General features: G+C 52.7%; 1 protein-coding gene and 1 non-coding gene across 2 annotated transcripts; one reads left to right on the top strand and one right to left on the bottom strand.

Moving 5' to 3' along the window:
* The first annotated feature begins 59,475 nt into the window (after window positions 1-59,475).
* NKD1 (NKD inhibitor of WNT signaling pathway 1) lies at window positions 59,476-134,128 on the top strand. Its single transcript, XM_040982729.1, has 10 exons — window positions 59,476-59,737; window positions 59,887-59,919; window positions 60,477-60,610; window positions 110,384-110,450; window positions 124,104-124,210; window positions 127,103-127,198; window positions 130,941-131,088; window positions 131,413-131,497; window positions 132,603-132,730; window positions 133,334-134,128. The coding sequence occupies exons 1-10, from the start codon at window positions 59,713-59,715 to the stop codon at window positions 133,936-133,938; spliced, it is 1,428 nt and encodes a 475-aa protein (XP_040838663.1). The 5' UTR covers window positions 59,476-59,712; the 3' UTR covers window positions 133,939-134,128.
* On the bottom strand, window positions 113,130-113,236 carry LOC121158123. The gene has a single exon (XR_005884146.1). It is a non-coding gene; the product is annotated as a U6 spliceosomal RNA (small nuclear RNA).
* Window positions 134,129-141,206: the final 7,078 nt, after the last annotated feature.

Below are 141,206 nucleotides of genomic sequence, written 5' to 3'. Positions count from 1 at the left end.
ATGATTCACTCCCCAAGTGGCTGCAACAGCCAGAGTTGAGCTGATCTGAAGCCAGGAACCAGGAGCTCTTCTCAGTCTCCCACATGAGTGTAGAGTTTGAAGGCTTTGGACCATCGTCGACTGCTTTCCCAGGTCACAAGCAGAGAGCTGAATAGGAAGCAGGGCTGCCGGAATTAGTACTGGGCGCTCATATGGGATCCCAGAGCCTTCAAGGTGAGGACTTTAGCTGCTAGGCTATCACACTGGGCCCCCAGCTCAAGTTTTTATAACAACCCTCCCATGAAAACTACCCTGAGGGAGGAGGGGCGGTGGGGGAGGGTGTGAGACTCAGCACATTAAGCTGCCATTTGTGAGGTTTGCAACCTGTATGAGCACTGACTCAAGTCCTGGATGTTCTTCTGATCCAGCTCCCTGCTAATGTGCACTGGGAAGCAGTTGAAGATGGTCCAGATACTTGGAACCCTGCCACCCCTATGGGAGACGTGGGTGTGCTCCAGGCTCTTGGTTTTGGCCTGGTGCAGCCTTCCAGATGAATGCTTCCATCTATAAAAATAACAACTGCTTTCTGAAGGTGCACTTCTAGTGACCTAAGGTCCCTCCCTTGGGACCTCTGATCACCCTAACGGGATGCTTTGTTTCCTGCCAGGACTGGATAACTTGGGACCTTGTAGTCCAACATTCTGCTAACCACAGTACACAATGTGTGAGGACATGAGACTTGGCCCAGCTTGACTGCCTGGTAACCACGAGGAGAAGACAAGCTCCTTGAAGCGGCCCGCTGGAAGCAGCAGAAATGTGGTGCTTGAGAGCACCATGAATGAGCTAGGCCCAGTGGCAGCAGCCTTGACCTTGTTTTCTGCAGCAAGGCGCTTCTTGTGATGGGGCCACTCTGAGTTGCATTTTCTGTCCATTGCACTCAAGTTCAGCCCATCACGGCCCAGGGATGCGCAGCTGAGGGGTGGAACAGCAGCGTCAAGATCCTCTGATCCAGTGGTTCCCAGGGACTCGTTCATTCTTAGGACCACTCACGTTCTTAGATTTTATCAAGACCCTCAGGAATTTCTGTGTATGTAAATTGTAGTATCAATGTTGACCATGTCAGAAATGAAAACTGAGAACATTTATAACTTTAAGAAATTATGAAGTCTTACTTTCTAATTTCTTACAGTCCCATCTTTTGTTAAAGAGCAAGATTTTCCAAAACCTGAAGGATTTGTTTGTGGAATTGCATTGTTTTCCATTAAAAAAATTTTTTATTTTTTTGAAGATTTATTTATTCTTATTGGAAAGTCAGATATACAGAGAGGAAGACAGACAGAGAGGAAGATTTTCTGTCCAATGATTCACTCCCCAAGTGGCCTCAACAGCTGGAGCTGAGCCAATTTGAAGCCAGGAACACGGATCCTCTTCTGGGTCTCCCATGCAGGTGCACGGTCCCAAAACTTTGGGCCTCCTCAATTACTCTCCCAGGTCACAAGCAGGGAGCTGGATGGGAAGGATTGCCGGGATTAGAACCGGGAGCCCATATGGGATCCTGGTGCATGTGAGACATATACATATATGAGGCAAATTTACAGAGAGAACGAGAGATCTTTCATCTGCTGGTTTGCTCCAGGATCCAGCCACACCGCTTGGGTCCCAAGCGATTGAGCCGTCCTTCATTGTTTTCCCGGGTACACTGGCAGGAAGCTGGATGGAAGTGGAGCAGCCGGCACTCCAACTGGCACTCTGTGTGATACGGAATTCTGGTGTCACAAGCAGTGATTTAACAACGCTGTCCCCTTGGTTCTCATTTTTTGGAAATGCTCCTTGCCTCTTGCTTGCTAGGAGGTATTCTCACACCTTCTTCGCTAATCAATGTGCTCCCTGGAATCACCAGAGGTCCAGGAATCACCAGAGGCCCTGTCTGTCTCAGCAATGTCTGTGTCTACTTGTTTGTCACCCATTGCCCACTTAGGCCTGCCTAAGGCAAGGAGCATTCCAGGGTTTGATGAGATTTCCTGGGTGCTGCTGTCTCCCGTTGCAAGGACAGTTCTAGAGGCTGTGAGTTCAGACTTGAGGTGTGGGTTGTCTGGGAGGTTACCTCCTGGACCCCACACAGGCTGGGACTATCAGTCTCCCTTGCCTTGAGGCTGCATCACTTCCTTCTCTGCTCCATCATCTTACCAGCTTCTTTTCTCTGATTCCATCTTTTTAAAAAATTACTGTTTGTATTTTTTATTCAAAAGTTTATTTATTTTTTTTTTTATTTACAAGGCAGAGTTACAGAGAGAAGGAGAGAGGGAGATATTCTATCTATATTCACTCCCCAGATGGCTGCAATGCCAGCTCTGAGTTGATCTGAAGCCAGGAACCAGGAGCTTCTTCTGAGTGTCCCATGTGGATGCAGGGCCCCATGACTTGAGCCATATTGTTGCTTCCCGGGGGATAGGAAGCTGGAGCTGGGAGCTGAGGCGGGCTTGGAGTCCAGGCACTCTAATATGGGGTGCTGCCACTGAGCCCCTACCCTGCTGTGTCTGTCCCGTCAGGACGCACAGAGCATGGGAAGTCAGATCTCCTGTGCTCCTCATCTCTGAATTCTGAACCAAATTCCACCTTTCCAGACCCTTTGGCCATAGAAGGTCACATCCATGGTTTCTGGGGACCAGGACAGGGATACAGCTTTTGGGTAGCCACTGTGCAACTGACTGCAGTATTATTATAAATACGTTTGACTGTGGAACCCTTCAGAGGATGCCAGGACCTCTGAGGTCCCTGAATCACACTTGGCAAGTGATTTCCATACATATGGCCCCACAGCAGCAATGGGGATAGGTTAAATATACTTTGCCTAGGGCCCAGTATGGTAGCCTAGTGGCTAAATCCTCCCCTTGCATCCGCTGGGATCCCATACGGGTCGGTTCGTGTCCTGGTTGCTGCACCTCCCTTCCAGCTCTCTGCTTGCGACCTGGGAAAACAGTCAAGGACAACCCAAAGGGCTTGGAACCCTTTGCCTTGGGACCTAGCACCCATGTGGGAGACCTGGAAAAAGCCCCTGGCTGCTGGCTTCAGATCAGCTCTGCTCAGTCACTATGGCCACTTGGGGAGTAAACCAGTGGATGGAAGGTCTTCCTCTTTGTCTCTCCTTCTCTGTGTATATCTGACTTTCAAAGATAAAAAAAAAAAAAAAAAGAAAGAAAGAAAAGAAAAAGAAGATAAAGAAAACAAAAAAAAGGAGTGATAATAAAAAAGAGAGAGAGAATGCTGTCTAGCCAGCTCCTTCTCTTTGGGAATCTTTTTTTTTTCCTATGCTGTCTACTCTGGCCTCATCCTTGAACAATCACTTCCTGTAAGGTGGCCAGCGTGGTCCCTGAGCTCCAGGCTGACATCCTTCCAGCTTGGCAACCTCAGTGGGACAGAGAGCAAACGTCATTTTTTTCGGAGTTTATCCCTGGTCCTGCAGATGAGCCAGTCACTGTGGCCAAGCGATGGGTGCTCTGATTGGCCAGCCTAGGTCCTTCCCTGGAGCAATCGAGATCAAAGTCACTTGAATAAGAGAAAAATGCAGAGTAACCAAGTCAGGCCAACAGATGTGCACTCGGCTCACACTGACCCCCTTCCAGGAGCCCTGAGCACCCAGTTCACACCCTTCTAGGAAGTGCCTGTGACTCCCACCTATAGAGACTCCAGGAGCAAAGAGCTAGGGAAAACCTGCCACCTCGTCTCTCGCCTGCTGGGGCCAAGTCCCTGGCCGGAGCCTCCCTGAGAGGCCTGGATCCCAAAGCCCCAGGAATGGGCGTTTGCGATGGAAACACAGACACACAGCTAATTACAGCATCATGCTCGGCGCCACCCTAATTAAGGCCGTTCCCCTGTGCAGGCCAAGATGGAGTGTGCTCTTTTTTTGACTGAGCTCAGGGGCAAGCAGCAGCCCCATCCTCCTCTCTTCCTTAAATGTCGTCACCTTGGCCTGGCCAGGTGCTGGTTGGTTGGCAGGCGAGTGAGGAAGGCTGTCGAGGTCCCATTGGAGGGACACAGCTGCCCTCCCGGGCCAGGGGACAGGACAAGCAGGGAGGGGTAGCCACGTCAGTCCTGGCTCCATCCTGCTGGGAGGCGTGAGCCGGGTAGGAGTGTCCCACATCAAAGACAAGCTTTGTCTTGGCGCTGGGACCTTCCAGAGAGTGGGGTGTGGCTTCCAGTGGCCACTGGTGTCCTGGCTGGCCAGGGGCACAGTCGGATCTTGGTGTCTGTCCTCATGGGGGATGGGGAATCTGGTGACCACAGCCAGACTCCTCGTGTTTTTGCAGCTCACTATGTTGTGATGTGTCCTTGCAGTGAACAGATTGGGAGTGCAAATGAACTTCCCCCAAACACATCAAAAACTCCACAAACTTTCTCTTAAAACCAACAACTCCCTCCCACCCCCCATTAATCTAAACTATAGAATTGTCTAATTCTGTATTCTGATTCTGTAGTGCTATAAAATCACAAACTTGCCAGGCTCAAAAAAAAAAAAAAAACCGATCGATTAATAATGTCTGCCATGGACACCGGAAGGGATCTGACGGGACATGTGCCACGTTTTTGGCCACCCTTGTTTAGACTGTCAAGAGGGAGCCCTGACATGGGTCCTGACAGCAGTGATCTTGGAGAGTTTTGCCTTCATAGAGAAACTGAAAGTCCGAACAGACTTGTTTTTTTTTTAAAGATTTATTTTTATTCCTTTTTTTTATTGGAAAGGCGGATATACAGAGAGGAGAGACAGAGAGGAAGATCTTTCGTCCAATGATTCACTCCCCAAGTGAGCGCAACGGGCCGATACTATGCCGATCCGAAGCCAGGAGCCTCTTCCAGGTCTCCCACGCGGGTGCAGGGTCCCAAAGCCTTGGGCCGTCCCCGATTGCCTTCCCAGGCCACAGGCAGGGAGCTGGAAGGGAAGCAGGGTCGCCGGGATAGAACCGGCGCCCACATGGGATCCCGGGCGTGCAAGGTGAGGACCTTAACCACTGCGCCGTCGCGCCGGGCCCCCGAATGGACTTTTGGAGAGAGGTGTCCAGCTCACAGAGCTCCTCTCCATCAGCAGCCTTCCAGCTGCTGTGAGGGACCAATGGACAAGACATGAGAGAGGAATTCCCATGATTTTTGCACTGGATTGGACCTTCCTGCCCTACCAAACCCTCAGAGATGTGAGTACTCTAGGCTTGACTTTCTCATGGGGTTGGAGTCCTGGTGGCAGAGCTCGTGGCCCTTGAGAGAACTGGACCTCATGTGGGGAGATGGTCACGGAGACTGGCGTGCCTCATGAGCAAGCCAGTCAGGACACCCAAGTCCTCCCCCTGTCTCTGGATCTCCAGTGTGTGACCCAAGCCAGCCTGCTCTTCCACCGAGCCACAACAATGAACAACACTCCCAGTGCCCTCTAGTGCTCTTACACTTGACCAGCCTAGGGGTCTACTTTATTATTATTTTTATTGGAAAGGCAGATATACAGAAAGAAGGAGATACAGAGAGAAAGATCTTGCATCGATTAGTTCACTCCCCAAACGGCTGCAATAGCCAGAGCTGAGCCAATCTGCAGCCAGGAGCCAGGAACTGATTTTGGGTCTCCCACACGGTTGTAGGTTCCCAAGGCTTTGGGTCACAAGCAGAGAGCTGGAAGGGAAGTGGAGCAGCTGGCTCTCGAACTGATGCCCATATGGGATCCCAGCAGACGCAAGGCGAGGCTGCAACCACTAGGCAACCTAAAAAATTCTGGGTAAAGGCAAACGTTCTCATGCAGCGAGTTAAGCTGCCTCTTCCTATGTAGGCATCCTGTATCAGGGCGCCAGTTCCAGTCCCAGCTGCTCCAACCCAGCTCCCTGCTTGTGCCCCGGGAAAGCAGGGGAGGAGGGCTCGGGTCCTTGGGATCCTGCATTCACATGAGAGACCCAGAAGAAATTCATATTCTTTGGATTTGCTCAGCTCTGGCTGTTGCAACCATTTGGGGAATGAACCAGTTCCCCTCAGGTCTGTACTGGCAGGAAGCCACAGTCAGGGGTCGGAGCCAGGAGGGGAGCCAAGGCACTCTGTTATGGAATGTGGACATCTTAATAGCGAGCTGAGAGTCCCAGGAAGGCTAACGTTTGATGGAAGTGGGAATACAGATGCCAAGACTCAAGGCTGAAACAAGGACCACACACAACTTCTCTCCAGCTGAGTGGTCTTTCCATTCTGCCTGCCACCCTGTTGTTGGCGTTCTCCTGGGGCTCCCACTCAGCCTCTGTGGCTATGAGGTCTGCTGCTCCTATAGAGCCAAGGGGGAGCTGGATGGACAGCCTCTTGTCACGTGCTCTGAAGCAGCAGTCCCTTCTCCCGTCTCTGCAGCCCAAATCTACAGCCTAGCTCTGCTGGACTAATTCAGAAACTGGCTTCTCCACCTGTGTCCCTGCTTCTCCCAGAGGAGATGCGATGGCCTCAGCAAGCTCCCTGAAGCACCTCCTGCTCTGAGTCCTTGCTTTCTGCTCTATCTCAGCCAGAGTGGCCCCAGCCAAGTTGTCATCTCATGGACCCAAAACCTACAACCTTCAGACTGACATGGCTCATCTTTTCTTGGCATCCACGAGTGGGTGCTTCAGCTGCAGAGTCAGCCCCTAGACCTGGCTCGAGTGTAAACTAGCTGGTGACATGGCCCTACTGGCCCCTCCTGAATTCCATCTTGGTTCTCAGATTTGCCAGTGGATGTTATGAACTGGCCCAGCCTGGCTCCCCCCTAGACCTGATCCACATGTATGCCAGCGGGCACTGGAACCTGATCTGGGTTGGGCTGCTCCTTGCCTTGCTTCTTGTGCTTGCCTACAGGGACTGCAACCTGACAAAGGAGTTCACCAAGCTCCTCTATCCGGTCTCTTCCCAGTGGCAAGTCTTGCACATACCAGTGGGTCCCTGGCCAGGTTGACTTTGTCCGCCTGTTGTTCTGGTAGGGACAGTGTCTTTGCCGGTTCTTACTTTTGGTTGTTGCCTCCCATCCACACTTGGTCCATACCCAGATACAGTTCTCACATGGTTCAGTGGGAACCAGGACATAGCCCAGCCTGTTCTACACCTACCCTGACTCTCACGAGTACAAGTGGGTGTTGAAGTCTAGCCCAGCCTAGCCCTCCACAGACCCAGGCCACACCCATGCCGAGGGAAATCACAGCCACGTTCAGCCCAGGACAATGCACTGATTCTGGCACTTGCGTTCACTGATGGGAAATCCAGCCCAGCCAGGGTGTCCTCTTAACTCCCCAACCAGGCCTATTCCCAGCCACAGTTCTTGCATGTTCCAAAAGAGATTTCTGTTTCACATGGGTGGGCCCACTTAGTCCCCTGCAGATTCTAGCCCCAGACCTGATTCACTCATGTATTTGTCAAATTCATGGCCCGGTCTCACAGACCTGTTCCCTTTTCTGACACTCTGGTGGGTTCCATGTTGTAGCCCTTCAAGTAGAGTGCCTTTGTCCGTGGAAGTTCCAGAGAAGTCATTTCTCACCTGGACTTGACCCTAAGGTCCTTGCTAATGCCCACCTGTGCCACCTCTCAGACTCCCTGCAAACCCACACCTGCAAGATCCCAGAGTGCATTGCCAGGTGGACCACTGACCCAGCCCAACACCATTGGTACCTGAGCCATCTGGCCCAGGTTCCCCCAGCAGCCGCCACGGTGCTGGAAGAGTCAAGAACCTATGCCTCCAGCTCAGACTCTCCAAGGCTTCCCCCACCAAGATGGCAGTGGTGGGCAGAGTCAGGGTCCTGCACCTGCCCAGATCAGTCCACAGTGTAATTACTGTGGGAGGAGCAGTTTCTTGGGACAAGCTCAGGATTTGCTCACCACCTGGCAGCAGTGGCCGGAGCTAGGATCTCATACATGGAGCCTGGCTCAGTCCGGGTCTCCCCAGCAGTCGCTATGCGGCTGGGAGAGTTGAGTACCTCCAGTTTCAGTCTCACCTGGGCTCCCTGTGCTCATCTTTTTAAAAAGCCATTTGAATCAATACATTTACTGGCTTATTTATTTGAAAGATAGTGACAGAGTGAGATGCAGAGGCACAGAGACATCTTTCATCTGCTGATTCACTCCCCAAATGGACACAACAGTCACAGCTGGACCAGGTCAAAGTCATGAGTCTGAGACTCCATCCGGCTCTCCTGCATGAGTGGCAAAGGCCCAAGCACTTGAACCATGATGGTATGCCTACTCAATCACACGAACAAGAAGCCAGATCAGAAGCAGAGTAGCAGGAGACCCTACCAGGTGCTCCCATAGGGCATGGCAGCATCGCAAGAGGCAGCTTAACTTGCTACACCAAGTGCAGACCCTGTGTGTGTTAATGTTGATCTGGCCTGCTGACCACTTCCATTTATTTGCTTCTTAGATAAATGCTATCCTGAATTCTGCATCACTTGTGCGTATATCTGTAGTTGTATCACATAAAAGTTCGTCCAGCAACACACAGCTTTGTTTTGCCTGCTTTTGAGCCTTGTCGAATGGGAACACAGCAATGGTCTTCTGGGACATTTTCTTCCATAAAGACGCTTTTATTTGATTTTCTGTTGGTCATAGCTGAAGGCGATCCAATCACATGGCATATTCTAGAAGGGAGCAAGAAAAGCCTGCTCTCCACAGACAAGAAACACAGCGAGAGGGTTTCTCCCCTCCTTTCTTGCATTGCATTTGGTTGTGAAGTTGTACTGGCTCCAGTGAGGATCCTTCCAGAAATGCCTTCCTTCTGAACTGAGGTGTGAGGGTCTTCATGTCCCTGTGATCTGGCTGCCTGACTGGGCATTGGGTGCAGGTATGGTAAACGACTAAGAGCTGTGACTGCCCACAGCCCTGGCCCACATGGACAGGCTGGGGCCCCTGTGGAATTTTTCTGATGTTGTTCAATCCCCACTGGGAATCATTTTCCCTTTTCCATCCCAAATATGGGCCGGGGCTGTGGAAGGCGTGGGAGAACTAATTTGAGGCGAGTGTAAACACTTTGGTGCCAGAGGGGCCCTAGCCAGCAGGAATTCCAAGCCATCAAGAATTCTGCCAACCTAGAGCTGGACTTTGGCTGAGCCCTGGGTTGCAGCTACTTTTAGCTGGGAACATTTTTTCTTAGCCTCCAGAAGGCCCCCACTTGCGGGATTATCATTTACTTAGCTAAGATCCCACGCCAACCAGCAGCATGTCTACCTTGAGTTGGCTATGGCCCTGCCTCTACCTCCTGATTTTCCCTTTCTGGGAGGTGAACCAGAGCTCAGGAATCAAACAAATCTGGTGCTGGGCATGGTTCTTCCCTCTTCTTGACTTTGGGCTGGTGATCCAACATGGTGGTACTTCCGGTTCTCCTTGGAAATGTAAACTAGGAACACCTCATTGAGAGTTGTCTGTGTTTATAACTCCCCTTCCCCATTATACCCCATCCATGCCATACATAAATCCTGCTCACAGCACACTGGCTCTACTCTAGCCTGGCCCAGACCCAGTCTCTTGCTGCACTCCAGTTCTAGAACCTGGCTTGCCAGAATCTAACGGTTGGACTCTCTAAACTTAGACAGGCTACTTGTGGGTGGAAGTGGGGTGGGGGGCAAGTCAGTCATTCAGGACCATGTATAAATATGGTATGCCATAGAGGGTGTCCCACTGTGCCTGGGGATGATGGATGTTCTGTTGGGCCTCCAGCCTGCTCCAAGCTCCAGGCTACTCCATCCCTACATTTGCATCTCCCTGATTCCATTCCCCTCTGCCTTTTGCTTGGGTTTGGCCAACAGCGTGCTCTTCAAGGAGATCTAATGTGGAAGGAGAGAGCAACTAGGTTTCCCTCTGGCAGGCCCCACTCAGTCATCATTCTTTTCCCCTTCCCAAAGCCACAGGTCCCCTCGGGGCCCATCTCCAAATGCCACCTTCTCTGTGTTCTGGCCATGTCCTTTGGCCCTTGGTGGTGGTAAAGGCCTCTCAGGTGCCTTTCCTCTTCCTGTATAAAGCCCTGAGTGAAGTCATCTGCTTTCTGTTTAGCCTGTTGGATACATACCAGCAGGGCAGGACATTGACCACTGGGAACTAGTCTTTTGCACACACAGGGTTTCCAGGTCCCTGTGGTCATCTGTCCATTCCTGCCTCCCAGCAGCCCAGCCACTCCTGCACCAGGCCCCTCCTGAGCTCCTGGCAACTGAATTTATCGATTTCTTAAAGCACACACAAGCCCAGTCTCCTTTTGTGTAGAATGTGTCAACCTTCTAGTGGACTTCAAGGTTTGGGATTTTGTTGACAATGATGACGTCACCCAGACAATTACCATTTGATTTTTCAGTTTGCCAGTGAGGGGAAGATTAAAGAAAAGCTAAGAAGCTTGGACTGTTTCCTGTTGTTTGTTCACTGAGAGGGGCAAAGATGGCATTGGGAGCTGGAACCAACAGACAATCCAACTGCCTACACCTGTCTCCATCAGTGACACTCCGACTGTATGAATGCCAGTGAACTCTCATGGACACACAGGGCCCACTTGGCAGCCACTCAAAGACACCCAGAATGCCCCTTGCTCCAGGTCCCCTTATACCTGTGGTCCCAGGCTCTCAAAGTCCCATCAACCCCAATACCTAATCCTCCACTTAAATCCTGGCAGGAAAGCCAGCAGGCCAGAAGCCCACAACATGGGTTGTTGTTCTTGTCGTTATTAACAGGTGATCATGGCTTCGACTAGGTTTCTTGAAGTGGGAAGTCTTTCCTCCTCTGGCCTCAGCTCCCAACTTCTCTGCAGAGTGAGGGATTGAATAAAGTGAACCACGCTCATCTTGTCCCTGCCCACCCCTTTTCATTGTTATCACTGGGTTTATGGTGTAGGGGAGGACCTGAGACCATGGGGAGAAGATAGAAGCGTGAAGGACAGAGCAGGTTCAGGGTCTTCGTGGCTTTCACCTGCATCTAAGGAGCTCCAAGCCCTGGGGAGCAGGTATTCTCTGGGGGCTTTCAGAGAACCCCCAAGCCTTGGGGAACTCTTGGGGTGCTGAGGAAAAACAGAGGCACGAGGCAGGGCAGGGCCAGGCTATGGAGCCTTGTTCCCTCCTTAATCTGCCATCGGGAGGAGGATTTTAGCTGGGTACCTTATCCAAACCAACTCCACTGACTTCTCTGCTCAAAAAGACCCCCTGCGGCCCCTCTGTCCATGTGCTTACCACTGCACCCACATCCACACCCTCGGATCACTCCAGAACAACATGAGCAGCTTTTCCCAAGGCAGGGACAGCTTATTCCTGTGCCTCCTTTTTTTTCCCCTCCGACTCCCTTTCCAGACCTGCCTTCTGGGGAAGTGGGGATGCGGCCTTCTTGTCACATCTCCCCCTGCCATCCTCGACCCATCTCTCCTTGCCTTCCCCTGCCTCAGCACCCATGGTTCTCTCAGGCTGTCATTCCAAGGATCTGCCAGGTGCTGACACACTCAGACAGACCTGCTGGGGACCACGTGGGCAGGTGAGCAGCTGGAGGAAACTGCTTGTTCACAGATGGGGGAGCAGAAAGATAAGGACTGAGGGAAAGTCTGTGTCTGGAAGCAGGACTAAGTTCAGACAAGTCATCTCTTCTGAGTGTCAGTCTTTCCTGTTTTGGATGATCAAATATCCACTCTGTTCGGAAATCCTGCTGACAAATGAATACTTGATGATTTCCTCATTGAGTGTTGTTGCCTGACCTAAAACAGACATATTAAAAGTGGGCAACGGGGAGAATCAAGATGGCAGAATAGGGTAAGGACACATTTAAACAGATGGAGAAACATTAGCCAGTGTGAAGCAGAGAGGACACATTCCAGGAAACTGGAGAGGACAGAATGACAGCAAAAAGGGCACCTGGACACTGACAAACATGAGAAAGCAGTGGACACAATGGTGTGGTGTTGCAGTGACTAATATTCCAGCAGCATTCAGCTAATGGTGATCTGAACTCCACCGGCAGTCGGAACTCCACCAGCAACCAGGTGGGAAGGGACATTCACTGGGAGCTCAGGAGGTGAACCCAGAAAAAGAACTGCCCATCCTGCTGGTCTGTTTGATTTGACCAGGAGCAGAGACAAAGAAGCAGGTCTCAGAGGGACCTCCCAGTGGGGAGCAGGGTGGATTTCACAGCTCAGTTTGCCCCCTAGAGCGGAATCAGGCACCATTTTGTATAGGGAGGCAAAGGCTATGGGATAGAACTGTGCATGCACTGAACAGGGAATGAACTCATTTCTGACTCAGTGAACTGCAACAACGTGGCATACTACAGGTTCCATCGAAGACAGGTCTGGGTAGCCCTCAGTAGATTAAGAACTCCAGTATTGGCATATCAGGTGCCATTTAGTACAGTGTAGCAAAGGCTTTAAGACTGCAGGGTCAACAGTGAGCTGCACATACCCTGAGCTCGGCAAGAACTCACTGAGCACAGTGCTTTGCATTGTTCCCACAGGAAAAATAATGCCGACTTTGGCATTGCATGGGTCAAAATAGGTCCGTGTGGCCTTCAGACCTAACAGCCAATCAATTCTAGCAAGATCAGCACCACCAACAACCTAGCTGTATAGGTCACCTGGTGTTTCCCTAATCCTGGGAACTGCTTGAACTGGAAGTGAGAGAAAGATTGTACAGACAATGGTGCTGCCTCAGCACATTATCACAGGAGGTGGAGACTGGTGAGTCAGGAGCTGGAGAGTGGTGAGCCAGGAGCTGGGACTACTGAGACCATGGTGGAAATCTAACATAAGAACTCAGACCTGGAACTCACTGGAGGTAGTGACACAAGTGACTGCAAACAAAGAGCTGTGTACCAACTACAATAAGTAAAATTGGATTGCAGACCTGTGTGTGACACAGTTTAGAAACCTGCTCTAAGGAGAAGAATCTGCTAACCGGAAGTATAATGACCAAGAGCAAAAGAAGAGACAGAGGCACAATGAACATTACTGAAGACTCCCTTGCAAAGGAGCAAAAGCTTTTGCCAGCCTCAGAGTTCACTGGGAAGACATTGAGAAATGGGGGATCCAGAATTCAAAACCCTTGTTATGAAGCTTCTTATCTACAATGAGAAGTACATAAGACAAGAGCTTAAGAAAGTTAAGGAACATGTCACACAGGAAAAGAATCAAATAAAAGCTAATATATCAGAAATGAAGAATACAGTGCAGTGAATTAAAAGTACAGTGGAGAGTCTTCAAAATAGAACGAAGGAGGCAGAAGAAAGAATCTCAAAATTAGAAGATATTTCCTGTCACCAGGTGGAAACAAACAAAAAGCTGGAAGCAGAGCTGCATGAAACCAAAAAAAAAAGTATTCACGAATTGAAAGACACTATGAAAAGGCCAAATATAAGAGTTATAGGAGTCCCAAAAGGTGCAGAAAGAGAAGCTGGGTCTACAAATGTGTTTAATGAAATAATAGAGGAAAATTTCCCTAATCTAGAGAAAGAATTGGGAAACAAGATCCAGGAGGGGCACAGAACTCCCAACAGGATTGACCAAAAGCGATCTTCACCACGACACATGATCATCAAGCTCTCTTCAAATGAACATAAGGAAAAGATTCTTATATGTGCACGTGAAAAAAAATCTACTGATATATAAAGGATTGCCAATTAAACTCACAGGAGACTTCTCACAGGAAACTCTACAGGCCAGAAAAGAATAGAGCGACATATTCCAGCTTCTAAAGGCAAAAAAAAATTGTCAGCCCAAGATAACATGCTCAGCAAAGCTTTGCTTGTCTTTGAAAATGAAATAAAATTCTTCCACAGTAAAGAAAAGTTAAAAGAATTTGCCTCTTCTAAACCTGCCCTACAAATGATACTTCAAGATGTTCTTTTGACAGAGAAGAGGAATAGCACCAAACAAAACCAAAGGTAAATATAAAGAACATCCCAGTAAAATAACAACAGAAGACCAAATCAATAAATAACCCCTTGCTAAAATGACAGGACCAAATTACCACCCATTCATATTAACCCTGAATGTAAATCGCTTAAACCCATCCATCAAACTCCATAGATTAGTAGCTGGATTAAAAAAAAAAAATCCATCTCATTTGTTGCCTACAGGACACCTATCTCATCAATAAACATCAGCAGAAACTGTATCACATTGATTTTGATTTTTTTTTAGTTTTGTCTCTTCAAAACTCTTACTAAATTTTTCACTGACTCATAGATCATACAGTAGCATCATTTTCTTCAAGAAGGTTCTTGATTTTAATTTCTTCAGCGACACATTAGTCATTCAGTAGCATGTTATTTAACTTCATGTCATTGTTAAATTCTTTTTTCTTCCTGTTGTTAGTTTTGTTTTGTGGCTTTTCACTTAAGAGGATGTATAGTAACTGTGTAATGGAGACTAAAATATCTAGTAGCATGTTATTTAAGTTCATGACATTGTAAATTTCTATTTTTCTTCTTGTTGTTGATTTTGTATTGTGACTTTTCATTTAAGGGAATGTATAGTAACTGTGTAATGGAGACTATCATATCCAGATGTGAGGATACAATGCAGTATGCATCTGTACTTCCAGAGGAAGATGGACTGCCAATGAAACTGTTTACTGTATCTTGACAATGGGATGCTGGACTCTCTGCCATTGTCCATGCCCGCAATGATGGACATATGACTGTGTATGGAGAACTGTACTTTAGTAATGATATAGGGGAATTCAGAGGTGGAGAAGGAACTTGGGGAGGGGGTAAGGGAAATCCCAGGGCCTATGGAACTGTGTCAAAATTATAATAATAAAAATAGCTAATTTTTTTTAAAAAGTGGGCAATGTCACACTTGTAACCTGACTGTGGGGGGAGGTTGGACTGTTTCATGAGGTGCAGTGTCTGGGAGACAGCCTCCCAGCCAAGGAGCAGGTGAGGTGCGTGTGAACCCCATGTACTAAACTCCTTGTTGAATGAACACACTCGGGCCTCCCTGAAGGCTGGTTCTGGGAGGAGAGGCTTGCAGGGAGGACAGCCGGGCACCAGCACTCTGATCCACCTGACCATGCCACTGACCACAGAGCACAAAGAGTAGGCCTCGCTTCAGGACTTAGGATGCTGCTTGGGACACGGGCATCTCATATCAGGGTGCCAGGTTCGAGTCCCAGCACCTCTGCTTCCAATCCAGCTTCCTGCAGATGCATGCATGTACCTGGGAGCCAGCACATGTTAAGTCAACCGCTTGGGTCCCTGCCACCCACATGGGTCACTAGGATGGAGCTCCTGGCGCCTTGCCGTGGCCTGACCCGGCCTGGCCCTGGCAATAGTGGGCATTTAGGAAGTGACCCAGGAGATGATCACTCTTTCTCTTTCTGCTTTTCATAGAAAGAAATGAAGATAATAATAATTTTAAAATAGGAAACTTTAGGACTGCAAAAATAAAAGAGGCCAGTCAGTGATTATGGGCAGATCTGCACTCTCTTCCTTATTGGAATTCTCTTCTGCTGCTGGAATTTTTATGATGAGTGAAATAACTTTTATAGCCACCTCTAAAAAGTATCTATAAACTTATCCAGCTTTGCTCTTCAATTTCTTTTTTATTATTGCTATTAAAGATTTGTTTATTTGAAAGTCAGAGTTACACAGAGAGACAGAGATTGTTTCCATCCCCACATGACTTCACTGGCTAGAGCTGAGCTGATCTGAAGCCAGGAACCAGCAGCTTCTTCTGGGTCTCCCACACAGGTGCAGGAGCCCAAGGCTTTGGACCATTGTCTGCTGCTTTCCCAGACCATAAGCAAGGAACTGGATGGGAAGTGGAGCAGCCAGGATTCAAACTACCAAGTGTCTTTTTTTTTTATGTTTATTCATTTTTTATTTATTTGAAAGGCAGAGTGAGAGACAGAGGCTGGGAGAGAGACATTTTTCATCTGCTGGTTCACTCCCCAAATTGCTTTTAACAGCCATGGCTATGCCAGGCCAAAGCCAGGAACTAGGAACTCCATCCGGCTCTCCTGAAGGTGGCACTAATCTAAGTGTTTGAGCCACCCTCTGCTGCCTCCCAGGTGCATCAATGGAAGGTGGAGGCGGGACCCCACCCCAGAAGCTCTGATGAACGAAATTTGGTCCTGCATAGTGGCTTAACATGCTGTGCCACAACACCCACCCCAATTACCTGCTTTGAGAAAGCCACATTCTGCAGACAGGGGTTAGATCTGACCTTTCTTGGGGCTTCCCCGTCTCCTCTGAATGGCCTACCCAGCCCACCCCTGAGCCAGACACCTGTGCCAGCCCAGGAAGCAATGTATGAATAATATCTGTGGAGCTGGATGGGAGAAAAAGGCAGAGAGCAACCTCCTTAGGGAGCATGTGGGCACCGTGGGCCTGCGGGAGGACACAGCTTGATGCACCTGTTCAGCATAAAATACAGCTATGACTCCTGAACATCTCAAATGACCTGCAATGGTTTCCCAAGCAACCCGCATGAACACTGGGGGGCCAGAAGGCCTGAGTGACTGCAGATCTGGCTGCTCCTGCTCTCACTGCCAGGTGCCTATGTTGGAAGAGTGGGCTGGAGTATGTGCACATGCATTGGGGTGTGCAAGGAATAAGACTGGGCGGGGAGCAAGGGGTCCTTCTGGGGGCCCAAGGCATTGTCTGAATGGGTAGGGGAAAGGAAGTGTCCTGGGATAGCTGGGGATAACAACGAGCCTGGAGAATGGGGTCATTCTTCCAGAAAGCTGAGTGTTCAGATCTGGGGTACTTCCCAGGGGCCCCGGGTCTCTGGCCACCGCTTCTCCAGGGCAGGGAAGCCCAGAGATCAGTGCCAAAGTGTGTGTGTGTGTGGCGGGGGTGGGGGGGGAAGGTGGTCCCTGTAGGAATGGCCAGTCCTGGAGTGAAAGGGGAGCTGGGGCTGGGATGCCACACAGGTCTGGATCTGGGGTTCAGGGACCTGGGAGTCTTTCCGGTTTTTAAGCAGGTAGGGAGACTGAGGCTCAGTTGAGCTCCCTGCCAATGCACCTGGGAAAGTAGGAGAAGGTGGCCCAAGTACCTCGAGTCCTACCACTCCTAGGGGAGACCCAGTTGTAGTGCCAGGCTCCTGGCTTTGACTTGGCCCATCTATGGCCATTGCATTCATCTGGGGAGAGAATCAGAGGATGGAATGTCTATGTCTCTTTTTCTGTTAGTCTGCCTTTTAAAATAAATAAAAATATGCATTTTTAAAGGCATAAAATGTGGGCCCTGCACAGTAGCCTAGTGGCTAAAGTCCTCACCTTGAGTGCACTGGGATCCCATATGGGTGCCAGTTCTAATCCCAGTGGCCCAGCTTCCCATCCAGCTTCCTGCTTGTGGCCTGGGAAAGCAGTCGAGGACAGCCTAAAGCCTTGGGACTCCTGCACCCATGTGGGAGACCTGGAAGAAGCTCCTGGCTTGGGATCAGCTCAGCTCATTTTGGGAGTGAACCAGTGGATGGAAGATCTTTCTGTCTCTCCTCCTCTCTGTAAACTGACTTTCCAATAAAAATAAATAAAAAATCTTTTCAGAGCCAGACTCACTCGCAATCAGGGTGATGCTGGAGACCTGGCTTTGAGTCCTGGCATTTATATAGTTGGATGTGTGAGGGCCACAGGGCCTCAGCCTCTCCCCTCTGAAAAAATGAGAGTATACCTAGTTACCCAGGAGGCTGACATGGGTCCCAGGCTCTTGTATGCAAGGGTGCTGCTTGACTTAACTGCTAAGTCAGTGTGCTGGGTCACATCAGTCCCCATACTCCTGGCATGGCCCAGCCAGCCCCACAGCCACCTCTGCCTCCACCTGCCCCTCTGGAAATTCATTCACTTGAATTCGTTTGTCCTTTCCTTGTCCTGGTGGGTTTACCCCCATCTCCCCAGAGTGGGGACAGCCTGGCTCCCTGTTCTCATCTCTATTTCCTGAGGTTGTCCTTTTTGGAAGATATGCCAGCAGAGGCCTTTTTTCCTGCCTGAGCCCAATAGACCTCCATGCTTTATAAATCACCCCGTCTCCGGTTTCCTTACAGCAACAGAAAGCAGCCTAAGAGGGAAACCTTCTCTATTCCACAGTGCCCAGCACGGGCCAGGCTGCAGACTAGATCCCAACTGCAGCATGCCTCTGTTTGAACCAAGGAGTCATTTTTATTTTTAAAAATGTATTGTTTGATTTTTAAAAATGTTTCTTTATTAAAAGAGAGTCACCTGCACATACAAAGAGAGGGAGGGAAAGAGCTATCTTCCATGCATTGGTTTATTCTCCATATGATTCAATAACTGAGCCTGAGCGAGGCTGAAGCCAGGAGCCTGGCACTTCATTCCAGGGCTCCCATGTGAGTGGCCGGGACCCAAGGGCTTCCCCCAGTGCATCTGCAGGGAGCCGGGTCAGAGGCAGTGCAATCAGTACTCTGATTCATGATGCCGGTGTCATACGTGGTGGCTCAACCTTCTGCACTATGATAGCAATTCCTTATTTTTTTTATTAAGATGATTTTTTTTGGTCTGTTTTACCAATAGTAAAAGTATAAACAACCTTGGATGTGTTAATGCTCCACTGCTAGAATCAAGTCCTAGTTTGTTTCTATCACTTTCCAAAATGCCCTTAACCTCCATGTGCTTTTTGCCCCATCCAGCTCCACTCCTAATCGCTGGTAACCACAGACCCATTTTCTGTCCTCTAGTCCCAGCTGTGATGGAGACAGAGTCCTACACTGCAGAGTCTCCTGGGTTCATGTTCCGTGACTCAACAGAATATGTTGAATAGGCCATTCTGTTTCCTTCTTGGTGTGTAATCCACAGTCTGGTACCCTGCTTTATTTATCCGTTCCACAGCTGATGGACATTTGGACTGTTTCTCGTTTTGAGTGATTGTGAATAGAGCCGTGTTAATATGCAGGTTTCTGTGCGAACATTTATCTTGGGTAAGATGTGGGTAAGGGATTACAGGATCCTGGTTTAAGATTATGTTGAACATTGTAAAAAAAAAAAAAAAAAAAAAGGCCCATGGGTCCAGCGCAATAGCTTCATTAACTAATCATCCACGTCCAAGCTCGGGGATTCCACATGGGTGCCAGTTCATGTCCCAGTTGCTCCACTTTTCATCCAGCTCTTTGCTTGTGGCCTGGGAAAGCAGTAGAGGACAGTCCCAAAGCCTTGGGATCCAGCACCTGCATGGGGGACCTGGAAGAAGCTCCTGTCTCTTGACTCCTGGCTTCAGATGGGCTTAGCTCCAGCCATTGTGACCATTTGGGGAGTGAACCAGCAGGTGGAAGTTCTTTATTTCTTTGTCTCGCCTCTCTGTGAATCTACTTATCAAGTAAAAATAAGTCTTAAAAAAAAAAAAACAAAAACCAGAAGAAAGAAAGAAACTGACCGTGTTTTCCAGTGTAGTTCTCTGGCTCTCATTTCCACTGAAGGAGGCTTCTAGCTGTTCCAACCCATCGCGGGAATCAGATCTCGCCCATTTGTCTAAGTCAGCCACCCTTACAGGTGTGCAGGGCTATCCTTTTGTGGTCGTCATCTGCATCTGTCTCACTCTGAATGGTTCTGATGTTGTATGGGAGACCTTGACAAGGTGGAATTAGGTATCCCATGTGGCAACAGTGGCTGGGACTGGGTGGCTTTGCACCTTACCCAGGCTGCGTCCTTCAACCTTGGCTCCTACAGGCCTTGGTATTGGAGACCTCTCTTGCTTATTTCACCTGTGATGTACGGTGTCCTCAAATGTGGCGCCCCCTGGGGATGAGTTGAGGTTTTACATTGATTTTCTTCCCTTTTGCTCTTGGTCTGGGAACAAATCTTCCAGAAGCACTAACTCAGATAAAAGCCATCCTTACACAGGATTTTCCCATCTGCCCACCATGTTGTGCTGTTCACGTGGTTGTTTCTGTGGATGGCATCCCCTAGAGTTGTGTAGTGCCCAACCCACACTGCCCTCCAGGCAAGCTGGCTCTGTCCTTTGTCTCTCCCTAGCCCAAACCTTTTGGGGTTTCTTGCTTGTTCATAGGTAGAGGATGCTAAGCAGTAGAGACCAGAATCTGGAGTTGTCTCAAGGTAAGATCCCTGCTGACATTTGGTTTTCAAAGTGCAAGCTCACGGTGAGGATTGTGCTGGAGTCAGGGTTCTCAAGCGTGAGCTTGCACTGCATCCTCGAGGCTTCTGGCTCCATTTATTACCACAAGTTCCAGCCAATGCTGATCCTGTGGGTGAAGGGCCGTGCTTTGAGCACTGCTGCATCTGACTCTCCTGGGTGGGAGGGAAGGAACCCTGACTCCAATTAGGGAGACGGAGTGGAAGTCCCTGGCTGTGGAAAAGGGTGCATAAATTCTGTGACCTCTAAACTAACAGGGCAGTACCTGGAGAGTAGTGGTATTCCCCTTGAAGGAAATGACTGCACAGAGCATGGCCAGACAGAGGCCACAATGCTTCACAGAGATGCTCAGGAGTGAGTGGAGATGTCACAGCCATAGCCTGTGGAGACCTGTGGGGTTACCCAGCTCTGTTCTTGCTGAGGACGCATTCATGCTAATCAAGAACAAACTTGCAGTCAGACTGCTGTGCAATTTAGCTTTATTTTTTTTTTATTATTTACTCATTAAAATTCTTCTCCAGCTTTTATTTAGATATTTTATTGGTTTCTTTGGGAGGCAGAGAGTTCCATCTGCTGATTCATTTCCAGGTTGCAGGCAATGGCTGGGGCTGGACCTGGGGCTGGGGATGAGACTGGGGTTAGAGCTAGGACTGGGAATGGGCTGGGACTATGGCTGGGACTGTGGCTGGGGTTGGGGCTGAACTGGGGCTGGGACTGGGGCTGGGGCTGGGACTGGGACTGGGACTGGACCTGGGGCTGGGACTGGGGTTGGGGCTGGGGTTGGGACTGGGACTGGGACTGGGACTGAGGCTGAGGATGGAACTAAGGCTTGGACTAATATTAGGCCAGGGCTCAATCCAGGTTTCCCAGATGTATTGTAGGATCCCAGGTGCTTGAGGCATCATTGCTCCCTTCCAGGATGTGCATTAGCAGGGAGCTGGTAATCAAAGCCAGGAATGTATTTTAACTGAGCAAAACTTGCTCCCATTTCTGGCTTTATGGAGGTATAATTGACAGATGAAAGTTGTGTATGTGTACAATGTCCGACATAATGTGCTGATCCACATTATGAAATGATTTCCACAGTAATCTAATTTACCACTTCATTAGCAAATGAGGTTGTCAAAAGGATAGCCTTGCACACCTTGAGGGGGGCTGAACTGGCAAGACACAATTCCTGTGATGGGTTGGAGCAGCTAACAGCCTCTTTTCACTGGGAAGGCAGAGGGAAGCCCCACACCGGAGACCATGCCAGTTTCTTGCCAAGTTCAACATACTCTTACCCCATGACCGTGCAATCCCTCACCTACATCTTACCCAAAAGAAATGAAATGTATATTCCTATAGAAACCTGACATAGATGCTGTTTAAGTGTGTGTGTGCAAGAGAGAGAGCATGGAAGACTTACTCTCTTGGATTTCAAGCACATGGTGTATTTTGGTAACACTCCTCACCCTGCTGCACACCACGGCTTCAGAGTGCACGCATTCCACAGAAATGACACTTTGTGCCCTGTGACCATTTTGCTCCTCTCCCAGCTCTAGAAACACCTTGCATTCCATCTTTTTAGATCCCACATAGGAATGAGATCCTGTAGTATCTGTCCCTGTGCCTGCCATATTTATCTGAACTGATTCATCCATGTTATTACAAATGATAGGGTTTAGGATAGGAAACAGGCGTGGTGGGGTTATGGGGAGTCACCCCAACTAGACTGCAGCTCCCACTGGTTTGCGTGAAGACCGAGTATGAAGTGGATAGGATTGAGCTAGACTACAGCACCCATTGGTTCAAGTGGATGACAGGGCTGGAAGCAGAACTGACTCAGCAATTGCAATGACCAGCATGTGCATAAACTGATTGGGATGATGGACTATGCCAGACCCTTTGCTGGCAAATTCACACAAGAATCAGGTTTGGGATAATCTCAGATGAAGTTTCTTTGGAGACCCCTCCAACTGAACTGCTGGTCTCAGAACCCCAACCATGAAGAGACTATGTCAGCCAGTGGATTCTGAATAGGTTTCATCATGATTGGAAAGGCGAGATTGGCAGCAATTCAGACCTGTTGAACTATCAAGACTGCTTGAGCAGGACCCTCGGAGCGTGCCTCACATCAGGGACCTGGGCTGGGTGGGAGGCTGGGTGGGGCTTTTCCCTTTGTTTCTCTCTTGATCCCAGCTACAGGGAAAAAATAATATTAGTGTAGAAACAATGGTATTACCCACTTTCCTGTAGCCCTTGACCCTTTGTACCCTAATCAACTAATAAGATCATTTTAAAAAATAAAATTAAAAGGTATACTTTATAAAAAAAGATAGGGTTTCATTTTTAATGGTTGAGTAGTATTTCATTGCATATGCACATATAAGCGCAATACTTTTTTCATCCATTCATGTGTAGATGAACACTTAGGTTTATTCTGTATCCTGGGTATGGGGAATAATGCTGCAATGAACATGGGATTGCCAATATAACCATTCTGACTTCATTTCCTTCACATCTATGCCTAGAAGTATATATTGTGCATAAGTACCATGTGGTGTTCAGTCTTTGATTTTCTGGGGTTGACTTGGTCTGATGGGTTAAGTCTCCATTAGTGATGCCAGCGTCCACGTGAGGTCCAAACCAGGTCAAGCCTCAGCTTCTCCATTTTCCAGGGAGCTGGAAGGGAAGTGGAGCAGCCAGGACATGAACCAGTGCCCATAGGGGATTCCGGCACTTGCAAGGCGAGGATTTAGCCATTGAACCCTTGAGCCATTGGGGCAGGCCCTATTGATCTTTTTTTTTTTTATGCTAGTACCATGCTGCTTGCTTACTAAAGCTTTGTATTATACCTTAAAATCAGGCGGTTTGAAGCCTCTGGCTTATTCATCTTGATCAAGGTTGCTTTGACTATTCAGGACTTCGGTGGTTGCATATGAATTTTAAGATTTTCTTTCCTATCTCAATGAAAACTTGCCATTTGAATTTGGGTAGGGATGGCACTGAATCTGTAGTAACATGTCTGGGTAACACAGACATTTCAGGATTAATTCTCACAATCTAAGAACATGGATTATATTTGCATTTATTTGTGTCTTCTATAATTTCAGGGATTTTCTGTGGTATCTTTTTAAATTTTCTATTATGAGATCCTGTTATTATTTCTTCCTTTCTAATTCAGATGGATTTCCTTTTCCTGTTTAACTTTAATGCTTAAATTATTATTAACTTCTAGGACTGGGCTACAGAGTGGTGAGTATCCCCGTCCTCTTTGGGGAAAGCGTCCATTGCTTCACCGTTGAGAATGTTAGCTGCACACTTGTCATATAAGGCCTTCATTATGTACAATCCTTCCATACCTCATTTGCTGACATTTTATTTTTCAATCATAAAAGGGTGAAGAATTTTCAAAATTGCCTTTTCTGTATCTAATGAGATGATCATATGGTTTTTATCCTTCATTCTGTTCACATGCGTCGTGGTTTTTTTTTTTTTCGACTTGCCCTGTTTGACCACCTGACCTTGTAGGATTGTAATTTGACTTGATGATGGTGTACAGTGTGTTTAGTATGCTATTGCATTGCATTTGTAGCATTTGTTGATTTTTCTGGCTAGATCCAGCAGGGTTGTTGATCTATCAGTCTCTTTTCTTACTGTATCCTTGTTTGACTCTAGTCACCAGGTGTTGTTGGCCCTGTAAAATGAATTTGGAAGTGCTGCTTCTTTCCAGTTTGTTGGAAGATTTTTTTAAAAGAGTAAGTATCAGTTTTTCTTTAGATGTTAAGTGCAATTCACCGAAGAATCCACCAGATCCTGGGACTCGTTTTTCCTTTTGGAGTTGTTGCTGTTCTTCTTCTTATCATGATTAATTCAATCTCTCCCTCTTTAATGAATTGTTGAAATTTTCTGTTTTTTCATTATTCAGTATTGGTAGATTTTATGTTTCCAGAATTTGTTCATTCCTTCTAGGTTAACCAATTTGTTACATAATTATTCATGAAAGTCTCATGAGCCTTTACATCTCTGTGGCACAAGCTGTAACATCTTCTCTTTCATTTGTAACTTATTTTTTTTTACCATCTTCTGTTTCAGTTAATCTACTTTGTTCAGTTTGTTTATCTTATTCAAAAACTAATTATAGCTTAATGGATCTTTCTATTATTTTTCTAGCTATCTCACTTACCTGGGCTCTGACTTTTTTTTTTTTTCCTTTGCTAATTCAGGAATTTTTTTTCCTAGTTCCTTGAGATGTAAGATTAGGTTGTTTATTTGAGATCTTCTTTTCTGCTTCATGTAGACAACTGTTACAAAGTTCTCCCTTAGCCATATGGGTACAAGTTCATGTCCTGGCTGCTCCACTTCTGATCTGGCTCTTTGCTTATGGCCTGGGAAAACAGTGAAGGAACGCTTGAGTCCTTGGAACTGTGCACCTGCATGGGAGAACCAGAAGAAGCTCCTGGCTCCTAGCTTGGCTCAGCTAGGTTCTATCTGGGGAGTAAATAGTGAATGAGACACCTCTCTCATCTCTCCATCTGTGTGAATCTGCCTTTCAAATAAAAATAAAACAAATCTTTAAATATTTACTTTTCATCTGTCACTTAATTTTTAGATTGTGGTGTTTTCATTTTCATTTGGTTCAAGTTACTTTTTGATTTAGGTTTCTTCTTTTTTTTTTTAAAGATTTATTTCTTTTTATTGGAGTCACATATTTACAGGGAGAAAGAGAGACAGAAAGAAAGATCTTCATCTGCTGGCTTAGTCTCCCAGTAGCTGCAACAGCTGGAGCTGAGCTGATCCGAAGCCAGGAGTCTCTTCCAGGTCTCCCACATGAGTGCAGGGTCCCAAGGCTTTGTGCCATCCTCGACTGCTTTCCCATGCCACAGGCAGGGAGCTGGATGAGAAGTGAAGCAAGGGACACAAATCGGTGCCCATATGGATGTTGGTGCTGGCAAGATGTGGATTTAGTCACTGAACCATTGCACCAGGTCCTAGATATCTTCTTTGATCATTGGTGTGTGGCATTTAATTTTGACATATTTGTGAATTTTCTAATTTCCACCTGCTATTAATGCTATTGCTACATTGTGATTAGAAAAGACATTTGATATGATTGTGATCTTTTTGAATTTGTGAATACTTGTCATCTAACATATGATCTATTTTGGAATTGGCTGTTCCATGTGTGTTTGAAAGGAAAGTGTGTTCTATTGTTGTTGGCTGGAATGTTCTGCCTATGTTTGCGTGGCCCATTCAGTCTGTGCTTGATTGACAATACAGTGACATCCTAATAAGCCATTTACAAATTGAAAATAGGGTAAGTCAGCAAATACACTGACTACACCTCCTAACCTACTGACCATTGTGGCTTAGCAGAACAGCACACTGTAGAGTGTTGTCTAATGTTGTGATCACAGGTCTAGCTGGGAACTGTGTGAGTGTTGCATTGCGGGTCACCATACTAGAAAATGTCATATTCACAATGTGAAGTGTGATTTGTACTGCATGTGTACTACGTTCACACCAAAGTAAAGCTGGAAACTCTGGAGTCAAATCATGTAAGTTAGAGACTATCTGTGATGTCCAAGCTTAGTTTCCTGTCTTATTGAAAGTGGTGTGCTGAAGTCTCATATGGCTGTTCTGCTTTCTGTTTCTCCTCTTAGTTCTAGCTTTCAAATTTGCTTTACGTATTTGCTTTATATTTTTTAAGTTTTTGGATATAATTTGTGTGTAATTTGTTGAATTGTCTCCTCTATCATTATTTAATGACATTTGTCTCTTGTGACAGTTATCAACTTAAAGAAAGTCTATTTTCTCTGCTGCAAGTACAACTACTATGCTTGCTTTTGGTGCTGCTTTGCAGGAAGTATATTTTTCTGCCCCTTTTCTTTCAGCCAATGCATGCCCACAAATGTAAAAAGATTTTCTTACAGACTGAATATATTTGGTTCTTATTTCTTAATCCACTAACATATTCTGCCTTCTGATTTGGTGGGTTTGGTAATTTAATCCACTTACTTTTAAAATAACTCATGGCTCAACAGGCTAATCCTTTGTCTCACAGCGCTGGCATCCAATATGGGTGTCCGTTCATGTCCCATTTGCTCTACTTCCAATCCAGCTCCCTGCTTATGGTCTGGGAAAGTAACAGAGGATGGCTCAAGTCCTTGGGCACCTGCACCTATGTGAGAGACACGAAGTCCCCAGTTCCTGGATTATCAGTGGCTCAGCTCCGGTCATTACAACCATTTCAGGGGTGAAACAGTGGGTAGAAGACCTCTCTCTGTGTCTCTTTTCTCTGTGAATCTGCCCTTGAAAGAAAAATGAATATGTTTTTAAAATCTCCCTCTCTTCTCTCTCTCTGTCAATCTGCCTTTCAAAGTAATTATGGATAGAGGCCTACTGTTTCCATTTTATTAATTATTTTCTGTTTTTCCATTTCTTTTTCCTTTGCTGTTTTCCTTTGTAATTTTGTGGCTTTTTAGAAATAGTGGTAAATTTGTGTTTTTTTTCCAGTTCTCCTTCGTGTATTCACTACAGGTTGCTCTTTGTGGTTACCAGGAGGCTCACATAAAAAATCCTATAACATTGTAATGTAAGATGATAAAAACTTCAGTTATATAAAAAGCACTCTACTTTGATCATCCCCCAATTTTATGCTGTCACCATTTACATACTTTTATATTGTTCATGCATTCAAAGTTATTGAGGCTTTGGTTATGTTAAATACTTTGTCGTTTAGCTTCTGTATTAGAATTTAAAATGATGTACTTAGTACTAGTCCCATAGTAGAACAATCTGAATTAGACTATTCTAACCTTTACCATGAGTTTTCCATTTTCATGTGTTTTCATGTTGCTGTTTGGTACTCTGCTATGGACACTGTTTGAGTGGATTCCCCCAAAAGTTGATTGTTGAAAGCTTAGCCTCTCCCCCCGTCCCTCCCAGGGCAATGATGGTATTTGGTGAGAACTCCAGTGGGAGAGCCTGTCCTGGTGGGAGGCAGTTTGCATGCTGAGGGTCTCATTCCTAGAAGTGATCCATACAGTTCTCTCGGGATCCTGGTCCGTTCCCACAAAGGTGGTTGTTATGAAAGATGATGCTTGGCCCTGGAGCCCCTTTGCTTCCTGTCTCCCCAATGAGCTACCCCTTCTGCTACTCTGCTGTGTGGTCTCCCAGCCAGGAACAGCTTCCCCATGACACTGGCACAAAGTACCCTTGCCACCAGAAACAGGACCTAAGTAAACCCCCTTTAAAAGTAAAGTCCCCAGCCTCAGTCATCTGCTATAGCAACAGTGACCCAAACCATTGGTGTGCTGCACTTCAGCTTGAGTAACCCCCTTCAGGATTTCATATAACTTCCACAGCTTTTGTTAGTCTAGGAAAGTCTTTTCCTCTATTTCTGAAGAACAACTTTGTTGGACAGTTCTTCTTTTTTTTTTGGTTTTTTTCTTTCAGTTCTTTGAACGTATCAACTCACTTTTTCTTGGCCCGAAAACTTTCTGTTGAGAAATTTATTGATATTCTGATGAATGTTCCCTTGTTTGTGATGAGTCACATTTCCTTTTTTGCTTTTGAAATTTGCTCTAAGTCTTGTCTTCTCAAAATTTTATTACAACATGCGCTGGTTGAAAATTGACTGTATTTAAACCATTTCGAGGTCTTTGAGCTTCATGAGCCTGGATGTTCACATTCCATTTCCAAATTTAACAAGTTTTTAGTTAAGTATTTCCTTTTTAAAAAAGAAATTTTTGTTGTTGTTGTTGTTGTTGTTGTTGTTGTTGTTATTTAAGCAGCAGAGTAACAGAGAGAGAAAGATCTTCCATTTGTTAGTTCACTTCCCAAATGGCCGCACCAGCTGGGGTTGGGCCGTGTTGAAGCCAGGATCCAGAAGTGCCATCGTAGCATCCCACTATGATAGCAGGAACCAAAGTGCTTGCACCACCATCTGCTTCCAATCAGGAAATAGAAGCAGAGTAGTTGGGAGTTGAGCTGGCACTATAATATGGGATGCCAGCATTCCAAATAGTGGTTTAACATTATCTACCACAACTCCTGCCCCAGTATTTGTTTTTTTAAAAAAAATTATTTGGGCCCGGCGCGGTGGCGCAAGTGGTTAAAGGTCCTCGCCTTGCACGCCCGGGATCCCATATGGGTGCCGGTTCTAATCCCGGCAGCCCTGCTTCCCTTCCAGCTCCCTGCCTGTGGCCCGGGAAAGCAGTCGAGGACGGTCCAAAGCTTTGGGACCCTGCACCCACGTGGGAGACCCGGAAGAGGCTCCTGGCTTCGGATTGGCGTTGTGCTCACTTGGGGAGTGAATCATCGGATGGAAGATCTTCCTCTCTGTTTCTCTTCTCTGTATATCCGCCTTTCCAATGAAAAAAATAATAAAAATAAATCTTTAAAAAAAAATTATTTGAAAGGCAGAATGAGAGAGAGAGGAGAGAGAGATATCTTCTATGTGTTGGTTCATTCCCCAGATGGTCACAAAGACTGGAGCAGAGCTGGTCCAAATCCAATAGCCAAAAGTTTCTTCTGGGTCTCCCACTCGGGTGCAGGGTCCCAAAGACTTGGGCCACCCTCTACTGCTTTCCCAGGCCATAAGCAGGGAGCTGGATGGAAAGTAGAGCAGCTAGGACATGGACCAGCGCCCAAGTGGGATGCCTTCACTTGAAGGTGGAGGATTAGCCAGTGGAGCCAAGGTGCCAGACCTTCCAGAGCTTTAAATTTTCTGTTCCTTACCAGCTGTAGGCAATCGCCTATGTTGCCTTGTATGTAGGCAATTTTTACACAAGAAAAGCAGCCAGTAGCTGGTGGACATTCTGGGCCTGGTTAATGCCAAATTTGTTTTAATTCTAACAGCATGCCAGCACAGTCACCTATTTTCTTTCTCTCTTTCTTTCTTTCTTTCTTTCTCTCTTTCTTTCTTTCTTTCTCTCTTTCTTCCTTTCTTTCTTTCTTTCTTTCTTTCTTTCTTTCTTTCTTTCTTTCTTTCTTTCTTTCTTTCTTCTTTTTTTTTTTAAGATACATGGAATAGGTTCTGGGCTGGCACATGCCACCAGGTTCCTAAGCAGGGGACTGGAGATTACCTGGGGAAGGGAATCTGGGGAGGTTTTGGAGTGGTAGCAGCTGAGGGCATGTTTGACAGGCAAGGAGTGACTTCTGGGGTCTTCCATAGACTGGACCACTGTACTTGCAAGTAGGCAGGGAAGCTGAGATGGAGTGGTTTAGATGGAAAAACCAGAGGGCATGTCTGGGTCAGATCAAGGCACTCACATATGTGGGAGACTTGGGCTGGGTTAAATAGCATCACCCATCACTCATTGGTGTACCCCAAAGCTGAGGTTGGGGGGCATGCCTGGATGGGCTGGGGCATAGTGTCTGTCTGTGAATATCAGAGCAGGGGTGGGCCATATCAGGCTGGGTCACAACACCCATCAGAACATGAAAGAACTAGATCTGGGGACAGATTCTGTAGGGGACTTGTGGTCTCTCCTCTGTGGGATTGTATGTTGTACCTGGTGGTTTGATTGGAGAACTGAGGGTGGTGATGGGCCAAGCCAGCCTGGACCACGGAACTCACCTGACAGCAATTCACCTGACACTTGTCAGGATCCAGAGCTGGAAGGATGCCGGGTTGGGACAGGCTGCAGAACCTCGTTGCACATATAAGGCCAGTAAAGGCCAGTACTGAAGGCAGAAATGCCAAGCAGGACTAGGTAAGGGAACTTGGGGAACTTGTCTGCTAGGCAGCAGCTCTCAGTGGGGAGTACAATAGTTGGGGCTGGGAGTGGGCCAGGCCAGACCAGGCCAGGCCACAGCACTTGTCAGCATTTGTGTGTTCCAAATCTGGGGGTAGGCCAGGCTGGGCTAGTAGGCCATAGCACCCGCTGGCATGCACAAGAGCTAGCACACGGCCATGCCTAGCTGGACTAGGCTGCAACACCTGCCAGGGAGCGCTGAGATTTCAGGTGGGCCAGACTAGGCTGCACTGAAGCACCTACCAGAATGCACAAGATCCAGTGCTGGGAATAGGCCTGGTAGCTGAACTTTGGTGACTCCCCTGCTAGGATGCAGCCCCACTGGTGAGTGTGAGAGCCAGGGCTGTGGGAAGATCAGGCTGGGCAAGAATGCAGCATCATCAGTGTGCATGTGGGCTGGGCTTGGGTGCAGGTCAAACTGGCCTAGGCTTCAGCACCCACTGATGCTCGCAAGAGCCACAATGGGTGTTGGACAGGTTGGGTTAGACTGTGGTACCCACAGGTTCATGTGAGAGCTGGATCTTAGGGTAGCCATGCTGAGGTTGTCTGTAGTGCCTACCAGCAAGAGCCAGAATGATTGTGGGCCAGTTATACTAGGCCACAGTATCTGCCAGTGAATGCCAGGAACAGTCATGCTATGCTGGAACCTGCTGGCATTGCAAGATCTGGGGCTGCGAGTGAGCCAGGTAGGAAAATTTGGGGAACTTCCCTGCTCACTAGTTCCCCCTGGTAAGCACAAGGACGAGGACTGGAGGCAAGCCAGATCAGGTTGGGCTGCAGCATCTGCTGGCATATGTGTGAGCCAGGTTTGGGGCTGGGCTGGGCTGGACTGGGTCAGTTCACAACACACACTGACATGACTGAGCTAGGATAGGGCACAGGGAAGGCCTCGTTGAACTCCAACACTTGCTAGTTCACATGAGAGCTGGGGCTGGGAGTGGGCCAGGCTGGGTTAGGCTTCTGCACGCACCAGTGAGAACTGGGATTGGGGTCAGTTAAGCTGAGCCAGCTGCAGCACCCATTTGTGAACACTGAGACTGGGGGCAGGCTTTCTCAGACTGGGCCGCAATACCAGTTGGCATGAGCAAGACCCAGGGCTGGGAATAGGCCTGCTAAGGGAACTTTGGGTATTCCTTTGCTGAGCTGCTGTTTCCACTGGTTGAATGTGAGAGCTGGGACTGGGGTGGGCTGATTTGGGCACCTAATGGCATGTATGAAAACCTGAATGGGTGCAGGCCAGCCAGGCTAGGTAGTAACATCATTGGTGAGTGCCAGGACTGGGTGCAAGTTGTGTCAGGCTGGACCAAAGTACCCCCTGGCAACGTGAGACCAGAGACTGGGAGTGCGTCTGGTAGGGAAACTATGGGTACTACTATGCTAGGCTATAGCTCCTGCTAGTTAGCACAAGGGCCCAGGTTGTTGGCCAGACTGGGCTGAGCAAGGCAGCAACACTGATTGGCATGTGTGTGGGCTGGATCTGGGAGTAGAATGGGCTGGATTGAGCTGCAGCACCCATGGATGTGCATGAAAGCTGGATGAGATGTGGGAGGGACTGGGCTGGGGTTGTGCCTGATGGGGATTATTAGGGGTTGCTCTGACTAAGTCATAACACCTGCTGGTGCTTGAAGACAAGGTCTATGGCAAGCTGGGCTGCACTGGTCACAACACCCAGTGAGAGATGGGGTAAAATTGAACAGGCAGCTGAATCCATGGTTATGTGCCTTGGGTGGTGCAGGTGACAGGACACATCTGACCCTGTACAAGGTGGCACACAAGATTCAAGTCTGAGGTCACCCCAGGTGAAGTTTCTTGGGGAGATTCCCCAACTAGATGGTTGGACTTACATCCTGGCCGCAAGGAAAATCTCAAATATGTGATCTTGGAGTGCAGGTATCAGGACTGAGCCTCCTCAGTTGCTGATGTCTGTGTAAGAAAGACCAGACCAGAATGCACAGGAAGGACACAACAGCCAGTTCATCTAGACCAGCAGAGAGCACTGAGTGCTTTGTCAGAAGATGGAAAGCAGAACAGATTGAACCACTCCTCTGGCCAAGCTTTGCAGCAGGTTCCTGGGCCTGTGGCTGCATTAAGGTAGATTTGGTCAGCCAATGGACCGTGGAGGGATTTTCTCAGTCATGGTGCTGAGCAGCTAACAATGTGTCAGAACTTTCAGGACCATTCAGGTAGCACTCTCGGAGCATTCTTCCTGACGGCAGGGTCTCTAATGTGTCATCAAACAGCTGTCCCCCCCACCCTGGCACAACTGTGAAAACTAGTTTGACAGAGGAAAGTGACCACCTCCTCTTCCTCCCATTTAGACACAGGAGGAAAAAATTGAAGTGTTTATCCTGCCCACCTTCGCTTGTTCCTCTACTGTTTCCACTCTAGTCAGAGTGAGACCCACACTCACAGACCCACACAGGTGTGCATCCCTCTCAATTGTGCAAACAATGTTAAAAATAAAATTTAAAAATTAAATTAAAATAGAAACTTTATATTCCTTTCTCAGTGCTATACCTGGCAATCCCATGAGGTGAAAATTTGTATAGGGTCTGGCCCGATGGCTCAAGTGGTTCATCTTCTACCTGCAAGTGCCAGAATCCCATATGGGTGCTGGTTTGTGTCCTGACTGCCACACTTCCCATCCAACTCTCTGCTTGTGACCTAGGAAAACAGTCAAGGACAGTCCAAAGCCTTGGGACCCTGCACACACATGGGAGACCTGGAAGAAACTTTGGGCTCCTGACTTCGGATCGGCTAAGCTCCGGCCATCGTGACCACCTGGGGAGTGAACCAGCAGCTAGATCTTTCTTTTTGTATCTCTCTTCTCTCTGTTTTTTTCCAATAAAAATAAATACATCTTTTTTTTAGAAAAAGACATATTTTTATTTCTTTAAAAAGACAGACTCACAGAAAAAGAGTTGTACCTCTTACCAAGGCTTTTAAAATCCCAATGATGGTAAAAGCATTAGCTAAGCTGAGGATCTACCGTGTGACTGCTGTGGGCAACAGTTTCCAGTGGTATTATTTCCTCTGAATTCTCCAAAGTCAGATGGGGTAGGCCTTTAATAACTTTAATAACATATGGGATTTAATAACTTAGAGCTCTCAGCCAGGGTAAAGGGGGGATCTGGCCCTAGTCCTGTCCTACCCTGCTCATCTGGGAGGTGAAACAGCTGATGGCAGATCCTCTGACGTCACAGGGAGAATGGTGCGATGGGGGCAGTCAAAGGGCAAGGGCTGGAGGTAAAACTGGATCTCCAGGAGGTCCAGCTGTTGGGGCTTCCACTCTCACTCTCAGGTGTCACCTGGCCTCAAACATTTTCTCCATGCCAGCTTCATCTTTCTTTTCTTTCACACACCTCATCCTCTCATTTCTGGCCAGCTCAGCCCAGCCCAGGCTCACACGATTGGCGTGTCCCATGGTAATGGGATACACAGAGAGCTGGGCCGGGGACTATGAAGAAGGCTGGAGAAGAGGAGGGCAAGGATCATCTCTTGAGCCCAAAGTGTGTTTTCTAATCAGGACGTGTTGTCATGGACACCCCAGCCTGAGCTCTGAGAAGTCGTCTCACTCATGATGGACTCAACCCACTTGCCTGGCATATCAGGCTGGAAGAACTTGGGTCTATATCTTGGCCTTGCCATGTAACCTTGGGCAAGTCCTTGGCTTCCAAAGCCTTTGCTTTCTCCATTGTCTGTTTATTTTTCCAAAGACTTATTCAGTTATTGGAAAGGCAGAGTTACAGACAAAGAGAGAGAAACAGACATCTTCCATCTGCTGGTTCACTCCCCAGATGGCCACAATGCCCAGCCTGACCACAAGGACCAGGCTGAAGCCAGGAACCAGGAGCTTCATCCAGGTTTATTCTCTATTGTCATTCCCAGGTCACCAAGGAGGAAGCTGGATCAGAAGTGGAGCAACTAGTTCTCAAATTAGCACCAGTATAGGATGCTGGATTTACCCCATTACTCTGTTGTCAAGTGGGAAATATCTATACATATATATTTCATCTACACATTTATGTATTTCAAAGATGCATCTGTGTATTTGAAAAGCAGAGCAACAGGAGAAGAGCCAGAGATCTTCCATCTGTTTGCTCACTCTCCAAAGGGCTGCAATGTCCTGAGTTGCTCCATGTTGAAGCCAGGAGTGTGGAACTCCATCCAGGTCTCCCACGCTGGTGGCAGGAAGCCAAGCACTCGGACCATCTTCCATCACTTTTTTCAGGAGTGTTAGCTGGGAGTTGAATGGGAATTGGGACACCCGGAGATTAAAAATAGTGCTTAGGGATGGGATGTTGGTGTTGCAAGCAGTGGCTTAACCTGCTGCACTACAAGGCCAGGCCCACAGATGGGGAGAAGATAACCTAATAGAACATGTCTCATGGGACAATATCTACACTGCCCTTGCGCGCCATGGGGCCCTGGTGTCAGCATCAAGTCTCTCTGGGCTGTGAGCACGCAGCTTTGCTGAGCTTTCCCTAATTGATCATATAAGTACCGTGCACTAACCTATTGCGCCACTGGAGCCCCTCCCTAATTGATCATAATATCAAGAAGAGAGGGGACAAGTAAGTGCTCATTCCTTCTGTCTTGTACTTTTTGCTTCTCGAGTCTGTCATTAGCTCCTGTGTGAACTCAGCTATTTGAATGCCACAGGGCCTCAAGTTTCCTTTCTGTAAAATGGGTGCAATCATTTTCGCTGTTGCACTCCCTTGTCTCCAGTGTAGTAGAGAGATGATGGTGGTGAGCCCAGGGACACCAAAGCAGGAGCCATTGAAACAGTGGCTGTGAAGGGCATGGAGAACCCAAATGCCCCAAGGGCCAGGCAAGGCTGGTGAGTTTATTTTTTCTGCATAGGAGGTCCAGTATGGGCAGATACTCAGATTCTAAAAATTGAAACTGAAAAGGAAATGAATTGAGGCTGACATGGTGGTTCAGTAAGCTAAGCTGGCACCTGTGATGCTGGCATCCCATCTAAGTACCTGTTCAGGCCTGGCTGTTCCACTTCTGATCCAGCTCCCTGCTAATGTACCTGGGAAGGCATCAGGGGATGGCCCAAGTGCTTGAGCCCCTGCCACACACATGGGAGACCCAGGTGGAGTTCCTGGCTTTGGCCTGACCCTGCCCTGGCTGCTGTGGACACTTGGAGATGGAAGACCTCTTTCTGTCTCTGTTCTTCCTTCTCTCTGCGTAACTCTGCCTTTCATAGATAGATGATAGATAGATAGATAGATAGATAAATAGATAGATAGATAGATAAATAGATAGAGTCTTATAAAAAGGTTTACAAAGGAAGTAAATGGTTTATTCCTTTAAGAAATATTTAAGTATCTGATGTACTTCTTATTATCTTGAAATATTTGCGTTACTATTGAAATAAAAAATCATCATGAGTGTCAAGTGAGCCATACCCTGGAGCCACCCACAAGGTGGTGGGGCCTGGCTTTGAAAGCTGGCCCCCTGACTCCAGCTCTGGTCCAAACCTCTGACCAAGCTCCAAGCTTCCCGCCACTGCCCTCCTCACACCCCAGCGAGCCTCCTCCCTGCTTGGTGCCAGAGATGACCTCAGCTGGAAGACAAAGGGGCCTTCATGTTCAAAGGCTGGCAAGACGGTTCATCCTCCGATGTCTGCAAACAAACAGGGCAGCTTTGATCTGGCCGGGGGAGGAGGCCGCGGTTGCCATTAGATCAGCCCATGACTGGGATGAGCGCGTGCAATACAATCAAGGACCTAAGTGGCTGGAAGGGAGGATGATACAGAGGTGGTGCCTCTCAACATTCTCTTGTGATTGCCCCATTTGGAGTGGATTGCACAGGGGTGTGAGAGACGGGGGTGAGGCGGGGTCCTCCTGGGTGTACACAGAAAGCAATGGGGAGGGCAGGAAGGGTTCGTAGCTCTCCTCCCCAGAGCACTGTCTTCACTTGGGCAGACACAGGTCCAGAAGAGCCACTTGCCTCAGCTTCACGCTTAGAAGTGAGAGCTGCTTGTCCCGTAGTACAGTGGTGTCCCCACTGGGAGCTTGCCATGTGGGGTTTGGTCCTGCACAAGGGAAGCTTGCAATGCTTCCTGCTAGAAACTTGCGCAGATTAAGGCAGCACCCAGGTCTTGCTCACTGTGTGTATGTATTACATGCAGTATGGAGGCAAGCACTCAGGAAAGACTGAGTTCAAGTGCATGATGGGATGTGAGTGCACAGAGAGGCAGCCAGCGTGTCGCCAGCTTGGGCTTCACCCCTGGTGCTGCTGCCTGGGGAGTGGAAGGATTTTTCTGGCACTCCCTCTTCCTCTGTGATTATACTTACAAGGCAGCCACTCTGGTTCTCATGAGGTTTGGGGTGCGGGTGAGGGGGGTAAATGATACCCCACCAACGAGAGGAGGGAGCTGGGGCTCTGAAGCCTCCTGGAGCCGGGAGCTCTCGTGTCATCAGGTCAGGAAGTGTCACTGCGCAGGTGTTAGAGATTAGAGCCCAGATTCAGTGGGCCCCGGTGGCGGCCTGCGTGCAAAGTTACCCACAGAACACTCGTCCATCCTGATGTGGTGGCTACCCTGATTAGCAGACCCATTTTACAGATGAGGAGAATGAGGTCCAAGGAGCCTAGGAGGCAGAGCTGAAGCAGGAGGACCCTCAGGGTGCCCAATGCCAGCTATGGTCCTCACAGCAATCATTCATTCTGATGCAATTAGACTTGTTGACTCCAGGAACCTGAGGAAGCCTGGGAGCATGGACATTTTGTTGCATTCTGCCACTGTGCTATCCAAGGAGGCTAAGGCCCCTCACCAAGTCATCCAACACAGTCCGTACCCAGTAGGGAAGGGCAGGACCGCCTGCATGTGTGTCCACTCTATCCCAGAGGCAGCTGCAGGCCTCTCCCTCTCCCCTCACCTTGAGGGGTCCTATTTCCTGTCTGTATTTAGCTCTGACAAGAGGGAAGGTGGTCCTTTCCTTGCTGTGGGACTCTTTTATTCTGTATTCTCTGACTTTGACTCTCAGCTCCCACCCCTCTAGTGTGTCTCAGTTATTGTGGCTTTGCAATGACCAGCGATGACTTGCGGCTGGTATCAGCCTCATTCCCTCTCTTCTTCAGCTTGCTTTAGGAAGAGAGGAGGAATACCAAGGACACAACCACCTTCCAACCTCCCAGGGACTGGAAGAGGGAGGGGGCACCCAGAGGTTGGGATTCTGGAGCTAGGAACTGTACTTAACTTTGGAACTCAGCAGATTCCTGAGCCTGGAAGGCTGAGCTGGATGTGCAAATCCAGGAGGTCACCCTGGAGGCAACTTCAGAGCAACACATGTGTGATTCTCCTTGTTCATCTCTTGCTGTGGTGGTAAGTTCATGAGGGCCCAGCCCTTCCTAGGACCTAAGGGGGTGGTTAAGGCTCCTTTCTTAACATTTTGTTTATTTGAAAGGCACAGCACAGAACCAACAGAGAGACCTTCCACCTACTGGCTTATTTCCCAGATCATCCAGGTCTCCCAAAGCACTTGGACCATTGTCCACTGCTTTCTCAGGCTATTAGCAGGGAGGTGGGTTGGCAGTGGAGCAGCTGGGTCTTAAACCAGAGCCCATATGGGATGATGGCATTAAGGACTGCTGTTTAATCTGCTACACCCCAGTGCTGGTTCCCTGCAACATGCTTTTTTGTGATTATTTATTTCCTTGAGAGAGAGAAAGAGAGAAAGGAGTGAGAGAGGAAGAGAGAGGGAAGGAAAGAGAGAGAGATCCTCATCTGGTTTACTCTCCAAATGCACAAACCCTGGGCTGGGTTGAGGCCAGGAGCCTGGAATTCAACCCAGGTCCCCCACATGGGTCATAGAGCTTCAAGTCCTTGAGCTGCCATCTAGGTTCTCCCAGGGTGTGCATCACAGGCAAGCACAGCTTAGAGTCTGAGATAGGACTGCAACTAAAATACTCTGCATTTTAACCTATAAGCTGTTGGGAATATACATTTACCGTGAATATTCTCAAAACTCCTCATATGCGCATTTAATTCATTCGTACATTATTGAAAAAAAAAAAAGAAGTGAAAAGATGCATACGCATGTAGATCCACACACATGTGCACAAAGTGGCTGCCAAGGAGACATACCCTATAAGTTTCCCTTTAAGGAAAGGCCCTTGGCCCTCAGCCGCAGGAAGTAGAGCTGGCAGACAGCCCCAGCCCCAGCCCCGCACGCTGTGTCTCTGTCCAGCTTTGCAGCCCAGACCACGCTCTTCTCAGGAATCTCCTGGCCAGTAATGCAGCGCCATGGCACTGGGGCCTGGCGGCGGAACGTTTATCCTGGCGGGACTCCTTTTCCGAGGGAAATCTTTGTGTGTGAGGCCCCTAGGATGTTGGTGGAGAGTGCAGCAGCTTTGCATTGTCATCTGAGGCGCCCCCGGCCCTACAACCCTGCGTCCTTGTAGCTTTCCCAAGTGTCCCCAGCCAGTCAACTGCTTGCCCTCTTACTCTATCCCGGCATCTGCTGCTTGCAACACCCTCTTGCTACTGGGAATGAGACCAAGATGACGGTGACTATGAGGGGAGGAGGGTGAGACTGGCGAACACTGCTGGTGCCCACGTGCTTCTGCGCCCAGGGGAGTGGCCCCCGCCTGGGTGTGCGTCTCATGTGTCTTCTTACGTGGCATCTGCATTGGTGCGGGCTCGCCAGAGAGGCCCAGCTGATGGCTGTGTGCAAGTACAGACGTCAAGATAAAGATTTATGGTTAGGGATTGCCTCACGCAGTTACGCAGCTGTGAAGTCCCAAGACTGGTGGACTGCTGAAGGCCTCCAAGGGCTGAAAGGCAGTGCTAGATCAAATCTGAGGATCGGCTCAAAGCCCTTGGGTTATTATCTGCTAGCTCCCAGGCACATTAGCAGGAGCTGGACCAGAAGCATGCAATAGCTAGGATTTGAACTGGGCACTGCAATAAGGACTACAGGTACGCCAAGTCCTGGCTACTGCATGCTTCCGATCTAGCTCCCTGCTAAAGCACCTGGGAGGTAGCAGAAGAGGGCCCACGTGCTTGGGTGGAGCTCTAGACTCTTGGATTTGACCTGGCCCAGCTCTGGCTGTTATGACTATTTGAGGAGTGAGCCAGCAGATGGATGAACTCTCTCCCTCTGTTTTTCCAATAAATAAATAAATAAATAAATGAGTTGAAGAAGGAGGAGGTTGGGGGGAAATCTGAGGAGTAGCTGAGAGTTTGGAGAGGCAAGGGTGCAGGTTCCAGGCCAGAAGCTGACCATTTGGAGATGCAAGAAGAACTGAAGCTACTGCAATCCACATGGGAGGGAAGTGGAAGACCCAAGTCTCAGTCGGAGGCAGCCGGGCCCAAGCGCCCTCTGACTCAGCCTCCTCGTTTTCGGCAGGTCTTCAATGGGCTGGCTGAGGCATCTGTCCCACCTCATCTTGCTTAGCACAGTCACTGATCCCAACGCCAATCTCCCCCAAGACACCCATGATCAAGTTGATGGAACATTGGGGCACCCCACAACCCAACCCAAAGAACACATAAAACTCATACCACAGCTTTCCACCTGAGCCATATCCTTCTAGAAGAGGTAGAGCACTGCTTTCTTTGACCTGTGCATGGTCTTGCTGGGAGTAGGGAAGGGATGAGCTGGTGGAGCAGCCTTGCCATTCTGTGGGTCTGTGTGAGTGTTCTAAGGTAGTTGTGGGTTGCACTCTGGGCATCCCTGTTCATGAGCCCTCTGCACCCCCTGACTGCCACCCCACAACTCCCAAGCTCTGTTCTCTCTCCCCACCCACCCTGGGCCTCTCATCTCTGGATGTACCCCCTCCACCAGATATCCATCCCAGGGCCTGGGTTGTTCCCAGTGCTGTCAACACCTCACAGCTGACACCTTGTGACCTTGTACCTGCTGGAGGGGGTCATCCTGCCCTTATCCTACCTCTCCAGTCAGGGTGACCTTCATGATGCTCTGATTTCATCGCAGGCTGTTGGAGCTGGCAGGGATTTGGGAGACATAATCCTCTCCAATTGCCCAGTCTTTCCTCATAGCTGCTACCTGACGCCCAGCTGGGGGAAGGACTTACCTGGGGTGGCTATCAGGTCCTGGCGCTCTGGTCTTCCAGGGCATGTAGGAAGTAGTAGCAGAGGACTGAGGGCACAATACTAGAGAGAATGTCAGTGACATGATTAGGAGGTGGGATGGAAGGGTATGTACGTGTGAACTGCGGGCATGGGGCAGGTGTGTGTGCATGTGTGCAATGCATGCACACATCCATAGGTGATCCTGTATGGCTCCTACACAGAAAGCCAGCTGATGGATTCAGGAATCTGTGGGGGAAGGAACTTGAACCTGGCTAGCTAGTGAATGAACCTGATCCTGTGGGAGCCTCTTCAGGGCACTGAGCACTGAGCCCTCTGCACACCCCCAGCTCAGCTCGTTTCCATGCAGACTTCGCAGGACTGGGGGCTGGGGCTTGGGGTCCCAGCGGACAGATGTGCTTGTGACCTTGCCAGGAACTGTGCATGTGGGCCCACGGGAAGCTTCACTCAGAGCCGTGCTGCTGGTTGGGGTTGGAAGCTGAGGCCAAGCCATAGGCCAGCACAGCTAAAAGCATTTCTCTCTGGTGCCCTGCTAGTGTGCAGGCCTGCTCATCGGTCCAGGAAGGGGCGTGTCAGGTTGGAGGTTATTCTAAAACTTCAGGCTTCCATGCCAACATCTGCCCTTGGCTTGGGCCAAGCCAGACAAACAAGGACAATGCAGCAAGTTGTTCAGCAAAGGATACGGGTGGTGGGACAGCTGCTGCTTTCTTCTGAGACGAGGTCCTTCCTCTCTTGAAGAATCAGATGAGTTTTTCCAAATCACATATTGGGAACTGTGTGTGTGTTTATGAGTGTGTACATGTCCACGTGCTTACAGAAAGAAGAGCTCACTAAAGCATGGTCTGCAGTGCCTGGAGCTGCCAAGGACCCTCTCGGGGAGGTCTACAAGGTCAAGAGTATCTTCATAATCACATGAGGGTGCTATTTGCCCTTTGTACTGTATTAACTTTTGCATGGATGGTGCAAGAACAGTGGCAGGCAAACCTGCAGGTGCCAGTGTGTGAATTGCAAGGGCACTCTACAGGAAGACACAATCCAAAGAAGGAAAGACAAGGAGACAGTACTGCTTAAGAAGGGCCTTGAAGCAGGAAATTTTATTAATTGGTTCATTTCTTAACCCTTGATACAACCATTTTAATATTCTGTACATTCAAGTGGAAGTGCACATAAAAGATTCTTCCCATAGCCAGAAGTATGATTGTCATCTTAGGGAAAAGCGCTCCGGCAATTGAATTGTTAGCTGACCTAGCAGTACATCATTTTAGTTTAAAGAAAAAAAAAAGGAGGAGAGCTAACAGAGAAATGATGGTTATTTAGGCTCAAGTATTGGAAGATATTCTCTTGAAAATGAAGGCAGTGAGCCTCTCTCTTCACAGGAAATAATGGGCCATAGTTTGCCAAAGGTGCAATTTAAGCTTTCAAGATAATGGAGAGAAATGCCTGGAACAGAGCAGGTGGCTGGTAAATGTTGTTGTTTCCTCACCTGCACTTCTCTCTTCCCCTCTCTTCCTCCATGGTCCTGAGGAACTCCTTGGCCCTAAACTGTGTGGGAAATTGGGAGGAGGTGCTGGCTAGAGCACAGGGCAAGCTGCTGTCATAACTGTCCCCCAAGAACAGCCACTTGGACAAAGCAGATGGTTGGTCCTGTCCTACCACACCCCAAGTCAGGAGAGGAAGGCAGACTGACATCAGGCAGTGGGTCGGGGGATTAGCTGGCTTCCGTCTTGTTCTCTGCCCTCCCTAAGATGAAGCCAGCTCTCTGAGCTGTGACTCCATCCCAATCTGCAAGGATGTGGTGGCAGGGACTGTGTGGGGCAGGGTGGGAGTGGCAGCTGGAGATGTGAACGGCTAGCAAACACACGGCTGTTTGCCTCCCATTCACGCATGGCCACTCTCAGCTGCCACGGAGCCTGGGAAGTTCAGTCTCCTGCTGTGTCACCATTCTGTTACTCAAGAGAATACGGGGAGAAGGGGTGGTAGAGGATAGATAACGGCTTTGGCTGTGATAAAAGAGATGGGATAAGAAGACTAAGTGGGATAGCAAAAATGTGGTACCTCCATTTTTCTTTTCCCTTTTGTCTTTGTATTCTTTTTTGTTTGTTTGTTTGTTTGTTTCAAAAAAAATTGAGGCCTAGAGTATAATAAATTTTAGGGTTTTTTTTAAGATTTATTTTTTATTTTGTATTGGAAAGGCAGATATACAGAGAGGAGAGACACAGAGGAAGATCTTCCGTCCGATGATTCACTCCCCAAGCAGCTGCAACGGCTGGAGCTGAGCCAATCCGAAGCCAGGAGCTTCTTCCGGGTCTCCCACGCGGGTGCAGGTTCCCAAAGCTTTGGGCCATCCTCGACTGCTTTCCCGGGCCACAGGCAGGGAGTTGGATGGGAAGTGGGGCTGCCAGAATTAGAACTGGCACCCATATGGGATCCCGGGCGTGCAAGGCGAGGACCTTAACCACTGTGCCATCGCGCCAGGCCCTATAATAAATTTTAAAGGCTTATTCACTTTTATTTGAAAGGCAAATTTACGAAGAGAAGGAGAGTTATATAGATAGAAATTTTCCAGCTGCTGGTTCATTCTCCAAGTGGCTGCAATGACCAGAGCTGAGTTGATCCAAAGCCAGGAGCCAGTGGTTTTTTCAAGTCGTTAGGAGTTGGGCCATGCTCCACTGCTTTCCCAGGCCATTATCAGGGAGCTGGATCAGAAATGGAGCACCTGGGATTAGAACCAGTACCTATAGAGGATGCTGGTGTATGCAGATGGAAGATTAGCTTATTGAGCCACTGCACTAGCCCCTGCATCCTTTTTTTTTTTTAAGTAGTTAACTATATATACAAGTACAAGGAACATTCTTTTATTTTTAAAAGATTTATTTAGTTTCATTTATTTGAAGGGCAGAGTTAGAGAGAGAGATCTTCCATTCACTGGCTCACTCCCCAAATAGCCACAGTGGCCAGAGCTAAGCCAAACTGAAGGCAGGAACCTAGGGCTTCTTCCAGGTCTCCCACATGGGTGCAGGAGCCAAGCACTGGAGCCATCTTTTGTTACTTTCCCAGGTGGATTATTAGAGAGCAAGATCAGAAGTGGACCGACTGGGTCTTGAACTGGAGTCCAGATGGGATACAGACACGCAGGCAGTAGTTTGACTTGCTACATCGCAATGCTGGCCCTAATCTTTGCATTTTAAAAAATTAACACACAGGGGCCTGGCTCGGTGGCCTAGAGGCTAAAGTCCTCACCTTGAATGCATTGGGATCCCGTATGGGCTCCAGTTCTAATCCCAGCAGCCCCACTTCCCATCCAGCTCCCTGCTTGTGGCCTGGGAAAGGAGTCAAGGACGGCCCAAGGCTTTGGGATCCTGCACCCATGTGGCAGACTTGGAGGAAGTTCCTGGTTCCTAGCTTTGGACTGGTGCATCACCATCCATTGTGGTCATTTGAGGAGTGAATTATCAGACAGAAGAGCTTTCTCTCTGTCTCTCCTCCTCTCTGTATGTCTGATTTTTGCAATAAAACTAAATAAATCTTTAAAAAATAAGTTAACACACAAAACTTGAGTGCTTTTTATAGGCTACACAGGCAGTATTTCAATGATGGTTACATGGTTGTAATCTGGTGATTAGCATTTCCAGTTCCTTGTCCTCACCTCCATTTTCCAAGAGATGCTGTAGTGGAAGTCCAGGGGAGTCATCGTACACCCAGCACTAGGGGTCCCATGCTGCCCCCTCCTCTCACCTTGAAGGGCCGAGCCTGGGACCTAGTCTGTAAGTCCTTATGGTGCCCAAAACATCTGAACACGGTAGAGGCAGAGGAGGCCAAGGGTGATGGTCCCTCATTGTGTAGATGGGGAAATCTGTGTTCCAAAGGGGAATACTCTTGTCTGATGACGCACCACATGGGTCAGAGTTGGAGCTGGGACTAGAACCTAGTTCTCTTGGACCCTAGGCCCAGTCCCTACAGGGCATATTCATTAACTTCTCACCTGAACCTCTGGTTCTTCAACCTGCATTACTTTGAAAAACTGGAATATGTTACATGGGAAAGAAATAAAGCTATCTCCAAGTCCCATCATCAAGAAGAACCAGCAGAGATGTAGCTTCAGGGAGGTCCTCCTGGGAAGAGGTTTTTCTCACCCCTTTTCATTCATGTATCTCACAAGAGCCCCTGGCTGCAGGTGCAGTGTTCCTACTCACACCTACTTCCACAGTGCAGAAGAATTGATTGGCTTTGATGCCACAGTTTCAGGCATGTCAGGTGTAACCCCACCACTCCCAGCCCATTGTTCTGCATCCCTGAAGGTGTCTTGGCCAATCTGAGCCTTGCGTGTAGTGGGGATAGACTGGGAGAGTGGAGCTCAGTGTTGGCAGCAGAGGACTCTGCCACCCAAAGTTTCCCCTGCAGCCACTTCCAATCCATGTCTGGGGTCAGAAATCCAGATCCTTCTGATACTGAAAAAAAAAAAAATGGGATGAGTGACAGACAACACGATCACTGTCACAATTCTATTCCCCCTATAAACGCATTCTGTGTTATCTGTTGTTTAATGCTTCGGCTGCATTAAGTTATCATGTACAGGTGTATGTTTAGATCCTACTGACAGAAGTCTTTCTGATAGAATGAAGCACGTATAGTAGTTAGAACATCTTGACTTAATTCTTATTAACTCCAGGGACTTGAGCAAGTTACCTAAATCCTCAGAGACTCTATTGCCTCATCTTAAAGTGGGAGTTGAAATTCCTCATAAGGGGTCAGCATTGTGGGAAAGGGGGTAAAGCTACTACCTGCAGCATCCACGTCCCATATCAAAGTTCCACCTACTTCACTTCAATCCAGCTCACTGCTAATGCATCTGGGAAAGCAGCAGAGGATGGCCCAGTTGCTTGGGCTCCTGCCACCACGTGGGAGACCAGGACGAGCTCCTGGTTTCTGGATTCAGCCTGGTCCATTATGACCATTTGGAGAGTGAACCAGCAGGTGGAAAAATACCTCTTTCTCCCCCTCTCTCTGACTTTGAAATAAATAAATAAATAACTTTTCATACATTCCTTGTAGAATAGCTGAGATCATCAAGATGGCTAATACATAAAAACATCTCCATGAAGATAAACTTTGTAATAACTGGTGGTCACTTGAATCATTTGCTTTTCCTCTTCCCTTTCCCCCTGTTTTAGGGGATTCTCAGAAGTGGACGGTGAGAGGAAGAAATGCGTAGGGGGTGGGAGATTGAAGCAGGAGGGGAAGGAGGCCAGGCCAGGATGGGATACTAAGCAGAGTTTCACAGGGGAGACTTTGGATTCCATCCCACTAGGGAGCTCTGGAGACAGGGGAGTCACAATTCAGATTTACCGAGCAGGGAGCTAGAGAGCTGGGGGTACTGACACCCCCACGCTGCCAGATACCGGTTGGGTTGTGTCAGGGTGAGGTCCAGACAGAGGAGACAGGCGTTGGCCAGAGGTTATCAGAGCACACCAGGGGGCCAGGTGAAGGGTCAAAGGAGGTGTGGGTGGGGCACCCCAGCTGTCCTTAGCAGTTCTATCTTATTTACACAATGGACTGGAAGTAGAAAAGACTTTAACAAAGGGATGGGTGCTGAAGAAGCCATGGATCCCAAAACCAGCAGCCCCTCTCCCACGCAGTCTCAAGAAGCATTTTCTCCTTGGAGCTGCCAGTTGGCAAATAGGAGGCTCAGCACACCTGGACACGATGTGCTCAGCTCCAAAGCTGGAGAAGTTGATTAAAGTCCCAGCAACGAATGCCCGCCCTGTGACAGCAGGCCCAGGCTCACCATGGTCATTACCCATAGCTCACATCTGGGGATGAGGAGACAGGCTAGGGGTTCACAGTTGGCAGCAGAGCCCTGGCTTAAGAGTTCTCTTGGAAAAAACTTCCAGCAGCCTGTTGGCTGCTGGTGAGTGCCAGGCTCGTATCATCTCCATGCTTGGAGCCCCGATTCCAGCCACTGCGTCCACATGGTGACTTGTCCCTGGGCCTGCTGGAACTCCAGAGACTGCTTCCTTCATGGTGAGTTCACCGCATGGGTAAGTTTGAAGGGCTGGGCGGGCCCAGGGCTCCACCCACCACTATCATGGTGCGGGAGATGGGATTGGGGAGGGAGCAAGCTTGGGACCTGGGGAGAACCATATCAAGGGGTAGATTCTGTGGAGGATATGTGAACCAAACCCCATGGAAATACTAGCCCCACTGGTTAGCTCAAGAGTTGAAGGGGTGAAGGACTAAACTAGGTGTGACCAAGGAGCCTGCCATTACTCACAGGTAAAGGAACCCACAACAGTCTGCACTGGTCAAGGCAGCAGCACCCGAATGTGGACTGGGCAGGACTGAGCAAACCTTAGCCCACAATCAAATTTAGAAATCAAGATTGAGCACAGGTCATGCCGGAGCTAGGCTCTTATACCTACTGGTCTGCATGAGCCAGGGATGCTAAGCCACAGTGTGTAAGGCAAGGGCCAGGACAGGTGAGGGGCTGTGCCGAGCTGAGTCAAAGCAACCACTGGCATGTACGTGATCCATGGCTGGGAACAGGCCTGGTTGGGGAGTTAAGGGGACACCCTAGCTGGGTTGAGGTTCCCACCAAGGAGCACGGGGCTGGAATGCGGGCTGCATTCTAATGGCACAATTGTGGACTGGGACTGGATGCACCCGGCCAAGCCAGACCCCAACACCCTCTGGTGTCCTGGAAGATCAAGGTAGATGTGGAATGGACTAGACTAGGTCTCGGCCCCTGCTGAGCCATGTGTGAGCTGTATGTGGGTATGGATGAGCCGTGGCTGGGCTGAAACATCCAACAGTAAGAATCAGATTGGGTTGAAGGCCAGTCAGGAAAAGCCACTGTTTCTGCTATGACAGGAGGTGAACTGAGTATGGCTGGCTCATGGACCCACTGGTATGCACAAAGCTGGCATTGGGAGAGGTTCTGATGGAGGAGCCTGGGCAACTCCTCTGGCAGGACACAGACCCTGCAGGTAAGCGCAAAAAGTATGAAAGGAAGCAGCCCAGACCAGGCCGTGGAAAGTTTCCCACTGGCATACATTTGGCATGGGTCAGGGCAGACCAGGCTAAACCAGTTCACATCATCCACTGGTGAATCTAAGCATCAGAACAGAGTGTGGGTTGAGCCAGCTTCGGTTGTGGCAAAAAAAAAAAAAAAAAGTGCACGTTACGGAATGCCAAGGTGAGGTTGCCTGTACCGGATGTGACCACAGCACTCAACCAGCACACGTGACAACCAGGAAGGGAGGGGGCAGAGCCAGCAGAGGGAATATGGGGGTGCTCCCCTGCTGGACAGCTACTCCCACTGGAGAGCATGAGCTGGGATGGATGCAGACCAGACTAAACAGGGCTACAACACCTGTGGGCCTCATGTGGACTAGATCAGGGAAAAGCCAGGCTGGGCTGATGGATCCTACTGATGCAATAAAAAATTAGAGTAGGTGAGGGTTGGCTGAACTTAGCAGAGTATCAGCTGGCAGGCTAATTCCTGTCAAGTTAAATCACAGAACCACCTGGAGAGTGCATAATCCAGGAGTGGGAGTGGTCTAGAAGGGAAACAGTGGGCTCCTCCCTCTTGGGTTACCATCCCCACTAGAGGGCACGAAAACCAGGACAAAGGCTGAGGTGGCTAGACAGAAAGGCACCCAACAACATCTATGTGGGCTGAATAGTGGAGCTGGTTAGATGGAACTAGGCTTCAATACCCATTGACATGTACGAGAGCCAAATGGGATGTGGGACAGACTGGACTGACCTGCTGCACATACCGGCAAACCAGGGTAGGGGGCGGGCCTGGTGGGGGTTATTGTGGGTCACTCCAACTAGGCTGCAGCTCCCACTGGTTTATGTGAGGGCCAAGTGTGTGCTGGGCAGAACCAGGCTGGAATGCAACACCCACTGGTTCCAGTGGAAGACAGTGCTGGAAACAACCAACCCAGCAATTGCAACCACCAGTTGATAGGGGCAATGGACTGTGCTGGGCCCTGTACTTGCTAGTACACACAAGAATCTGGTCTAGGAACACCTCAGACAAAGTTTCTTTTGAGATCTCCCCAATCGAACTGTTGGACTCAGAACCCTAACCCTGAAAAGACAGAAGACAGGACAAGTCAATCAACCACTGCAGTCATATGTTGCCAGTGAAAAACAGGGCAAACGGAGACTCTATGATGGACTATGTCAATCAGTGGATTCTTCAACGACCCCATTGTGCTTGGAGTGGCGAGATTGGCAGCAATTCATAACTGTTGAACTATCAAAACCACTTGAGCAAGTATCTCAGAGCATGCCCCCACATCGGGGACCTGGGGTAGGTGGGAAATTGCGTTGGCCTTCTCCCTCAAAACCCCTTTTACTTCAGATACATGAAGGAAACAATATGGAAATAACAGTCTTACCCACTTTCCTGTAGCCCTTGAACCTTTTCCCCCTAATTAACTATGTAAAGATTGCCAAAACTACAATTGAAAAATAGAAAAAGTTTAAAAAAAAGTTCTGTTGGGGTTTCCTGTAAGCAGTCAGGCGCTGACCTAGGCACCCAGGAGACCTCTGGCCTCCCAAGCCCTCTTGTCCCTGCCCTCCGTGCAGAAGGCAGGAAGGTCAAGTGTGTGTGGAATATTGAGGGAGGCGATGTCACCTTCTACTTGCAGATCACGGAGAACCTTGGGGATGGGGTGGCTTTTGAGTTGGCCTTCAAAGACCCCACATTGGAAAAGAACACTCAAAAGGACCCTTTTTAGCCCACGGCATAGAAATTACATATTTTAATATAGTTTTTGAAAGACATTCATGTGGCATTGACTCTGTAGCAGAAAGACTTCAAGAGCTTTACAAGTGTGAACTCAGTTAGCATTCATTGCCAATGTGAAGCGACCGGGCACGTTTGTGAGGATGTGAGCTGCTGAGCATGCGACCCCTGCCCTCTCAGGAGTCTTACACCTGTTCTCCGTATCCCCGCTTACTGGGGGGTGGCTGGCCCAGGTGGGATGCGTCCCTCCCCAAATACAAGGGAGAGCTGGAAACATCTTTGCTGAAGGCAGGGGCTTGCAGCTCCAGAACCCTGTGTTAGGGTCCCCAATTGTGGCTTCTCTTGCCCACACCTGTGCCTCTCCTACCTTGGCTCTTGCTGCCTGACTCTTGTTTTCTGTGCCTCTTTTAAAAATGAACTATTCATTGATTAATTTTTAATATTGTTTACATAGTGGAGAGAGATGCATGCTCGTGTGGACCTCTAATTAGGATGAGATTGGTTGATTTAAAAAAAAAGTTTTAATTATTCAAAAACCATAGTTACAGAGAGAGAAAGAGAGAGATCTTCCATCTGCTTATGCACTCCCCCAAAATAGCTGTTACACCAGAGGTGTATTGGGTTAAATCCAAGAGAAAGAAACTCCATCCAGGTCTCCAATGGGAGTGGTAGGGGCTCAAGCACTTGGGTTATCCACCTGCTGCCCTCCCTTAGGCATTTGCTGGAAGCCGGGTTAGCGGTGAAATCCCTAGGATGCTGGCATTTTCTCGGCATCCCCCAGGACCCCTTGGGCCCCTAAAGTTCCAGAGGACCCCACAGAAAACATCCTTTGGTAAAAAGCAGGTGCACAGGGTGCACAGGGGGTGGGGCTTGCAGGACGTTTTCTTCCTGAGGCCAACTCCATTCTCTTAGGGACTATCTTGCCCTGGCCTCCAGCATCCTCCCTGGAAACATTCAAGATCATGGAAGAAGGAGGCTTGTCCCCGGACCCTACCACACCCCACCCCCTACTCCCACCGGCTTGGAGGAATAGTGTCCAAGGCAGTGACATTAGACAATGAGCACCATACCTCACTTCTCACTGGGGAGAGTTTGTCACTTTGTTCATGTGTTGCAAATTCTATTGGGAAGGTCAGTGAGTTCTTTGAGGAGTTGACCTAGTGCCTGAAGAAAGTAGGAGCCATGGTAAGTTGTATGCAGGAGAGGGGCCCTCAGCCTGCCATGACTGTAGTTGTACTTGGTCCCAGAGCCAATGTAATGCCAACAAGTTGACACTGGTGGTGGCTAATCCTCACTGACAGCCTATGGGTACTCTACTACTACCATAGATGAAAGTGAAGGTAAATAGATGCCAGCTTCACAAAGTCAGCCAGCTGGCAGGTGAAGAAGCCAGAACTGCCTCAGCCTCAAATTCCTGCCCACTGCTCTAGGCTGTTCCATTTATTTCCTACCGGTAACTATGAAGATGGTGTGCACGGAAGGGAGGGCTGAGAGTACACCATGGAGGGAGGACACGCTAAGAGCCTGTGTTGTGTGGCTTTGCTTCCAGACACTCAGGACCAATAGACGGTTAGCCAAGGGAGTAATGCGTTTCTTCATTAGAAGCAAGACTTGACCTTGGGGGTGGGGAAGCCCCAGCCACAACGTCCCTGGATTGACACCTGTCTCCATTAATTTCCTTCACTACAGAATTGGCAGGTACCAAATGTTAGCTCAGAGGGTCCTGGGACAGGTGGAAGGTTGCTAGGTGCTGCCAAAAGTTCCCTCCAAGACTAGCCCACCAGGGACTCATTCAAATGCAGCCAACCAATCAGAAGATAAAGCACCATCATCACCACTACTTAAGGAATGTGCACCTCAGTCCAGGCATGACTTCTCCAGCCCACCTTCTTGCAGACCTGTGAATCTCAGCCAGGGGGAGACCCCAGTAAAGCCTGGTTTTATCATTGTTCTAGTCTCAGTAGCGACTGTTTGGTGTGGTTTTTATCTAACACTAAACAGCTCCAAGAGTTGGCCGATTCACCTTGCACCAACAGTGGCGTGTGGTAGCGATCACCAGTGAAGGCTTAGCTGATAAACAGTTTGAATCCATTCCTGCTACTTTGTTGGGAAGCTGCATGATCCTTCTTACATGCCTTTCCTCTTCAGGTGCAGACAGCACCTGGAATAACAGCTTGTACAGAGTCCTTCCCGTGAAGGACATCGCTTATTTTCTCGCAGATGTCTTTCCATTTGAAGCCCCTGTGCTGACCCTGCCCTGCCTGGCACATGGGAAGGATGACGCACCATTTGCTAAGGGGCTACAGGAAAACAAACAGAAAAACAACACTGAGCATGGTGGAGGTACTTGGCAGATACTGAGGCCCCAGGTGGAGGGCCTGTCCTGATCTATTTCCCCCTTTTGGAAATGGCTGGAGCCTGGTGAGTATCATCTGCCTATCCCCTCCACCCCCCATCCCCAGCACAGGGCAAAACTCAGGAGCACAGAGTCCCACAGGAACACGTGTTCCACTCAGCCTGGATGGTGACCCAGTGCTTTTAAGCTTAGCCGTCAATGCCTTAGTATCTGGAGAGTTCGCTTAGAAAACCTGGACTTCCAGCTACTCTTGGAAAATCAAAGCTCTAGCAACGGTGAGCCCTCAGTTGGTGGCAGGTGTGGGCGAGCAGTTGGCCTTTGTGCTGGGCAGACACTGCCGCCGGGCAGTTGCCACCGCTCTCTCTGGCACAAGGCCCTTCCTCCTGCTGCCTCCTCTTCCCCCAGGTGGCAAGGACCCTGTGGCCTCTGGCTGTGATCCCTCAGGCTTCAGTTAGGCAAATCCTGCCCACACCAGGGTTTGTCCTTGCCAACGCGGGGGTGGGGGAACTATGCCGAAGTGTGCCCAAGCTGCCATCTGAGCCACCCCCTCCGCCCCCCTGTGACATATCCTGACTCTACCGAGTTGGCAAGGCTGCCGCCTTGTTTGGGGACACAAACATACACACGTTATTAGAAGCCCAGATCAAAGGCGGCATCCCACGGGCAGCCGCTCAATGGCCCCTTTGTGTGGGACTGACGGAAGCCTGCAAAGCGAGAGAGAGTCCAGGGAGAGAGGGAGGGACCAGGCAGGAGGGCTCAGGACAAAGATACTTGTCACCCCTGCAAGTCTGCCGAAGATGATGTTCAAAGAGGCGCCAGGTGGAGGATGTGGCCCCAGCTTGCTTCTGGAAGACGCGCCTATGGAGGAGTGCCAGCTTTGCCTTGGCCAAGTAAACCCTCGTCACTCTGGCGTCACAGTAGGAGGGCTGACGGCAGTCCAGCACACTGGCAACAACCCCCTGCCCAGGCAGACACACTGGGCACAGGGAAGGCCCGGGGTGCGGGGCCTGTCTGCCCAGTGGTTCAGTCCTTTCCCTCATTCATTTGGAAGTCCCCACTGTGGGCAGTGCAGGGTGTGACTGCAGGGGGGAATCAGGTGGGGGTCGGCCCATGCCTTGGAGGAGATGGGGGTGCTAGCCACCCTGAGTGCTTGACACTGTTTCCTTCATCTCTGGGACTGCATGGAACAAAGAAAGACTTTGAGAGTTCAGATAGATGCAAATCTAGCAACCCTGCCTGTGAGGAGGTGGATGGCGGAGAGGTTGGCTAGTGGGGAGTGTGGGAAGGTTGGATGATGGGGAGGGTGGGAGGTGGGGAGGATGGGAAGCGAAAGGATGGGGAGGTGGGCAGTGGGGAGGCGGGAGATGGGGAGGTCACTAGCAGGTGCACAGAAGGGGTTTCTGGGGACAGCATGATGGGCCGTGGATGCACCCTAGGGGCCGCTGTAGGGTGGCTATGTGGAGCGTGTCTGTGAGCCCTTGCAGGCACTACCCTTGACCCTGTTCTGCTCCCTGTCTAGCCTCACCCCTGGGAGACTTTCCCCAGTGCCAGGTGACCATCAGTCCCATCTCTGAGCTTGTGACATCTGTGGACACAGCCTGCAACCTGTGTCTCAAATCAGAACTCACAGAGCCAGCAGGCTGCCCACATGGCCTTCACAGGCCTCTCAGCAAAACAGGCTCCGAACTTTGCTGTCCACTCAAGGGCAGCACCATCCTGCTGCTGGCCCCAGCCTTGGAGCCTTTCTCTCCAGTGGCCCACGATCTGATCCCAGTCAAAACACACTTAACATCCCACATTCCTGCCCCCTCAACTGTAATCTCTGTTGCCATCAGCTCATGCCTACTCCTGCGGTTGCCCTCTGCCACTGTGGCCCATTTGCTGCAGGTCACAGCTCTCCTCAAAGGGCTCCCGTTTCTGGTTCAGGTAAAGCCCTGGCTGAGGCCCACAAGGGTCTCCTGGAATGGCTGACCCTGTCACTATCAAGCCCATCTTTTCCTCTCTGTGCCCAACCCATGGCTTTCTCTGCTTCAGAGTCCATGATCTCTTTGCTGAACCAGTTCATAGTCTATCCCTCCTTCAGGAGCTTTGCACCTGCTGGCCCCTCTGCCCGGATGCGCTTCCCCCTGCCATCATGCACTCTCTTCCTCACTTGCTCAGATGCTCTCTCGGACCTGTCTAAAATAGTCTCCTGCCCTGTTGGTTCTCCTCCCCACTTGTTCTTTTCCCATTTGTTTATTTGAAAGTCAGACTTGCAAAGAGAAAGAGAGAGAGGGAGAGGTAGGAAGAGACCTTCCAACTGCTGATTTGATTCCCAGTGGTATGCAATGGCCAGGGCTGGGCCAACGTGAAGTCAGGAATGACCAAAAAGGCTCCCATGTACGAGGCCCAAACATCTGGATCACTTTTTTTTTTTTTCAGGCTATCAGCATGGAGCTGGATAAGAAAGGAGCAGCTGGGACATGAACTGGTGCCTATATGGGATGCCAGTATCACAGGCAGAAACTTTATCCACTACGCCACAGAGCCAACCATCCCTCTTATTCCCCTCTCCCCCTCAGTAGCTTTATCTCAACCTCTCCTGCCCAGTACGGCTACTTTACTTGATGCTGGGGCAAGTTGTACAATCCTAGTAGCCACTGAGAGGGCTTAGCTCTACTCCAGAGCTTCTGAGGGCACGATCTGTAGACCGATGCCTTACGAGACCCTTCTAGGAAGGCAGACCCACAGGCCCCACTCACCCTGCTTTAACAAGTGCCCACAGGCAGGACTCCAAGGCACATACAATTCCAGAGTTCCCTTTCCTAGGCAAGTTGGCCCCTTCTCCCCCAGGGACCAAGACTGTGTGTGTATCTCCATTAGGCTGCCCCCTCTGCCTCTCTCTAAATGTTCAGAACTCTGCTTCTTCTTCCTGGTTATCCACATGGACTCGGTCCCTGAGACTCTGGGGTCTCTGAGCGTTAGTAATCGCCAGCCACTGGACATTAGGCCTGGGCCTCTCTATACACATACTGTCCAGATGCTGATTGGACAGGCTCAAGGATCAGACTTCCAATCAGCTGTGGCCAAGGACTAAAGCGGTCATGTGGTAGCCACGGGGTAATAGGGGCCACCCTGATGCTGGGATCTATGGTAAGAGAAGGAGAAAGAAACTAAGCTGGTAGGAAGGTGTCCAATAGAGGCAGCTCCACCTTGCCCTTTCTGTAGAAATGAGTTTCTCTTCCCTCTAGAGCTGCGGTCTTGTGTGTAAGGATCTGTGATGGCCTGAATTTGGCTTGAGGATATTCCCCAAACTTAATGGGCTGGAAGCCTCGTCCCAAGAACTGGGATACCATTTTCAAAAGAAATTGACATCATTCTCATGGGACTCTAAGAATGGGTGTTACAAAATGTGTTAAAAAGAGGAGTCTGGCATGGTAGCCCAGTGGCTAAAGTTCTTGCCTTGCATGCTCCGGGATCCTATATGGGCACCAGTTCATGTCCTGGCTGCTCCACTTCCCCTTCCAACTCCTCCTGCTGCCTCCTCAGTCAATTCACCTTGCACCAATCACTTCACTTGGGGAGTGAACCGGTAGATAGAAGATCTTTCTGTCTCTCTTTCTCTCTCTGTATACCTATCTTTCCAACAAGAATAAATAAATCTTTTTTTTTAAATGCTTTCTATAAAAAAGAAATGTTATTAAAAGAGCTTGCCTAGCCTGAAACCAAGAGCCAGGAACTTCATCCAGGTCTCTGTGTGAGTGGCAGGGGGCCCCAAATTAATTGGGCCAACTTCTGCTGGTGCACTGATAGGAAGCTGGATTGGAAGTGGAGCAACGGGACACAAACTGGTCCACTGTGACAGTATCACAGGAGGAGCCTTTACATCACAGCCAGCCTCTGGAGATAACTTTCATCTCATCCTCTCCTGCCCTACATCTCTCCGGCCCGTCTTGCCTGGCTGCTGTCTTCCTATCACACACACGGGTTTCTGCCACCCACATGGGAGACGCCAATCAATGGTGTTCCTGGCTCTTGACTTCAGCCTTGCTCCGTCACACCCATTGCAGGTACTTGGGGAGTAAAGCAGCAGGTGGCAGATGTTTCTTTGATTCTCCTTCTCCCTCTGTCACTCTGCCTTTGAAATGAATATATTATAAATGGACAACTGTATCCTAAAACATACTAAGGTGCACGTGAGCGTTCTTCTTCAGAACCCTCTTCTACTCTGGCCCTGTTCTCACTGAACTCGCCTTCTCTCTACACTCCTAGTCTAGGCCCTGGGAGCCAGTCCTTAGCATCTCAGATGGGAGGGAACCATATAGGTCATTCCAGGCCAGTGTTTTCTAAAGCACGGTCCACAGTTACTTGTCTTCGTGGGAAATTCCTTGCTCCTAGTGCAAGGCTCTGATAAGTCCTGTTAAGGAACCTGTCTCCCTTCAGCTAAGCCACGGTTGCCCAAAGTTGCTGATACAGTCCTTGCTCTCCCAGGATGATGTCACACAGAACCAGTGTTCCCGGGAACCCACTTTGGGAAAGGCCAGTCGGTCTGAGCCTCCCGCCCCATCATTACTGACAGAGACCTAGGTGGGGGTCAGGTCTAGGTTTGGCCATGTACACACTGCACAATGCAGACACAGAGAGCAGTCCCTTCCTCTTTTGGGAGGAAAGTTTGGAAATGAGACGAGATTGGTTTCAGGCCTAGAAGACCTTTTCGGCTGAGCCCAGAGAAGAGCAGAGAGGTGGCCTGGGAGGATGGGAGGAGATGGCTAGGCTGGACTGGCTGTCTCCCTGTCTCAGTCCTCCCAGCCTCACCTTGGACTCACTCAGAACTTGCTGCACCGCTCTCACCCTGCGTGGAATCAGCAGCACATGAGGTTTAATGCAACCAGCATTCAGAGGCATCTTTGACAATCGGGGCTGCTTTCCCCATGAGGCCAAATGGAAGGCTCAGGGACCCTGGCCCCCGGGGAGGGTCACTGTCCTTTGCCTCACCTGTTGTTGCTCCTGTTCCTAAGTCTGGGCTCCACTGCCCACCTGTGCAGAGCTGAGCTCCTGGCCGGAGGTTGTGATTAGGACATGGCTGAGGGTTTAGAGCAATGGGGGTGGGGGAAGGGTGCGGCCTAGTGCCGAGCAGGTGACAGCCGCCACCGACTGCCACCCATTGTCCTGACGGTGAGTCAGGTGTCCTCTCTTCTCTGGCCCTTGCTAATTCCCTTTTTTCTTATACACTCTTCTCTTGACACCTGCCCCTTCCCTGCCCTTCCAGATCCTCTCCTCCGCATCCAAACCCAACACAGGAGACCAAAATGAAGTAAGCCCAGGGACCCACCAAGATTCTGAAACACATTTGTTCCTTAGCATGACCCATCATGCTCATGCAACCCTCCCTCCCTCCCACCGGGTACAGCACACCCCAAGGCAAAGGCAGGGGGCGGGGCGCTCTGCTGTGCCCATAGAGCCCCTGCAAAGGCTGAGCTGGCGCTAGCTACATTCAGAGATGCAAGTTTGGCAGGATCCCACCTCAGAGGCTCACCCACCGCCCGCCCATCCCTGGGGTGGGATCGGGGAGGGAGATGAGCTTCGTTTTTTTAATTCAGCCTTAAGGAGCCAGGCTGGGCGGTGGCTTAGCTGCCCCCTGCAGAGGCAAGTTCTGCAGGCTAGAAGATCAAGCAGGGCTTCCTGTAGGAAGTGGCATGGAAGGGGCCAATTCAGACTGCTTAACTTGGAGCACAGGGGCAGCCTGTAGTTTCAGAAAAAAAAAAAAAATCTCCCAGCGTGCCATGTGACAGATTTCACCTAAACCAGCCTGGCTAAATCTCAGCCCCATGAAACCGTGGCTGTTATAATCTCCCTCTCTTATCTCTCCCTTGCCTTCCCTTCCCATTCTCCTCCCCCAAAGGATGGGAAATCTTCAAAGAAGAAGATGTGTCACTGTAAGGATACAGCCCAAGAAATGGGCCAGATAAATTATTAAAACACATGAAAAGACACCGAGTGGCGGGCTAGGAGCCCTCATCGGCCGAGCTGCAGCACCCCCACCCCCTCCAAGGTGGACAGTACCCTGGTGGTTTCTGGGGAGTCCTTCCTTGGAGTCTGAGACATCTCTCTGGCTCCTCACTCCAGGGCCAGCTGGTCAGGAGGAGGGTGGGGTCACGGTCCCAAGGGCAGCTGAGCCTGGGTTCCTGCTGGGAGTGGGGGTGGGGCTTTGTGTTTGGACATTTGGGATTGACTTCCCCCAAGACTCAAAGTAGTAACTGCAGTTTTAGTTCTTGCTTTTATCTCTTTTTTGAACTGCAAAAAGAAATCCCCAAGGGGGAGGAGGGATACTTTTTTTTTTTTTCATCCTGAAAGAAGAAAGCCAGGACCGGTTGGAGGAAGTAACCAACTTTGTAAGTGCTGGGAGCAAGAACCCTGGGCGTCTTGCTTTGATTTACAGGCATGCTGGTACGATGGGGTAGGGGGTCGGCAGGAGACAGACACACAGCCAGCCCCTGCCACTTCCCTTTCCTACTGAGGGGCCTGCAATGCACACCCCTGCCGCCCCTCACACTGGTATTGGGCTCCACTCTCACATTTTCTTGCAGCTCAGGGCTTCTTGCTTTGTCACTCTTGATGTTTGGGGCTGTTTAGCATCTGTGGGGGGATTGGGGGTGGGCGGGAGGGGGCGCTGCCCTGTAGAGGGGAGGAGGTTTAGCAGCAACCCCCAGGCCAAGTGTGTCCTGCAGGACAACACTGCCTGGTATCGTTGGGGTTGCCTTCAAACAGACCGTCTGTTGGCTCACTCATTACGCCGTTTCCAGCCATTCTCCCCACTCCTGCCCCAGTACAGGGTAGGTCCCATGAGGATGACAATTTGTGACAACTGCCTCTTTTATCCCTGGATGGATCTTCAACATGGCTCGCACTGCCTGCCTGCCTGTGTTCCCACGTGGGACACTCTCTAGTGGTGGGACAGTCCTTCAGTTTGGGCTGCACTGGGACCGCTCTGTGTGCTGAAAGGCAGTCAGCAGACCCAGGTTCGGGTCCTGATGGTGTCGCTGATGGGCTGCGTGGTCTTGGACAAGTGAACTCACCTCTCTGGCTCTGGAAAGCTCCCACTTTTCCAGAATAAGTCCAAGTCTGCCTCCATGAGTGGTTGTGACCCGGGACAAGACCAGGAACACCGCAGGCGGTGGATAAGGAACATGACTGCAGCAGTGTTCTATGTGGCCCAGCCCTCCCCAGACTAAAGTGTTCTGTGGACAGCACCCATGCACCTGCTTACAACAGAGTGTGTGGGAGGATGGAGGGTGAAGAAGACCCAGCTGGGGAGAAAGACTTACGCCTCTGCAGGGCCAGGAAGCCCCAGGTCGCTTGAAACACGTGAACGCTCCAGATCTGTACTGTCCATTAGAGGAGCCTTTAGTCCCAGCCATCGCTTGTGGGGCACCCAGGGTGCCAGGGCTGGGTCTGACTGACCTGCTCAGAACGGTGCAGAATAAACAGTGTGAAGCAACTCTTGTGGTGAAATCATAGTATCTGAATATTCACAACAATTTCCTTTTGTAAAAATTAAAACCCAGTACTGTTACACAGTGGATTTCTATTGCCCAGAGCCAAGATTCCATTTTACAGATCACAAAACTGAGGCTCCTACAGAGGATTTCACCCTAAGGGGCTGAGCTGGTCTCTCTTCCTCCCAGCTAGGGGTTTTCTGTCACTTGGTCTTCAGGCGACCTGGTCCTAGGGGGAGTTTCACACAGCCCCCCTCCTCCACCTCCCAGCAGGGCAGGCATCCTTTCTGAAAGCTATAAAGGTAGCGGGGAACCTCTGTGTCGCTGCCCTCTGCTCCACGGAGACCTCCCCAGACAAAACAAACCAACCCTTAGGTCTGGGGAACTGCAGGGAGGAGCGAAAACCGGGGAAGATCAAAGCCTTGGCGGTTACCCCCTTCCGGGCCACGCAGCTTGGCAGTGCGCCCCGACCCCGGGTGGGCACCCACAGGCCAGGGACACTCTGGGCCACTCCGGCCTCTGGGACGCTCACCCCCTTCCGACGCCGCCAGGGACTGGCCGGGCCCACGCCGGGCTCGAGTGGTGGGTTGGGGGGAGGGCTACTCGGGGTCGTCCATCCGAAACCCTAGAGGGGACGGCAAGGGGGCCATTGGGGGCGGAGAAGCGAGCAGTTCTGCAGGAGGCAGCGGTAGGAAGACGAGTGGGGGACCCTGCCGTGAATGGGTTCTCTGCCCCGACCTCAGTCTGCCCACCTGTAAACTGGAACCGCCAAGTCCCGCCCTGCCCGTTTCTTCGATGAAATCCGGGGCGAGGGAGGCGGAGGCCAGGCTGCGAGGGCGGGGGGCACCACCCAAACCGGGAGCCGAGGAGGGTAACCGGGGTCGGTCCCAGGGCGCCTCCCGGCTGGAGCCGCCCCACTCGGGTCCCCAGTCCGGGGGGGGCCCCCGGGACAGAAAAGACCGCCGCAGCCCGGAGCCGAGCGCGGACCGCGCCCCTCCCGCGCCGCCGCAGGCCCCGCCCCGGCCGCCCCCGCCGCCGCCCGCCTCGCCTTTGATGCGCCGCGCCCGGCCAATGGGCGCGCGGGGAGGCGCGGGGCCGCGGCGGCGGGCTGGGGGGCTCGGCGCCCGGGCGTCAGTCGGGCCGCGGCGACGGCGGCAGGAACGCGTCCGGGCGCCCCGCCTCGGGCTCCGCTCGGCTCGGGGTGTGCTCCGGGGGAAGGAGGAAGCGGGCGCGGCGCGGCGAGACGAGGCACAGGGCCGGCGGGCCGGGCGCATGGCTTAGGACGGCCCCGGCCGCCGCGCCCCCCCAGCATGGGGAAACTTCACTCCAAGCCGGGTCAGTGTCCCCGCCCGCCTCGCGCCGGCCCCGCCGCTCGTCCCAGCCACAGCCCCGGCCTCGGCCGCTGCCGCCGCCGCCTCTGCTAACTCTCTCCCTCTCCTTTCTTTCCGGCTCCCGCCACTGCCGCCGCGCGCGATGTGCTGCAGCCGCCGTGTGCAAGCGCAGGGAGAGCCCGGAAGGTAGGGGCGCGTGGGGGCGCCGCTTGAGGTTTGGGGGGTGGGTGGGCGGTGCGGACCGGGCAGCCGAAGGGCCCAGCGCGCCGGACTCGCAACTACGGCCCCCCGCCCCGCTCGCCGGGCAGGCTGGCGTGCCACTCTTCTGCCCCTCAGCCCCTGCGGTCCTGCGCTGCTCTCCTGACCCCCAACCATTCCCCACTCCCTACCGCGTCCCCACTCAGTGCTCAGACCCCTAAGTGCCTTCCCCCAAATCCTTGACCCCACAACCCCCGCTGGCCCTAGCCCTGCCTCCTCTCCCGGGGTCGTGGTTCCGGTCCACTGCGCTCCCTCTGCTGACACCATCCCTCTCCTTCGCAAACCTGGTGTTCCCCCCCCCCCTCCCGCCAGCTCCTCCTCCGGGGGTGGGGTACAGATCACCCCTCTTTCCTTTTTGGGGTTCTCTGCTTACCTGTTCCCTTCGCTTCCAGCTCTCTGCTGTACCCATCCCTTCCCTCTAGCTCCGGGGTAACTTTGGGCGCGGGTGGGCCAGACTCAGGGGTTTCCCGTCTTGCCCGCCGCAGGTGACAGCTTCGCTGTGAGCGCCGCCTGGGCTAGGAAGGGCATCGAGGAGTGGATCGGGAGGCAGCGTTGTCCAGGTGGTGTCTCAGGACCCCGACAGCTGCGGTTGGCTGGCACCGTTGGCCGAGGCACCCGGGTATGACCTTCCACCTCCCCCGCCCCATCACTTTATTTCAAACTCAGACGTGGGCTCCCAAACCCACTCACCCCAACTTTTAGCACCCTTCTGGTACAGCTCCTTAACCCCAAACTCCCTTTTGAGCTGTGCCTTGCTTCCTCATGACCCCGTGCCCTGTGCTTTGGGAAGGTCTGTAGTGCTCAGGCAGGCACCCTCACTGTGTGTAGGGAAGCTCTCTGGAAGCAAGGTCCGGGGTGAGGAAGACTGGCAAGTCCTGGGGGGGGGGGGGCGAGTCTGTGTCTGAGGGGTCTGAAGGTATTGGTGTCACTTTGGCTTGTCACTGGCCACTGCTCCTAGGTGGAGTTGAGGCCAGGCTGGGGAAAGAGAGTAGGCATTGGGGTAACATGGGGGGAGCAGGGCAGTGCCAGCCTCCTTCTGTGTCTTGAGTGTTTGCAGCATTCCTCTGGGCCATGTGCCCAGGGTCCCCAGTAGAGCAGGCTGCCATCTGGCTGGCAGAGTCAGGAGCCCTGGGACCTCACAGGCGCAGGGGCCTCCTTGTGCTGTGGCCCCCAGGCCTCCCCCCACCCTAGTCTTTTCCCAAGGGCAGAGCCACCAGGGTGCTCGCAGGTGGAGGGGGTGGGGTGGTGGCTGCAGCCCCAGCTCTTGGCCTGCGAGCTCCGGAACTCGGCATGGGGCTTTCAGGCGCAGGCTTCGTGGAACTCTCGCAGGCTGAGGATCAAAGGATGAATCAACTTTTTGATGTGACATTAAATTTTTTTTTTTTTCTAACTTAGAGGGGGAACAGACTGAGTCGCAGGTCTGGTTAGTTCTTTGGTCTTGTCCATGGGCTGGAGAGAAGCCGGTGCAGTCCTCAGATGTGTGTGTGTGTGTGTGTGTGTGTGTGTGTGTGTGTGTGTGTGTTTGGGTGGGGGACGGGGCATTGAGATCGGGTGGGGGAAGGCCCGCAGAGCACGCTAACTCCTGTGCACAGATGAAATAACCTCTGGGTCTGGGAGAAGCCCCTTGCCCCTCCCCCGCCACGGCTTAGCTGGGTGTCTTTTCTGCGTTTCTCTTCATCTGTTGGCTGGGTTGGAATTGGAGCTGCTAAACCCTAGTAAAAGGTCAGAACTTGGTGGGTGGGGGCGCGGCAGCCGGCGCCCTTTAAAAACAGAACTACAAACTTGCCTTTCTTCCCCCCACCATTGCTCGTTTTTGATCTCCGTATTTATTTAAAGGCCCGATGAAAATGATCCAATTTAGCCATAGGAACAAATGCAGCTCAAGGCAGAGGCCAACTGAATGGGCTTCCATTAATCACGTTTTGGGTTTTTTCAGCCTGTTTATTTTTACAAAGTATTCCTGCGGAATGACATTTATTTGCAGTTCCTTTTCTCTCTCTCTCTCTCTCTCCCTTTTCTTTTTCTCCTAAACTGCCAGGCAGCTTTTGCTCCATGCTAGAGGGGAGACTTGAAATACGGCGAGGGCTTACTTCAATTGACTTTTATCTTCAAAGCCATAACAAATGTTCCCCGCATGTTTTTGGTGTGTCTCCTTGGCATCTCCAGGCTCGGAGTTTGGGAGGGAGGAGGAAAGAAGGAGAGGCAAACAAAAGTCTGTCGTTTTTAATTAAATAGTAGTGTTCCCAGCAGGAGGGGGTACCACGCCAGTAAAAGTTGCCCATGGGGGGGAAGTGAGGGCGAGGGTGGGTGGGGAGGTGGCCCAGCTTCAGTCTGTGGCTTTGGTGAAGTCACGGAATTCAGTTGCCTGCTTTCTTCCTCCAGCTGAAGACAGCATGGAATGGCCCCTTCCCTCCCTGTCCCCCCCCCCGCCCCCTCCCCCGCCGCCAAGAAATGCTGAGGAGTCATTAATATTTGTTCAAAGTACGTTTGAAGATGTGAGGCGAAGAGCCATCGGCGTGACATGTGGCCGGTGCTTGGAGGGTGGGCCCAGGCATCAAAGATGTTAAGTGTGTGTGGGGTGTGTGGGGTGGGGGAGGGGGAGGGGGCAGGAGGAGGGGTGGTCTGCCTTCTTCTTTGGGCGTTGTTGGGAGTGCCTGGGACCTGGGTCCTGGTGTTCTCTTTAGCTGGCCAAGCCTGCAGGAGTGTGTGTGTTGTCGGGGGGGGGGGGGGGGGGGGGAGGGTGGGCAGCAAGTGTGCCCTGGGGCTGGTTAGCGTGTGCCCAGGTGTGGGACAGTGCTGGGAGCCCCTGGAGGGTGGGTTTTTGTCTTTGTCATTCTCTGTGTCTTTCACCAGAGAAAAAAAAAAAGCAACTAGGATGCTAGAGCTCTGATTGTGAGGTTATTGGATAAGAAGATGCTGAGTTCAGAGGAAGATGCGAGAGTCTGTCCGGCTAGAGTGCCCACAGCCTGGGGACCACTGAGATGCTGAGCCGAGGGCACTGGGAAGGGGCAGTGGGCAGCAGGTGGCACCCCTCGCCCCTGTCCTGCCCCTGTCTAGTTTAAGTTTGAGGAGGGATTGGCTGACGCTTCCCTCCGTGCTATCATCAGGATGCAGGAGGGCGTGGGCTCCAAAGTCGGCTTGGTTCCTGGGCTGGCAGGGGTCCTCCAGCCAGGCCCTGGACCGTCTCCAGGGAGTAGCCTGTCCCCAGAGCTGCTCGGGTCACATTGGTGGCTTGTCAGACTAGCATTATCTTTATCACACTGATAAAGACTGTTTATTAAGTGCCTGTGTGTGTCAAGCACCTTGCTTACATTATCTTAATCCTCCCCAAAGCCTTCTGGAGTTGCCAGCCAGCTAGTGTGGACTGGGAATTTTCCTCCTTTCTGCGGACAGGAAGTCCTGCTCGGCCAGGTCCTGCTGCACAGCGTGGGCCTGGAAAGTGGTGTTTGTGCATGCCCAGAGCGGGGCACGCTGACCAGCTACTGCGGGGCTTGACACAGGCTGGTGAGGGGCAGGCAGAGGCAAAAGAACTCCCACGTGCTCTCTTGTCTTCTCGGTAGGGTCTCAGGAGCTTGGTGAATGTTCGGGGTGGGTCTAAGACCATGCCAGGTCCCACATGCCAAGGCGACCACACTGTTCTGAGGCTAACCCTGCTGTCCTCCGAATGCAGGTGTTAATGAGAACAGCCTTGGCCACGGTTGCTTGTCACCTTGAGCAAGCCACTTAACCTTGGTACAGAGGTGCTTCACAAAGTTTGTGGAAAGTGGAATTAGATATTTATTTTGCTGCAGAAAAAAAAAATTGAAGTCTACATATATGAAGAACTCACGGTAAATCTGTGTTATAAAAAACTGCATGGATTCAGGATTTTTTAATACCAAAAATTGTCTTTTTTTTTTTTTAAGATTTATTTACTTGAAAGACAAAGTTTCAGAGAGAGAGAGAGATTCCTTCTATCTGCTGGTTTATTTCCCAAATGATTGAATCGACCAAGGCTGGGCCAGGCCAAAGCCAGGAGCCAGGATCTTCTTTCAGGTTTTCCATGTGGGTGCGAGGGCCTGCACAATTGGGATATTTCCTATTGCCTTGCTAGGCTACCAACAGGGAGCCAGGTCAGTGTAATAGCTGAGACTTGGAACAGCGCCCATATGGAATGTTGGTACTGCAGGCATAGCTTAACGCGCTATGCTACAGCACCAGTCCCACAAAACTTAACTTTTAACTTTCAAGTTTTTCAGTGAGCTTTTTGATATATTCTCTCCTCTCTCTCTTTTTAAATTTTATGATCGATTTTATTTATTTATTTATTTTTGAAAGGCAGAATTACAGAGAGACAGAGATATTTCGTCCGCTGGTCACCCCCCAAATGGCCATAATGGCTGGCACTGAGCTAATCTACAGCTAGAAGCCTCTCTGGCTCTCCTATGTGGGTCTCAGGGCCCAAGCGCTTGGGCCATCTTCTGCTGCTTCCCAACCACATTAGCAGGAAACCCATAGAAAGCAGAGCAGTCGGATTTTGAACTGTTGCCCATATGGGATTCTGGTGCCACAGCCGGAGGTTCAGCCCATTATGCCACAGCGTTGGCTATCTGTTCCTTGGCTAGATTGACTCTTCAAAAGAGATGGGACCTGGGAGCCAGGTCCTGACGGGTTTGACCTCTGGGCTGTAAGGGGCTGCATCACTGAGTCCTTTCTGGCTCGCACGCACGGAGGAAAGCCAAGACTGGCTTCTGACCTTTGCATGTGTGCATAATGAAGGCCAAGGGTGCCTGAGCTTGTAGAACAACTGGGATCAACTGAACAGGACCTGTGTTGTCAGAATGAGAAAATCAGACCAGTGTCGTGGTTACCCAGATACTGTGCAGCAATGGCATCAGGGGTCACGGAGGACGCTCATCGGAAGTACCAGGCACAAACTGGGCAGTCAGCGAATCTGTGGCTGGGAGAGCTGGATGGATCCAAGTGAGGCAGCCCTGGGTACCTGGGGCCCTGATCGTGTGGCATGTGTGTGTATGTGCACATGCGCGCCCCACCGGGTTTTCAATTCCCAGTTGAGAGAAGAGAGCTACCTGGAGGAACATGCTGCCAGCGGTGATGCAGGCCGGCCTGCCTGCAGATCCAAGGTGGCTGCCAGGCATTTGGGTAATTTGATTAGGGGGCACCCAGTGCGTTCTGCTGTTTGTTGGGAGGGGGATGAGAAGGGTGCAGGCCTCGTTGGATGTATGGGACTGGGTGATGAGGTTGGAGGCCAGCCCAGCTGCTGCCCGAGCCGTGGATTCCAGGGGAATTATCCTTGAATGATACCAGTTGGCACAATTAAAAGGCCCCATGTCTTCACCATATGGAAAGTGTTAGGCCTCCTTACGTGGTTTCAAAGCTATGTGCCGGGAGGTGGACTTGACATTTGAGGTAGAGCATAAATTAAATATTTGGTGTTTCAGAATTAAAAGATAATTTGCTTTGAGGCTGGTGGAGGACTCAGGGTGAGGCATGTGGCATCTGAATGTTCCGTAGAGGGTCACCTGCCTGCTGGGACCCCACTCCCACCCCGTCCTTTCTCTATGTGGGCCCAAAAGCTGGAGCCGGGTAAGTGCCAGGTGGGGTACCCGAGTATCGGGGTGTCCGGATCCCTCTGGAATGGTGGGTAGTGGGCAAGGGGATGGGTGTGTCAGTGCATCTTGGTGGTCTCTGGGGAACGCCTTGATGGGGACAGGAGAAGGGGAGGTATCCTCCTCCTGTTGAAACTTTTCTTCTTGAAAAGAGAGAGGCTGGGGCCTCTGAGCCAGGTGGCAGGTGTGTTCTGGCCTAGGGATTCAGGGACATCGTGTTATAGAAAACCAGGAGAAGAGATAACGGGAGAGGTATCTGCTGCATGTCACCCAGCAGGGCTGTCAGGAAGGTAAAGTGGGCCAGGTGTACAGGGGGTGGCTGCAGGGGGTCCTCGTGCCCTGTACGGGGAGTTCAGGCAGGGACCGGACTGTGTCCTCAAGGGCTTCACACATCCAGGCTGAATTGTCTCGGGAAGCCCAGGGCACGTGGGAAGCCTTCAGTGTGTAATGAGTGAATAAATGAGTGAAGACAGGTATGGTCCCCCCATCCTGGCTTCCTTCCATGTCAGCCAGCTCCTTCCCTGTATCCTTGCTTCCAAGTTCTGTCTCTTATGCAAAGTGCAGGAGTGGTCCCAGGCCTCTCCTTCCAGGCACTCTACTTCATTAGCTCATTAATTGAGTATTGAGAATGAATTGGTATTCAGTATCATGACAGTCCCCAGGCTACCAGGCTACCACGCAGGGGGATATAGTGGATGATGATGGAGACATGGCTGATGTCCTCTTGGGGCTTCCTGTCTGAGGAAGGAAGCAAATGGCAGCTAGCAGACATGCACCACATAGGCAGTGGTGGGTGTGGGCCTCAAGGAGGCACCTGTGCGGGAGGGGGTGGCGGGGGTGGGGTGCTGCTGTCCTTGGAAGGTGGACTTGGCCTGGAACCTGGCATGTGGCCTTGGGCCTGGAGGTTGGCTGAGGGCTGTGGCTTTGCAGCCTGTGGGGCATGGAGTCCTTTCCTGCTACTCCGTCTTCTTGGAAAACCCTGAAAGTTACTGGTTACTGGCACCTTCGAGGTCCCTGCTCCTCTGGGCAGGTGTGTGGGGTAGAGCAGGGTGGCCAGTTCGTGTGTGGCTCGGGCTACAGGCACGTTCCTCTGAGCTGACGAACGTACAGTGTCACAGCTTGGGCGGCAGGAGGGGGGGTACTCAGCCCAACTGCTGGAGCAGGTTGATGGCACCGTGCAGCTGCGGTGCTGGTAAGGAGGGCCCAGTCGCTCTGCTTTGGGGATGCAGGGGCAGCTGGGGGGGGACTGGGGTACTGGCTAGCTCAAAGACCCAGGGAAGCATCTCCAGGGCTCAGGTGACAAGAGGGAGAAGATTCCTTACCTGGCCTCACATCAGTTCTCTAAGAAGCCTGCTGAGGGAATCTCCAGCCAAGGACAGCTGTACTGGCTGCAGGGAAAAGGCGACACTGGGAGCCCAGGACCCTGAATCTCCCTCTTCTCCTGCCCCACCACTCTAGGACCTAATGTAGCCTCGCTCAGCGGCTGTGGATTCCCGGCATGCTCTGGTTTAGAAACTTCTGGAATTTTGAGGTCGCCTGTTGGATTCCAAAGCCGGCACTTCCGGCTGCCTTCTTGACTTTTTTTTTTTCTCTCTCTCCCTTACACACACACACACACACACACACACACACACACACACACACACACACGTTCCTTCTCTCTTGTCCCTCACAGACATTCTTTCTCTTCCTCTCGCTCTCCTCATTCCTCCCCCTTTTTGAGTCCCCAAGGAAGGAAAAAATTCAGACTCTCACAAACAAAATTGCTGCCATTCTATCCGCAGGAGAACTGAGGCAGGCGCCCAGAATGTTCTGGAAGCTGCGCCAGTGAGGGCTGAAGGCCTCAGTTGTTGAATCTGGAAGTGGGGCTTTGATGTCACTGGCTCCGTTTATCCTGGGAGGCTGCCGCAGACTCAGGCGAAGAATGGCCTGAAGGGGAAGCTTTTCCAAACAAGCACTCCCCAGGCATGAGTAACCCTTTGATAACTTCCCGGGGAAGCAGACGGGCTGTTTGTGCATGTGGGCACCGGTCAAGGTGGGCCCCTCTGCTGAAGTCATCCTTGGACTGGCCGTCGCACACATGGGCACTCGGCAGTGTTGTCTGCCTGCCACGCCAGGGCGGATCCTGGATGTGTGTTTAAGGGGGCTCCCAGAAGTCTGGCTGGACTTCATCTCCCTCCTGGTCAAGACATCCAGGCTGTGGCACGTGTGTGTGTGTGTGTGTGTGTGTGTGTGTGTGTGTGTGTGGCACCTTTAACAGTGAGTGCCACTTGGTGCTGCTGGAGGGCGTGGCCACACAGTGATGCTGGCTGCAGGGTCCTCTCCTCAGAAGCCAGGTAACATCACCTGTTGTCTGCTCCTGCTGACAACACACTGGTGGCCCCTTGAGACAGGTGCATCTCAGCTCTGGGAAACAACACAGTCATGTTCATGGAATTTACAATCTAGTCAGAAGCAGCAGATCCTGTTGAAGACGGATGGGTCAGCTTTAGGTTGTGAGGTGTGCCTTGGAAAACTCTTGGGTGCTTAGAGGACATGAAAATAGGGCTCAGTCCCTGTCTGGGCAGTGAGCCGCTCCTCGGGTGTTTGGCCTCCTTGCTCTCCTAGGTGTGGACTTATAAAACCATGGAGTTGGGCAGCACGCAGCCCTTGCCTCCCAGGCTGGAGAGCTAAGGGTTCTACATGCCCGCTTTTCTCCTCTTATTGTGTTGCTTAGCTTTTCCTACACTCTTTCCTAACCACCCCGGTATGGTGTCTGTTGCTCATCGAGTCAGTACGCGTTCCTCAACTCCCAGCTTGCTAATGTTTAGAAAATCAGGGCTAATGATTGGATTCGATCAATACTGGAGGGGCTTGCTTCCTCCCCTCCCCGCTCTCCCGTCCTGTGGGCTGGCTGATCACCAAGGTTGGATTTCCTAGTGTTCATCCTTCTTCACGCTCCCAACCACATAACCGCAGCCTTCTCTGGTGAATGGATCGCAGGTGGCCCTTCTTACCTGTGGCTTCCACACCTGTGGCTTTCACCAACTGCAGATCCAAAATCCCCGGGGGAGGGGAAGGAAACTGCACCTGCACCAGTGTGCAAGGGGCAGATGTTTTTCTCCGGTTTTGACTCCTCCAAACGATGCTGTGTAGCAATTAGTCAGATTGTATTAGCTGTTATGGGTCACCCAGAGAGGATTTTAGGGCTACAGGAGCCTGTGTGGAAGTGCCAAGCAAGTCTGTGCTACTTTAAGAAGGGGACATGGGTTTTGATACCCATGGGGAGTTCTGGAACCTTCTCTGACAGGTGCAGAGATGTGGTTGTGCCCTTTTCTGTCACACCTGAGTTTACTGTGTTTGGGTCTTTGCAAGTTAGATTTGCATTGGGCTTGGGAGGATGGATCCTGAGCAACCAAGACAGGATTGAGGGTATGTCCTGGGATGCAGGGGCTTAGAGGTCTAGGGTCAGGGATTAAAGCTGAGAGTCAGGTGAGCTGGAGGAAGGCAGGCAGGGGACTAAGAGGGGAAGATCTGGAGGTTCGGTTAGAGGACAGGTGATCCTGGCTGCAACGGGGTGGGGGGCGGACCCTGAAAGTCTCAGAAGCCTCTCAGAGCTTCCAGAGGTGGGTGAGCAGTGTGTGTGTGTGTGTGGCGGAGTGGGTGCATGGGCAGGAGAGCAGCAGGGACTGGCAAGTGTGGGGACTTGTGACCACCTCCAGGGCAGAAAGGGCCAGGGGAGGCCAGAGACCAAGGATGTGCCCAAAGCTAGCCAAAGCTGTGGCCATGGAAGCCTCATTGTATTGGACATGTATTGTAGAGGCAGGAGGAAGCAGCTGGGGAAGAAGGCCCCAGTCTACTGACCATCTACTGGATCCAGGAGTCTGTAGTCCTCCTTGATTGAGTGGTCCTTGGAGGTGGACTTCCTGGACAGGTGGAGGGACAGAGAGCAGAACCACCAGCTTGGCTCCAGTGTCTGACCCTGGCCAGCAGAGCTGATGCTGCTCCCTGCTTCTTGGAGTGGCTCTAAAGACCTGCAGCATCAGGTGGTTGCAACTGCCTGGTGCCAAACCAGCGCGTGGCATTCATTATTGAAGTTATAAAAACACCAGTGAGGCCAGGGGCTGGGGGATTGGGGCAGGATTCTGAAGGAGGTGGCAGGTGAGTAAGGCTTTGGAGGATGGGGAGACTGAGATCAGGGGCCCCAGAGGTTGCATTCATGAATGATTGGGGACTCCCAGGAGGGGTGGGGCCGGGGTGCCCTGGGGAACACATATCCTGTCTCAAGGGGGCAGAGCCGCTTAGCCATAGACCTGGTGTGGCCTTGTCAACTGGCCATTAAAGAGAGTCTAGCCACTTGGATTTTATGTAAAACCTTCCCCACTGAAAAACTTATTGTCAATAGTACTTCTTGGGATGGTCCGTACAGCCACACTTAGTTGGAGCCTGGTGATTTGGACCTGGGAGTTTGATGGTGATGGTGGTGGCCCATCTGTATGTTTGTGATGATGCCACGAAGGCAGGTAACTTCAGAAAGATTAGTTTATTTTGATACAAAAGTTTTGAAATACGTGCACATGGAAGTCTTCAGAAAGTTCATGACAATGTGTAATGTGGGGCCAGTGCTGTGTGGTATGGGAGGTTAAAGTGCATGTGTGCATGCGAGAGAGGCAGAAAATCTTCCATCCAGTGTGGGCCTCCTATATGGGTGGCAGGAACCCAGAAACTTGAGCCATTCCTGCTGCTGCCTCGGAAGCTGGAGCTGGGGTCAGAGAGCTGGAACCTGGGCATTCCCATACTGGCTGTGGGCATCCCAGGTGGCATTTTAAAATTGTGTCTGCACAGCCATCTGGAAGTAGAACCAGATGGAAGTGGAACCCCCCCCCCCACACACACACCCATTTTAAAAGCAGGTCTCCAAAGTGTGGTGTTGCTCCTGAGACTTGGCAGCCATTCTCTTCTTGAGCCTTTGCCATTGTCCTGTGCCTCACCGCCCTCTTGCCTAGAGCAGTTAGGGATGCAATTTAGGGAGTCGGGAGGTGCAGCCTGCACCAAGGCCTGGTGCTGGAGGCCACAGCTGTGTTGTGTTTAACAGTAGGACACTGTGGGGGGGCATGTGGATGGGTGGTGCACTTCTCCCCAACTGGGTGGCTTTGGGCCAGATGTTGGTGTGGGCATAACTGATCCTCAGTCTGCCCATCTGTGGAATGGGTAGAGTAATTATAGCCAGCACCTTGCAGAGTTGCTAGAGAATATAGCAAGTGTTGTCCCTCTCCTTGCTGTGTGCTGGTTAGTGATCTCCCAGATGTGTGCTGAAGTGCGATGAAGAACAGGCCATGTGGAAGAACAGGGAGGGCAGGTTCTACAGCGCACCAGGCAGCGGCACTGCAGTTGTAGAATCTCAGAGGGTAACGAGGGACTCGTGAGGATGGGGTCGGTGAGAGTGGTCCAGGCAGAAAGCACAGGATGTTCAAAGGCCGGGTGTGTGTGCAGGTTGCCGTGCAGAGCACGTCTTCAGCCAGCTTCCTGGTGTGTGACTTGAGACCAGCAGTCGGGAGTGGCAAGTCATATCACAGCCTACCCACTGCAGGTTGGGTGCCAACTAGGGAGGGCTGGGAGGAGAAATCTTGTCATCCTGGAGGTGCCCTGTGCTGCCCATGGCCCCTGTCTGAGAGGATGGAGTGATAGGGCAGAGCCTAAAGGCACCCTCCCTGCCTGGTAAGGCAGGCAGCAGGTGAGGGTTGGGGAAGGCCCAGGGTGGCTCTGTGTGCACAGGAGGCTGCTGGGGCTGCTGGGCCCCTCTCAGAGGCCTGGGCTGGCCGCAGCTGCCCTCAGTGGGTTTGGGGTGTCAGGATGGTAGTCACCCTCACTCCCCGTGCCTAGCTTCCAGAGGTTATGACTTGTTCCTCTTCCTTTCCCTGCTGTGATCTAGAAGGCCACAAAGGCAAGAAGATGGTTGCCTTTGCAGGGGACCCATGGTGTTCTCCTTGCTGCCCTGGTCCTGGCCAAGTCCAGAGGGGCACTTTGGCTCAGTGGGTCCTGCCCGCAAAGCCCCTTTCTCACTGTGCTGTGGCTGCAGGTGTCCAGCTGTGGTCACTGCCCACTCTGTGTGCGGCCTTGTGCTCAGGCATTGCCACCTGAGAGCCTGCTGATGCCAGGTCCTGCGCCAAGCACTGTGTGGATTTCATGTGTAGATTTCGAAAGTTTATTTATGTTTTTGGCCCCCGAGTAAAATTACCTTTGGATCCCATTCTTCCACAAGCTTTTGAAAGTCCGCTTGCATGGCTGTATTCTCGCAGCACCATTAGGAGGCAGCTGTTACTGTTAAGACCCCGTTTTCACCCCTGGGGGAAATTGAGGTTCTGAAGAAGCCTTCAGCCTCGCCCAAGGTCATGGCATTGGGAGGTGGACTGCCTGTTCTTGTGAGATTCAAGTTCATCTCAGTCTGATTTCAGAGCTCTCTTATATGAGGTATAGGTTCTTTTTAAAATGGTGGTACAATTCCATTCGTGGCTCTTGTAGCCAGCTTAGTGATCAACATTTTAAAAGCTGAAATGGGAAATAATAAAAACCATGAGAAAACGTCCCAGGGAGGTGACATGAATCTTGTTTCGTGTCACTTCTTGTTACATACTCAAACACGTTTCCATAAAGGCTTGCTAGAAGATGTACCCCTCACTGAGGGGGGGTGATCAGAATGTGAGAAAAAACAGTAGTGTTTGATCACTGGTGCAGGGGGTGTGTCTTTTTAGAAAAAGAGTTATTTATTTATTTGAAAGGTAGAGTTACAGTGAGAGAGAGCGAGAGAGATCTTTCCTCTCCTGGATCAACTTCCTAAATGACTACAACGGCCAGGGCTGAAGCCACGATCCACGAGCTTCATTTGGGTCTCTCACGTGGACACAGAGTCCCAGGTACTTGAGCCAACCTCTGCTGCTTTTTCAGGAACATTGACAGGGAGCTGTATTGTGAAGTGGAGCAGCCAGGACTTGAACTAGCACCCATCTGGGTTGCTGGAGTTGCAGGCGGTGATTTAACGCATTATGCCACAAAGCCAGCCCCAAGGTGGGGAGTTCTTGAATACCTAGATTGACCCCTGGCTCTCCTACTCACTAGTATGTGATCTTGGGCAAGTTCCCTACCCTCTCTGTGACTTTTTTTTTTTTAGATTTATTTTGATTTGAAAGGCAGATTTACAGAGAGATGGAGAGACAGAGAGAGAGCCTCCATCCACTGGTTTACTCCCCAGATGGATGCAATGGGTGGAGCTGGGCTGGCCCGAATCTTGGAGCCAGGAGCTTTTTCTGGGTCTCCCATATGTGTACAGGGTTGGGGACCATCCTCTGCTGCTATCCCAGGTACATCATCAGGGAGCTGGAATGAAAGTGGGGCAGCCGGAACTCAAACCAGCACCCATATGGGATGCAGGCAACTGAGGTGGAAGCTTAATTCACTCTGCCACGGTGCTAGCCCTGGCATACCTACCTCTTCTTTCTTGGCCTGTGAGCCTTTGGCTGTTTGTCTTTTTGGCCACAGCAGATGCTTGCTTTCTTACTGACCCATCCCTGCCCCAGGGGAGGGGGAGAGGGCCGAGTCTGGGATGCTGGCAGCCTCTTACCTGGGCTGGGGACCCTGAGCCTGTGGTGGCCATTCCTTGACCGTGGTGTGTCTGTGGTGTGCTCTGTGGCCTGAGGCAAGGGGTGGCGGAGCTATTTCCATGACTGAAAACTGGTCTGAAACTTCTCATTTGAGACACAGTTTAGAGGATGCTCCCTGACTGGGCAGTTTGTCTGTGACATAGTTAGGACAGCTGGGACTGCAGGCTCTGACCTGCACAGGTCAGGTTTTAGGGCTCCCAGATGGCCACTCCCTCAACTCCCCCGGGGCCTGAGCTTCCTCTCGGCATGCCTGTCTCAGATGTTCACAGTTCCCTGATGCCCACCAGCTCCCCAAGAAGGTCAAAGTGGGCACTGCCAGAGCTGCTCAGAGGTCAGGCCTGCAGTTGGCAAGGCCACGTGCCTTTAGCCAAAGCAAGTTACAGGTGCAGCTTGGGTTGAGGGGAAGGACTTGGCCAGGGGCATGAATACTGGCTAGTGGGACTCTCTGGGGCCCTTGATGTGGTCTGCCGGGAAGGATGGGACCTCTCTGGTAGGGAGAGAGAGAGAGAGAGAGAGAGAGAGAGAGAGAGAAAGAGAGAGAGAGAGAGAGAGAGAGGTGTCGAGAAGCAGGGCCCAGAGAAAGGATTGATCATAGGTGCGGGTGCTGTGTGGTCAGTGGATTTGGGCTCCTGGTGGTCACTGTGGGGGTAGGCAGGAGCTGGTTGAGGGAGGGACAGTAGAGGAAAGACTCTAAGACCTCAGAACCACTTGGTTGTGAGTAGAAGCTTTCCGGAAGCTCTGTGACAGGTGTATCCATCTGTGTTGGACAGGCCAAGAGGCAGTGGTGTAGCCATCCCATGATGCTCTCTGCAGCAGGCAAGGGAGCAGTTTGAGGCCACACCTTGCCCATTGGCAGGAAGGAGGCCCGAGATGCAGGTGCAAAGACCCATATGGACCCTACTCCCAGGTCTTGTTGGATACCAAAGTCTCCCCAGGCCAGAGTCTCTCTGTATGTACAGGTACCTAGAGAAAGGTCCAGAAGGATAACACTGCCAGACCTCTTTTCTCAAGGAGTGAGGAATTTCATGTTGCACACAATCCATTTCTACAAATGTTTCTACACTAAACAACTGCTTTTTGTTGTTTACGGGGAAAAAAAAATCATCCCATTTGGGAAGGGAAGTGAAGTAGGCAGTGTGTGCAGGCAGCCATGCAGGGCTCTGTGGTGAGGACTTGAAGAGAAAACAGCAGCCAGAGACCTCCTTCCCAACTTCCTGAACTGTGGCTGCTGTGTCCTAGGTGACAGCTGTGCCTGCTGGGAAGGGCAGTGGGGTGTGCAGGAGAGAGGGGCTTCAGAGGTGCTGGTGATGGCCACCCATTTGTAGAAGCTGTGAGGACCCAGTGGGTGACCGTGCAGGGGACCATCGTAGCTCCTGGCTTGTAACAAGCTCCCTGTCGATGGCTTTGTCTGCTCCCTCCCATGTCAGCCACCATGACCGTGTCTGCTTAAACCATTGGGTGAAGGGGATAGGGGTCAGGGACTCTCTGATAGTTAATGATGCCTCTCTGAAGGGCTGTCAGGCTGGAAGGAGGAAGATGTGAAAAGACCTCTAGACTATGCATGCTGACAGAACGTTCTAGGGCTAGAAACAGTCTGTTGGCTGTAGCCATCAGCTGCCAGTGGCTGTTGAGCAGGAGTGTGGCTGCCATACTGGAGGAACTGAATTGTGAGATGTGTTCTGTTGAAGGGATTCACCTATAGATTTAGTAGCCCCAGGAGGCCACCGTGTCAGACAGACTGTGCAGTTCCCAGCTAGTGGAGAAGATCCAGCACCATGGGGTGGCAGGCCACGGCCGTGGGTATGCCTAGGAGTGCTCACATGTGTTGTTGCAGAGAAGTGGGTGGTGTGGCACCTGCTCTGAAGGCTGGCACCTAGGGTCATCTCAGCCTTCCTAAGCTGGGCTATGCTCCGCCCTTGTCCACCTCTCCTGGCTCTGCTAGGTGAGGCATATAGCCGACTTTTCAGCAGCTACTGTTTGTCTGGGACTGCATGGCTCATAGTGCTTTCCTCACAGAACTTGTCTGGCATTTAATACTTGCAGAAACCTGGCCTGAATCAGTATTGTGACTGTGGGGAAACCGAGGCCAGGCTGCCAAGTGCTTGGGGCAGGAGCTTTGTGTCTGCCTTGTGTCTGGGAAGCCTTCTGTGGTGCTTGGCTCAAGGGGTGTCTGTCAGGTGGATAAAGCCCAGGAAACGCCTAGCCTCATGGCCCGAGGACACCCAGTCAGCGAGGGGTAGGCAGTCAGATCGTGTCCCTCCCAGGCCCGTCTCCTCTTGCGGAGGGAGTACTCTGCTTGCTTCTGCCTGCCCTTCAGAAAGGCCCTACACCTTCTGGTAAGTGAAATTGTCCACCTGGTCAGACAAAACATCAAAAAATTCCAAAGTCATGCTAAGGGGTATGCAGCAGCCAGGAAGCCCCCTGCCTCCCTGCAGCTCCCAGCCCCCCTCTGCTGAGGTTTCTGCTCTTGTAAATTCCTGAAGATGCCTCTTGCCCTGCCCAAATGGCAGCAGCTGCCAAGGCTGCAGAGCCATGGCGCCTTAGGCTGATAGAAGACTGTGTAAGGAACCTTAGGCTTTTTCTTTAAAAGATGCATGTTATACATCTGATTCTGCACCTTGCTGTTTTAACTGTATTTTGGAAATCAGAGCACATTTATATATAATGCAGTCTTACAGGCTTAGCAGCTAGTCTTCCGTTCTAAGAATGGGCCATAGTTTGTTGCACCCATCCCCTGTTGTTGGGCATTTAGACCCTTTATGGGCTTTTGCCTATTGTTGGGTTTATTTATTTCCTTGAGAGGCACAGAGAGAGAGAGAGAGAGAGAGCTCCCATCCTTCCACTGGTCCACTCCCCAACTGCCTACAACAGCTGAAACCCAGAGCTCCCACGGGGTCTCCCACAGGGGTGGCAGTAAACCAGCAGTCACCATTGCCTTTCAGGGTCCTCATTAGCAACCGGGCTGGAGCTGGGAATTGAACCAGAATTCTATGGTGTGGGATACAGGGCCAGTGTTGTGCCACTGTGGGGTAAGTTGTTGCTTGTGATACCAGCATCTCACACAAGTGCTGGTTTGAGCCCTGGTTTCTCCACCTCCCACCCAGTTCCTTGCTATTGCACCTGGGAGGGAAGGGGAAGATGGCCCAAGTGTTTAGATCCCTGCACCCACATGGGAGACCCCAATGAAGTTCCTGAGTCCTGGCCCCTGCCTGGCCCAGCCCTGACTATTGTGTCATGTCTCCCCTGTACCCCTAATTGCATTTCAAATAAATAAATCTTCAAGAGAATGTATGATGTAGCTCACCAACATCTTAACTGTTGGGCTCCGTGCTTGCCCACTGGAGTGGCTTTAAAGCCACGGTTTGTGTCGCTGTGGGTGTGTGTCCACACCTGCTTGTGCCCAGTGCGAGCATTGCACACCCTGAAATGACCTCCAGATGTAGCTGTCCTACTTTTCTGCCAAAACCAGTGTCTCGCCCCCTGCCTGGTATCTTCAGAATGCATTAGGGAGGCAGCTCCAGGGTAGGGGAGAGCTTATGGTCAAGCAGGAGAGCCTTTGGGTGGACTCCCAGAGGGGACATTTAACTTACAGCAGACCAGACTTGCAGCTTCAGCAGGAAGAGAATGTTCTAGCAGATGTCCAGGCAATTGGTTTCAAATCAATCCTTGTGCCCCTTACGGTCTTGGGCCATGTGCCTTGCCTCTTGACCCACCCCTAAAGAGAAAATGACTTGGGATTAGAGACCAAGAGCTGTAGCTGGGGAGAGTAGATGAGGACAGCCTGACTAGGAAGAGGAGCTAGCTTTTGGGGAGAACCACTCACCCTCTGACATTGGATCTTCAGGGGCTTGCTGCCTCCTCCATGCAGCCCACGTGGGTCACAGCCTTCCTTTCACAGCCTGTGGGTGCAGGTACAGGTGGATGCAGTTATAGACAGCTGAATCTGAGGTCGTCTCAGGGAAGGCTCTTCCATCCCGCACTCCACTCCAAGGCCTCCCTAGCCCCAGGTTCTGGACTCCTGCTTAGTTTGAATGGCTTTTTCAGAATTCCTGGTTGTATGATTTAACTGCTTTTCCACCTGTGCAAATCTTCACTCAGTTCAAGGGGGCAGAGAGCTCTGGGCCTGGGCCTCCCCCTTGGGTTCATTCTGAGCTGTGCTGACATTGGGCCTTTGTATCTTCCCTTTGTGACATGGGCAAGGCAAGACCCACCTCTTGGGGTGATTTCCAGGGTGCAAGGAAAGAATGCACTGGACCATTTGAGGTTTAGCACACAGGACGAAGCTGGGAGAGATGCTCAGTAGCCCTGTCTGGAGCTGCTGATACTTTCTGGAAGATTCCTGCTAAATCCACCTTTCTGATTTTGGGACTCGGCTGTGGCTTGGTGGATGAAGAGTTTCCAAGAGGGCATCGCATGTGGGGCACAGGTGTTCCCCTGGGTGCTTCTACATCCGTAGCTGGGGAAACTAAGGCTGAGGCAGGGTTCAGCGGCTTCTCTGGGTGTCATTGGAACGAGGCCAGTTCGATCGTGAGCTTTGGTATTCCAGTCTTGCCAAGGCAGGGGGATAGCTCACCTGTGCCTTGTGGTCTCTGGAGTGTGTTCCAGGCCCTCACCGGGCCTGAAGTCCAAATGCACTTCTGCTGCTTGCCAGGCTGGCCTGCAGGTCCAGGCTGGGGGGAATTGCTCTGGCAGCGACGTGAGCTGAAGCTTTGCTTTGAGTGTGTTAAGCCCCAGAGTCCCCTGGTTAACAGCATATCAATCACAGTGCGAGGGAGGGACTGTCTCGGGCAGACATGACTTCATGAGCTTGTCATAGTGCCGGCCCCTGCCGTATTTCACTCTCCAGGATTTTTGAACTTTCAGAAAAGGAACCGCAGCTAGAGTTACCAAGCTGTACAGAAATATTTTTACTGGGCAGAAGATTGCTTCTTGGGGAGGGCCGGTTATTTCAGGCGACAAGCAAAGAAGCCTTTATTCTCAGGTTCCCGGGGAGGAACATCTCCGGCCAGGAGGCCTGCGTCTTGCATGGGCTTTTGGACAGGCTGTGCTGCATTTCTGGTCTTTAAAGTGGGTGATATGGAGTGGCTTGGGGTGGAGTATAAGGGTTGGGATCTTGCTTTGCAGGCATCAGGAAACCCAAGGGTGCTGAGCTGGGGTGGGAGGGGGCAGGTCAGAGTGGTGCTTTAATCTGAGGGTGCATGGTGGTGGAGAGAGGAAGGACTTGGTGGTGGTGGGATGGCGTGGGATGGGGGAGTCGCCAGTCTGTGAGACCCCCAGGGAAGGGACAGGATGTTGGGCTTGGTGCTGGCCCTGCTGCCTCTTTCCTTTCTTTCTTCTTTTTTTCCCCCCTCTTAGTATTTACCTATTTGAAAGGTAGAGTGATTAAGTTGGGGACACAGTGGGTGAGACAGAGAAAATTTCCATTCTCTAGTTCACTCTCCAAATGACTGCAACAACCAGCGATGGTCCAGGCGGAAGCCAGGAGCCCAGAACTCCTGTCGGGTTCTTCCTTGTGGTTGGCAGGAGTCTAAACCATTTTGCCATCCTCTACTGTAATCCTAGGAATATTAGCAGGAAGCTGGATTATAAGCGGAGCAGCCAGAATAACAACCGATGTGAGATTGCAGGTATTGCAGGAGATGGCTTAGCTCACTGTACACAGTGCTGGTCCTGGCTCTGTGTTCTACCAGCACATCCCTTGGAGATACCTGTCAGCCAGGGATCTCAGTGTGCCAACCATATGGGAGAATAAATTCGGCTCTGTACTTTCTCATCTACTCCATCCATGTTTTTCAGGGCACTTACTGGGCAGGGCAGGGTGTCTCTATAGCCACATTCTCAACTCCCCTCCCTTGACCATGCCTGTGAACCCAGAATGCCCATGCAATAGGGCACTTGGCAGCTGGATCACCTTAACAAGTGGGAAATTTTTGAGTGTCTCCCTATGTAACACTCCTTAACCCTTAAGTTCACAGCAAGGATTGCTTTCTGCTGGAAACAGAGTGGGATGCCTGGCTTAGTTCTGGTCAAGGGGGCTGGGTTGACCCTATGTCAATCCAGCTTGGTGCTCCTTGCCACAGCGTGGGGGAAGGATGCCTGCCTGGAGAGTCATGTTTGTGTCTGGAGCAGCCATGGGTGTGTCCCACATGGACACAGTGTCAGGGTTGCTTTCTCTTGCCATCATAATCCCTTCTAAGTCGGGTGCCTGGGGGGCTGATGTGTTACCTCCCGCCCCCACTTCCCCAGTTATTTAGAGCATGAGCAGGAGTTTATCTTGTTCCTGGGAGATGGATGGCGCCGGCTCTGCAATGGCATCCACGTTTACAGAGTGGAATCTGGTGCCCAGAGCTGTCGGTAAATATTTTGGGCAGTTGGATTCAGCTGGCGTACAATGGCCCATGGGTTGGGAGGTGGGTACTTTTCTGCTGTGACTGCGCGTGAACTTGAACTTTGCTCATACATTGCCCTGTGCCAGGGCTTGCAGAATCTCTGCCTCCGGAGCTCAGGCCATCAGGGACCCCGCCCTTGACTTCTACACCTTTTGCAGGTGCAAACGCTTCTTTCCTGTCCTTGGGTCCCTGCCTCCCTCCACCTTCCTCCTCCTGCCGCCTTCCTGTCCACTCAACCCTTCCTATAACCTGCCTGGAGGCTGTCCCATGGATCCCTGGAGCCTTGCTTTGCTGGCACTACCTTTGTCTTGCTTAAGGGATTGGCCAAGTCACGTAGGCGTGACCTGGGCAACATCCATGGTCTGAAGTCCCTGTTTCCTCTTGGGTAGAATGAGATTGCTAAGAGAATCTATGTCCTTGACTGTATAGAAGGATTAAAAGAGAAAGAGTGATAGGGCCTGGCATGATGGCTCAGTGGCTAACATGTCTCCTTGCATGTGCTGGGATCCCATATGGGCACCAGTTTGTGTCCTGGCTGCTCCACTTCCCATCCAGCTTCCTGCTTGTGGCCTGGAAAAGCAGTCGATGATGGCTTAAAGCCTTGGGACCCTGCACCCTCATGGGAGACTGGGAAGAAGTTCCTGGCTCCTGGCTTTAGATTGGCTCCGCTTCAGCCATTGCAACCACTTGGGGAGTAAACCAGCAGATGGAAGATCTTTCTCTCTGTCTTTCCTTCTCTCTGTAGATCTGCCTTTCCAATAAAAATTAAATAAATCTTTAAAAAAGATAAGGGGTGACAGCCCTCGGCCTGGCATGCAAGTAGGGTGCAGTGACTGCAGTTGTCGCTCGGTACCCATGGAGACTGGTACCAGGACCTCTCAGATTCCACACTCCACTCATGCTAAGGTGGTCTTTGCATCAAGCCTAGGCATGTTCTCCCATTTGCTTTAAGTTGCCTCTGACACTTAGAACAATGTAAAAGCTCTGTCAGTAATCATTTTATTCTATCGTTTAGGAAATAGTGGCAGGAAAAGGTAGTCCGCACATGCTCAGTGCAGAGCCCATGGTTTCTTTCTGAGCATTGTCCACTCAGCTGGTGGCGGCCGTGGCTGCAGGGTCTGTAGGTACAGAGGACCGGCAGGCTGGCCAGCTGGCTGGCAACCCCTTACCTTCAGTTGGCAAGCTGCTGGGGAGCAGGGGTGGTCCTGTTCATTCTTGTATTTCTCTGAGACACCTGTTAGCCCATGTGTCATCTGGAGTAGGTCCTGAGGACTTGTGAAGTGCCCCCTGCTCCGGGTCTACAGGGCTTCTTGGATGGGACAGCCCCTAGCTTGACCCTAAGAGCAGGGTGGTGAGAATTCCCTGGGCACCGCCCACTCTGGGTACATGGGCTCTCTCTGCAGGTGGCTTGTGAGCACTGAAATGTGGCCCATGCGAGCTGTGCATGCATGGGCGCCTCTAGAGTCTCAGTGTGGAAAAAAAGCTTGTAAATGTTAGCGAGTCATTGTTAACAATTTTTACATTTAATAATACTTCAAATATATTGGCTCAAATAACATTATTACAATTTCAAGTTGTTTGAAGAGACTGCTAGAAAACTCATTTTTAATTTTCATTTTTAAAAAGATATATGTTTATTTGAAAGGTAGAGTGAGGCACAGGGATCTCGCGTCTGCTAGTTCACCCCTACAAATGCCTACAACGGCCAGGGCTGGGCTGGGCTGAGGCCAGGAGCCTGGAACTCCATCCGAGTCTCCCATATGAATGGCAGGGGCTCGAGTACTCACCATCATTTGCTGTTTTCCCAGTTGCATTAGCAAGGAGCTAGGTTACAAGTGAAGCAGCCAGACTTGAACTGGCATTTCCATAGGGGATGCCAGCAGCTCAGATGGTGGTTTAATGTGCTGTGCCACGATGCTGGCCCCATTATAATCTCACAGGACCTCTAAGGGTACTGCATTCTTTTCTGGTGGAACAGTGCTGGTCTCGACTCTAGACCATTCTCAAAGAGGATAACGTTGTCCCCAAGGAGCAGGCATCTGGTCCTTGGGGGTTGAAAGTGCCTTCCTCTGTATGGGCAGAGCCACAGCACAGGTGTGGTATAGGAGACATTCATAGTGGGACAGTTATGGGGGAAAATGCGTGTCTAAACAGACTGTGTCTGGGGGAGGGGTGGGGCAGGATCCTGGAGCAGCTGGGGCTCCAGACCTCCAGCCTGGTGCGGACCCAGGCCCTGCCTGACCTGGCTGCATGACTTTTCAGCATGCGCCTTTACTCCACTGTGTCTCGCGTGTCCTCATCTGTCCCATGGGGTTAGAGTGGCTGTGTATACTCAGCCCAGTCCCTGACCCCCTGGGCAAACAGGTGGCACACGGGTGGTGATGACTGTTCGTGCTACCCGTGTGGCCTTGGGGGCAGACCAGGAGTGGACTTCCACGCCCTGGATCGACAGGGCAGTCAGTGTCAGTGAGCCCAGGGAGTGTGTTGTGTTGCCGTGAGGTCCAGGACATGTGGCGGAGGTGGGGGTCTGAGGGTCGAGGCACCCCACCCCAGGAGTGTGGTCGCTACACCAAGGACAGCCATCCATGGCTCTCACTGGGCTGTTGGTGGCCCTCCTGCCTGTGCAGGGCAGGCTGGGCATCTGTTCCCTGCCAAGGCCCAGGAGGTACAGACGCTGCTGTCGGCGACAAACCTGCCTATTCCGATTGCTGCTTGTGAGGGCCAGCAAGGCCCAGGTGCGGCCTTCCTTCGGGAGGGGTGATGGGCAGGGAGGTGGGTGTTGTGTGAGCCTGAAGCCCGGGGTCCCCGCACAGCCTGATGCTCATATTCAGGGTTACTCCGCAGCCCAGTGCAGTGTGTCCGCCACTGCTCCTGCTGTCCTGAACTGTCCGTTCACCTGGACACCTTCCCGTGACCCTTAGAGCAACATGCCGATCCCTGTCTGTGGTCCTTAGGACTGGGCACCAGTTTTCCCCAGCCCACCTCTCAGCCCTGACTGCTCTTCTTTCTTGTTCTCTGTTCATGTCTGCCCCATCCCAGGGCCTTTGCATGTGCTGTTTCTGCTGCTGACGCCGCTGCCTAGCCCCGTTTCCCTGGTCCTCCCCTGCTCTCCCTTCTGGGCTAGCTTCCCTGGACAGCCTTCCCAAGTCCCCGCTGGAGCCAGTTCCCCTTCTGGCTGTGGGTGCTTATCACTGCATGTGGCCTAGGCTTACTGCTCACCTCCTAGGGGACAGGCTGCTATGGTGGCAGGGGCAGGGCCCTTGTCTTTAACTGCTGGAGCTGGTGTCATTCACCCTTGGGAAATACCAGAGTCTTGCTCTGTGCTTTGCATGAACCCCTTCCACTTTATGGAATCCTGCTGTCCTTGTCTAGAAAATAGGGCCGGGATTGTGCTCACTTCATCAGCGCATATACTAAAATTGGAATGAAAATAGAGCCAGAGCTTGCAGGCCTCAGGCCTCCTGTGGGGCTGCCTTCTTGGACAGTGGTTTGGAATCAGCTGCTCCTATGACTTGGGACTGCCTGGGAGGGCTCCATGTTGGGAAGTTGTGTGCTGCTGGGGGACCCTGGAAAAGAAAAGTCCTCATTGCCTGTCCTTAAAAAGGGGGGCTCTCTCAGGGTGGCCTTGGGACCTGAGTGTGTCTCTGAGTTACCCAGAGGAGCGTCCAAGCTGGTGTCTGCTGAACCCAAAGAATGGTGGCCTTGGGCAGCTGCTGTTTGCCCAGTGCACCGGAGGCTGGGAGATAAGCCCTGCCGACAGGGCAAGTTAAGTCCTGGGCCTGATCTCCACCAGCTGAGCTGCTCGGGGCACCTTTCATAGGATGTATTTGCAACATTTTTATTTTAATATTTATATTCTTTGAAAAAGAGAGATGAGAGCCAAAATTCTTCCATTCACTGGTGTATTAGATGCCTACAGAAGCCAGGACCAGGCCAGGTTTAAGTCAGGAGCCAGCAAACCCTTCCAGCTCTCCCCCGTGGGTGGTGGGGACCCAAGTGCTTGGGTTGCCATCCACCTGCCTCCTAGGATGGATGTCAGCAGATTGATGCGTTAGAAGCCGAGAAGCTGGGGCTTAAAACAGGTGTTCTAACACTGAATCCAGGCATCCCATATAATGACTTAAGCCCCTGTGACACATGTCTGTGTCTTTTCTAATCTTTCTTGAGATCTCAGGCTCCCAGGTGTAAAAAGGGACCACCAGTTGACCCTCCCCCTAGAGGGGGTTAGTGTAGGAATTCAGCAAGGCCTGGAGTGAACAAGGTATTTACTCAAGCTGTTCCTGCAGTGATGACTTAGTGACCCCACAGGAAGGGTAAATCCCTGTGGACACCTTTTCCTGTAGAACTGTCTTCCTTCTTTCCTTGCTGCAAAATCCCCACTTTCACCATACAGTACCCCCAGCCCCCTTCCCTCCCATGGCTGCCCCCTCACTCCCTTGCCTGGGAGGTGCTGAGGCTGCCCTTTGGGGGGCTATGCACCCCTTCCCCCACTATGCGTTTTGGGGGAGCCCTGCTTACAGTCTGGCTCCTACCTTCTGCCCCATAAGCCAGCAGGGGAGGGGGTAAGCCATGTGTGTTTCCCGGACCCCTGAGTGCTCTGTCCACCCTCTGTCTGCCATGACTGCCCTACGGGGGCTTGCGTGTTGAGGGACAGAGCTGGCAGCATGGTCCAAAGATGCCCCATATGTCTGGCTTCCTGGGGCCGAGGTGGGGTTACTTAGAACCCAGCCCCACAAGCTTTTCTGTCTGCTGTTCCTCAGACAGCTCCTTGTGTTCCAGAAAGCCCCAGGAAGTTCATTCAAGCATCTAGGGTCTACCAAGGGGTTCTGCCATAGCAGGTGTCTGAGACCTCCCATGGACACGGGTCAGGTCTGCCTTAGCCCTGGGGGCTGAGAGAGGGGAGGCCTGGGGATCCAAAGTCCTAATAGGGGCCTGGCCCCTGGTGTGGAGGAGGCAGGCTCTGCACTGACACGAACAACAGCTGCTGACACTAAGTGTCTGGGCAGGCAGCCCAGGCGCTTCTTTTGTAAACACATCTATATCACACATGTATATATGTGTGTGCAGAGTGATGCATATTTGTCACACGTATGTGGCACATTGTATGCAACATATATGTGCAGTGTAGTGCATGTGCATATTTATCATATGTATGAGTGTGGTATGTGCGTATGTATTGCTTGTGCAATGTAGTGTGTATATCACATGTGCAGTACGGCACACATATCACGTGTGTGACATGCATACTGCATCACATGTGTAGCAGGCACACGAATCACACATGCGTGACATTTGTATTCCATTGCATATGCAGTCTGACATACATATATCACACATACATATCACATGTGCTCGTGATTACACATCTTATAACTTTGTGTGTATCTTCTCACAGCTTTGTGTAGATGTTCTCACTTCCATTTTGCAGGTGGTACAACTGAGGCTCGCAGTGACAAAAGGCCTTCCTCCAGACCCTGCAGGGACTGTGAGAGAACACTGCAGGGGATCCAGACCCTGCAGGGACGGTGTGAGAGAATGCTGTGTGGGATCCAGACCCTGCAGGGACGGTGTGAGAGAATGCTGTGTGGGATCCAGACCCTGCAGGGACGGTGTGAGGGAACGCTGTAGGGGATCCAGACCCTGCAGGGACGGTGTGAGAGAACGCTGTAGGGGATCCAGATTGACCACCTGTACACAGTATTTATTTTTTCAACTTACTCATTTGAAAGAGTGACAGAAGGATGGGGAAAGAAGTTAAGATTATTCATCTGGTTTATTCTCCAAATGTCCTCAAAGCCAGGGCTGAAACAGGCCAAAACTTTGGAAGCTCCGTTTTGGTCCTCCACGAGGGTGACAGGCGCCCAAGCACTTGGCAGGGCCCGGGTCCACTCCTTTCCCAGGCGCTTTAGTAGGGAGCTGGAAGGGAAGCAGAGCAACCGGGACTTGAACCTGTGCGCTGAGTGAGATGAGGTGTTGGTGTGAAACGCTGGTTCCCCTTGTATGTATGCATTCTGTTGCCCCTCTACCTCTGTGGGGACTCAGTTTCCTTTCCCATCCAGTGGCTGTGCTAGATCAGTCCTGGGTGCCCAGCACTGGCACGGGGAGAAGGGGGGCCGAGGACTGGGAGCTGACATGTGTATGTCATTGCTCTCTCATAGCCTCATCGTGGAGTCCCTGTTTTGGGTTCAGGTGTCCAGGAGGGCTGCTTGGTTTGGGTGACATTTCTCAGACACAGTGCCTCATCAGGGTCCCGGATGAGCAAAAACAAGTGTCTTCCCCACGGACCTAGTTTAGGATCCCTTGCCCCTTGCCTGGGCCTCATCTTATTTTTGGAAAGTGTGTATTTTGTATCTCCTGCTGCCAATGTCTGAAGCTCCTGCCTTTGCCGAGGCCCAGCCCTGCTCATCTCCACTGACCAGCCCTGGCCTGGATTGATCACTCAGAGCCCCTTAGTGGCTAGCCTGGTAGGAGGAGCTGCGCCCCGGAGTGTGCCGGCAGCCACGGGGTCCCCTCCCTGCCTCATTGCCGGCCCACGCAGAGGCCTCCAAGGGAAGCGCTGGGGTTTTCTTTGGCACTGGGTGAGCAAATGGCTCCCTCAGCCTTTTCTTCTGAGTCCTGTGAAAATACAAAGTGAAAAGACCCTGAAGTCTGCACAGGAAAACCAAATACATGAAACCCAGCTCCGCACGCATGGGCTCCTGACTGCAGACGCCCGGACTCGGGACTTCCTCTCCTCCGCCACTGCTTTTCTCCTTTTCCTCTGGCAGAATTGGCTCAGGGCATTCTTAAGCAGCATAACCCCTGGTGCTTCTCCCAGCTTGATTGAATGCCGCCCGAGGACAATAGCGACTTCTGAACCACTGACTTCAGACACAGCTGCAAAGTTGTTTCGTGACACCAGTAAGTAGGTGGCTTTTTTTTTTTCCGCCCTTGAGCCAAGAAGTATATTCTAAGATTTATTAAAGCTCTTCTGCCTCTCCCTAGTAACCCAGATTTTTGCTGCAACTAAAGGAAACTTGCTCAGAATGAGTTCCTGTGCTGGGGGCTGGGAGAGAGCGAGAGAGCCGTACCAGCCTGGGCAGGCACCCATGGGTGCACTTAGGACCGCAGCTGGACATGGCAGGGACAGTGCCTAGCAGGTTGCGCATTGTAGCCCTGCAATGCCATTCCCATGTGGACAGTACTCCGGGCAGGCAAGGAGCATGGTCTCTGCCTTTGCACTGCTGGGAGAGGATGTCTGAAGAAAGAACCACTTGCCCAGGGCGGTAACTTGGCTTCCTTCTGCTGCTCTGTCTCACATCCCAGGGCTCCTGGACAGAGCCGTGGCATCCGGGTGCCGCCTCTCAGGGTGTTGGACACCAAGAGCAGGATCTGGTCTTGTGGCTTTTCTGCCTGGCCCCCACAGGGGGCTATGGCTGGAAACCGTTGCGCTTGTTTGGTGGCTGTCACAGCCTCAAAAAATGTCGCTTGCTACTGATGTTTAACCGTGGAGATGAGTCAGGGAGGTGTTAAACAGCCATTCTAGACAGTTCTGGCTGCTCCATTGCATCAAGCCAGCAGGTGGAAGATCCCGCTTTGTTTCCTGCTCTCTCTGTAACTCTGCCTTTCAAATCAGTGAAAAAGACGCCTTTACATGGAGACATCGCATCCAGACACAGAGACAAAAGTTCTCGCAATGTGGCATGGCCACCAGTGTTTGCCCCCATTTGAATAGGTGTCCTCTCTCTGACATGGGGCATTTGGGGTGGTTCTGGTATGTTTTTCCTTGTCGTGACAGCCGGTGCCCATTGGGTGTAGACCTGGGAGGCTCCTGACATCCCGCCACACACAGGGCAAGCCCTGCTGCAAAGGATGCTCTGGTGCCAACGTGACAGTGCCACTACCTGTGATTCAAAACATTCTAGAGGATTCTGGGATTGTGAACCTGATTGCTAGCTTCTTTGCCTCTATTTAAAGTTGTGTCTTGATGCTAATTTGTCCTCACTGGCTCCAGTCCCAGGCCCTGGGCCACTGGATGTGTGGTGGCTGGGGAGGTAAGTGCCCCGGTGTCCCTGCAGAAGTCATCATGAGGTCAACATTGGACCAGTCTAGGCCAAGTGTCTTGCAGGCTGCTAGGAAGATCTGGAGGATCTGTGGGTGTGCATGTGTTCCTGGGGTCTCACCGGCCACCCCATGCTTCCTCTGTGCCATGTGGGCTGTGTCTGCTTTGGTGGGTCTCTCCAGATTGGGTTGGGGAGGTTAGATTTAGTTATCTTCAGTTTGATGATGAGTGGCTTTTCTGAAAGGAATCTCAGGGGATATCATTGTGACACTGTAGGCGACATTTCCCCCCACCCACCAGGCCACTCCCTGTGCTGTTCTCATAGCTTACGCTTTCCCACATGTGCTAGGGAAGCTCAAGGAGGGAAGAGGTCTCAGACTTGGGGTGATGCTGCAGCTAAGGAGGCCCTTAATGCATCTAGCAACATAGCAGGTGCACACAGGGAGCCAGCAAATACAAGAGACCGTACCGGAGAGAGTAGGACTGCAAACTCCTCCAGTGCTATTTCCTAGGCAGCTCCTGGGCCAGGAGTTGGGAAGCAGGTGACGGCTGGCCCTGTCCCTTTTTGCAGAAATTCCTGCATGGTGGGCTGAATCTAGCACGCGCACACACACTCTCCCAGGGAGTGTTTTATTTGACCTACTTGATTTGTGAAACAGTTGAGCCAACATTTTAAAGTGAAGGCTTTCATTTGGAAGTACAGATTTCAGATTTGCCTGGAGAAACTGGCATCAGCTTGGCAACCTGGTGCCTCAGGATGGGGCCTGTGTCCCCCACAGCCCCCCACAGTACCCACCCCTGCTGTTTCTCATTTCTCTCCCTATTGTCATTCTCACTTCTCTTGTACATTTTTCTTTTTTTTCCACCCCAGGATTGATTGACTCATTTGAAAGGTAGAGTGATGACAGGGTTGGCTCTTCCATCTGTTGGTTCTCAGATGGCTACAATAGCTGGGACTAGGCTAGGAGCCTGGATCTCCATCCTGGTCCCCATGTGGATGCAGGGGCCCAAGCACTTGGGCTGTCTTCTACTGCCTTCCCGGGAGCATTAGCAGAGAACTCGACTGGAAGTGGAGCAGCTAGGACTTGAACCGGTGCCCATGTGGGATGTTGACATCACAGGTGGCAGCATAACCCACTGAGACACGCATCCCTAGAGATGTTTCTTTGTAAGTGAATATTTTTATTTTTCTCCTAGGGAACTGAAATGCTATCTAAGATAAGTGGGAGGGTGGCAGAGTTGAAGTAAGAAAGTTCTTTAAGGAAAATAATAAGAGTTTCTTGAAGGAGATGGAGTTGGAGATAGATCCCATATCCTTCTTGGCTGGCCTCACTTACTCAAATAGCTCGGCTCCTGGTGGTGTCTGCCCTGCCCAATCCTTGCTTCCTATGAACACGGTTGCCACCTTTGATGATCTATCTCACTAGCAATTCTGGAGGGAAAAGTAGTCTGTGCGAAAGTGAGTTTGGGAAACATCTGGTTGCAGCTACTAATTAAACACTTTCCTTCCTGCAGGACTTCTCAAAAGTGGTGCTAATGAGCATTGTGAATCTTGAATATGGAGTTCAGGTTAACGCAGTGCCATTTTGTGATGACACGTGTTATAATGATCTCAGGCTATTCTGGCCAGGGCCCTTTTGGAGGGGATCACAGTGTTGTAGAGCTGAGTGTTCCCAACTCTGTCTTGGGTGCTGTCTTGAATGGTGTGCCTGTTTGCACCTGCTGCTGTGCAGCTATACTGAGGGCTTCCCTAAGGTGCAGATAAGGCCTCTGCCTAGGCCTTGTCTCTTGCCAGTGGGCTGTTGGAGCTCTCAAGGGCTTGTTTCTATCCTGCAGAAGCAGCTCAGGATGGGGTTTGTGGCTCACAGTGCTTCCGGGCATCCACAGAATGGACGCATCATTTTTTCTGATCCTATATGCTCCATGGTCAGGAACCTGTAGGGCAGGTGACGTGGGATGTGAGGAGGCAGAATTGTGTGTGTGTGTGTGTGTGTGTGTGTGTGTAGGCACACAAGACTTTAGGCACTCTGTCTGTTCAGGAGTCAGAGCCTGCCGCTGAGTGCCGAGAGTGAAGGGTTTTGTGTCCAGGACTGGGATGTTGCCAGCACAGGTTGCAGCGGGTGTGGGGAACTTGCTGCCAATCTCCCCTCCGAGCTGTGTGCACTGTCAGGTGCATTTCTGGCCCAGTGCTGCGTCTGTCTCTGTGCCCAGCTATCGTAAGGCAGCGCATGAACCAGATGCCAGCCTTGATCTGCCGAGCTCCCTGGGCTGCTTCTGAGAAGGCCAGAATGCGCTGCCCGCCCAAGGATGTCTCAACTAATTAGCCCATTAGAGCCGATGGGCCTCAGATCATGCATTTGGAGATGTCTGCTAATTAGGCCTTCAATGTGATTTTAGTTAAACGATTAAAAGCTCTCCAAGGGCCGCGTTCCCTGCAGCAGTCCCTCTGGCCTGTGCCCAGGGCCCCAGCCCAGACGAAACCCATTTCTGCTTGGGGACAGAACTGCCTTCTCCTGGGGCCCAAGGAGTTACCCATCTGTAGACTAAGGTCATAGTGCCTGCCTCTTCACATCCCAGTGTGTGCATGAGGAGGGAGGTTGCCCTGCTGTGGTCATCCTGGCCATTCTCGATCCCAGGGCCGCTGCTTGTGTGTGGGCATGCACCTGCTGAGCCATCTCTGATTCTGGTGGGAATGCTCTGTTCCCTTACTCAGTGTGCTGGATGCTGCTGCCCCATGCCAGGCATGCTGCCAAGGGAGGGTTAGCGGACAAATTGCATTACCACTCCACTTAAGGACCCACGCTACTACTAGCTTGGGGGTTAGGCTGAGTGGACTGTGGGTATGTTAGAGGTGAGGGCCATGGTAAATCCAGTGGCTGTACCTTCTTGGGTGCTCTCCCACCAAGGGTTTATTCTCCTCTCTTGAATCTGCCGACCTTCTGGAACTGTTTTAGCCATTAGCAGGTCTTAGAAGGGACACCTGGCAGCCTCTGCCCTGTGCACAGGAAGTCCAGCTCCTGGGCTAGAGACAGCATGTGGTGAGGTCCCATGGCAGGGGTGAGGCTCGGAGTCAGAGTGGGGCAGGTGAGAGGCCGAGCATCCCTGGCTCCAGCAGGTCCCAACCTCCGTGCCAAGGCATCCGACACAGTGTGGTATGTTGTGGTTGGCAGCAGCCTCAGGTGTAAGTGGCAGAGCTGCCCCGTGCCTCATTGGAGATGCAAAAGTGGCCATCTTGTGCCTCTGGAACATAACCTGTCCCATGTCAGGAAGACACTGTGCTTCCTCTGGTGCTCACTGTACAAAACGTGGCTGCATGAGTGTGTCTGAGAACCAGGCTGCAGGACCCGGTGCACCGGAGGTGGAGGATGGAACAGTTGTTACTGTGGAGGTGAGTTCCTTGTGAGTAATTCTAGGACTCAAACTTTAGTTTGAGCCCAGGAAATCACTGAGAGCGTCCAAGTGGCAACCCACTTATGTGTTCATCTCCAAGAGCGTCTCTTTGTCCAAAGAGAATGGGCAGCCCATGTGGACAACCTGGATTGAGTTCCCAGGCTCTGCCTCGACCATGGCAGGTATTTGGGGAGTGGACCAATGCATGGGACCTCTGTCTCTTCCTCTCTCTCTTTGTCTCCTGCCTCTCTCTCAGCAAGAACAGGCGGCAGAAGTGGCAGACCACTTGGCTGCTGCTGCGTGTGTGACAACCCAGCTGTGGACTTCAAGGCTTAGCTGTTAGATGTCCTCGCATGTGTGTGCTGTGGTGAGGCTGGGTGGGGCTGACCCACCTGGGACTGGTGCTTGCTTCAAAGGGCAGGTGGCAGATTGGCTGGAGGTGCCTGGCTGCAGTAGGATTGCCTGGTACAAGTTGCTCCACCACTCTCATGCATTTGACATGTGCCCCAACAGACAAGTCCAGATACTTCTCTTCACAGGTCTGAGACAGAATGGGAATCCCAAGAGCCTTGTTTGTGTCATTCTTGCTGCTGTCCCATTGGCCAGAGCAAGTCTGAAGCCACATCTAGACTCAGGGCACACTTGTGTGATCACACCACCATCCTTGGAGTGAGGGGGTGTTTCCATGCCCATGGGCTTGGGGCCTGGCCAGAACCCTGTCATGGCCCAGGTCTCTATCTCCTCATGTGTTAAGTGACTACGCTAATAGAAGATGTTGCAAGAGTTTAGAAAGAGGAGAAATGTAAACTATGGCACAGGGCGCCTGGCCCATCATCATTATCTTCATCATCATCTTCATCCAGCCAACTGGGAAGCACCCCTGGGTTACGGGCACTTGTGTGAACAGTCACGGTCAGGCTGCTTGCTCAGGTTCTTTCTCTTGTGCCCCCAGGGCTAAACATGGATCGGCGCTGTCCAGGGTGGGCCCTGTTGAGGCTCCTCTCTCTGCCTGTGTGGAGTGGGCTTTCTCATGCCTTCCTCTTGCCCCAAAGCAATTGTGTCCCCAGGAGTGTGGGCTGTCACCTGTATCTAGTCGCAGGATCAGCACCCAGGATTGACATTTTTCTAAACTGTCCGAAGAATCTGGGGTGCCACCTGTTGCAAGACAGGCTCCTTTTTGATGGTTCTGCCTAAAAACTTGCCTCTGTGTGGGGTGAAAGAGAAGATCCCCAAGCAAATTGTTAGGGACCTGTCATGGATAGACTCTCTACAACTGCCACCTGCCATTGAACAGGCACAAGAGCCCAGGAGGGAGGGCCAACCCCCCCGCTAACATCTACACCCCAAATGCAGCAGGAGCTGGGAGAGGAAGCTCTGGGCAGGTCTGATTCCTGTGCTGGGGGGCCAGCCAGAGCTCGGTGGGAGTGGAGGAGCAGGCCCCAGCAGCTGGGCTCTGTCAGCCCCAAGAAGACATTGTCCCTGCCGGCCAAGGAATTCCGGGCTGACTCGGAGATGGAGCTGCTTTGGAAGTGCAGCCTGGGTCTGGAAGAATGTGAGATCCCTGGGCAGCCGGCCCGCCCGCCCGGGGACTTGGGCTGGAATGCCGGGAACTGAGAGCTGGCTTCACTTCTGAGGCCCCAGAGCTGGCCTCTGAAGACAGGACAGCCCCCTGGCCCCTGGCCCTGCCCTGCTCAGCCCTCTGCAGCCCCAGCTCTGTTCCTCAGCCCTCAGGGCTGGACACTGGGGCCTCTGTTGACTCTCCTCTGCTTTGGGGGCAGGAACAGCAGGATTAACGGCCACGGTAGATGCCCACATGTCACAGGCATGCCGGGTGCTCTGCCGAGTCCGTGATTCTCTGGAGTCTATGCTCTGAGCATCAGGAGTGGCCCACGCTGGGCTCCCTTTTTCTGCATGAAGAGGATGTGCCTGCGTGCTTGTGCCCTCTTTGTGTTTCTTCCTTTATCAGCTGTGGCACAGAGCCATGCCAAGTGCCTGAGACAAGTATTTCACTCGGAGTCCGAGACCTGGTGTAGGCTGGGGTTTGAGCCACCAGACCCAGGCCCTCAGCCGTGTTGCCTCCATTGGCCAACTCTGTTTCTGTACAAAATTCCCCTGGTCTTTGACATGATTTGAATTATTATTATTAGAATAGCAGAGGGAAGGAGGAAAGAAAGGAGATATTTCGCATCCATTGGTTCACTCCTCCAGCGCCTGCTGGGGCAGGCCAGGGCCCGGAGGCAGGAACTCCATCCAGCTCTTTCACATGGGTAGTAGGGACCCAACTCTGAGCCATCACTGCTACCTCCGAAAGTTCACATGCATGCCTCAGCAGCAGTGAGCTCAAGTCAGGAACAGAGCCAGGGCTTGAACCCTGGCACAGCTGTGGAGGTCAGAGGACATTGTAGAGGATGGGTTCCCCAGGGCTTTTCATTTCCATCCTGTTCCTCTGTGGGCAGGGCAGCCTATGGATGCTGGGGCATGGGGTTTGGTTACTCAAAGCTGTAGCCCACTGGTGAGCAAGTGGGGGAGGGGAACTTCTCCATTGGGGGTCACCTTGTTGCAGAAAGTTGGGGTCCCTGAGCTCCAAGCACTCCCTGGCTAGGATGGGACAGCCATCTCTCCACCTCCTACCCTACCTGGAGGTCTTTTGTCTCAGGTCCACCACATACCAGTGTCTGAAAGCCACATTACAGGAGGCGCTTGGGCTGCAGGATTAAGAATAGACCCTGTGGTTGTCTAATCAGATAAGGCTGCAGAGCCTCCATAGGAGACCAGGGGCCACTGCTACCTGTGGCCGGCTGTGGGCCTACCTTCTGGGGCTCCCAGAAGGTATAGGAGCATCTGATTGACCTGTGCCCCCTAGAGGATAATCCAGCCTGCCCAACCCATTCTTTGCTCCATACATTCTGTAGTGAAGGCCACCTGACCTCTGTGTGGCCCCTCCTATGACAGGGAGGTCACTACCTGTGTCCTTATCCTTGTAGCTTCAAGAGCAGAGTTCAGCCTGCCCAGCCATCAGCCCTATCCTGCCTTCCAGAAGCCCCAGGCCTCTCTCTGCTGGGGTCAAGGTGTCTCCCCCTTCCCCCCAAGTCATGCAGAGTGCTCTGGTGCTCAGCCTTAGGGCCCCATGGGGTCCCACCCCTCACCGTCGTTCTACCCACCACCACATCTGAGCTGTGTGCCCTGCAGCGAGACACTGAACCACTCTGGCTCGTAGCCTCTTCATCTGGAGGGTGGCCAAGGCAGTGATTCCCACCTTAGACATCTGCTGGACATCACGTGTCGAGTCTTCACAGGTATGCAAGCAAGAGTTGCTATCCATCAGAATTTTAAATGTCAATCATTCAAGCATCAGCCCTCAACCAGGGCTTCTTAAATTCGAATGTGCATTTGGATCGCGTAGGGATCGTGTGCAAATGCAGGGTCTGAGGTCAGATGGGGCCTCAGCCCACACTGCATTGCAGGGGCTCGTGTACTGTGTCTGTCTTTTCCTGTGGAATATCCCTTTCCAGGTGAGGTCTCCCTGTTCTGGAGGTGGTAGCACATCATCTGCCATGATACAGACCTCATACTGCTGGTTCTGTGACCTAACATTGCATCACTTAGGGAGAAAAAGGATTACCTGCACTGACTGCTCTTAAATATTTCAATGCTAATTTCAAGTTACCTTCCCAGAAGTAGTTGGGATTGAGAATAAAGTACAGTATAAGGAGATATTATTGATAACAGTAGTGATCAGCCACCCATGACACATACCCTTAAACCTGTTGCCAAGTTAGGCGTTGATGCTGAAGCTTTCACCTGTTGTTTTGTTGCTTCAGTGTCTGAATTGACACAGCGTCTGGGTTGGGGTGGAAGAGCAGTTCTGCATGAGTGCTAGGGCACAACCTCTGGCAGCAGGTGGCCAAGTCTGAATCCTGAAGCTTCTTAGCCACTTGTGCCAGTTTAATTGTTCTCTGCCTCCATTTCCTCCTATGTAGAAGAGGGAAGAAGCAGTGACAGCTCACAGCCACTAGGACAATAAGAGGAGTTCGTGAACACTGACTAGTCTGTAGTCAGTGTGGCACGTCGTGTGGTCCTCTCTTGTTTTGGCTTTTGGAAAGATTTATTTGAAGGAGCAATCGAGAGGCAGAGAGATGTTCCACCCTCTGGTTCACTCCGCAGATGACCACAGTAGTGAGGTCTGGGTCAGGCCAAAGCCAGGGACCTGGAGCTTGATCTGGGTGTCCTGTGTGGGTGGCACTCCAACACTCGGACCATCAGCTGCTTTCTCCCAAGTGCATTTGCAGGGAGCTCAGTTGGAAGCACAGCAACCAGAACTCAAATTGATGCTCTGTGTTGGGATGCAGGTGTCCTGGGCAGCAGCTTATTCTCCAGCAAGTGCCTCCTTCCCCGCAATTCTACTGCCCAATTCTTCTGCCGCCCAGGGGTATCCACAAGGAAACCTCAGGCCCACCCCCACAGCACCTGGTTATTAGCCTGCTGATGGTGATGAGCCCCTATTGGCCTCACCAGAGACACTCCAGCTGGCCTTAGCTTCCCATGCCTTCTCAACAACTGTTTGTTATGGAACGTTTCAGACTCAACTCAGAAGAAGGGAGCACACGGGAAGTGTGTCCCCTCGCACCAGGCCCATGGGCGCACAGTCAGTGTTGAGTCTGCTTGTGTGTGTGGTTAGAGCTTTGGCAGCTCTGCCTGCTGCCCCCAGTGCCCGTGCCCGCATCCTTCAGAGGGGCTGCGTGGTGAAAGCCTGGTGCAGCTAGCACCTGCAGCCTGCTATGTCAGCCTGGTCAGGTCACGGCTACAACAGAACCGTGACTCTCTGGCTCCACCCAGTATCTACAAAGCCAGCTGGAGGGGTTGTGTCCAGGGATACTGGCTCCAGTCTGTGTAGCTCTTGCACTGTTGGAAAGACTGGGGCCAGTAGGTCATGTTGGAGCCCCCCCATTTTTTTTTTTGAAAAGGATTTATTTAATTTATTTGAAAGGCAGAGAGAGTGAGAGAGAACATATCTTTCATCAGCTCTTTCGCTTTCCAAATGGCTGCAATGGCCAGCATCGGGCCAGGCCAGAGCTAGGAGCCTCTTATGAATTTCCAACGTGGGTGCAGGAGTCCAAGCATGGGGGCTGTCCTTGCTGCTTCCCCAGGTGCATTAGCAGGGAGCTGGATCAGAAGTGGAGTAGCTGGGACTTGTATTGGCACTCACATGGGATGCTGGCACCACAGGTGGCACCATTTACTCACACTATCACCGAGCCAGTCCCTGAATGCCCTTTGGTCCTTGTGTTATAGGTGACCTTGCCTGCCAATCTGGTCTTCCATATATGAAAGAGATGACTCAACCTCTTCCAGGACCTACTTCTCCCTGTCCTGATCATATCCTAGAATGCATCTATACCTCATTGCTGTGGTTTGGGCAGGATTTGGCTTCTGTACTCCTGTAGATGGCTAAATCTAAGGTTGTGGGCTGGTGTGGAAAGGGTAGGGTCTTGATTCAGTTATGGTGTCTAGGGGTGGGCCAAGCGAGGCGTCCTTAGAGGACGTCTCCCTAGGAAGGGAGCTCTTAGGAGAAGGTTGGGTCCAGCCACTCTGCATTCTGGCTTGCCTCCATGTGTAATCTGCCAACCCTAGGCATCCCCTGATGGCCTGGCTCCTGGGACCCAACCTGCCTTGGTGTGTGAACACATATGAATGTGAGCCAACGTGAGACTCTTCCCTTCATAAGTAGCTTGTCTTAGGCGTTGGAGATAGGTATGAAAAGCTGACTAATAGCATTGCAAAAATGCCCGCATGCATTCATACATTCCTATATAGGAAGTGGTGATTGATGGATGGATGTTTCAAAGGGAGGAAGAGATCTGTCTTCAGGTTCACTCCCCAGACACCCCAAAACAACCAGGACTGAAAACCTCATGTTTCTCACGTGGGTGGCGGGATCCTAATCATTTGAGGCATCACCCGCTGCCTTCTAGGATCTGCCTTGGCAGGAACTCAGAGTCAGGAGCAGAGTCTGGAACTGCTGTTGCAGATCTTCCTCTTGCCCTGCCTGCTCCCTCTGACAGACAGGTAAACTGAGTCAGATCGCTCAGCTCCCAGGCTCGCTGTTCTCCCCACCCTGTCCCGTTGAGCAGGCAGAGAAGGGCATACAGTAGGGCTTGAGGGCATTTTGAGTTGGTTGGCCTAGGAGCTGCCGAGGTGGGTGGAGCAGGGCAGGGATCCTGTGAACAGACAGGAGTGTGCCATCTGGACCAGGGTACAAGCCAGGGAGTTGACCTCAGGCCACGGGCCTGGCTGAACCAAGAAAGCCAGCAGGGAGGTTGGCCTGGCACAGGCCAGGAGCACTGCATGGGAGGGGACCGCTGTCGGCTCGGGGGTGGGCTGTCCGGGGCTGTGTGTGGGATGGAGGAGTTAGGCTCCGAGTGTAGAGGCCCTTTGCACCTGCCCCATTTGCATTCTGGGCAGTGACTTGGCTGCCGCTGAGGCTGGAGCTGGCAGAGACTGCAGGGAGATGTCGGGCCTGTGTTTTGAGCAGGAGCCAGGGCTGGAGGCTGGAACAGGCCGCCGGCTCAGGTCCAGTCCACGCTGGCCTCAGATCAGTGAGCGCTGTCTTGGGGGCCAGTGTGTTGCCGCTGCTGCTGCCGCCTGAGGACTGCTGAGCTGGGTGGGGCCCATGGCTCATCCAGGAGGCTTTCCTGGAGACACAGAGCAAACCCAGGGGTCCTGGGGGAGGAGGGCCGGTGCTGCGGGGAGGGCTGGCGCTGACTGTTTGGTCTTCCGTTTTGTGTGTTCTGGGCCCTGTGCCAGTTCTTAAGGGTCTGCAGCAGGGAGGGAGAGCAAGGTACAGACTCTGTCCTCTAGGATGTAGCCAAGTAGGGAGACCTGTGAGGTGCAGGGGCGTGAGGGCTGCTGCTGGGAGTGGGGCCACAGTAGGGGATTCGGGGTGGCCTGTCTGGTCAGACTGGAGAAGTGGCCCTGGGAGGCAATGCGCACTAGCCAGCAGGGGCATGTCCTGGTCAGCGGGCAGCCAAGGTGTACAGTGAAGGTGGAGGGGGGTGGGCAGGCACAGATGCTTTAAGGGGAGGCAACCTTGGGCCGGCCCCTCTGGGGTCATCCCTGGGGTCCTGGTGATCTACATACTGCCAAGGGTTCCCCTGGAGCACCCCAGAGTTAGGCACTGGTGTTCTTGGTTCCCAGGTGGGGGAGCCTGGGATCGCAGAGGCCTGTGTGAGCTGTGGATGGCTCTGAGAGGAGGATGGGGCAGGCGAGGTCTCGGTGAAGGGCAGATCTCCATGTTCTCCCAGCTCGGACACTGAGCCAAGTGCTGTGTGGGAGTAGGTGGGGTGCAAACTCACCAGACAGCAAAATGAAAACCTGCCTGAAGTGAACCAGGGGACAATTTGGAAGTTCATGTCATTGATAGCTCTTTAGGAAGGATGAGCTTCAGGCATGGCCTGATCCAGGGGCTCAAGTGATGGTGTCACAAACCTTTCACCTTAGTGCATTGCCTGACCCTGTTTTCCTCTGGGTTGGATGTTTTCTTAGCTAGGGTTAAGGAGAGACGTCAGCCCTGCCCACACCGTGTGGATGATAATAGCGGAGGGGATGGTGTAAGCAGAGGACAGCTTGATACATTTTCATGTGAGATCAATAGTATGCCCAGTTTTGTTCAGTACACTGTGTGTACTGAAAGTACCGGTTGTTTATAAAGACTCAGATTTCGTTGAGTGTCCTGTGTTTGTGATGTCTGGAAAGCCCACGGAGGAAATACTTCCACATGTTACCTGAAAGGGCAGGTGTTTGGGGCCATGAGGTCAGCCCTCAGAGTGCCTGGGTGAGGGTCCTGGCTCCTCCTCCATCTCCAGCTGCCTGCCAAGGTGCCTGGGAGGTCTCGGACGATGATCCATCGAGATTCAGGTTCCTGCCAACCACGTGGGTAAGGTGTTCCAGGCTCTTGGCTTCATCATGCCCCAACCATGGGCTGTTTGTGGGCATGAGGTGGATCAACCAGCTCGTAGAAATACCTTTCCATATCTTTCTGCCTTTCAAATAGAAAAACACTGGAAAAGGAAGACAAAGTATCTCCCTGAAGATGGAAGAATGGGGCCAAGGGCTGGGCTTGTGCTGCCCTGGCGTCCCCGGCCCAGGCTGACGTAGGGATGCAGAGGAGAGAGCTTGCAGGAGCTGCAGCTTCCTCCTGCAGATCAGCCTTGAGTGCTGGGGGGATGTGCAGGGAGAGAGGCTGTTGGCGGGTGGAGTTAGAAGGAGCCTTCTAGGACTGAATGAGACCCCAGAAGTTGGGGCCAGGGTTTCCAGAATGGAGGTGGGATACACTGAAAGGCGAGACAGTGTTCCTGCCTGTTGGCCTGTCCATCAGGCCTGAGCCCTGGCCTTGGGAGGGGGGGTGCTCATCCAGCTGCTGCGGTCACAGAGCAGCTTTGGTCTTCCTGAGCTGGACCCTTGCCCCATCCGGCCTGTCCGAGATAAACCAGCTCACATCTCCATGGGCCTGTCAGGGTCCCCAGGACTCGGCTTGGGTGTGCTGTCTTAGGTTCCCCCAGACTCAGGTCCTGAGGCAGGGGGATTGATGAAGGGCTTTTCTTGCAGGCAGGCCTGTAAGGGAGGGAGGGGGCTGGGCAGGGTGGGAGGAATCCACAAGCAGAGGTGCCGTTGCAGGCAGGGTCCAGTGGCTTCCTGTGCTGTTGGGGGAGCTCAGAGCACCGAGCCCTAGCTGTAACGTAATCTTCCTCTGGGGTTGTCCCTCCTGGGGGACTGGGGCTGGCACCAGGCCCTGGGGCCAGCTGTGTGGGAGGCACCTGCAGCTCTCTGAACCTCCGGCAGTGCCTGAGGGCAGGCCTCTGAAGGAGTTCACAGGTGTGGGCTGCAGGGAGTCGGGGCAGTGGACACAGGAAGGCAGGGAGGGACTCCAGTGGTCCATGTACATGTGCCTTGCCTCTGGCGGCCGTAGTCACAGGGTCTGGAGGAAGCCAGGAGATCCGCTATGTGCTGAGCCCTTCCTGGGGGTCCAGGCTCAAGAATCTGGGGATGTCCCCGAGTCACGATGGCAGGCCCCTGTCCACAGCATTACCCACTGAGACTGGAGGCACATGTGCCCTGGCTGTCGCTGACGCTGGGGAAGCAGGTCCTTGATTTCTGCCCTCCTCCTTAGGTGTGATGGCTCTTAGACTGCAGCCTTGTGGTCCAGTGGGCTAAAATCTGGACCCACAGCTTGTCAGCTTTGGGACCCTCATCCCATCTTTTTTTTCCCCTTTATTTTAAAGTTTGGGTTTTTTTTTTTTAAGTCAGATATACAGAGAAGAAGAGAGACAAAGAGGAAGATATTCCATCCGTTGATTCACTCTCCAAGTGGCTGCAATGTCCAGAGTGGAGCCAGTTCGAAGCCAGGAGCCCGGAGCCTCTTCCGGGTCTCCCACACGAGTACAGGGTCCCCAGGCTTTGGGCTGTCCTTGACTGTTTTCTGGTCACAAGCAAGGAGCTGGATGGGAAATGGAGCCACTAGTATATGAATCAGCACTGAATGGGATCCGGGCTTGTGCAAAGTGAGAACTTTAGCCACTAGGCTACCATGCTGGGCCCCATCCCTTCTTATTTTAAGCCACAATGTCCTTGTCTGGACTCTGTGGTTCTTAGATTGAAATTTGCCCTGCCTGTCCTCTTGCCCTGGGCTCCCGGCAACAGCCCCAAGGGTAAGGGTAGAGGGTGGTGGCTGGCCCAATTGGCTTGCTACTGGTTCTGTGCTCAGAGCCTTGTCTGTGTTACTAGAGCATAAAAGGTCTTGCAGTCCCCTCTCACCCCCAGTCCACACCCAGCCTCCTGAGCAGGTACAGCTGGGAGCAGATAGTTTCTGGGGTGGGGCTTTGGGTGACCGTGTGCAGTGTGGTAGAGGACCACATGCAGTCTGGGGGGCACAGAAGCCTGGTGCCTCCCTCTCCCCCACCTGGAGCCATTAGACCTTCTGGTTTTACTAGGGAGTTGAGGACTTGAGTTGAGGTTTTACTAGGGAGTTGAGCTGCTAAGGCCCCAGCTCTCTCGGTCACCTCCTGTGAGTGGATCATTCTAGAACCTGTGATGATGCCATACCTCTCGGTGCATGGCGGCTTTTAGAAATAGTAACACACCCTCATGACAGGCAAGGAGATGACCCAGAATCTGACACCAGGCCCAGCCTGTGGGACCCTTTTGGTCACATCACCTCACTGACAAGCTGTGTAACAGCGGGCAAAACAACAAACACCATTGTTGTGGCAAGAGCATTGGAGGCAGAAGGGAGCCGTGAGCGCAGAGGCCCTGAGCAGGCTGTGCCTGAGGTGCTCCTGCAGAAGCGAGGAGTGAGTGAGGGCCAAGGGTCAGAGGGACTGGGGCGACAGTGGAGTAGGGCGTTGCTGGGATTACTGGGGAAAATTGGGGAGGAATTGGGCTGTAGCAGGGGCAGGAATGCTTGGCAGAAGTGGGAACGGCTGGTTTCCAGTGCGTTCGGAAGGTGGAGCCTATAGGCTGTGCGCGTGGCTGGAAGGAACTATGATGAGTTCTGGCTTTAAGCCTAAGCCATGTGGAATAGGGAGTGCCAGGCGACAGGTGGGATGGGGCACCAGGCATTGGTTTGGAGCACACAAGGTTTCAGATGCCTATGGCACACCTTGGTGACGTCAGGCAGGCATGAGCCACAGTGTCCTTTTCAATGAAGCAGCTACTGTTTAAAAAATAAGCTTTTTTTTTTTTCCCCTATGAAATCATTGCATGCTCTTGGTTAAAAAGAGGGAGAGAAAAGAAAAAAGACAGCACACATTTGAACAGTCCAGAGAGCCCACGTCCTGAAAGGTGCTGTGTCCTCCAGAGAGGCCCTGTCCCGGCACAGCCTGGGGCCCCCTCTGCAGAGTGATGCAGGGCTGTTGATGGATGCCGCGGCCGTCCTAGCTGGCTCTCCCGCCTGACAGCGAGCTGGACTCCCTCTTCACTCCGCTCTCTTCCACGTCTTCCCTACTGCGTGACACTCAAGCAATCCCAGACCGCTGATGGGGAGGGAGAGGTACCCCCACTAGGAATGCTGGGGCCTAGCTAGGAATGCTGGGGCCCACGAGCATAGTTCTGGTGACATGTGACTGCTGAGTCATCAGGGCGGGCTGTCGTGTGGGAGCCCAGGTGCAGTCTTGGGGTGGTGAGGAGTCACAGTCATTTGGGGGAGGGATGAGCCATCACCCCAGGAAGGGGAAGAGTATAGCCCAGGCAAGGGTGTGAGGCTCAGGGGAGCGGTTTATCCAAGCATGTGCATGTGTGTGTGTGCACATGTGTGGGTGCATAGATGTATCTGGTTATTACACGGGTATGTGTGTCATGTATCTGTGTCATGGTAATATGTATTATGTGCATTTGTCTGCAGCTCTGTATGCACTTACATGTGTGTGCTGTATGCACACATATGCATCAAGTGCTCCTGTGTGTGTGCATGCCCATGTGTGTAGAACTGCATGGTTGTGTGTATGTGTGCACACATACAGGAGGAAGCCCCCTGAGTCCAGTCCAGACTATTGTTCCGTGTCTTCTGCAGCAGATGAGGAATCGGGGTCGTACCAGACAAGAGACTTTTATTCCACCTATTTGTCGAAGTGAGAAGCCGGAACTCCGAACATGCAAGGTTGGGAGGGACAACTCCAGGCTCCCGTGGGCTCAGGGCACCCAGAGCTGGCCTTGGCTCCAGGCCAGAGAGCCTGGCCTTCCCCGACAGCAAGGTGACCATGGGCTGTGGGGCACAGTTCTTTGGTCAGTAGCTGACAGTGCCATCTGTCATAAGTGCCTGGCTCATGGCCACCCTGCTCAGCAGGGCACACACGCTGGCCCCTGGCAACAGACGCAGGCCTTGTCCCAGGGCCAGGACTTGGCTGGCAGAAGCAGCCACACAGCTGTGTGGCCCCTAGGGCCACTCCTGCCATCAGCACTCGGTCTTGCCATGAGGCAGGCCAGCAGCTGGGCAGGTCAGCCACGTGCCAGACAATGGTGTGGTGGGCGGTGGTAGGGCATGCCAGTGGCCTGGTACAACAGCAGAAACACAAGCAAGCACTGATGTAGGAAAGCAGGCAGTGATGGGGCTCCATCACTGGGGTGGTTAAGGCAGTGCCGGGTCCAGCTTTGATTGGCAGTCTGAACTCCCCGAAGACCCTGGAGCAGGGAGAGAGCAGCAGCTGCTGCTGCCCGACACATGCTGACTGCGCCCAGCCACGTGCCCAGGGCCTCACACGCATGCGCTGCCTTCCCTTTTGCAGGTGCCCTCGCAGGTGTGTGGGTCGGGCTGTCCTTCCCATTCTCAGTGGGGCACACTGAGGTACGGACAGGGTGAAATCGCCTGTATGCAGTCACCCGGTAGAGCGGCAGGGCCAGAGCTCATTCCCAGACCAGACCAACAGCAGGTGTTTGCTTTGCACCTCCCCGCTCCTCATTCAGAGTGCCTGTTTCCTCCTGACCCCTTATGGGCTATTGAGAGTAGTGAAGTTTCTAGAAAGACACCCTGAAGACTCTACAGAGGGCCTGGCAGGTGCAGTGCTGGCTGTTGCCACTGAGTTCCCCCACCTACCAAGTGCCCTGGGGTCCTGCTTTCCTCTATAGCGGTGCCTGTGGATTCCATCCAGTGGAAGGGTCCCCACCAGTGAAGCCACTAACTTAGTGAAGCCACTAAGCCCCGTGTCCTGCCCTGCTCATCCACTTTGTACCGGGTCTTCAGGGAGCTCTGAAATGTCACCTGTTGGAGACTAGAGAGCCTTCTGGGGAAGGCTGGGATTTACCATTTCCTGTTGGTTTTGCCATAACAATTTTTTTTTTCACCATTAACCATTTTTTCCGCACACCCCCAAATCATATTCTGAAAATAGGAAGCTTTGAGCAGGGCCCATGGCCACATGGGAGGAGTGTTGGCCTCACCCTGTCTTACTCTGTCTTCCTGAATGTCCTGTCCACCTGCTGGAAGCAGTCCTGCCCTGGGAAGGATGTGGGACGGATGAGACCAGCAGCTTTGAGCTTTTATTTAAATCCCAGAGCATGGTCTGCCTTCAGGGCAGTTGGAGCTTAGAATCAGGAGTGGAATCTGTGTTTCTGAAATGTAAATAATGTATTTTTAAAAACGTATTCATGGGCGTCTGGCCTGGCCTTGAAGAAGCTCTTGGAGATGCCCGCACCCCACAGTGGAGTGTCTGGGTTTAGGCTCTAGCCCTGCCTTAGGCTCCAACCTCCAGCTTCCTGCTGACACAAACCCTTGGGAAGGAGCAGGTGATGGCTCAAGTCCCTGGGTGACTGCCACACATGCGTGGGACGCCTGGATTGCGTTCCCAGACCTGGCGGTGGAGGAGGCTGTGGCAGTGGGATATGGACAAGGGTGGCTTGCTGGGATGACAGCCCAGGAAGTGGACTTGGCTGGCCTGTTGCTGCCTAGAGCTGGCTTGTTCCGGATGGAGGCAGGTCCAAAACAAGGACTACTTGCACCCCACAGGGCTGAGAAAGGGAAGGCCAGGGGTCTCCATGCCGACGCCCTGTGTCGTGTATGCCCAGGAAATGGGCGAGGCTGGGGTCCCCAGGCCACGGGGATCTGCCGCCTGGGTCTGCCGTGTGGAACATGTTGATGACATCTGTAGCAGATTGAAATAGGCATGGAGAAATGTGAGGAATTTTAATTGCGGCTCCACATCTTTGTTGCTCCTCAGTAGGCTGAGCACCAGCCCTGGAGCCTCTTCTCCTCCACTTAGCCAAACTGGTATTTGGGAGTGGGGGTTGGGGCTTCCTTCCATGGCCACCAGGTTTGGCTTTGGGGCCGGAAACTGCAGATGGCTTTGTGGGGCTATGAGTGTCAGAGCTAGTGGCTTCTGTAGCCATGAGGAGGATCAGGCCTGGTCCTGGGGCAGTCAACACTTGTTTAGTAAAGCACTTAGGGCCCAAAGTAACCAGTGGGTGGCTGTGGCCATGGCAGGGAGCTCAGGGTTCCTCAGGAGAGTGGCCACTGATAGCTAGAGCAGCTACTTGGGAAGCTGCTCGGTGAGGCCTGGGTTTTGAGGCTGTTTCCTGGGAGAGTGGCCCAGTCTTCCTCCCATCCCTGGGGAGGGGGATATCCCAGCCCCTTCTTCCACCTGTCCCTGGTCCCTGGGGTGATGGCTGGACTGGATATTGATATACTCAGGCTGGGGCTTGGTCTGCTGTGCCCACAGGTGCACTGGGCTCTGGAGGCAGGTGGGTGAGAAAGTAGTAGAGGCAGGACCAGAGAGGCCTGCAGGAGAGGTACAGGTTAGAGACACTCACCATGAGGCCCCTGAGTGGCTGACCCTGTCCCTTTTTTGTTTCCTGGGGCTAGCCCCAGGGGAGTCTGCTCTGCTGAAGAGGGGTGTGACTGGAACACCAGGGCAGTGCCTGTGGGCACCACAGACCTCACCTTGAACTGGAGTTGCCCCCTTCAACACAACAGGGGCCATGTTACAGGAAAGAAAAGCAGGGCCTGGATACCGAGGCATAGCCCACTGCGCGTGAGCCAGCTCCACTGCCCCTCCTTCTCCATGCTGCCTCTGCTGTTTGGAGTCACCCTCATCCACGTGCTTGCCTGTGTATCCTGCAATGTGCGCTGGCCCTGTGGCCTTCCATGGTGTGCAGGTGTCTCCGACTGTCGGTTGACATCTCTGTGAAATTGGATGCATCTCCTGGTCCACCTATGTTGAGCTTGCCATTGGAGGGAAGGTGAGGTCTTGGGGAGACTGAGGCACTGGATGGCTGGGTGTCACGGTGTTTGCTAGGGTGATATGTGAGAATGTTCTGGCATGCGTGTTGCGAGTAGATGAAGTGGGAGGGAAGCTGACATTCTGTGTCTGTGACTGTGCATCTGTGTCTGATGTGAGCCCAGGTATTTGGTCAACCCTAGCTTGCACACTCCTCTTTGACAATGAAATCCCCATTGCATCGAGTCACGTGCCTGCTGCCATGCAACTGCTGTGGCTGAGTGGGGCCTGTGTGGGTGCTGGGCAACAGGGTACCTGGCCTACCTCCCAGGCAAGGCATAAGCAGCCCAGCTCCCTTTTCTTGAGGCCTTGGGAGGCGTGGCCATCCCACATCCATACAGCCTGCTAGGAAGAAAGAACTTGCCAGGAATTTCCTGGGGTGGCTCCAGGGCGGGCTGCATGGATGGATTGCAGGGTTCTGGGGGTGGCTGGGTCCTACCCCTGGCCCCAGCTTGTCTTCCCCCAGTGTGCCCCAGCCATGCACATTGCTGGCATCTGTGAGTCGGGCTGTATTCTGTGGGCACCCGGAGTTTGCTTTGAGGCTGCGGCACCAACATCTGTTAGCTCTCAGGGAACAGAAAGATTGACAAAGAACGGCTGGGGGTGGGGGCAGGCGGAGGGCGGTGGGGATATTAAGTTCAGGAGGCTGAAGTCACAAAGACAAAGAGGAAAAAGCCCCAGCCCAACTCCAGCCCGCTCCCCAAGGCCCCTCTTTGATGTGGTTTTCCCGTCCCCGGAGGCCTTATAAGGCATTGTGCCTGCAATTCTGGGCTCTGGGCTGGCCCTGGCTGCACATCCAGTGCCCTAGGGAGCTGGCCTCACTTCCTGGGGCCCAGGACTGGCAGAGGGGGCAGTGCTGGGGCAGTGGAAGAAAGCACAACTGGGCTGTGTGGTCTCAGAGATCCTACCAAGCGGGGGGCAGCCTGGCACCAGGTTGGGGGACAGGGGCAGGGGAGCAAGGCTGTGATCAGACTGTGACATGCTGCTCTGAGACGGAGTTGGCCAGGACAGAGGAAGAGCCAGGGTGAGGGCCCAGTGGAAACCAGAAGCAGTGAATGAGGGGTGTGGCCTCTGGCCCTGGCCTTTACTAGCAGTGTGGCCTCATGTAAGTCCCTCTCTGAGCCTCAGTTTTCTCTCCTGTGAAGTGGGTATGATGAGGGCACCCTTTTGACCTAGGGAGCCTCTAGCTGAGCTGGGATTTGAGCTGACATTTGCTTGACTGCAACCCCCTGCCCTCTGAGCCAGGGATCCTGTAGGGCAAGGCCCGTGGGCGTCAGAGCCAACTCCAGTTACAGGTATCTGCCTTCTTGCAGGAGCTGATGAAGGCCTGGCTCCTACACCTGGCATGTAGGGCCTTGTGCAGTGGCCAGGTTCACAGGCCACGAGCCGTGGGGACCCTTGAGGTCTGCTGGACAGACCTGAATGCTTGACCTGTTGCACTGCTTTATATGTGACCCTTGCCTGGTCCCAGGAACTGTGATTCCAATGCGTCCTGCTTACTTTGCCATGGACTTGGCACCTTGGCTCTGAGCGCTGGTCCAGGGTCTGGGGTCTGCATCTGACCTTGACCCTCTTGTTGGTGAAGCAGGATATCATGTGAGGAGAGACATCAAGTGTGTGCGTGTATCTCCTCTGGCCTCTTTCCTTATAAAGCCACTAGGCTTCTATCACAGGTGCTCCACCCTGATGATCTTCGCAAATCCCAGTCGCTCCCCCAAATCCTGCCTCAGACCCCATCCCTACCAGTTGGCTTCAGTTTCCCTCTCTGTCACAGTGGGGATGAATGGGATCTTAATCCAGGCCCCGTGTAATCCACGGGCTTGAGCCAGGGTAGCCGAGGGCTTGTCCCTCTCCCGACAACGCCTCTCAGAGCCACCTCCTCACTTAAACATGGAGTGATGAGGAGCCCTCACCACGAGGACCCCACTGCATGGCCACCCTGCCGTGTGCCTGCACTACTGCCTAACTGCCTTAGCACTGTTTCCCTGGTCTTTAAGGTCCTTGCGTACAAACAGTGGTGACAGTGATCCTGGTCACTTGACAATTCGCAGTTCATTTTAGGAGGCTTCCTTCTTGGAGGACGGCTGTTGTGACCATGTAAAGGGTTTGTTGAATATAAAAGGCGCCTTGCACTGTGGCAGACAGCAAATGCATGCATGTCTGCTGCTCTGTTATTGTTGGGAATTATCCCCGCACCCATTTTACAGATAAGTAGACTGAGGTCCAAAAGGACCAGAAGCTAGTGGAGCCAGGGCATGGTTCTGTGTCTTGCTCCATATCTCCCTGTCCTCGTTGCCATTTGTTCTAGGGACAGAAAGCTTAGGGACCTCAGACACTGCTCGTTACAACCCCTGGGCTGTGTGGCTCGGTGGATGAGGTAATTTCACCATGGTGATACCAGGGGCAAACGGGTCGTGTTCACAGGGCAGGCTGATGTGTAGCAGTAAGAAGCCAACGCAGAACTTGCTGGAAGTCCGCTTTTGTGAGTGTGTCAGATAGCTTGGTCCTCCCCGTGGGCCATGGTGCGTTGTAAGCTGTGGGCGGAGGGATCTCACACGGGATGCCCCTGTCCACAGTGCTGCGTGTACTTAGTTCTTCCCTGCGCAGCACTGAAAGGGTGCGAAGTCTCACGGATGCAGGCGGCTTGACACAGCCCGATGGTGGCTGAGGGCAGGGCCCCCCTCTGCAGAAGCACTCTGCGTGGAGAGGTGTGTGTTATCCCTTGAAGATTGTCGCCTGCTGTTGCCAGGAGCCGCCGCCTCCCAGCCTCACAGGGGCAGGCGGCCTACGTCTTTTGCAAGCGCTTGAAAGATGAGCTTTAATTGGCTGCCAGGACGTCCCTGCCATCTGACGATGCCACCTGTGCGTGTGCCTTTCCTGTCAGCGGCTCCCAGCTCCCCTGTCAACTCGGGCTCTGTTTAACACAAGCAGCCAGTTTACAAGCCTGGGAAATGTTGGGTGATTACAGTAATTGGCAGAGGAGGAGATACAGCGCGGCCGACTCCTGGAATAAAGTGGCCTGGTTGAGAAGGAAAGGGGTTGCCAATGAGGGCGAACAGCTACCTTTGAACAGTCTTTCTCAGAGAGGATGCTGTGTCCCAGAGGGAGGCGGAAGGAAGAGAAGGCAGAAGGCTGGCCCGACCCTCGTAGACCCTCTTGCCACTAAGTCAAACCCCAAGCCCCAGCAGCTTGCCCCCAGCTGTGTGACCAACTGGGCGGGGCCTCCTTCAGTTCATCTAGACCAGGGCTAACTTTGCTGTTAAGCCACAGAGCTGTGGGTTTTGAGGGTTTTTTTTTTTTTCCCCAAAGGAGAGAGGTTTTTTTTTTTTTTCTTTCCACTAAGAGAAGTTTGACAACCGCTGCTCAGGGGCTTTTGTGTTGTGTCTCTGTGTGGCTTGAGGAACGCTGTGAGAGAGAACATCCTTATCGGTACAGCTGGAATGAAGCGGAGGCAGCTCCCCAAGCCTTGCTTGTCCCCCGAGAAGGGGAGTGTTTCCCAAAGCGGGTTCCTTGGAACACCTGATGTGTTCAAAAGGCAAAAAAAAAAAAAGAAAAGAAAGAAAGAAAGAAAACCCACAAAACTGTGGCTTAAGTAGATTGGCAGAACATAGTACACCAAAGTACTTCAAAAAGGCCGCAGAAAATGTGGATGATGGAAACATTTTGCATGGATTTCAGTTGGTTTGGCACCAGTATAAACTTATCTTTTCATTCCATTTCCCAGTAAGCTTTTTGAAGTACCCTGGTACGTCAGTGCTGGGAGATTCATGGTGTTTATAAGCATCATAAAAGCTCTGATAAGTCCTGCGGCCAATGACCTGGCTTAACTTTGTTGAAAACCACCTTCTCTGATCAAAGAACTGCTCCTGGCAGAAGGCTGATAAGGCCACAGGACTGTCCGATAAACCCTAAGCTGATCTTCCTGGTGGCTAGCCTCATGCCCCTGTGGGATTGGACGGGGCCTCTCTTCACATCCCAGGAATTTCCCAGCCTGCATTTCAACCAAACTCCCCTCGCTAACCTGACATCTCCTGAGTCACAGGTGGGCCTGGTGGGGCAAGACGCCAGGCACCTTGTCCTCACGGGGGCAGAACAGGCATGGTGCGTGCAAGGAGCTGGCTGCCTTCTGAAAGGGTGTGTTGAGTGTGTGTTGATGAGCTGGTCTGTAGAATGGGGGGCTGACATGAGCAGGGGCTGGGGAGTGGGTCCTACTTGTTGTGTTGCACATTCACATTGAGGGGAAAGGCTCTTAGGGTGGAGCATAGCCACAAGCCAGCCCTTGGGACCCCTGCTGGAGGCTCGTGGGGCAGGCTTGCAGCTCGCCTGTCTGTTCCTGTCTGTTGGGCTGGACAAGAGTTGGTTTTCTTGTCTGGTGTTTATACTTCCAGGGTGGGATGCACTTCCTGAAGCAGAAGCATGCCCCAGCCCCAAAGCACCTCTAGGGGTTGAATTCTCAAGTAGCACAAGGTCCTCCCCACTGACCCAATTCAACTCAGAACTGGGGTCTTCCCCACCCCTGTCATCTGCAGCCCAACCCTTTTCAACTCCCTACTTTGTCTTCCTCCAGGAGCTCGTGGGTGAGGTTTTCAGAGAGACCCTCAGCGAGGAGGAAGAGGAGGACTTCCGGCTGGAAGGTACGTGGGACTCCCTGGCTCTTACCTGTGACAGTGAGGGGGGTTGGGATGTCTGTTGGTCCACCGTGTACCCTGTCTACTCCAGGGACGCTGCAGCTCTTGGGGAGCTGGGCTGGGGTGAAGAGCCAGGGATTGTGCACTTTGTGACCTGGGACAGGTGTCAGTGAAAGCAGCCCCTGGGACCATGGGAAGCATCCCCACACAGCAGCAGGCAGAGACTAAACCCTGCATACTGTAGCTGTCCTAATTCCCTGTGTCACCGTATATGTCACTCACCTGGGGTGCACACACTCAGCCCCTCGCCTCTAGCATCTTGGGCACACCTCTTCCTCCCTTCAAGGGAAGGAGCTATTTTTTTATTATTGTTTATTTTTATTGGAAAGTCAGATATGCAGAGAGGAGGGGAGACAGAGAGGAAGATCTTCCATCTACTGATTTACTCCCTTAGTTGTTAAAACAGCTGGCGCTGAACCGATCAGAAGCCAGGAGCTTCTTCCAGGTCTCCCATGTGGCTGCAAGGTCCTAAGGCTTTGGGCCGTCCTTGACTACTCTCCTGGCCCACAGGCAGGAGCTGGATGGGAAACAGGGCCGTCAGGATTAGAACCGGTGCCCATATGGGATTCCAGTGTATGCAAGGTGAAACTTTGCCGCTAGGCTATTGTGCTGTGCCATTTTGTAGCAAAATTCGAAGAGTAGAGAGAGACACACTGCTTTTCCCCTTTGTGGCTCCCTGTGCTGGGTGCGAGGAGCGAATGGCGTCCCGAAGCCAGAGCATACATGTGTGCTGGACAGGAGAGCGTTTTCGGTTTTCCCTCCAAGTTGGTGACAAGGTTCCTAGATGTAGAATCCTAGGAGAGCCATCGCAGCAGCTGGGTGGCAGGCTGGGGTGCAAAGGTCCCTGATGGTGGGAGAAACAGAGTTGAAACGAGGGAGTCTGGACAGGATCCAGCCCTCGGGATGTCCTGTGGGCTTTGAGCAGAGAGCAGACAGGGCCAGGAGGATATCAGGAGGTGCTGGGGCCAGAGCTGAAGACCATGGCTGCAGCCGGCCTGGGAGCTGTGCTGTGTGTCAGATCACAGCTCCACGCCAGGCCTGCAGACTCCACTGTCCCTTCAGGTCACCTCCAGGGTAACCTGGGGTGCTGGGAACAGCACTGTTTGGAAAGGGACTCCAGTTGTTTTGGAGGTGGCAGCAGCCTGGGGACCCAGCTAGCTGTCAAACTTGACTCAAGCGGGTGGAACAGCCTGGACAGAAAGCGGTGTGCAGGTGTGTCGTTGGTGCCTGTGCATAGGGGCTCAGCTGCCCAAGGTGTAGCTGTCATCCTTGGTTCCAGGGAGAGATCCTATGGCTTGGTACCCAGGAGTCTGCAATATGCAGGCCTGGGGAGCGAAGTGACCTACACACCCATGACATCTGCTTCAGCCTCCAATCCTTGTCGCTACTTCTTTGTCCGTTTGTATGGTAACTTTACTACCAGGTCCATTCTCTATCCACTCATCCTTGCCTCTGCTGCATCCATCATCCATTCACTGTTCATCCACCCATCCACCTGTCACTCACCCACCTCTGTCCATCATCCACCCATCCTCCCACTCACCTGTGACCCACCCCTCCCACCTCCCATCTGCCCATCCATCCATCCATCCATCCATCCATCCATCTATCCATCCATCCAACTGTTGCTATACCTATCACCACCCATCCTTCCACCACTGTCAATTTGTTCACTTGCCTATTCTTCTGGTCCTGACCCATCTGCCAGCCAGCCTTATCACTCTAGTCCTGCCTCCCCCTCCATATTCCACCCATCCATCAGCATGCACTCATTAGCAGTGCCCATTGTTTATTGGGCCTCTGCTTAAAGCCAGAAAACCAGAGACATTTCTGTGCCTTGACGCTCAACCTAAAATCATGTGATTGGTTTCCACTGAGATGTTTTTGTCTGCAAACAAGCAGGAAATGAGCCAAAGTCCCTGCTTCTTCCCAGCTCTGGCCATGACTTGCTGTATGATCCTGGGCAGGTCTCTCTCTGGGTCCCCCTTGCCTCCTGGTTACATGAAGGATGGTGACACAGAGTCAAACTCGGTAGGCACTTGGGATGTGGGAGTGTATACCTTATGTACAGAGGGTACACCTTGCCAGAGGTGGCACTTTCAAGTCTTGGTGGCAAAGGATAAAGGAGGCACAGGTGACTTGTAGGAAGGGCCCTGCTCCTGTCAAGCAGAGTGTGCAACAGTGACAGTGGACTGAGCCCACAGCCCCCCAGCTGCTTATCAGGCATCTGACCAGTCACTGGAGGTGTCTACTGAGGATTGGATACCACTAACCTGCCTCAATTTCCCAATTAGAGAATGGGCTGGGTTCAGTTGTTGGCCAAGCATCAAGATTCCTTTCCGACAGACCAAAACATGCATAGAAGTGTCACGTGTACATGTGACCACAGGCTCCTGAAGGGTGGACATGGTGTGACGGTGTCCCTACAAGCAGAAGACACTGGCTCATCCACAGTCTTGCTGTGAATGCCTTGTGTGGACACAGGCTTGGATGGCCTGCGCTCCCTCTGGACGGAGAAGGGACTGCTTTGGAGAGGGTCGTTAGAAAAGGCTGTGCTATCTGCTGTACTTGCTTGTTTCACTCCTGTAAGAAAAATGTGATCATATATTTCTTTTTTGGAAAAAAAAAAATATGGAACGCTTCACAAATGTGCATGTTACCCTTGTGCAAGGGCTGTGCTAATCTTCTCTGTATCATTCCAATTTTAGTGTATGTGCTGCCAAAGCGAGCACATAGTCATATGTTTCTTGCAAGACTAGGAACCAGTGGAGTTTGGGGCTCATGTTGTGGCACACTGAGTTAGATCATTGTTTGAGTCTTCCAGCATCCCATATGCACTGGGCCAAATCCTGGCTGCTCTGCTTCCAATCCAGCTTCCTGCATACAACCTGGGAAGGCAGCACTAGATGGCCCAAGTATACATGCCACCCATGAGGCAGACCCAGGAGGAATTTATGACTCTTGTTCCAGCCTGACCCCAGCCCAGCTTTGGTGTTCATTTGGTGGGGAGTGAATCCCTCTATCTCTCTGTCTCTCCATCTCTCACTTTGACTTTCAAGTAAATGAAATCTTTTAGAAAAAGGAGAAAGAAAACAGGATGTGAAAGTGAGAACAAATTGTAAGTCAGGTCGAGAGAGTGGGGATGCTCAGACTTGGGCCAGGTGGGTACCTGGACCTGTCCTCTGTCTGTAGTAGTTGTGGGTCTCTGAACACCTCCCAGGATGGGGACATAAGCTGAGGCTGGTGGGCTGAATGTGGCCTGGGGACCATCCACCTGCCCTGGACCTTTGCCTGTGGGTGTCTGTCCCTCTGTGCTGCTGGCCAAGGAAAGACAAGCTGAGTCCTGAATCTCTCCTTTGTCTTCTTGTTGGCCAAGTTCGTTGCCTCTTGGCGGGCTGGAGAGCTCTTTAGGAGAGAGAAAAAAGGCCATGTGAAGCGTGAAGATAAAAAGAAGTCTTTTAGCCATCCCAGGAGAGGCTGGCTGAAGCTCCTGCGCTGTTATGTAAAGCCGGCCCTAATCCAGCGTCTTAACCGCCTTAACTGGCCAGCTGGGAGCGGGAGCTATGGGAGATTAAGGCTGGGCTCCATGCGGGGCCGCTGCTGAGAGCTCCTTTTGAACCAAGGAGAGAACAAAGTAAACATCAAAAGTCCTGAGCCCCAGAGCCACTTGGGTGTGGCAGCGATGGGGAGAAGGGGAAATGGACCATCCCTCTGCTGACCCAGCCCAGGCTCAGGATGAGGAGGTGACCCCAGGGTCCAACAGGGCAGGAGGTCAGGGGGCAGCAAGCAGCCTGTGGCTTGTCCCTGGAGTGGAACCTGGTGCCAAGCTTGTTGGGCATCCCCATGTCACCCTCTGGGACCTCCCAACAATCACTGGATCCCGGGGGCATCCCCCACGTCCGTCACTGGCTACAGTCCCAGCATTGTCCCTGCTGCAGGAGAGAAAGACCTCCTTACGTCCCCTTGATCTTCTTTCCCGCTAGGCCCCCTGCCCTGGCCCTCCTCTCTCTGTCTCAGCCCCCAGCATGGCCCCACCGTCCTTCCACACCAGCATGCTCATTTCTGATCTGCGGACTTTGTGGCTTTGTCTATGGAAGCTGGCTCTGCAGATTCCTGTCTGACCTGCTGCTCTCACTTCCAGTGCCTCTTGGGGGGCCAGGCCCTCCTCGGCTCAAGGGGCAGGTGTCCATGGGAGCTGGTTCTGTCATTTGTGTTGGAGCTGAGACCTACTGCAGGTTCAGCAGTCCGGGACGGCGTGCAAACCCCTCAGCTGTGCACTGGCCCTGAACTTTGCCTTGTTCGTCATTCTGCTAGGGGTGTCTCCCTACCCTTGTTCTGGAATCAGACTGCTGCCCTGCTTGACTTTAGCACCACTGTATTTCTGTGCTTCAGTCTCCTCATTGGGCTCTTCTCCTCCAGAGCTTGGTGGTCATCTATATAGCAAGGTCATCTACAGAACCCCTGACAACAGCCCCAGTGCCCAGTCCATGCCAGCTGTCCTGCTTCTGTCATGGGCCCAGGTTTCCTGAAAGGGGTGGCCCCTGCTTGTAAATGTTTACCTGGGCCACATCAAAGACACTGACACCTTGAAGAGGCTTTCATCCTATTAGAAGCTTTCTGTGCCTCCTTGTACGTGCAGCAAGTCAGGCATGCAGTAAGTGCTCAGTAAACGCTCGTGAGACGAATGGCAGCACCAGGCAGTCCCTGGAGTCAGGTGATGGCTCCTGCATGTCCCTGCCAGCTTCCCAGGTGACACGTGTCACAGCCACTGGCACGGCTCTCTGAGAAGCCTTTGATCCCTTCATCTGTAGCTGGAAAATTGAAGCTCAGAGAGGGATATGGGCCCATCCAGTGTCACACAGCACAGTGAGACACTTATCTAGACCTCCCACTCCTGCTCTTCAAGTGCCTGCTGCTGCTGGGAGGCCCTTCTGGGTCCAGGCTTCACAGCCATGAGCGTGGTACTTGCCAGGGCATTCCCCAGATGGAGATAGGTGGTCAATACAACACATAAATAAGCCCAACACTGGGCATACAAGCCAGGGAGGACGAAGCCCTAGGCTAAAGGAACCCAGTGTCCGGGTGGCAGGAGATGGCAGGGGCGAGAGTGGGACCAGCAGTGAAGGTGAGGATGGCCCGGTAGAGGAACACCCAGTTGTGCCACCTACTTCACCAGATAATGCCAGCTTCTATAGAGGATGGTCCCTGTCGAGGGAGGACAGAGGCCACAAGACTGGAGCAGTGTAGACAAGTGTGGGACTGGAGAGGAGTGCAGGGAGCAGGTGGGGTCCATGAGCACCTGAGATTCAAAGCAGGAGCTGCCATGTTGCCTCCCAAGTAGTGAGTGTGACAGGTGACCTTCCACCCTCGGGTTCTGGATGTGCTGGGTTGTGATGCCCGTTGCGCATCCACATGGAGATGCTGTGTGGGCAGCAGGCTGCCTGACAAGTTGATCCTGGAGATTGGGGTTGGCAGAGCTAGGGCATGGGCACTTCCTCCAGGAACGCCGCCAGCACAGACAGTGGAACATGACTCCAGGGTGATCCACCAGGCTGTCCAGGTGATCCACCACGCTGTCCAGGTGATCCACCACTCTGTCCAGGTGATCCACCACGCTGTCCAGGTGATCCACCACGCTGTCTGGGTTGCTCCCCTGGAGATTCCAAACTGGAACATGTACTGGGTAGCAGCAGGGATCCCTGATAGAGCTTGTCCCGTCAGGAGACTCAGCAGCCAGCCTGCTACACCACCATGAGCCGAGTTTCCGAGTTTCCACCAGGACACAGGGAACAAGTGGAGTTTGTTACCTCTGCGGTTTTTCTCCCATCTGCTCTTCATAAGAGCCAGCCGGAGCAGTGGAAACTCTATGTCCGATCCCAAGGAGCTTTTACTAGCTTCAAGAAGCTCGGGGCTAGACCCTAAGAGCCAAGTTGCATCACCCACGTTCAGTGGGGTGGGGGCAGGGAGCGGAAGCGCCCTGAGGTTTCCCGCCCACCCTCCCCTTTCCCAGTCTGCCCCAATCCCTCCAGAAACAGATGTTTTGTCTCAGGCTCAAAGCAAAGTGGCCCAGCAACCTTACGGTGTGATGAGAAGAAAAGGGACCAGGGTGCTCTTCTTTGGGAAAGCTCATTTTTTTCCTCCCCAGCCACAGCTGATCCTATAGCAAGGCCCTGACACAGCCGGTCCTGAGCCACCCAGGAAAGCAGAGCTAGGTGCACAGGGCTGTCCGGGGCGGGGGGGAGGGGCAGAAGCTGGAAGCCCTCCCCACCCCCACCCCCACCCCCGCCTTGCTTGGGTCACCCACTGGCTGTTATGGGGGCGGTGGAAGCCACCAGTTTTCCTGAAAAGCAAGAACCCAAAGCCACGGATTTGGCAAGTCAGGCTTCTGTGGGTTTTTTCGACAAACTCAACCCAAGCATGTTTAAGTTTTGGGTGTGTGAAATTGAGACATGCCAGGGTGGAGCGTGTGCCGTCAGAGGTGTGGCTGCATCCAGGCACTCTAACCATGTCATCAGCTCACATGCACGCCAGCTAGTCACTCTCCCCACCTCCACCCACTGCTGCCCACCCCATCATCATGTTCTGCCCTCCTGCTGGCACCTCCCCCAACCCCGCCCCGAGGTCGCCTCTCCCAGCTCAAGGCTCTGCAAGGTAGAGGGTCCCTCCTGAGTTGCTCTGTTTCCTGCACAAGCAGAGTTCTTGCTTTACTGCCTCGCACAAATCTAGGTTTTGTGGGATCTGAAGCTTACGCCATTTTGAGGGGCCCTTCTTGGAAGAAAAAAAAAAGCCCATTCTTTTATGACCATGAGCGGTAGGTATAGAGACTCTTGGCTGTTAAACGCAGAGCTCACCAGCCCCAACGCCCCCTAGCTCATTCCCCCAACCCCAAGTACCTCTGGGGTAGCCTGCAGAGTCTGAACAGAGAGAGGCAACCATCTTACCCAGCTGTGGCTAAAATGCTGAACTGTAAAAACGGGATAAAAACACAAGCTGAAAAGGTCCGTTTCTCAGCCCCACAGCCACGTCTCCCTAGATTCTGGCCCAGGCCTAGTCGCAGAGACCGTGGAACCCGGATGAAGCACGTGAGAGGGCTGGGGGTGTGCCCTGGAGATGTTGGGGCATCCGTGAGCTATCACAGGATGAGGCTTTGGGAGAGCACAGGGAGAAGGGTGCATTTTGGGGGATACTAGGTACTTCCTTCCTTTTAAAAAATTACTTATTTATTATTTATTTAGTTGAAAGAGCTACAGAGACACGGAAGAGACAGAGAGACTGGCTTGCTCTCAGATGGTCCCATTCACTGGGGCTTCTCAGTCTCCCGTGTGGGTGCAGGGCCCCAGGGACTTGGACCATCTGCTGCTGCTTTCCCAAGCACGTCGGCAGGAAAGTAGGTCAGAAGTGGAGCAGGCAGGACTTGAACCAACTCCTGCACAGGATGCTGGCATATCAGCTGTTAGGACAGGTGTGACAGGGCAGAGTGGCCATTGTAAGTGTGCACCCCCTGGGTTCAAACCGTGGTTCTGCTGCCTGCTCGCCCTTGTCCCATTTTGATGCTTGTGATATAGCTATCCTGTATGTGGAATGGACTCCCACAGTGTCTTCTGGCATGGCAGTTGAGGGCCCAGACAGTTTAAGGAGGGTGATATTGATACAGGTGGCATGCCAGCTCCCATTGGTATCAGGGTGAGCTTCCCGGAGGAAGAGGGGCTGCCTGCAGGATGAGCAGAGTCAGAGCAAGAGACAAAGACCCCTGGGTGGAGTCGACCCAGGGGAAAGCAATTCCCGAGATGGGGCTGAGGCCCTTGGACCTGACCTTGGGAAGGAGGGAGCCCCTGGCAGGAGAGGACCCGCATGGCTTTGTTTCCTACAGGTCCTGTGTGAGGTTATTATGGGGACTTGGCAAGTACCTGCATGTCCCTGGGACCGTCTGTCATGGGTGAGGGCGTTGACAAACAGAACCGTGCGTCTCTAGGATGCTGGCTCCCCGCGAGGGCCCGAGGCAGATGATGCGAGAAACCATTTGGTTGGAATGTGCACCCAATACCTTCCTCCTTGCTGGCAGGCAGCAGGTTCCCCCGCCTAATTATATTTGGCAGAGGCTAATATTAAAACTCATCTGCACTCCCTGTAACAGCTGCTGGCCAAGGGTCGGGGCCTCAGAAGCGTTTGAGACTGAAACACTTGCCACAGAGAAGGTGGCCGGGTCAGTTGAGAGGGACCGTGTGGCCGTGTCGTGGAGCTCCGGCTTGCGTTTAATCTCATGTCCTATCAGCAGAGAAGGACTTGCAGGTAGCGGGGTTGGCTGAGGCATCCGTGAGGCACTTAAAGCGAGAGTCATTTTTGGTCTTTAGTGGGGGTTGATTTAACCCTAGCCTCATTCCGGGTTGTCTCTTTCCTGTAAGTTTACTATCCATCAGACTTTTCTGCCTCATGTTCAAGTGAGTTGGCCCTGGCTGCTGTCACCCAGGGTTTGGATTTTAGCCTGAACTGGACTCCTTCCTTCCTCGGGCCAGCCAGGGTTTCTGGTGTGTTTTCTCCGTGGAAGGCTTTCCTTAGGTCCCACCTGTAGGATCCAGTGGGTGGCAGAATGCCGATCCTCTGCACATGCGTTGGGGGGTGGGGGCGGGTCACGCCAGACAAGTGCCACCCAGGAACACTTGGCCAGCAGGGCCCCAGCTTGCAGGTACCTCGTGTGCAGGCTGCTTTGAAGTGATCAGGAGGTCCCAGCTAGGACCCCACCGGCACTACATGCATTTGTACAAATTAGAGGAAAACACATTCTCCATCTAGGGAGATGTCTTGAGCGGCAGCGCCCATGGTGAGTGGCGTCCCCTGGGGTTGGACAGTGTACCAGCGGCTTCTCTGAGCTGGGCACTTGTGACCCCAAGTGACCCCACGCCAAGGGGGTGCCCTGTTGCTTGGCAAGGTGGAGCTGCCCAGGGGTGGGGCTGGAGTGTGTCTCAGCCCCTGCTGCTGCTGCTGCTGTTTGGGTGGCGCCAGCTGTCAGCAGCCCTGCCCTGTGAGCCACGCCAGCCTGCGCCCTGGGTCCCTGCTGTGTGCCAGATTACACAGGCACAGTCCTGAGAAAATGACAATGGCTGTCTCAGCATGCAGCCCCAAGACAGCCCGGAAGCCTCCCCTTTGGGCCCCTGTGGGTGTGGCAGGGGAAGGGGTGGGAGCTGGGAGTCCAGACATTTATAAAGTTGCCACCATGAAGATATTTCCTCACTTCTTTCTCTCCCTCTTCCTCCTTCCTCCGTCATTCCCCCTTTTTTTAAACTGGAGGAGGGGAAAGAGAAGAGACTGGCTTTGATCTCAGCAGAGGAAAAAAGTCTGTTCTGTTCAGGCTTTTGGCTAACACAACAAACAGTGTTTAAAATTTAACTTTGCTTAATTAATTAGTAATTCTGTTTAATGCTGTCTGATCTCCCTCCAAAAGGTATTTTGAAGCTTGAGAAGGGAACATCAAAGAGAGCCGGGTGAAGATGGTCAAGTAATGCATTTAATCTGGCAGTTGCTGGGGGTGGAGATCTGCCAGGTTGGGAGTGCGTGCGGGAGAGAACCAGCACTTGTAAGCACAGTGAACGGACCACTCAGGGCTGCTGCGTGTGCAAGGTGCAGGAACGGGGTGCAGCATCCAAGGACGATGAGACAGGTTGGACTGGGAACCAGAGATGATGTCTTTTTGTCTTCTGTGGTTGCTGTGTTGGTATGGTTGGGCAGGTTGTGTACCACTCCAGAGTTTCCAAGCATGCCTAGTTTGGTGGGAGTGGAGGAGAGCATTTACCCAGAGCAGCAAACTGCAAGCTTCTTTCTCTCTCCTTTAAGAGATTTGTTTATTTTTATTGTATTTTATTTATTTGTATTTTTAAAAAAGTAGAAAATATTGTTTAAAAATGTAGATACAGAGAAAAAGATCTTCCATTTGCTGGTTCACTCCCCCAAGAGGCTGCAATGACTGGGGCTGAGCTGGTCTGAAGCCAGGAGCCAGGAACTTCTTCCCAGTCTCCCATGTGGGTGCAGGGTCCAGAGGCTTTGGGCCGTCCTTGACTGCTTTCCCAGGCTAAGCAGGAAGCTGGATGGGAAGTGGAGCAGCCGAGACATGAGCCGGTGCCCATATGGGATCCTGGGTGTGCAAGGTGAGGGTTTGGCCACTGAGCCATTCTTTTGGGCCCCACAAGCTTTGCTATAAAAGGCCGGATGATGTACATTGTGGAATGTGTGTGAGCTGTGTCCCAATAAAACTTTATTTAGGAAAACAGACAGTGGGCAGAATTTGGCTCATGGGATGAAATTGCAGCCTCCTGCTATGGGTCACCCAGCCGTGCTGCTGCAAGCCAGTGAAGAGCTTTCACTTCGCTCCTTCCTCTGCCTCCTTCCACCCTATGTTCCACCTTTTCTTTTGCTTTCCTTGTTTCTTGATCTCCACAGGAGACTCCCTGAGCTCAGCAGGGATAAGGCACAGAGGATGGAGTCGGGACCTTGGTGCCTAGGTCAGCTGCCACCAAGGCCGTTGCTTTGTTGCCAGCTGTTATGACCCAGAAAGCCTCCCGGGAGCACGTTGCCTCTCCCCTTCCCACACCTGCTGCCCATGGACAGAGGAGGGTGGTTTGGGCTGCACAGGGGTGGCCCGAGGCTGTGGCATCTGCCCGGGTTGGCTTACAGAGGCTTTGTCCATGAATATGAATGTGGATCTGCCAAGTCCCAGCCCCAACCTCTGCTACTTCCACTGGCCCTTGGAAGGGGGACAGCAGGTACATGACAGACCATCTGACATGGCTGTTGTGGGTGCTAATGGTCCCCAAGGCAACAGGGCAGGATGGATCACAATTCTCCTACCCAAGTGTGCCCAGCCCCGTGTGCTGCCAGAAGACCCTGGCATGTTCTGACCGTGACTGCCCTGTGGGTGTTAGCGGGCTTTGCTGAGCCAACATGGAGTCAAGGGGCCTGCAGCTAGAGGACAATCCAGGCCTCAGTGGTCTTTTGGGGAGACAGAGATGGGGTCAAGGGGAATGTTTTCTATCCCTAGCCCCCTCAGGCAAGAAGAATGGAAGGAGGCAAGAGAGGACCCAAGGGAAGACAGGCTGTCCAGGACATGCATGGCAGGGCAATGAGAAAGACGAATGGACAGAAGTTCTCTTTCTTTGGGTTTTATGAAGTGGAACATGAAAGGCAACAGCGAACCTGAAGGTGCTCTTCTGATAACTTTCCTTTGAACTTGAAGTTTGTTGCCGATCAGCCTGGCCGCTTGCATCTCCGGCCAGGACCTCTGCAGAGGGAGGCAGCGGCTTTGAAGCAGGAACTGAGGCTTTGCGTTGTTTTGTTCACCCCAGCGGCGGTGAAGGCAAGGTGATGGTGATGGCAGCCGGGAGACCTCTGGTCTCTGCAGTGGGGTGATTTTAGGGCATGGAGCATCCTTTGGATCTGGGGTGTCACTTAGGACCATGATTCACTGACATCCTTTTGCAAAACTAGCATTTCTTGAGCTCTTGCTGTGTGCTGGCCGTGGTGTAAGCCCCATGTGTGCCAGGGGCAGAGATGGGGGTTGGACAATGTTTTCCCATCCTACAGATGAGGAGATGAGGGTCCAAAGTCAGAATTTGAGCCCAGAGGTGACTCTGAGTATGCCCTGTCCCTGTGACACTCAAGGCTAGCTCTGTTGCACCTGCTAGAGGTGCTGGAAACTGGTGGAACTGGGGGCTTTCCTCAATGCTGGGAACAGAGATAGCCCTGGCTCACCCTCTCGGGGTGACAGGAGTGCCTAACGCCTGCTGGCTGGATAGACATGGCCATACATGGTGACCTCTGGTCCTGTGACAGTGGCAGCTCTGGCACCACAGGGCCCTAGGTGACTTGGGGTAGAAGAGTCCCGCAGCACAGGCTGACTGCTTGGCGACCTCTGTGTCTGCAGCTGATGCCTATCTGGCTTCCTTGGGAGTTGTGCAGTGGGATACTCCTGTCATTTAGATGTCTGTGTTAGAGAGACATTGGGGGGCAGTTGGCTGGACCCTGTCCAGCAATAAGCCCTATGGAGAGGCTGCCAAGCTCCTCCCCCCGCCCACCATTTTGGCCTCATGAAACTTCCCCGGGGAGGAACTGGGGTCAGTGCCTGAGACAGGCACTCCAGTTGGAGCCACTGGTGTCCTGAGGAGCTTTCAGTCACCTTGCTGGGCGGGCCATGAGAACCAGCAGCTTCCTGTGGACGCAGAGGGAAGAGATGGAAAGAGCCCCAGCCCAGTGGGTAGGGGAGCCTTGGGTGGAGCTGCTGTCCTGGCCTTCCTGGGTCTGCACCAGGAACCTGGCTACCTGCTGGCATCTCCTCTTCTGGCCTTGCTCCCATCCCAGCAAGGTGGGGGATCCTAAAGCCTCCACTTGGAGGCTCAGCCTCACCCAGCCACCCCAGATGCCCTGGGGTGAGCAGCTCAGGGTCATTGTTGCGCTGAACCTGCCACTCCCAGCTGGCACCTGCGTGCTGCATGAGTGCTGCACTGGCTCCGAGTCCTTCGTGTTCACGGCTCATTTGAAATGAGAATCTTCTGGGTGGGCAGCTGTTGGAGTGCTCCTGGACTTGATTCTCACTGCTCGGGTTTCAAATCCCAACTCTGTCACTCACCGGCAGAGCCCTGTGCCCCTCCACCCCTTGGTTTTCCCATCTAGGAAGTGGAGCTGCTGAGAATAGCTGCTTTGCACAGTTGCACATGACCAGCAGGTAGGACCTGGTGCCAGGAAGGCCTGCTTCCTCAGCTTGAGGCACAGTGGCATCAAGAGATGAGGGGCATCCTAGGAGGGATTTGGGGTAATGGCTGGGCCCAGAGCTCTGATCTACGTGCAGGAGCCAAGCTGAGCATCAGTCTGCCAAACCTTCCCCTGGTCCTGGTGTACAGAGCCGGCTGGGGGAATGTAGCAGGGCTCAGGGTGCTTTGCTGCTTTCCTGGTGTGACCCTCATTTCTCCAGATTCCCGACTTCCCAGGGATGGCCATCGGGATGTCGCTGCTCCCTCTGTGCTTCCCTGGCAGCTTCAGAGTGACCTAGGACTCGCTGAAGAAGGAGCCAGATCTAGCTTGTTCACTTGTGAAATAGGACAGCAAAAATCAGCACGCCCAGGGTGATAAAGGGAATCTAATGATTCAAGAGCTGTAAATGTGTTCTAGAAAAGTGCATCCCTGGGCTCACCTGAGTCCTGTCAGTCAGTCAGGAAGGGTCCAAAAGGGTCATGTGGGAATACCTGCCGGTTGGATGGAGCCTTGTCGTCTGAGTCGGTCCAGGTCAAGGTCCTTGTGTGGAACTCTGAGCTCCCCCTTGGGTGGGGGCAGGGAGCCCAGCCGGCACCTGTGCAGGACTTGAACACGTGTGTATTGTTGTACACTCAAAAATGGGGCAGAGGGTGGCAGAGAGTCGGGGACCCCCGTGGACGGTAAAAATGTATGCTGCAGCAGGTACCCCCAGGGGCCAAAGAGTAGCTTTACACAGGTAAGACAGAGGTGTTCCCACTCTCCATTCCCCGAGCACAAAGCCAAAGCAGCCCCCTCGCCCCCCTCGCCCCCTGCCAGCCTCCGACTGGATCCCCTGCCTCCCGCTTTCTCCCTTGCTCCCCACAGTGGCCTTGCCCCCCGAGAAGACCGAGGCACTGGGCAGTGGAGATGAGAAGAGGATGGAGAAAGCCAGTGAACCTTGTCCGGGCTCCAAGAAGCAGCTCAAGTTTGAGGTGAGCTCCCCTTCTTGGGGTGGGATACAGAAGTGGGGGGCAGGCTGGAACTTCTCTTCCCCTGCTCCTTCTCCTGTGTGAACAGCCCCCAGCACTCGGTGCTACCTGCCGCTCCCAGCCTGGCCTTGGGCCCCTGCATGTGGGACAGCACCCCAAGGATCCTGCTGGGCTGGGACCCCACAGCTTCAGGGGAGGCAGGCAGCAGAGTGGACTCTGGACTCAGCCTTGCCGCTGCTGCTGCTGCTACTGTCGTCTCCTGTGGGGCCTCAATGTCCACCAGGAAACCTCCCCTTCCAGCCCCTGAGACTCACAGGTAGAGTTGACACCCACCTGCCCAGAGGAAGGAGGCCCTGGGCACGCCCCTGAGCCTCAGTTTCCCCATGTGGTCAACACAAGAACTGTACCCTCTGAGAGCCCACTGACTGATCTGCCCCGGCTCCACCCCACCCTAGCCCACCTAACTTCAACCGTGTAGCAGCTGCTGGGAGCAAGGGCCCAGCCTGCCCCGGCAGAAATCACCACATCACTTCCTCCCCTCCTTCCTCTGCTTTCTGTCCCAAGTCCTCTCTGGAGTCCGTGGACCCGGGGCTCCCATCCCTGTCCTGTGTCCCTTGATGTCTCAGCCACGTCCTTCCTCACCTTGCCTGTGAAATGGGGTAGTAACGACCTCCTGAGGACAAGAGGGCACTCCTTGCCTTCTATCTCACTGATGTGGTGAAGGGGCTGTGATGCTGCCCTCACCCAGCAACTGCGCTGCAAGTGGGGACCCAGGGGTGTGGAGGGAGGCACTAAATCAGGCCGGAAGGATGCGGAATGGTCGACTCCCTGGCGGCTTAAACTGAGCATTGCCCCTCGCAAGACTTGAGAGAGGGCAAGGAGGCGGGCTTGGGGTGCAGGAGTTGCGAAAGCTGGTACACAAGGTAAGGCATTTCAGGAAGAGGGAACAGCAGGCACAAAGGCTGGGAGGCTGGACTGGGCTGGCGTGAGATGGGCGGGAGCAGGAACAGCATTGTGGCAAGGGGAGGGGACTCAGGAAAGAGGCCACACCTATCCCTGGGTCCTGTGTGTTGGAGCTGAGGCCCAGAAGTACCTGCTGGAGGAGCTAAGGGTGGCAGCTGTTTTCTGGAGCCCACTGCCTGGGGTGCTGCTGGGCCTTCAGGGGTACGTGGCAGCCCAGATGCCTGGGTGGTATGTCTGCCTCTGCAGAGGTGCACGTCAGCCAAGCCATGGTCCCATGGGAATTGAGCCCTGGTTCCAGAGGAGGGTGCACCAAGAAATCCTTGTATGGGTTGTGGGGACCCAGCAGAGCCACACGTGACAGGGGTGGGCAGGTACAAGGGTGACTACAAACCCAGGCTGCCTTAGAAGCAGACAGATGCTCTGTGGGGTGTGCGTGCACACGCGCAGGCGTGCAGAGGTGTACGGCTGCAGGCACATGTGCACAGCGTGTGTGTCATGCCACATGAAGCACTGCCTCGGAGAGCAGAACAGGCACTTGGCAGGTATCAGGCGGACACATCACCACTGAGGGAAGGCTGACTTTGAACTCAGCGTGGGCCGCCTGACAAGTGCTGGAAGGAAGTGACTGGAGTCGTAGAAGCTGGGGGCAGGCCTGTTATGCTCCGCGCACACACTCCACCAGCTCCTGCAGGCTGAGTCCACCTGGCCTCTCTGGGGCGCTAGCCTGTCCTCATGCCTGCCAGCCAGGGTCCCACATCTCCGTAGCAGAGGAGGTGGGATGAGACACAGGCCACGACAGAATGGCTTGCGAATATCTGTTCTTGCAGCTCTCAAACACATTGTGAAACCTTTTCCCACAAATGACCATGCTTTCTAGAACCTTCTATCCCTAGACCCTCCGCTAAACCCTGTAGCAGCCCCCCAGGGAGGGAGCTTTGCCCCTTCCCCACTCCGATGCCTAGGTCACTGGTGAATAGTGGAGTTGAGGTTGGTATTGGATTATTCGTTGCAACAGAAGCTAGCAGCTACTGACATGAATGAGCTAGGTACACAAACCCCTGGTACTTTATGCTTGGATAGCACTTCTGATCTCACTTCAGCCTCATTCCCCAGGCCCCTGCTCCTAGATGAGGGTGTGCAAGCAGTGGGTGAGTCTCCCAAACTGGTCTCCCAAACTCACCCAGTGGGGAGATGGAGACAGGCCGGGGCAGGTGAGGGGGAGTGCATGAGCCACTGGCCAGGCAACCGGGCTTGATCCCTCTAGGGTCCTCCAAAGCCAGCTGTGCAGAGGGTGCACAGAAATGCCCCCTGGTGGTCTTTGCTGGGGCTGCTATCCTGTTGTCAAGGTGGCCTGGGCCTGGCTCTACAGGGCTGTGCTGGAACCGAGAAGAGGAAGGCTGAGATGGGAGAGGGGGAGGCACCTGCTACCGGCCACAGGGCAACTCCAAGCTGGGCTCAGGGCCTGTGGGGTGGGACAGGTCAACTCCCTAACAAGCTCATCGCCACCATCTGCAGTCTGCAAGGGGAAACAGGATCCTGCAGCCATGGAGAACCAAGCAGGGCTGAACTCTGGGGCCATCCCTGCCAGGTGCAAGTTCAGCTCTCCAGACCCACCAGTCCCACAGCCCACCCTGGGGTCCTGCTAGCAGCGGTGGGAAGAAGTGGCTGCTAAATCGCATCCCCTGTTATATCCTAGTCACTTCCAGCCCCCAAGAGCTGTGTCCATAGTTGAGTGTCCTTTGTCTTTGGAGAGCAGAGGTTGCCTGGCACCCCTCCAGGCTGGGCCTCCCCACCCTCCTGGGGCCTGGCTCCCTTGCTGCCTTGGTCCTCCTCAAGGCCTCTGAAGGCAGACGTTAGAGGGCAGAGCGCAGGAGCATACCTTGGCACCCCACTCTTGGCCACTGTGCAACATCTCTGTCTGTTTGTGCTCAGGAGCTGCAGTGTGACGTGTCTGTGGAGGAGGACAGCCGGCAGGAGTGGACCTTCACACTCTACGACTTTGACAACAACGGCAAGGTCACCCGTGAGGTGGGTATGACTGTCTGGCCCGCTGCTGCTTGTCATGGTGTCTTTGGACCCTGTCTCCCTGACATAGGTCCTGCTCCTGAGAGGGGTGGGGGAGGGAGGCAGGTAGAGGGAACAAAGCTGCTGGAGAGACCTAGTGCTGGTGAGTGGGGCGGGGTGGCAGGGAGGGGGTTAGAGCACCCGAAGCCATGTCCCTTCTTAGCCACTCTGCCTAGGAGCTGGGAGCCATGGGGGCTGGCGCTCCTGCCATTAGAGTGATCACCACCAGCTCGAAGGGTCCTGCCCACAACTCCGCAGTCAGCTCTGGCCATGGCCATTGCCCAAGCCCCTCCTTCCTTCCCCTCCTCCTCTACATGCCTGCATGTCTGTCCCTCCCCACCCTCTGCTCCGAGCCCCCTTTCCCACACCCTGAGCTCCTCCTTTCCTTTCTCTGTGCGTTGGTCTTTGTCATTTGAGCACTTGCTTTGTACCAGGCAGGAGGACACAGCGGGAACCAACCAGAAAGCTCCTTGCCTCGTGTCTTGGATGGTCTGATGAGGGTGGCAGCCCCAAACAGCTGGAGGAAACAACTGTGGGTGGGATGTGTTTGGGGAAGGGAAGAAACAGAATGGGATGAAAGAGATTGGCCTGAGCATGCATGGAAGGCTTCCTGGAGGAGGCACACGAGAGCTGGTATGCAGAAAGGGGAAGTGAGTGTGGGTAGCAAAGGAAAAGGGAACGCTCAGGGGCTGATGAGGTGGCCACTTGGCAGGAGAGACGTCTGGAGCCTTGGGGGCTTGGTTAGCTGGATTCGATTCTTTCAAGGGAGGCCCTGAACGCTGGTGCCACTCCTGGTCATTTTCCTCCCTGGTCACTACAGGACTCCTGCTCCCTGCTGCAGAAGGCCCTCATTTGCAGGCATGGATCTGGCTTTGTGTATGGGCATGGAAGTCTGAGCTGGGCTCTGCTGGACTCCCCACCTGCCCCTCTCGCGCTGGTCATGGGGGTGCTCACACGTACCCACAGGGAAGTTGTTGTACCAGATTTTGAGGTCCCCAGAAAACATCAGGAGTCTGAAGTCGATGCAAACACATAAGGATGGATTATACAGACTGTTCTAGGCTCGCAGCCATCACCCACCCAGCGGGATGCTCAGCAGCAGCAGCAGCAGCAAAAAGGGGCGGCAGAAGCAGCAGAAGGGCCCAGCTTGGACAGCGCAGGATTTTTATACATTCAGGACAATTCCACACAATTATGCAGTCATCATGGGTCAGTTTAACTGTTAACTCTTAAAAAGAACAAATTAGCAGGCTTCTATTGGTGGGTTTGAATCAAGTAACTTTCAAATAGTACAAACTGGTGGGCTATAGAGTAGTGAGCAAGTCTTATCTACCAAGCACACCAGGGGTGTCCTTCCTGAGGAGTGCTCTGCCTATGTGTGACCTGCCAGGTGTCACATAGACTGTCAGGCTTGGAGTTCACCAAACCGCCAGCCAAGCAAGCAAGGCAGAAATCACAAAAGCAGAAAACACAGGTTCCTCAGCATCCTGGTGCTTTGCTGTCAGATCCTCTCATCCACTCATTGCACCTGCAGTGCTGAAAATGACTCCTCCCCATGTCGCTGCCTCCGCTGTTCCTACCTGGGCCCGACATGTGGCGGAGCCTCATGTGCTGCCCACGAAGGGTTTACCTGCTGCCCCTGCCCACATGCTCCCCTTAACCACCCAGGGAAGCAGAGGAGGGGCGAGGGCTCCCCAGGCAGGGGTTCACCTAGGCCCCCGAGAAAATGTTCCCTGGACGGTGTCACCTGACAAGGAGCCCTTTGGGACTGGTGTGGGGTCTACTTTTAGACCGTCTGACTATCAGTCCCACTTGCCACCATGTTTGCTCCCCGTTGGCACACCTGTTCCCATGTGCCAAGACCCACAGGCTCTCCCCCTACACCGTCAGCCCAGAATGTACTCCGGGGCCAACATCCCCACTTGGAAGATTATCCCTGTTCGTCCGATAGACACCTGTTCATTCGTGGGTGTCCATCCCCGTGAGCCTGCCCTATTGAAGCCACAGTCCATGACATTCAGGCAGGAATTGATAAAAGCACACCTTGTCCCACATTTAGTCAGCCCTAGACTGTGAGGTGTACGCTGTCAGGGTGGGTGTTGGTGGCCCCCCACCTGCCTGCTCCATACTGCCTCCTGGTGGACCTCCCAAGGTGACGAGAGACTGGGAGCCCCCAGGGCTCTGCAAAGAAGTTTAAGGAGCAACAAGGAGGGACTTGATCCTCTGTGGACCTGGCCCATGTTGCTGGGACCACCAAGTGAGCCATTGGAACCTGGTGACCCCATAGTCCCTATCTGGCCCCCAGATCCTCTGGCCTGGGTCCCAGGAGGGTTTTCTTAAACAATTTCCAACGTCAAAGAATCTGATGGTCTGTCTCCCAGAGAGTTCTGGATTTCTGGCTTCTCAGGTGTGGCCATCAGCCTGCCCTGTCAACTGAGCTGTGTGGTGCCCAAGTCTGGTTTGCCCTGGCATTGCAGGTCTCCCACCTATACCCTGCTTGGCTGTGGCTGCTGAGCCTGTCCCTGCCACCCTGGTCTAGAGGCTTACCAGCAAGTGAGGAGGGAAGATGGAGTCTGTCGGTGTCCATGACAAATCACTGGGCAGATAATGGACGGGTAGAGCAGAGGGCCTGATGGATAGAAAAACCTCTTTCCTAGGGGTTCTTAATGTCATTGAACCCAGAAGGCCACCCCTCTGGTAAGCAACCTCAGCAGGTGCCCAGAGCCAAGGAAAGTCTGTATCCCTCCTCCCGCATTCAGAAGTCTCCGAGATCTCCCAGAGCAGGGCCTGTAGATGTGCTGGTTCTGGTGGGGCTGGGGAAGGGGGAGTGGGGTGCCTGCAGCCCCCGTAGGAGAGGAGATGGCCGCAGTTTGGGCAGCCTCTTAAAGGGCTCAGACTGCCGCTGGCTGGAGGTGGGAACAGCTGGCACATGTGCTGCCGTTGTTCACGGTTCTGCCAAGTGGCAGCCCCAGGCAGGGGGGCCAGCTCCTGTCACCACTAGGAAGGGCTCCTTCCTGCTTCCTACGGACAGCTGCCCTCTCTGTGCTCACAGGGTGGAGGAAGGGCTTGGGGGTCTCTTCCTCTTACTGCAGGGGCACTAGCTTGACTGGCTTAGGGCCCTACCTTCCTGACCATGTTTAACCTTCATCACGTCCTTGGGACACAGTCCTTTTGGGGTGGGGCTGCCCAGAGACCAGGGTCAGTGCATGAAAAGTATCCAGCTTTCATGCATATAGTGCTCTTCAGATGCGAAGCAGTGGCCGCTGTGTCCCCATACCCCTAATTCCCTGAGTATCTACCCATGAGTTCTCTGGTCCCGATGAGGGACCCTGCTTACTGCAAGAACTTTCTTTGGTGCTGGGAACTGACTCCGCTCTTGCAAGCCTGGGGAATGCGGCATCTTGGGGCACCAGTCAGCTGGGAAAGGATGGGAGCCCACTTACAGACCCTTCCCTCACATCCAGAGGAGAACCCTGAACCTCAGAGGGCCCCAGTGCCTCCAAGCCCCCAGTTCCCCTGGCTCAGCCTACTTCCTGTTTTCCTTTGAGTTTTTCTTCATGGCTCTCCTTGCTTTACCACCATCTCTAATGGCAAGGCTCCTGCCACACCACAGGGGTTCTGGGTTCGTCTTCCACCCGGCCCTGCCCACTGTGGTGCACACTTTTGTGGACGACACACGTATGTGGCTGCCTCCCTCCCCACACAGGACATCACCAGCTTGCTGCACACCATCTATGAAGTGGTTGACTCCTCTGTCAACCATTCCCCAACATCCAGCAAGACGCTACGGGTGAAACTCACCGTGGCCCCTGATGGCAGCCAGAGCAAGAGGAGTGTCGTCCTCCATCCAGCTGGTGAGGGGCTGCAGGGGCAAGGCGGGGAGAGCCTGCTTGGGATGCATACTGGGAGCCTGTGGGGGTTTTCCTGGGAGCTGGAGAAGGACCCTTGAAGGAACAGAACTGAGACAGGGAAGAGGAGGAGAGGTGGGCATGGGTGTGCCAGGGACCACGATGAAGACTGGGTCATGGTGAAGTTGGTGGCACAGGACCAGCTACAGAGTCTGGGGGAGGAAAGAGGTGGGAGCCTCTCCTGAGTCCCCGGCTGCAGGACCTGTCCTTGCACGGAGCCGGCCCAGAGCTGTGGGGGCTCACCTGGGCTTTTTCATGCTTCTTTATCAGACCTGCAGAGTACCAGGCCAAGAGCGGAGACCAAGCCCGCCGAGGAGCTACGCAGCTGGGAGAAGCAACAGCGTGCCCCACTCAGGTACGGCCAGCCATCAGTCCTGTTTCCCAGGGCTGCAGAGATCTGGAATGGAAGGAAGGGCTCCTAGCACTCGCCAGTCAGCCTCCATGTCTACAGCACAACAGCCTGGAAGCCCTCATCCCTTTGTGCAGTTATGCTTTGGGCCAGGTGCACCTAGGAAGGTGGCCTCAGTGGGACTGGGGAAGCGGGTAGGGCTTGCGTCGGGGTCTAGCCCATGGACCTTTCTGCCTGGAGTTGTGTAAGTGACCGCACCAACAACCGTTTTTGCCTTGAGGTGGCCCTTGCCATCCAGTGGGCTGTGATGAGTCAGTATTGTCAGATTTCTTTGAAGTTCAAGGTTGTGGGCAAGGCAGCAGCTATGTCACACCTGCTGTTATTTCTTCAACGGCAAGGAAGCAAGGGAGGGAAAGGGGAAGATATTGTTTAAGGAGAAACATTGAGTAAATGAGTACACATCAGGTGTGAGGCTGTGGTAACACGGGATGCAGGCATTAAGGAAGAGGCTGCATTTGAGATTGGCGCCCTCTTAGGAGACAGGAGGTCATTGGAGCAGCAGGTGCCAGCGTGCCAAGGCCTAGCAATCTGAAGCTGAGTAAGGATGTGAGTGAAACTGGGCTATATAGGAAGTTGGCAGGCAGATCAGAGGTTCATGAAGGGGACAGAGGAGGCTCATGACAGGGCCTGTGTTTGCTGTAGTCTTCCCTCCACTCACACACATGTGTGCGGACACACACTCACACCTGCATGTGTATGCATGCGGATGAGGCTCATTCTGGGCTCTGGTGCACATCATGGAGTCAGCCAGCCTTCACTTTACCCTCCCTACAGTGCTGGGCTGGGAGTTGGGCCCTACCTGCCTGCGGTGGGCACGTGCAGTTTGAAGTGTCTTCACCTAGGTTTGCACCAGAATCCTCTTGTATCTGCTCTGGGCCTGGTCAGAGCAGAGTCCCAGTGTACTGCTGCTTGAAGCCCAGAAGGCTATCTCTGCCGGCAAGGAAGAAACTAGGGGCGAGGGTTACGAGATGATTCCTCTGTCCCCTATCCAAAACCTGGAAGGAGATGGATGAGGGGTCAAGAATGTACTCACTGGGCTGCCCGCTTGCAGATTCCAGGGCGACAGCCGCCTGGAGCAGGCTGGTTGCTACCACCACTACGTGGACGAAAACATTGAGAGGAGAAACCACTACTTGGACCTCGCTGGAATAGAGAACTACACGTCCCAGTTTGGGCCCGGTAAGTGCTTCCTGCATCCAGTGGCTGAGGCAGGCAAGGTGTGGATGTCAGGTGCCGTCTGCTGGACAGCCCCACCTCTGAGGAGGTGATGTGAAAATGATTTCCATGGAAAGTCATTCCCGCCCCAAGTCAGACACAAATCAACTGTCATTGGGGGCATCGTGCATGGCAACAGATAGTCCTCATGGGTCCCAGCCCTCAGCTCAACCTGGCCAAGCCAGTGCAGTTCCCAAGGCAGCCAGGTGGCCCTCCCTTTGCCGCTTTCTGCTGTACCAGGCACAGCCTGCTGTGTCTCCATCGTAGGGAACTTTTGTTGGTGTTTGGTGATGGCCTTAAGAGCTCACCCCTGCCAATGCCCTGAGCAGGTGTTGATGCCTCACCACTGTCTGTCCTTCTCGGTCCCTTCAGAAGAGTCGCTCCCCAAAGAACCAGTTCTTCCCATTTAGCACCTGGGAAAGCCCCACTTGCAGAGTTTTCTCGCAGAGCAGTGACAAGTGCAAGGGTGGCTGGCTTGGCAATGTGGAGGTCAGGGTGACCCTGGGCTGTGTAGACTTCAGCACCCATCATAATTGTCATCATTCACTAAGTATTTATTGTTCCCAGGCTCCCCTTCAGTGGCCCCGAAGTCAGAACTGCCCCCGCGCACCTCCAACCCCCCTCGATCTCGCTCCCACGAGCCGGAAGCCGTGCACGTCCCACACCGCAAGCCCCAAGGTGCGGAGACGGGTTCCCTCCACCTCCTGGACACCCCCTTCACCAAGGTCTCAGAGCTCCAGCAGCGACTCCGGGGCACCCAGGATGGGAGCAAGCACTTTGTGAGGTCCCCCAAAGCCCAGGGCAAGAGCACAGGGGTGGGCCATGCGGCCAGGGGGCCAAGGAGCAAGCCCCCTCCGGGAGCCGCCTCCACCATCACCGCCATGCCCACGGTGGCCCCCTCCACCCACCTGGCCAGCAGCCCTGCCCTCCTCCCCACTCTGGCACCTCTCGGGCCCAAGAAGCACAAGCACCGAGGCAAGGAGACGCAGCAGGGCTGCCGAGGCCTGCAGGCTCCCCTGGGTGCGGGCAGCAGCATGGTGGGGCGGGAGCATGCCAGGGAGCTGCCCGCAGTGGTGGTGTACGAGAGCCAGGCTGGGCAGACGATCCAGAGACATGAGCACCACCATCACCATGAACACCACCACCACTACCACCACTTCTACCAGACCTAGAGCCCCGTACAGCCCTGCGGCCACCATATGAAGGACCCCGCCCCCAGCACCCCCAAGGCATTATTATTCTATTAATTATTGTTATTATGATGGTTATTGTTATTAATAATTATTGTTACTCCACTAATATTTAGCTAGCCTTCATGTAGAAGATATATGGAAACACAGAACTAAACTTTTATTTATATGTCCTGGGGACTGCAGAACTCACCCAAATGAATGACTGTGGGTTTTGGAAGTGGGTTTGGCCTATAGGGGGTAGAGACTTCCCGAGCTGCAGTGTCCCCTCCCCACCCCCATCCCTCTGCCACAAATCACCTCCCATCCCTGCCAGCGCCATGAGAGCCCTGGCCAAAAACAAAAACAAAAAAACTCTGCCCCATCCAATGCCCTGATCTGGCCCGGCTTCCAGAGACCCTTGAGATCTCCGAGAAGATAAACAGCTGCTACCTCTTAGTCTTAACTCTGATTTTATTTCACCCTCCTCTGATTGTAACGTGCTGCAAGGGGTTCAGCGGGCTGCAGGCATGCTGCCTTCTCTCGCTCTTGTTGGTCTTAAGTCTCAGCCTGGAAGCCTTCACTGTCTCACACCTTTCCAGGCGGCTCATGCCCCTGTCCCAGACCAGCTGCATCTTTCGCTGCTGTGCACAAGGACAGACTTTCCCTCCCTGCTACTCGCCCCTTTAGAAAGACACGCTTGCACCTGTTGAAAGAGCGTATCAACAACCAGCCTTATTTGGGAAACGACTGGAGAGACAACCAGCCACATAAACCTCAGCGTGGTTTTCCAGGAGTGGGCAGTTGTGTGGTGTTGGTTGTGATGGAAGACCTGGGAGCCTGGGGTTTTCCCATCAGCCGATATCTTTGTCCCTACACGCCGTGCTCCAAGTAGGTCCACGCCCTCTGTCCGGTCCTGTAAATATATGCTCTCAGGCATCTGCTCTGCTGTGCGCAAATCAGTGATGTGCTTCTCTGGCTGCTTCCTGAGCCCAGATGTGTGACCCTGCATGTCTTCCTCCAAATGCCAATAAGCCACTTGCCTCTCACCAAGGGCTGGGATCCGGTGTGTTTTGGACACACCAGCTGGGATGCAGAAGCTTGGTTGGGAACCAAGGCCAGTGGCCAGCATTGGGATCCTGGATCAGTGTCCTTTGTCTGTCCTGCACCGTAGGAGGCCAGGAGGATGGCTGGGCCGGCCTTGTGGGGTCCTCCATGACAAATGGGCTACAGGCTCGCGTTAGGTTCTTGAAATGAATTAGACAAGGGGAATCGTGATAGAGTGGGCCGAAGCCTACAGAGCGAATACAGATTCCTGGGCCGGCCTTGTGGGGGGCCGAGGGGAGGGAATCAGCAGCAGGTGGGACATGGGGGTGCGGAGGACACCCAGGAAGAGCTGGGGCCTCTTCTAAGGGTGCAGCCAGCCACAGGAACCCTGCCCACTCTGAAGCCACTGGATGCCAGAGGCTGAGAAGCTTGGTGTGGATGATAGTGGGACGCAACCGGAGGGATGGCAGAGGACATGGTTCCAGTGGGGCACAACCGGAGGGATGGCAGAGGAACATGGTTCCAGCTGCCTTCCTTTCTTTGGCTTTGTGTTGGCCATGCCAGGATCTGTTTCTGCAGGGCGTTGAGTGTGGCTGGTAAGGAGTTATTTCTGAAGGAAAGGAAGTTTATTTGGCATCATCTTAGCCATTTTACACAGCGCTGGCGTGCCTGAGACAGGATTCATATAGGCAGATGGTGGGAGCCCATGTGAGGCTGAGAATCAAGTCATTTGCTGGAGACCACACAACAGGTGGTCCCCTTTCTAGTGTCCTGTGGGATCCTGCAGACCCTGGTGGAGCCCCACCTCCAGGGTTGAGTCTCCCTTGAAGGGGTTATAGGTTTCTGCTCCATCAGGATCCACCCAGCCAGGAAGGCAAGAGGAGGCTGGCTTTGAGGACCAGGGATGTGCATGGAGCCTCCCTCTGAAGCAGTACTGGCACCCTATGGTTTGTGAGGGTCACAATCCCTGGGGCTGGCACGTCTGTGGGAAATCTCTCTTCTCCCAGAGGAGAGCCCTTGAATGGATTCTGATTGGCTGGACTGAGAGCAGGGCCCATGGATAGACTAATCATCAAAGCCCATTTGGGGTCACATGCCTGTATGAAGCAGGGTTCAGGGTAGAAGCCAGGACACAGTCTCAGAATTCACCACAGTGAACATGAATTAGGGGCAGCTGGTTTTCCAGTGGAATTCCTCTGCTGCATTCCCAACCCCACACTGGTCAGGATTCTATTGTTATTTGGTGACTCGGTTTATTTACCCTTTCAAAAATTATTTGTAAAAATAGTAGCCTGGGGCCAGCCTTGGCATAGCCAGTTAAGCCACCACCTGGGACACCAATATCCCATGTGGGCACTGGTTCATATCCCAAATGTTCCAGTTCCTGTCCAGCTCCCTGCTGAACTGTCTGGGAAGGCAGCAGAAAATGTTCCAAGTATTTGGGCCCCTGCACCCGTGTGTAAGACCAGGGTGAAGCTCCTGGCTCCTGGCTTTGTCCTGGTCCTTGTAGCTTTTCGGGGAATGAACCATTGGGTGGAAGATCTCTGTCCAATGGCCTGCTCTGTAACTCCGCCTTCCAAAAAAGTAATGTGCACATGTATAAATAGTAAGGGCATTTTTGGAAATTGGAATTAAAAGGTAAGATTATTTTGGTGCAAAAAAAATGTTTTAAATCTGTGCACATTCATGCAGTAGAAAGTTAGCGTCCCTCCAACCCAGATCCCATAGCCAGGGGCTCCCTGGGGGCATCTTGTTCTGCCAGTCACCATGTGCTCTAAGTGGAAGTCCATGTCTCAGCTTCCCCCTTGAGTACTCAGCCAGCGCAGTGCATGGCGGTGGGTGTGTGTGGTGATGGGAGCATGGCAGTGCGAGTGTGGCAGTTGGTGGCTATGTGGTAGTGAGAGAGTGGCAGTGTGAACATGGCAGGTGCGTGGCAGTGGGAGCGCCAGCCAGAGCTGGCCTGCTCTCCTTCCCAGAGGCAGAGTGTTACAGAAGCTATCTCCATGACACTCTTTTGATCCACAAAGTTGTGCCCCTGTCCCTGTGGACTCCCCACTCCGAGAGTGGCATTGCTCTCAGACCTATTTTTAAGACATGAAACCCTGCAGTTACCGCTTAATCCCCTCCCCTCCCCGCCCTTTTATTTTTGCATGAGGCGGACCACAGTATCTGCACTCACACGCTCTTTCTCTGCGACTTCTTCTATTTGGGGATCTTCCACTCTGGGTCACCCAGCCCTGGCCCCTTCTCTCTAGCAGCTGCTCCACCATTGCTTGGAGACCTGTCACTGCAACGGTTGTCCCACATCTCCCCACCCCTCCCCCGCCTAGCAGGCCTGGGGTGCGGGCACTGCCTGGAGGGTCCTTGTACATGACTTGTCTTGGCGCCCACCAACAAGAGTGCTGGGGGCAAAGTGAAACTGCCAAGTTCAAGAGCAAGTGTGATATTAACATTGATGCTGTTCCGAAAGACCTCTTTTACAAAGTGGTTATACCAATCACTTCTTGGCCTTTGGCTAAGATCAAGTGTGAAAGTGGTTATATCAGAGAGCTAGAAGAAAAAGGAGGAAAGAAAGAAGGGAGGGAGGGAGGTAAGAAGGGAGATAAAACCCACTAGAGGGTGGAAGTCATGGTTTTTTTTTGTGTGTGGGGGCGGTTTACACGTTTTCCTGCACACGGGTGTGAGCCACAGTTTGGTGGTGGTTGCAGATCTGACACCCCAGCCCCACAGAGCAGTCACTGCTACTCAGGGTGGAGGTGGGCCCTGCGGCTAAGCTGGCCTCCAGCACTATGGACACAGGCCTAGCTGCTCGCAGGAGGATGCCCTGTTCCTGCTGGGCACTGGGGAAGCCTGCTGTGTTGGCGGCTGAGAACGTTGGGGAGGTCCCCAGCTGCCTGCTCTTCCCCTTCCCCAGGGGGCACAGGGGTCCCAGATCCCAGGCAGGAAGTTGGGGTGGGGGAGGGGGAGGCTGATGCACTTCACACCCAGCCATGCCAATTACACGTTCTGGCAAAGCAAGAGCCAGGAGCGCTTTCTTCAACTTCCTCCCCCTTTTCGTCTCAGTGTTTAGATCTCAGATCATTACTGGGCCTGAGGGGAAGCTGGCTCAGGGGTGGCAGGTGCCGGGGGTGGGGAGGAGTGCAGGGAGGGGAGAAGTTGCTCATGCCTCAACGTGGGGCCTGTCAGACAGCGCCACTAATGACCCTGCTTCCCCGAGACCTGTCAGCACTCCTGGCAATAAAAGGCAACCCTGACGGGGTTTGGTGCTCGCCCCACCCGCCACCCAATCCTCCTTGTTGAAGATGTGAGGCTGCAGACACCCGAGTCTGCACGCACCGGAAACACTAAGACGGTCTTGTCCTCCAGGCCCTGCCTGGGGCCGATCCTGGGCAGTAGCATCCCCACAAAGGGAAGTGGCTGTGGTCTCATTTTCTATAGCAGAAAGTGACCTGGTGGTAGAGAGAGGGGGCAGCTGGCAGTGCCTGGCCTCCTGGCTGTCTGGCAGGCCTCTTCCTCCCACCACCTTCTCTCTCCCACGCAGTAGAATCCTGGTAGGGCCACAGGGACCTGGATAAGGTGAGGGGCTCCCCTATCCAGATGCCTGGTGTTCTGGACGTGACCTTGGCATGGACTGGCCTGTTGCTGGGGGTCAGGGAGAAAGAAGCACTTCAAGATCATTGGAGGGGTTTCAAAACATGCTGAGTCCCATTTGGGAAGAGGCTTACTGGCAGTTCTGGGGTGCTTCCCAGGTGATCTCCTCCACAGCCAGGACCCCCCCCAGAGCCTTAGGTTTCTCCCAGTTGACCTCAGAGAGCTGGGAATCGCCTAACCTTAGTGGCAGTAAGGATCTCCCAAGGGGCATGGTCAGTGCAGATACCCAGGAACAAGTGACCAAAGTGCTGTCGCTGTTGGATTCCTGAGAAACCCCAGTGGCCAGGGCCTTGACATAAGTGGGGTAGAAGCCAGCGGCTGTGCCATCAGGGCATGTACATCAGTGTGGGAAGGCGGGCACCTGCCACACTAGGAACTCCCTAAAGACTCCTGCCCTGGGCCTGTGACTGCATGGCGGGACAAAACCGCAGGATTGCCCATGAACTTCCCACCCCTCCTCTCCTGCCATCAAACTGCAGGTGCCAAGAGAGCTCCGTGTAGTGAGATGCTGAGAGTCTTCTGGCCAGACGCTGCCCTCACCACTGTGACCCTGCTGTGGCCACCACAGGTCCCTGCGGCCTGGAGTTAGGGAGGTGTCAGGGGCTTCTAGAAAAGTGTTTCCCCCCCCCCCCAATCTTGCACTTGCTTTGGGACCCGTGGTCAAGGCTAGCTGTGGTGATCAGCTGCAGATACCAGCTGCCCTCTGCACTGATTCTAAGCTGCCACAGCTCCTAGAAATCACATTTAGGCACACCCTTCGGAGAGCCCTTCCCCAGCCCTGTATCCGGGGAGAGAGGTGGGCAGGGCAGAGTGCGACATCTGAGGCTTGGAGGAGCGTCAGGGTCCAGGGATGGGCAGCTGAAGGGAAGAGCAGTTCAGGACCCCTGGTCCATGGCTCAGTATGTCAAAGTGACAAGCAGAGTGGGGGGCCAAGGCTTGAAGGAACCCTAGACACGAAAAGATCACCTCTCCCCTCTCCCCGAGCTTTGCCCCTAAAATCCCTCTCTTGTAGGTGTAAAGGGGTCTTCAAAAGTTCATGGGAAATGCATATTATGAAGAAAACCATGCCCACATCTTGACAGGCTGTGCACCGAAAGAAATGTGTCTTATTCTGCTTTTCTGCAAACATTTTGGAGCCCCCTTGGATTCCTGACAGCAGAATTCTGAGTGCATTTACCAAAGTAGCTTTTCTTTTCTCAGTCTCCTCTTGGGAAGCAAGGTCTGGCATCCTGGAGTCTCCCTCCCCAAACCCTTGCCAGCTGACACGGGCAGGGGTGCCAATGGGACCCTGGGTCTGGAGGCTCCTTACATGGTGTACAGGACTGCTGGGATGGGCAAGGATCGCCCCTCGGGGCCTGGCACCTCCGGAGTGGTTAAGGAATGGAGAGACAGAGGGAGGAGGGATGGGGGAGGAGTAGCTCGCGTCCCTTCCTTTGGAATTCCACAAAGCGGTAACATTTCAAATGAAAGTTTGGAAAAGCAATATAGCGTCGCCAGCTTTTTAATTTTGCTAAATAAGAATTTTTTTTTTTTTAAAAAAAGAACTGCCGTTTCATACCGTTTACTAAAAAAGAAAAACAAACAAAAGAACAAGGGCATACTTTGTCTTTATATTAAAAGAAGAAGAAAATTCTGTCTGTGTTGTCTTGAAATTGTTGTGACTCCTGGAAGGCAGCGAGCATTTGGTCAAATGTTCATGGTGTTTTTGGACACACTGTTGTCCAAACAGATATTTCTTCTCCATCTCTGAAGTCCAGGCAGGCGCTCTGGGGCCTGTTCTGGTGTCTGAGGTCTTCAGCTGCTGGCTGGAAGACAGTGAGGTGAACTGGAAGCTGCCCTACCTGAGGAGAGGCCTGCCCAGGGCCTCGGTCACTGTCAGTCCCTGCAGAGGCCGTTCCAGCTGCAGTCAGAGCACCAGAGGCCCGGCCTCACCTGACCAGTGGTTGGCCTAGGGCTGTGTCTCTTGTGGGGGCATGGTGCAAGGGCTGGGTGGAGTCCAGCCCACCTCATCCAGAACCACCTTTCCTGAGAAGCTGCAGGGGTCTGGAGTGGGCCTCAGCTTCCCTTCTGCTCCCAACTCCCTCAGAACCTCCGTCAGACCCCTCTGATGTGGTCATCCATAGCACGGCCATCCACATGCCATGTGGTACCCAGAGTGTCAAAAATCCTCACTTTTTAAAGAAGATTTATTATTTAGTTAGTTATTTTTATTGGAAAGTCATATACAGAGAGGAGGAGAGACAGCGAGGAAGATCTTGCATCCGCTGACTCACTCCCCAAGCAGCCTCAATGGCTGGAGTGGAGTCAGGCCGATCCAAAGCCAGAAATCAGGAGCTTTCTCCAGGTCTCCCACGTGGGTGCAGGGTCCCAAGGCTTTGGGCCGTCCTTGACTGTTTTCCCAGGCCACAAGCAAGGAGCTGGATGGGAAACTGGGCTGCTGGGACACGAACAGGTACCCATGTGGGATCCCAACATGTGCAAGGGGAGAACTTTAGCCACTAGGCTACTGCACCGGGCCCAATCCTCACTTTTCAAACCTGAAGACTTTACCCCCAAATATGGAAACATCACTT

Source organism: Ochotona curzoniae, unplaced genomic scaffold (assembly GCF_017591425.1).
Source record: "Ochotona curzoniae isolate NIBS_2020 unplaced genomic scaffold, NIBS_Ocur_1.0 contig_3622, whole genome shotgun sequence".
Classification (NCBI taxonomy): domain Eukaryota; kingdom Metazoa; phylum Chordata; class Mammalia; order Lagomorpha; family Ochotonidae; genus Ochotona; species Ochotona curzoniae.
This window is presented reverse-complemented; position numbering and strand designations above follow the sequence as displayed.

What these genes read in the sequence shown, in the direction of transcription:
- NKD1 (XM_040982729.1), top strand. Translation starts at nt 59,713, where the DNA reads ATGGGGAAACTTCACTCCAAGCCGG. An exon ending in AGAAGCAGCTCAAGTTTGAG is followed by an intron (nt 124,211 to 127,102) that starts GTGAGCTCCCCT and finishes GTTTGTGCTCAG; the next exon opens with GAGCTGCAGTGTGACGTGTC. An exon ending in ACGGCAAGGTCACCCGTGAG is followed by an intron (nt 127,199 to 130,940) that starts GTGGGTATGACT and finishes CTCCCCACACAG; the next exon opens with GACATCACCAGCTTGCTGCA.